The sequence below is a fragment of the Lytechinus variegatus genome, chromosome 4, assembly GCF_018143015.1.
Source record: "Lytechinus variegatus isolate NC3 chromosome 4, Lvar_3.0, whole genome shotgun sequence".
NCBI lineage: Eukaryota > Metazoa > Echinodermata > Echinoidea > Temnopleuroida > Toxopneustidae > Lytechinus > Lytechinus variegatus.
The window spans coordinates 30,110,753-30,250,994 of NC_054743.1; the positions used below are offsets into that span (position 1 = coordinate 30,110,753).

A 140,242-nucleotide genomic window follows, 5' to 3' on the forward strand; every position below is an offset into this window, starting at 1 on the left:
TACAGGAAATTGAAAGATGTTGATATCAATAAGTTCAAGTCTGATTTATCTCAGCAAAACTGGATTGAGGTTGAGTCGGAAAATGATATCGAAAAAGCTACTGATAAATTTGAAAAGCTATTCCTAGAAGTTGTAAATACACATATGCCTCTTAAGACAAAAAGGGTTCGAAAAATTCTATCACCATGGATAAATGAAAGTATATATCTAGCAATGAAGAAAAGAGACATGGCCAAAACAAAGGCTATCAAAACAAAAAATGAGAATTTTTGGAAAGATTATCGTGTATTGAAGAATAAAGTAACATCTCTGATCAAAAAGGCTAAGAAAGATTATTATACAGAACAACTAACCAAAGATAAAAATTCTAATAATTCATGGAAAACACTATCTTCTTTATTACCCCAAAACATTTCTTCGGCTCCACCTCAGTCCAGTCAAAGTCAAACCATGGCCAACCAATTTAATCAATATTATGCAAATATAGGTAATTTGTTGAACCCGGCCTCTGCGACAGAAAATGACTTAGTACATGATGAAAACGTTACTGGTATGGCAGTTGAACATCCATTAAAACTTTGTACTGTTAGTCAAAATGATATACTGAAAGAAGTACTACAACTGAAAAATAAGAAATCCGTGGGTTTAGACGGAATATCCATTCATATCCTAAAAATGTCCATACATGAAATTATACGTCCAGTTAGCTGTCTTATGAATAAATCCATCGTTCAAGGTGTCTTTCCAAAGAAATGGAAAATTGCCAAAGTTATTCCGTTACACAAAAAAGGTGATCGATCAAATCCTAATAACTACAGATCGATTTCTATTCTTTGTTGTTTATCGAAGGTTCTTGAAAGATTAATCCATAAACAGCTCGTACAACATCTAAATTGTAACAACATTATCACTTTGGACCAATCAGGCTTCCGTCCTAAACATTCTACTTCAACTGCCCTAATCAAAGTCACGGATGAGTGGTTAATAGACCTTGATGACGGAAAGTATACTGGTGCGGTCTTCGTTGACCTCCAAAAAGCTTTTGATATGGTTAACATTCAATGTCTACTTGAAAAACTTAAAAGAGCTGGGATTAAAGAAACGAATTTGAACTGGTTTCATAGCTACCTTTCAGACAGGAAAATTGTAACATGTATTCATAACTGCAACTCTGAAGAATTACCAATCAGGCAAGGGGTTCCTCAAGGATCGATACTAGGTCCATTGCTTTTTATAATTTTTATTAATGATTTACCTACTATTTTCAAGTCATGCAACATCCATCTCTATGCAGATGACACTGTGATTTACTTTTCTCATAAAGATCCCCACGTAGTTCAATCAACGTTAAATAGAGAGTTGCTCATTCTTGATAGATGGATGGACTTGAATAGACTTAAAATTAATTATGACAAAACAATGTGCATGCTTTTTGGAAATAGACATATGCTAAAAAAACACAATGAACTAGATTTAAGAATTGATGGTCATACCATCAAACAAGTATCTTCGCTGAAATACTTGGGTGTGTATATTGATTCAGAACTGAAATGGGATGTTCATGTTAACCACTTAAGTGAAAAGGTGGGTCGTATGATTTCGTTCCTCCGTAGATTAAGTAAATTTATCAATAGGAATAACTTGAAAATTATCTATCAGAGCGTTATACTACCCAACTTGGATTATGCTGATGTAATATGGCAATCTTCCTATGACAAATATACAGATCAGCTACAAAAGTTGCAAAATAGAGCTGGTAGAATTATCCTTAATATTAACAATCGGTCACATGTTTCTACTGACTCAATTCATGAAATAATGGAATGGCAAACCCTGAAGTCTAGGCAAAACATTCAAACAATGATGTTTAAGATCCTCCATGATTTGGCTCCTAAATATCTAACAAAATACATATTTTACACCTCAAGACCTTACCATTTTCGAAAAAATAATTTGTGCCTCCCCAAACCCAGAACTAATTATTGCAAACGCACATTTTTCTATAGGGGGACAAAGTTGTTTAACAGTATCCCAGATAATATTCGTAATTGTATGACCTTAAACTCGTTTAGATCAGCGTTGTCACATTTGAGACATTGATTTCTTTTTTGGGGGAGGGGGATGGGGCCCGGGGATGGGGTAGTAGTGTAGGAGTAAGCAAACTGATAGTGATTTTTTCCCTCTTCTCTCCTTTCTTTCTTTTTTCTACCTTTTCTTTTCTCTCTTCCTTCATTTTCCTCTTTTGTCTTTTCTTTTCTGCATGTTCTCTCTTTTTACTTGGTCCCCATGGAAGACCAGCCGCACATATAATTGGTGCAGCTGAATATGGGTTATCCAACCGTCTCTTGTCTTAAGTTTGATCTTTTAACTTTCTTAACATGTTTCAATCAATCATTTTTTTAAATCAATGTTTAGAACCATTATGTATGTATATGTTACTCCTTATATCTCTTGTATATATATTGTTATGTATTTTTTTATGACGGAAATAAAAAAATATAAAAATAAAAAAATAAATAAAAATATAAATAAGTGAACAGGTGAGTAATCAGCTACAGGTAATAGCTTATTTTCCAGTCGTCTGCACTCTAACAGCATATCTCGATGTGTTATTTTATGAAGCTATTAGCTGAAAGTAATCTAAGGACCAATTTCTTAATCGCCTCTACCTGATCATCTGCGAAAATTATAACCTGGCCCGTATTCTTATAAATTTTGAAATGACGAAGAGAGGTATTGACGCATGTTCTTTTATTATGATATGAAGTATTACTTCATATCTCAATACTTTTTAAACCATCTAATTTATTCATCTTAACCCCCAAAACTTATTCAAAAGTATGTCGGTAATTATAGCGTGCTTTATCTCATCATCATGCTTTATCTATACATGGGACCTTATGAAGATCCAGTGTACATTCTAAAGGGTAAAACAAAACTGAAAAAATGGCTTATAAGTTATGGCTTCAAGAGCGCCAACAAGTGTCTGAACTGACTTGATCTAATAGCCATTTCGCAACAACCGATTTCGTTATAACCGATCGCTCAAATAATCTCTGTCCCCACGTATTTGAAAACATAAGCCCGTATTTTGAAATCAGGTTTAACTTAGACCATGGTCTTACACTGTGCTAAAATTTATCATATGAAGCCAAAAGTGTCACAATTTGTATTAAGTTGTATGTTTCTTTATACTTATGTTTACTGTGCACTTTCCTGATTCATCGATGGCGTAGACAATAATCTGTTTATATACTCCCTAGATAATAATTAACGATTTGAGAGCCAAATGAGCTGAAATAATTATATCTCTACTGTTAGGGATTTATGTAACAATTGGCTATCCATACTTAAACCACAACTTTAAACCCGAGTTTAAGTTGAACCTGACTTCAGAATACGGGCCATAGAGTCGTTAGGTGTAGCTTAGATCATCATGCATTCAAAACGTAAATTAATAGCCACAGCATAACCCCCCCCCAAAAAAAAAAAAATCAAAGAAGCATTGGCTGCACGTATTGCTTCAGCACCTGGTTTATTTTTTTAATCGACTTTAAGGTCATTCGGTTTTAGGTAAGTGACATGATAGGCCATTCCGAATAAGCCTTTCAGCTGAATTTAAACCATTGCAACATCCATCATTACTAGTATGATGCATAAAAATAGATTTTGGGGAAACTTTATGAAATTTATTTGTAGAATTTTCGACCGATGAATATTACTTCCCAGTATACATTTTGACCTATATGTTTTTTTCCTTGTGTGGCTTAATACAATGGACACTTGATTTAGAATAAAATCTTTGATTTATTTCTTTGATCTTTGACAAAAAGGATTCAAGCGCTTAGCACAGTGTTCACCAATTCTTAAATGGAGTGAAATTAACGACACAAATACAGCAATATCTCTTTGAAATTAGAACGTAGAAAGATAAGAAAACGTCAAAATATTTATGGTCCCTTTTGATAAAAAACCTCTGCCACATACATGCACCTATGCACACATAAAACAAAGTTTCTCTGCGTTTATCTTCAAAGTGTGTGCTTAAATCGGATAGGCTTGTGCCCTTTAGACTAGAGGTTAACAAGCTTAATATACCCTCCCGTGCTGGGAGGTACTTAAGTGTCGGGTGCAAAATCAAATAACAGATAAGCAATGGATTTGTGGATTGCTCATCTCTGATCTGCTATCATTCATCGGATCCTCCCTCGTGAAGTCCAGTGGCTTAAAAATGAAGTCGCTCCTTTTATCCATATGCTGTATTTTGGGTAAGTCTTTATCACGCTTCTTTCTGCTTTTACCACGTTGTCCTGTTGATATTGCCGATTGTTATTTATTCGGCCGATATGCATCGAGAGAAAATTAAAGTTTTAAAGAATGCAATAAGGTTAATTGTTTTACGAACAAATTAATTTAACTTAGTTCGTCATACGTGACTCGCAAGGAGCATACTGAATTACCTACAATTCCTATCAAGACCTGTTTGCTATACAATATTCCAGGCGACGGAAATGTTGACCTAAGTTAACCTATTGTATTTGGTCGAAATATCTGTTCATGGTAATGTATTTCCAGTGTTTGACCCCCGGGTTTCATCATACGCTCGTGGGTCCCGTAACACAAAGGTTAGCGATTGATCGTACATGTACACTTGATTTTCATGATTAATTGTACATTGTAGTCTATCGTTACGGACACCTGGACTTATTCAAAACGATTGTGCACATATCTAAATTCATAATCGCATGGTCAAACTTTCGTGAAATCGGTCATACTTTTCTTGATTATGTAGAAGTCCCGTGCCCGAGAAATCTAAGGCGCCTGTCAAGACACGCGAAATTCAAGAGTTCGGTGCCCGGCCAATATGTTTTTAAGTCAGGCGTAAATATCAAATCCATTGTGCTCTTTCATCCAGTAAAATAAATAGAGAAATGGTGTAAGCGGTCGTAACAGTGTGTGTGTGTGTATTTTCTTTTTTCTATATTTTCGGAAATTGTGCAAAAATAATCATTGCTCGAGGCACTATTCAGAACGTAATAGTATCATGTTTATTTGTTAATATTCAATATACTCGTGAAAAAATCGCAGAACTTTTCATAGGCTCGAACATTCCATTACATTTGGATACCATTTATGTAAATTCATGTCGCGAACCACTTTAAACTCTTTAGTAACCATGGTACTGACCCTGTCTTGTGTGTCTAAGTTGGCAAGTTTCTAAAGGGATGTGTGTGGGCCTTTAAGTTTTGAGGGACAGTTGATTAACAGGTTTTCGCCTCGGGATTAATCATCGCCTCTTTAGGATTTCCTGAAAAAACATGACAATCTACATTCTAATAATTTCTTATACAGGAAACTCATTCCGGAGTACTTAGAGTTCCTAACGTGCGTAAACGTTCGGTTTAGTGCTATGGACAGCATCTCACTTGAGCTGCTAAGCTGCATAAGATCAAGTAAAGTATGTGACACATGTCAGTATGCTGAATGATTTTGTCATCTTAGTACAAAAATTGTGCTAACATATTGCGGTATTATTATTGTGGTGTGCTATTTGAAATGGTGATCTCGATATCCAAAGGTCAGACCAGTAACTCTTGTATGAAATTGTAGGCCTACTCAACACAACTCCAAGAAAGAAAGAGCAATGATATTTACGACATTCAACACTCTAAAAAATGAAGTGCTAATTCAGCTCTTAAAGAGCGTGTATAGTGACTGCACTTCGGAGTGCTGATTTTTCTCGTTCAAATTTGAACTAGACAAATCAGCACTCCGAAGTGCAGTCACTATAGACGCTCTTTAAGAGCTGAATTAGCACTTCATTTTTTAGAGTGAGGCATGAGGATTTCGGATGTATACATGAGACAAAAAACATTTTCGTTTGAAAGATCCCTCAGCCTAAAATAAGTGTAAAACTGATAGAAATATTGATAAAGTTCGTTTTATTATGTTTATTTTGAAATTCGTGTCTGAATCTTCCTCCTAACTTTGAATTTTTCGACAATACAATCTATGTGAAAGAATGTTCATCTTGACCTGTTGACGTTTAACGTTCTTGTAACTCGAATGTCATGGGTAATCACGATCAACCTTTCCCCTGCGCTTGCCAGGAAATGACCTAACAGAACCCTATATCATCAGCTAACGGCATATTTTGACAAGTGGCATATCATACACGATATATATATATATATAAACAATGAAAACCCAATAAGCAAATTTAGGGTCAGGCCCAATGCCGTAAGGTCCATTCTTTGTGTCTGTACTGTCCTCGGAATCAAAATGGATGGGGGGGGGGGGGGGGGGCTAGATCGAGCGATGCTCATTTCCCTATGCCTTTTAAAATAGATCTTGAATACATTTTTAGGGGAAAGACTGGAAACAAAGGACGGAGGAGAGTATTGAAAATGGAGGACTATGCTCTGCAATCAAGCTACCCGTAGTTTTCTATAACAGAAAAAAAAGAATATTAAATGATTTTAGATTGTCCGCCCTCCCCTCTGAAAATCCTGATGGCATGTGTCCGGTTACGTGTCGAAACGTTTTGATATTTCACCTAAGGTTACTTGTTCTGAATCTAATGTCTGCTCTTTTACTGGAATGGCAGCATTTTCAATATACTCAATTTATTGTATTTTGCGACTGTTTGGCACTGTATTTCGTTATGTCATAAGAGAGAGAGAGAGAGGGGGGGGGGGGGTCCAACTACGACTACAAAAAATATATGAATCAGTAGAGGAAGAGAAAACGAGGAATACAGAAGAGAAGGCTTGTTGAAAAGAGTCGAATAATACCCTTGATCTTCTCTGAGAAACAAAAGAAATTACCTTCAGACCACATTACTCACATCCCCAATCGACAAACCGACGTACCGCATAGCTTGGTAGTATGGTTTTTATATTAATGTTGTAGCATTGTCAATTATTAATGTGGTCGCTAGACGAGAAACCCAGAAGAGGATAAATAGGTAGGTACCTTGGATACTTGGATTGGTGTCTGACGGGGTGTCTGATTAGGTCAAGTGTCAGGTCAAACAAATAATAGTCATGACTAAAAGATTATAAATACCCAGACAGTGCTTCCATGCCATATACCGACTTCGTCACATAAATTTGGCATAGATATATCAAATAGAAACGCTCTTTTGGTCACGTTTGTAATCGAACTAAGGCGAAGTTAGACGTAAGGTTTATATTGATCTAGTGTGTGAGCATGAATATGAAATAACGGTGTCATAAAATCGCTGATTTCATACTATGAATTTCTTTCAAGAGAATAAGATTACACATATGGCGAGATGAAATCAAACACTGTCATTGGATTGTATTGTGAATACTGTAGTATAATGCTTGTTGAATGACATTAAGTTGTGTTACCAAGCATGCCAAGATGCATATGACATGCGAGGATCACCAAATGGATCGTAAGCATGCTTTATCTGGGGGGTGGGGGTCGGTGGGTGGGAAGGGAACAGTCGCTTGCGATTTGACTATTACTGTTGGGAATGGGGAGGGGGTTACAGTGGAGCCGATCACCCCCTTTTTTAGGTAGTGAAAACGCAAAATAAAAGAGAGGCGAAAATATGGAGAGAACATGGAAGAAAAGAATAGTAAAAACATGAGGTCTTGGCCTTCTTACTATGATATCTCTATCTCCATGTTTACCATGTAAAAAATAAAACATTGCCTGCTGGCCCCTCTTGCCCCATCCATTATACTTTCACTTATGAGAGGGTGGCAGAGGGTAAATCACCCTAAAGGGTCGAGGAGTGACAGCGTTTTTGATAAAAGAGAAAAACGCTGCCCTAGGCCCCTTCCACCCCTTTCGTCTTTTAAAGTGCAATACCATGCCGCCACCCTGAGTATGTAGGGGTTCATAATGTTTACCGACGCTAGTGATTATTTCTACCCCCCCCCCCCCCCACTCATTAAACATCTTGAATGCCACGCACGCTGACATACTGGTTTAAAGGTATCGACATTTTTTTCTTTTTTTTGAAAACATTGAAATTGTCTGACCATGCTGACGGAAGTTTGATGGAAGCATGGTAGAATGAGAACCAGGTATACTAACCATATTGGCAGCAATCCGGAAGGGGGGGGCAGGGGATGTGTCCTCCCTCGATTTTCGAATTAGATACACTGGAGCCTATATGTGAGAGGGTCGCCTCGCCCCCCCCCCCCCACCAGATCCAGATGGATATACATTTTAGGTTACATGAATGTATTCGATGATGTTCTGCGGTCATGATAAACACTTTTGATCTGTGTTGCCTGTGAACCCAACTGATAACGTCAGATATTTTACCTTTCGTCACCTACCGTAGAATGTTTAAAGGTATTGTTTAACTTTGTGAGCAGCCGATTTAAAAAAATTAAAAAATTAAAAAAATGAAACATGTGTACAAGTGCATGTATTGGAACTAATAAACCCTGAAAACAACCAATATTGAGAATGAAAAGCTAAAACTACAAGGCAAACCCCGATTTTGTAAATAGGCGTCTTATAGCTAGACACCTAAATAGCACACATAAGTGTATGGGATGAAATTAAAATTGTGTTTCTGGTAACTTTATATTTCAATTTTTGAAGCACTAAATAATTATTTTCGAACGCAATTTTTTCTGGGCTTCATTTTTGTAACATATCACAGACATAGGTGACAAGTGTGACCTTCTAGCTCAGATTTTTTTTTAAAGTCAAACCAATGTTAACCAATCACTTTAAGATCTGCAAAGGATCTGATGAGTGACATTTAGTAATTTATGGCAAAATTGGTGGATAATTGGCAATAAAAAAGTGATTATGCCTGTAGAATCTACTTACAATAGAATGAATAAAAATACGGATCCACTCTAAAGAAATGTTACATAACATTTGGAGAGTGACAACCTTTTTCCAAATATTGTATTCAACGTTGCATAAAGCTACATCCATCATTTTACGTGCTGGGTCGAACCATTTAAAGTGGTAAATACAACATACAGAACAGGTAGCCAATCTCCCAATCTATCTAATTTTTTAGAGAGTTTCGATGACAAAAGTAAATTAATTAATAGTAAACTGCCATACCATTAAAATTTCAAACTTAATGTACTCATTAAATTGTTTAACACACGTAAAGAAATGTATCAAACTGCCATGGTTGTATAATCTATGTACGTAAGTAAATGATTGTTTACTAATGGCTTGAGAAGGAGTACAAAGTAGTGTGCGGACGATAACATATCTAATCAAAGAGATAAGAGGTAATTTGGCATATACACTCATTCTCATTATTTATACCTATAAACCACTTAAATGAGGTAGTTTTATAGATGCTATCCACAAAGGAGCACCTGTCACTAGATAAGGGCTAGTATTAGAATATGATATAACGATATCATCTAGACTATTCCTTTAATGCACAATAAGAAAATGAATGATTTCCAGGGAAACTTTTTTTTACTATAATAGTTCATTTCCTAGCTGACGTCATATTGTTTAGTTTTCTAAACAAAAGGGGATTTATAGGTGAACCATTAGTTGTCCCTGCATCCTTAAGCAACAGACAGCTGTATTTGTTTGCAACGCCAATTCTGTGACGCAGTTCTTTGCCCCCCCCCCCCCTCCTACCCAAAATGAAGGAGTAACGCGATTGCCCATTACATTATTTTGGGCCAGATGAAAATGTTGAAGATTTTGCGTCGCAAATTTGAATCCCATGTGCTTATCGAGGTGAACAAAAGTTTGACATTGACCTGGGATGTCCTGTAATTTGTATTGCCCTTGGCAGGCATTCTGGTCCTCGTATGAGGTCAGGAAATATGTTGATATTGTAGTAAAGGGATGGTCCGGGCTGAAGGTTTTTACGACTTAATAAATAGAGCAGAATTCACTGAGAAAAATGCCGAAAATTTCTTCAAAATCGTATAAAAACAACAAAGTTATTGAACTTTAAATTTAAGCAATATTTTGCGAAAACAGTCGTCATGAATATTCATTAGGTGGGCTGATGATGTCCCAATTGTTCTTTTCTATTTTATTATATGAAATTAGGTTTATTAAATTTTTTCCCTCCAAGAACTAAAAAATTGGATTGACAAATTATTTAGTGCATTTGATATTTATTGCCACAACTTATTTCATTAATAGGAGACGTATTATTCATACAAGTATGAAATTATGAGAAAAATTATGTAACATCATCAGCCCACCTAATGAATATCCATGACGACTGTTTTCTTCACAAAATATTGCTAAAATTTAAACTTCAATCACTTTGTAATTTATTGTCCGATTTTGATAAGATTTTTTGGCATTTTGCTCATTGAAGTCTACTGTATGTAATAAGATATAAATATTTTCAGCCCGGACCATCCCTTTAAAGTAAAAAGTCGAAATATGGCGTTATAGGGAGAATCGTGAGACTGGTTTGTAATATTTTAACGCCAAAATGGGAAACATGGTTACATAATTATGATACTTTCAAACGTTTCAACTGGTATGAATTTATAATGAGAACAAAGTGAATCTGTACCTGAGAGCCAACTATCTTATCGTGCTTTTATGTCGTCATTTTGCAGACTTAATGATTCTTTGTTAGAGCTTTGAAAGTGCACGACTCTTACTAGGTATATATTTGTTCTGAAAATAGTATAGACAATCAGAATATTGATAGAGACAAATATAGTGATTTCAGTTATGATGATGATGAATAGACGTGTAGCATGATGATACCATAAATGGCGAAATCGAATGAGGGCTAATCTAGTCGGAGTTCATATGTAGGTCCATAGGCAACTCATTATTGGTTTGAAACTACCCAGAATTAAATAAAGTTTTAACCAATCGCCGTATAGAGTGGAAAGTATGTTGCCCAACATTTTTAAGATTGTTGGTAAGTTGGTTTATCATTAGTATCTTCCTGCCCGATGGTTAAAACATTTCTGCAGCCATGATATTAACCAGGGTATGAATGTTGCCTGTTATTTTTGTTATCCATGTCACAGTAGGAAGTCGACATATTTCCTGTCAAAACAATATCACCAATACCAGATGGGACTTATCCTTCATTTTGTTTTACTTAAAATTGTCTTTAATCGAAGTCGTTTCCTCTAACGTTGAAATGTACGATTTGTTAGAATTCTCTTCCTAGTCCTTTTTATTTTCACATCAGGGGTGCTGTGCGGGTGTGTGTGCGGGAGGGGAGGGGTTGGGCTGATCACAGCCAATTGAAAAACACACCCATACCACAAAAAAACACGGAGTGGTGACCTGTTGGGCTAGCAGAGGCCTTGTCAACAAAGTCAAGCCAATCTTAAAATCAATAGTGGTGACGAAAATGTACAGTAAGCCTTTCTCGTATCAAAGATCTATAGTGTGATGACACCATGCAGTTGGTATAATCACATAATGCAGATAGACAGCAACCTGTCAGCTCCGTGAATCATGAAATACTTGCCATGATTGCCAAGAAGAACGATGAGCTGGACCGGAAGTGTATATTAAACAGGTATAGCATGGGTTGTCCCGGTAAAAAAAATATTTTAAAAAAGAGAGAGGGGAGAGGATGTATTCTACGGCGTTTCGCGCACATTCGGGGGTCAGAAAGGGGCGTTTGGGTGTGTGCGTGAGGGAGTGTGTGTATGGGGGGGGGTTGATAAGTCTAATTTTCCGCCCTTATTGTTTTTCATCATACAATCCAATTCATGTAGGGAAGATTTACAAAAGTTGACAATGATTGTTTTTTTTTTTGGCTTAAAATATATGCAGTGACAGGGGTTTTCTTGTCACTCTCCTGCTTAGGTTTGCCTCCGCTAAAATATTAATGTATTGAGAAAATTTTGATATATTAGAAGAGATTAAAGACATTAAAAGACATGATGTAGTAAAAATGTTTTCGTATGATAAGGCGCACCACGTTTTTCGGTTTGGAGTCGCCAGCTAAATTTATTTATTTTAAGTCGATTGCGTCCGAAAATAAGGGTAACATTCAGTCCCATTAAATTTAGTCCTGTATACAGCTTTAGTAAAAAGTAATGCAATGAACTGTGTGACTTTTTATTTATAGGCATAAACTTCTATGACAAGATCACAAAACGAAATTAAAGAGATTTTCTGATCGATTCCTCAAATTATTTGAGAGGTGCCGTGGCCGACTGGTCTAAGGCGTCTGGCTATACATGGAAAGTCCGGGGTTCGATCCCCGGCCGTGGCACCTATGCCCGTGAGCAAAGCAGTTAATCTACAAAGCTCTTTTATCTTGTTTTCATATAAATGGAAATGCTATATGCATTATTGTTAACTAGGTGTGCACTTTAAAAAAAAAATGCTAAAAAACAGCAGCACAATGGAACACCTTTTGAGGCTCAACTATTATGGATATCCTGGAGAAAGAAAGACTCTCGATGATTATAATGATTAGGCCGTTGATTGTCGACTCTCTTTCCTTAAAATGTAATTGTGATGAACTTATTGGAGATGAAATTATACTTTTTTTCGTTTGATTAATTTGTTTACCTATTATACTTATTTATTTATTCGTTCTCACAATTTTAGACATCGTATTTGTTAACGTCCTGTGCACCTCACTATAAAATTGTGTCTGACTATGGAGGGTAGGTGAACGAAGTAAATGCCTTGATGAATGGTGTAAACGAAATTGAACCATCAGTGCCACATGACCACATCACCTTATCAATACAAATGACCCTACCACAGTCGGGTATTTTTAAGCTGGTTTAATCTAGTTACCCTTGTAAAATCTGTCTGAGGTAAAGGAACAAGTCTTTGATAAATATTATTCATTAACTATTAGATTTATAAGAGGAATAGAGTGAGGGAATTAACTTGAGGAGACTTAACATGCTCAACAGACCTATATGAAACTATCCAATGCAATCAATGTCTGAAGACAAGGAACAAGTTGTTTATGATAAACATTAATCATTGGATGTTGAAAGAGGAACAAGGTGGGAAAATCAATTTCTTAAGGAGGCTTGCAGGATGAGATAATTCATCAAACTCTTTTCTGTTATCAGCTTTGTTCGATTATCGTCATGAACGAGTTATACTCGACTAATGAGTAACCGACAATAAACTACATGTACATTAACCAAAATTAGTTTGGAAACAAGAGCAATAATGATATGAAACAAAAGATTTTTTTCTCTTTTTTTTCTCTTTAGACAAGAGATAGATACAGAGAATGACATCATGACCAACTTGTTTCGATTGAAACCGTCTTGAATCTATTATCCATTTCAACACAGCATTGTTTATGTTGGTTAAGCAATCGCGTGACAAGTTTTCAATCGCAGTAGTTTTTATCATTTTTAAATCAATTTACGTACATACCTGGAAATAATGTAAAGGAGGTAATAATCATAGGCCGACACGATTTACATGTTCAAAATATTAAAAAAATTTCTGCAGATATTTGAAGATAACCTTTAATATATTTTTAATCCTTTTTATTACCACCTACTGGGGACGAATTGAACATAATGGAATCTACTTACTTGTACACACTTAAAATATTGGGCAACATACTGTGCACTGTGTTGGGTAATGAATGTTGGTATATATTGGGCAGTCATTATCCAATTGACCAAATTAAATACCCAATTATCAGTTTTAGAGAAAAAAATGGGGCAGTTTGGCATTTTTTTGCCGAACTATTTTAAGAGTGTAATTTCTTGGATGTCTCAGAAGTAATTGGTTGCGGTTGGTTATAATAAGACTGATACAATTTTATTGCTTGCCAAAAATAATATAAAATGATAATTCAAGCGAAACTGATTGTTTTACTGTATGTTTAACAGAATGTACACTCCAAAAATATTGGGTAAAAATGCTCCATGAGGGTAATTATGTGTCCAACAATTTTACATTTCTTTTGGACATTCTTATTTATCCAGTGTGATGAAAATTCTGCCCATTTTAAAATAATCATTGTAATTGCTGCATAATGTTTTAGCCTTACTAGACAATATGATTCCCGCATCGGATAAAATACCGCCCCTACTCGGTTGGACACATGATTTGCCCTGTGCTGGTTAAAATTTTACCCATTAGGCCTATAGTTTACAGTGTAGTGCGTGAATCTCTATCGGCATCAATTATGTCATATTTAAAAGTGGCATTCTACATCTTATAAACAGCTTTATTTGATCAGGGTGGCCTGATTAGTTATAAAACTGTTGACCTTGTGTGCTCTAAGATAAAAAGCGTATGTATCTGCAAACAATATCCTAATCGGTTTCTTAGACGCACTCTTCCCTCCATCTTCATATTTGCTAATGTTAATGTGAATTACTTGTTACATATTATTCACTATTGATAGTGCATATTAGTGCACCTTTAGTATGGACACAATTCCTGGTCGGAGATTAACGGTTGGAAAATGGCGAACATCATGTCGTATTTCTTCTCACAATAATATAACAACCAGAAATTAATATTATAGATAAGAAAATATATTAAAGATTGAGAAGGTATATGAAAAAAAAATGGCTATTGACATGATCTGATTGATGGGTCTGTTATTCAAGGGTTGTTCTAAATACTATTTTAGACAGGCCTACATGTTTACCATCTTTTTTTTATTATGTTTTTACTGTTTTCATAAATAATCAATTACAAGAAATTACAATATTTAATAATTAGAAATGATCGTAAACAAACAAACAAAAATAAAACAACAACCATATGAGTGCCTTGATTTCGGGTGATGAGGGTAATTTTACAATGTAGGGTATGGATTTTGCTCGTGACAAGGGCATGAATTACTAGTATGTAAACAAAGTCCTTGCATGCTTTATGACATCAATCCCTATATACATGCATACACCAGCGTTGATATTATGATTTTAGATGTACATGTACTTTGATTGGTCATGCTTTGCTCGATAGCGAGTTTTGTAATTATTTGCTTTTGATTAGACCTTGTCAACAAAATGGCAACAAATGTGCATGGCGAGTATGGGGTAAACATGGCAAAGTCTTCATAAAATAAAAATTGATTAGGTTATCTGAGGAAGAAAACCCCGATCTTTTCACAGTTGATAACATGCAAAATCTACATTACGATCATAAACATCACATGACTGACAAATTATTAAACACAACAATATGCACCTTCACACGCGAGTCCACCCACAAGACCTATTGTATATGATAAATCAGAAAACATGTATGATATGAATGAAACTTTAATTTCCTTTAATCACTTTTTCAGGATAACAAGGATTGGATACATTTGAAAACTGAACATGATAATTTGACTTTCTATATTTTTTCTTCATTGGTTTATTTCATAAATCACCCTTTTTCAACAAATTAAAAATGAGAATATTTTTCCATTATATATCGTCGTATATAAGTAATTTCATTTTGTCCAACATTACACACTAGGGAATATAATACATGATTTTGAATTAAATCAGGGCTTCTGAATAGTTTATTAATCATCAAATAAACATAGAGAAAAACTTGGGAACACTTGGTGCAAGGGTCAAGCAAAAATTAACACACCGTTCGATCCATAGAGATAGGGAGACAGACCTTTCATTAAATGTATTAATATATTTACTGTAGAAACTCCTTTACTTGAAATAATCTTATCTCGAATTGGTAACTCGCTGGAGATATCGCTGACTCGCCGATGGGGGGAGGGTATGGAGTTGAATAATAAAATGACGTTGTAGAATAATACGTTTATGGAACTTCTATCATGTCTATGGATCATAGAACACTGCAGATACTCTTTGACTACATTCTTCTTTTCATGAGGACTAAAATCCCCGGCTAAAATCTAAACATTGAATAAAGGTTTTACCCGGTGTCAAAAGAAAGATATGCGTCCATGTCATTTACTACGTCTAAACAAAGTGTCTTTGCAACAGGCACGGTCCATGTTTAGTTTATTTCTTATGTTGACAGGAGGGGGGTGGATACCAAGAATATAATAGTCTTTTGTCTGTTACGCAGGATTCATGTCTAGCGGTTTTATAGCTTACAAACTTTAAAGGTGTCCTTCAAACAAAAAAACATTTAATCAAACACGCAAAAAAATAAAAGAAAACCAAGAAAATGTTCCCAACTCGGATGAAAAATAATTAAATATTTGAGGTATTCTTGAATCATTATTTATATTATTTTCACAATTCCAAAGCTAATGAAGTCCTGTCTCAATGTTTATCCACCCTATTACTCCTCTTGTTTCACACGTGTTTATAAAGTCACCTTCCTTTCTAACAAGGGAATTGCAGCACTGATAAAAGTACACATTAGTAGTCAGTCGAAAATTTTAAATTTCTTGGAGGAGAAATTTCGAAAAATTGTAATTTGATTAAATAAAAGAACAAAATAGGATGAGATGACGTAGTTAGCTCTCTCATATTCTTGATAGAATGCATGAACATCTGAACGAAAAGAATGCATAACTTAAAAATGCTATATACAACTTTGAAATTTACATCCGATAATAATGGATTTTTATGTGTTTCTGATATTGATTTTGACTATATTCATTCCAAATTTATTATCTAAGCCTGCAGAGCATCCATTTACAGTCGATATAAAGTAATATTGTTCAAGGCGGCTCTTGTTCAAAGGGTTTAGTTCCATGATTGTTTTGTGAGTTGTTTGTACTCTTTTTAATCTCTTGAAAACAAACCAATAACGTATAATACAGTGCAATATGTTAACCAATACTGCTGTTAAATACTTGTCAATTTGACCTCTGGATGTGCTTATATACAGTAGTTAAAAAGTTCCACATGTTTTGGATAAAAGATCCCCTCCCTTTGTTCTGATATGATAAGATTCCCAACATTATTATGCCTCCGGTACACAGTGTTTTTTTTATCTGCACATGGTAAATAGGACTACCACCCCTTCTACATGTTCTACCAACTGAATTTTCCTTGTATATTGAAATTCTGCCAAGGGCGGGACCAAGGGGGGGGGGGGGGGGTAGGGATGTGACCGCCCCACTGATTTTGCACGTAGGAGAGGAGAAGAACAAAGAATAAAGGAGGGAGAACAACGGATGAAAGTAGAGTATGAAAAGAAGAGGTATGAGCAGTGCAATTTGATATTACCCTTGTTAGTAAGAAATAAAAAATGACGTCACAACAGGTCTTCTAGCCCCCTATCAAACAATCATGGTGCCGCCGCAATTGAAATAGACATGTCTGCATTTGACAAGCTCTAAACATTTTATTTTGTTACTAACGATAACAACATATGTGATACGAAGCACTAGAGTCATCTTTATCTTAATATGTTTGCACAGAGAAGTACTTTGCCCGACATTGCAGTACCACAACCTCTAGCATCTCCCTGTTGGCTCCATGTAGTCGAGGTTATGACCAACCCCACCTTTACTCTCATCGAGCCTTGGACATATCGATATTAATTACCCATTGATGACCCTTATTCAATGCCCAATCCTACGTTATTGTGTCAACAGAGAGGCAATACATACATTTTATTTAAGGGGCGGATCCCTTGTGCATCGGTATGAAAAGGAAGTACCTTGATTATCCCCGATTCCAAAGCGTTTCGCCTACACTGAACACTTCGACAAACATGCCGAAACGGGCTTATATTCACCAGCTAACCCCTGAAAGTAACTAAAACTTTTCGATTGTTTACAAATACAGAGGACTTTAGAACCAGGAACTTTAGGTTTGCTTTGAAAGTTCAACTTACTTTAGCCATTCAAAAAGACTTTTTGTTAGAACGTCATGACCAAAGAAAAATCCAATGAATCTTCTTCGCGCTTCAGCAAAAGGGCGTCGCGCGGATTGATGGAGGAGGGCACCAAAAACTTAAATTTACCTAGAAAGCCTATTTTGTACCCCCCACATAATAGTATTTGTGTATATTTAGATGAAATAAGAGCACTGGACAAGTATACTGCATGCTGGCCCAATCCGAACGGTTGAGCTCGGGCCACACGAACAGTGGGACGCAAACAGTTTAATATCCGTCTTGTCCATGAGTACTCGGTTATATTCCTAACTAAATCCTGAGACTGTGTTCTCCGACGTCTCCGTATAATCAGTCGTGAAGTCTCTTTTCATGAGCATGATGATGAAAGATGAAATAAATCCGTATTTTATTGTTCGAAATAGACATGAAATTAAATACTACGAAAATTCGCTTTGCCCGATTGAATGTGGGCCCGGCAGCCGCTGTGCAACGCCAGATCGACGAGGCTCTCTCCCTTTTCATAATCGTTGAACGCCAAACAGGGTACGTGCAAAACTCATCATAGTTTGGTCTGACGCGGCCGGGGTATGAACCCCCCCCCCCCGACCTCCCGGTTATGAGATGGACGCTCTACCAATTGAGCGAACACACCAGTGAAGTAGACATGCTTGAAATGTAGGCTTAACATCATCTTCCTACCACACACTTCCATAGAAGGAATTCGGAATTCTAAGTTTCAAACACTGCTTATCTAATAAAAACTAGGGCATTCCAAAAAATTCTGTTGCCAACTGTATGCAAGAAAATGATCAATCTATTTTGAAGTGAATAAAATGAATGATTCAAAATCTAAAATTTAACTCCCATTTTCATTTGGTTCAATCAGTCGAGCTTCCCGACCTCACCTCCCTCACACACAAACCTGACAAGCTGGCAACGTAATTAATTTTTCTCTAATTTCTTATCTCTTTCAGTTCTGTCATCATGTTTGGCGGAACCAATCGCAATGTACGATGCTGATGAGGTTCCTCTCGTCCACGGAAGAGGAAATTCTCGAGAAAGGCGAGATGCCGGAGATACGGAGCGAGACTGTTCTTCGACACCACCGGTATGCCATCAAATTTAACATAAGTATCGTACCCAAACGCTCTACGCACGTGCGCACGCACACACACACACTCACCTTCACAACCATACACTTTCCCCTCAATCTTAAGCACCAAAAATGACCTACAAACACTTTGGGTAAAGTGCTCCACGAAGGTAATCATACGTCCAACCATTATTTCTTTTCGGCATTTTTATTTATAAAATGTGATGAAAATTTCACCCATTCTAAAGTAATGGCTGCTTATTTAAAATATTGCCCAAAATTGGTTGGACACATAATTACCCTCGTGGTGGTATTCATTCTTAGCTTTAGGTTGCCCATGCGTGAAGTGGAGTATTCTGACTTGAGAAAATCAGCTCAACTCGGCATGGGCATGAGAATTCGTCCGTCTCGCGTCGCCGTTCTTTTCACAACCGTTCTCAGGCAATCCTACGCTCTTAATTAAATCGCGGCGCGTGAGTTTGATGGAGCAATTGTACTTAAAACGCCCTAAGTTGCTATTGCACAACGCAGAATTTGGAAGAAAACGCAGCATAGGGTGGGAAAAGACTTCGTGTCATGGACGGCGTTGAGAAATCTTAAGCTCTCTAATGTTATTGATTAAATAAAAAAAATCATTGATGAATCAGATCAGAAGCTAATCATATGTGTTAAAAAAAAAGTTGACCAGTCGAAATATGATCAGTGAAGAAAATGAAGAAGTGTATAATTATCATTTACTTTTTCTTTAATGGTAGTGATGATAATGACGACGATGATAAAATATTATTGTCGTAGTTGTAATTGTATTAGAAGAAGCAGTAGTAGTGGTAATAGTAGTGGTGGTGGTAGTAGTAGTAGTAGCATTAGCAGCTGCAATACAAACACATATAGTTCTTCTGTGAAGTTTTTAAATGCAGTATTGCCAAAAACGTACTCTTCACCTTTGACGTATATATACTCACTTTTCAATTACCCTTAACTATCGAAATATATATCTACAGTGCGTATCAAAAAAAGTTTACACTTTGAAAAAGTCCTGGGAATCAAAAAACACACCACACGTGGGTAATCTTTTCACATATAATCTTGGGTTTGGGTCTCATCTATCCAATGAAAGTAAAAGTTTTGTCAGAATGTTACACTTGAGTGAGCACTGTCCATTTCTGTAAGGTAGCTTGTCAAAAGTCCATGCACCGTTCTTCATCGTTCTTCCCGCATCCGGGTTTTCGCTTCGGCTTTCCCGCCCAACGTTCCCTTATCTTCAAAGGAACGGCCGCCATCAAAGGCCCTTTAATGCCACCGTTCTTTTGTTCGTCTTTCCTGCAAGTCTTAATTTCTGTCGAAAGGCCGAAGAATCTATTCTAAATAGCTCCCTCTACGACCAAAACAAATGTGTGCCTTCATCATGTTCATATTGACTGTCGGATCGAGAGTTCGGGTCACTGTTCTGAACTGTGGTTCGCATCTATCGGGTGCATTCATAAAGCCACGGTAGCTTAAAAAAAATCACGCATGTGTCAAAAATCGTTACTGATCTTTCGAATTTGCTGCAATAACCATGAAAACCTCTTTTCTTGCAATTGGAAGACAGTCAATTCATGTTTTAGGTGGGAAAATAAGATTCCACATATTTTCGTTTCGTAGGCCCAAGCCATTCGTAGAATTCACGTCGACTTGGAATATTAATTATTACTCGCATCTCAAACAGGTGTCGAGAACGCCCCCCCCCAAAAAAAAAAAGGAAAAGGAATCATAAAATGAATATGACCGGAACAGCTTAGCGCTATCATGGCTATTAGGCATAGAAAGATAAAAGATTTACAAAGATTTATTAGAAACTGTTTTAAATAGTTTTTTCATATTTTTGACGGGCAACCATTTCCCCAGGATAACATATTGTCTCTTAATTTTCTTTATCTCCATGTTTTAAAGGAACGGGACCAAAAGGGATTGTGAAAAGAGGAAAAAGAAACTAAGAGGTCAAAGGGAGAGAAAAGGAAGGGGAAACAGAGAGAAATAAGAAAATAATATTTGGATGGAATAAGAGGAAGGGTGAAAAAATGGAGGAAATACAGTTGAAAGAGTGGAAAAAACTCGAAAATTTGAGAGGGGTTCTCCCGATTTCTGCCTCTGCATCGAAATCAATATTCATGAGAAAGCAGAGTTGTGTCCTCGCAGAAACCGTGATCAGGTGGGGGTGAAATTATTTTATGACTTGCGTCTTCGGAATGAGAGTACGCATGCGCGTGGACTGGATATTTACGAAATTGTGGTCGTCTATTTCGAAAATTGTATGCCATGAATGAATCAGCATCCTCAAACTTCCTGTACCCTTCTATCACTGGGGGATTTAGGGGGGGAGCCGCCCTTGCCCCCTTCCATTATGAGAGGCACAATTAGAATTTGTAATGCAAAATGCAGCCAAAACAGAAGAGTGCCCCCCCCCCTAAAAGCGGAACCTTTTTTCCCCCTGTCATGGATCCTCCCCTGACCTTTAGACATTATGTTGTATAGATCCGATTCTTGGTTGGATTTACATTTACAAAGGGCCCCCCCCCCTATTGGCAGAGCAAAAAAAAGGGAAAGAAAGAAAAAAGAGAGGAGAAAAAAAGAAGAGGAAAACATAAAAGGAGGAAGGCGAGTGAATAAGATGATGCGAAGACTTATTAAATAACTTTAATAATCATTACGCCACTGGGACAACCAATTCAAAGAAATAATTAAATATCAACCTTGGGCGGCCGATCGGGGAAAATATGGGTGAAAAAAATCACCCCCCCCCCTATTGGCGGAGGCTGGATCCGCCCCTGATTTAGATTTACATTTTATTCACCCTATCGATCCCCTCTCGGGGTATGAGAGTACAACATAAAAACAACATATAACAGACTAAAGTATAACTTCATTTAATTGGTTTAACGTATTAAACGTAATGTTCGGAAATGAAGATAAATACCAACTGTGGTAACGATCTGAAAATCAGAATCCAATGAACTTTACCAACGAAGTGTTTGTATAAATGAAAAATATTTGCCAAATAGCCCTGTGAAAGAAAGTCGTAAAAGTGCTGAGAAATGAGCGATATAAGCACAGAATTCCATCAAATGTCAGGTATTTTTCGAGGCAATGTTATAATACACTGTCCACGTATGCTTTTCTGTTTTAGTGATCATCAGAATTATCGATATTGAGCGGCGATTTCATTATTCTACAAAGATAAGTGTATATTAATGTACTAGGTCTAGATTTATGATGAATATTTCGTATCGAAATCGTCATGTAATCATATTTGAAATTGCGCCTGATACGTTGTGCTGTACATGGTCTATATCAGCCATTCTCAATTACTTTTTTTGAAGCGCCACATTTCTTGTTGAGAATCTGTAATGCTCCACTATCCATTACGCAAACCAGCAATGTATCAGCGGAGGGTTCCAGAGGCCCTTGTGGGGGTCGAGGGGGCAGAGCCCCCAGAAGTTTTGGAATATGAGGCCTTTTAAATTGCCCAGAGGGGCTCTACTATAATATCAACAGAAGAAATACAAATGCCAACAAACTACACAATATTAATATTAAAAGAAAAATTACCAGTGACTTTTTCACAACATACCAATGATAGTTCAGATGATTTGCACCAGATCTATTGGCTGAAGCAAGTGGCGTAATGAGTAAAAAAAAAATAAAACGAGGGGGCTAGATATGGCAGCTAAAGCAAACTTATCAATACAAAAATCTATAGCTATGTATCAGCGGAGGATTCCAGAGGCCCTTGATGGGAGTCGAAGGGGCAGAGCCCCCAGAAGTTTTGGAATATGAGGCCTTTTAAATTGCCCAGAGGAGCTCTACTTAATATCAACAGAAGAAATACAAATGCCAACAAACTACACAATATTAATATTAAAAGAAAAATTACCAGTGACTTTTTCACAACATACCAATGATACCACTAGTTCAGATGGTTTTGCACCAGATCTATTGGCTGAAGCAAGTGGCGTAATGAGTAAAAAAAAAAAAAAAAACGAGGGGGCTAGATATGGCAGCTAAAGCAAACTTTTCAATTCAAAAATCTATATTTTGACATTATATTAAGAAAATAGTGTTCCACTCTTTCCCTTTCCTTTTCTCCTTTTTTTCTTGGCCATGAAACACTTGGGGGCCCCCAATCCCCACCCCACCTGTACGCCAGTGACTGAAGCAGGGCTGGACTGAAGTTACGTTCCCCGATTTTGCAAGGGCTGATAATTAGGCATTACACTGTACTAACGCCCGAAACTGCCCCCTCTCTCTCTACAACTCAAGTGCGGTACCATACACTCAGTTCGTGTTAAGCAAGAGTGCATGCAGGCAATACATCTGAGCATACATGTATTTCACTTTTACAACTTCGGATTTTAATCGGCTCCGGAAACAAAGTAACCAAAACGTATATTCTGGAAATGCAAAATTTCTCGCCGTTGAAAGAGAAATCCTACAAACAGAGTTTTCAAATCACTTGTGTGGCACATAAAATTGATAAAGCATATAACAAATAAAAAGGAGAACACCATCGATCATCCATAATAGGGCTTATCAAATGCTAAATTTGACAAAATTTGAGGAAATCAATTAGCAATTAAGTGTCAAGTAAAGAGTTTTTGTTTTCTTTTTGTATTAAAATGATCACCAAATCTTTCCAGGTTACTGGTAGATCAATTTTCTCTCACCAATTTTTCCTCATTTTTACTTTGTTTTAATACCTGCTCCCAAGCGCCACTCCGCAAGGCTCGGTGCGCCACAAGTGGCGCGCGCGCCACCATTTGAGAATCCCTGGTCTATATCCTCCCATAGTTATCGATATCGTCATCACCACTGTTACTATCGCAATCATCTTCATTTCTCTATTATAAGTATTATCTTCGTTAACATTTCTATTATTTCATTATAATTTTATCATCATAAATCGATGGGGTGGGAAAAGGAGGAGGAGAAGAAGAATTACCAAGGAGAAGCAGACGTACATGTAGAATGGAGGAGCAGTAAAAAGGGATGAGATTAATAATGAGAGATGAGGAAGGATACGGAGAGGAAAAGGAAGATAGAGAAAAAAAAGGAGACGCAAGAAGAAAAAGAAGAAGGACGAAGGAAAAGCAGTAGGAGACGTATAAGAAGGGCAGGTGGGCAGTGATATTAGCATTAGGTCAGTGCTCTAAAATAGATGGAATGTGATTATTTATTATTAATATTAGTTAGTACACTTACTGGCCTAAAAGCAAAAGCAAATAGGGCCATGATATAAGCTTCTCCATCAAGAGAATTGAACATTATTGACCTTTCAGGATTGCTTGGCATTGATATTCATCGAACTGTTCTTAGTCATTGCCCTGGCCTATCATGAAAAAGCAAGATCAGTCACCCGTTTAGTAGAGAATCATTGACAATAGCATGCTCAGCGGGTTCGCCACAGAAAACAATGGGAGAGCTAGAAGCTCACAGTCTTGAATTCCCCATATCCGCTGCCGTGATTATTGTCGTAATTTCAATAGATAAACCTACTTCAAAAGACCGTTGGCCCGCCCGATGGGGAATCTTTTGTAATAATGTAGTGTATTAAAGTATGTGTATGCAGTAACTACCGCCCCGGAAATAGATAATGAATGAATGATGATGATAACAGTGATGATGATGGTGGTAATTAGAACTTTGATATTGTGCTCTCTCATTAATATTGATTTCGATAAGGAGATCGGGAAACGCACGCCATTAATAGTAATTTACATTATTTGTATACAACTTACAAGTGAAGCACAAAATATGTATCTAAACGCTACGGAACAAATAGAAAGAGAGAATGAATTTCACCAAAATTTAAAGTATTTGCACAATTCACAGTAGGCTGTAAACGATATGGGGCTTCGTATGCGGAGGGAAAGGCTATTTAATCCCCCCCCAAAAAAAGTTTTAACATTGACTTGAATTTCTCTCTTGAATCTGCTTGTTTAATACTTTCTGTTAGATTGTTCCAGAGTTGGATCTAGGGGGGGCATGGGGCCCGCCCCTCCCTCCTCCCTCTATTTGCGGAGCAAAAACAAAACGGGGAAAGAAAGACAAAAAGAGGAAAAGAGTGGAGAAAAAAACATAGAAGGAAAACGATTGAATAAATAAGATGAGGGGAAAACAATTAAAAAAAATTATGTCATGTCATTATATAAAAATTTCGCTCCTGCTTCACGCTCGCATTGCCTTTTAGGTGATTTACACATATGGAACTCAAAATATCAAATTTTGAAGTCAATATACATAACATATTTCAACTCGGAAATCGAACTTTCATTTTCAAAAAGTGTTCTGTAAAAAATTATTTTTTTTATTGTCTGAATATCAACATTTTCTGCTCCCGCTGCACGCTCACAAAATTTGATTTGTCAGGTACCTATTATTTTCCTGTATTCCATTTTAGTTATCAGAATATCCCTATTCATGTCAGATTGTAAAACATATTAGCTAGCGCTGCACGCCCGCATATTGATTGGTGAGTTATGAAAATTTCAATATTAATTATATTACAAACTAATTTAAAATCTCCATTTTATGACAGTTTATCAACAATTTTCGGCTGGCGATTTGTGCGCACATTGATTGTTAAAAATATATCAACTCAGGCATCTTATTCGTAATTACAAAAGTGCTTTAAATATATAATATTGACAGATTTCGCGCTCTGATTAGGCTTATTAGATTAATGAATTAATTTATTGATAAATTGTCCTCTTTTCAGAATGGAATATCAAAAAGTTTCATCTCGCGATTTGATAAGAAGAGAAATAGGAAGACAGTCATAATTATCACATGATGGAATATTGTTCTTAGAATATCCCGGCCCTATGTCAAAACTCAAAGTAATAATAATGAATCATATATGTTCCTTTTTAACTGTGATCCATATCCACTCACAATTCTACAAATCTCAAATTTTCCTCGCGCTCGCTTCGCTTGCTTAGTTATGTATTTACCTTTTTCATGATTACAAAGATTGCTTAGAACTTCTATTCTTCAGGTAGAAAAGTAAATATTTTCAGCTCACGCTTCGCGCTCGCATTATTTGATTGTTGAAATATGTAACGTTTTCATTTACAGATAATTAAAAGTACCCGTTAACAGATTCTTTTTTATCAGAACGATCAATGCGTACTAAATTCATTCATCTCGTTTAGGATCACAAGCATTGCCAGAATGCTATTTTAGGACAAAATACATGAAATAAAAAATTAAAAATTAGCGCGCGCTTCGTGCTCGCACTATTTAGATTAGGCTTGTGAGATTATTTTACATATATTTTTACATTTGATTTAAAAGAATAAAGCTTAAAAGTGACACTATTTGGTTTACATATTATGAAGCGCCTTCTCATATTCCAATTTTACCTTAAACGTAAGTATTTTATTTTCAAACGAAATCTATGAAAAGGGTGCAGTTAGGCTTTCATTTTGATTCCAAATAGTCTCATAATTGGGATTAGTTGCAAACACGGTTTTCGAATAGAAGGCACATCGGGGAACATCAAAGTATCAAGACAGTCACCCGCGCTGACAAAGTGATAATCTCCCCTTGACATACCCCTACCAATCAAGAGGTCATCTTTCTATTGAAATCCGCAACCCGTCAGACCACCTCTCTGTTCAAGAAGATACGTTAATCTCCCCAATCAAGAATGGGGTAATTTAAATCTACCTTGTCAATGGGGGTAAGCCGTTAAATACAGCTTGCAATGCGCTGGCCCATGTCATTTTCAACGTCCGGCTTTCGGGGAATTAAAATGAGCATCAAATGGGTAGTTTTCTTGTTCTCGTTTTGTCCCCATACTAGAACCCTGATTTTGTTTCTTTTCGTAATGTGCATTTTGATATGGTTTCCATTATATTTCTTAACATTTCGACATTTAATGTAGTTTTATGCTTGCCTTTATAAAGAGCAATATTACATAAAACCTATTTGGCGTTCGACTGATATTTTATCAACACATTTTTGATTAACCATGTAACTTCCCTCTTTATAGGTCTACTCTTAATGTGAACATTTGAGTTATATTTATTGCCTACCAACTCTCTGTTTACCAGGCTAAAGTGAAGGTCCTCATTTGTGTATGAACGACATGTTCTCATTAAAATACATGTTGTGAGTTTCAAATAAAGAGGACACACTTGTGTAAAAAATGGCATATTTACATTAAAAAAATTGATAAAGGCTCTCAAAGGGGGGGGGGGAGGGGCACACGGACCAGATGATCCCCCCGGGATTCACTACATAACTGTACCCTCTGATGTGCAGAATATAGACCCCCGTATAGACCCACTGACTTCTTTTAGTAGAGGTCACAAAATAGACAATACTTTTGAGAGCCCAACTATTGTTCAAAATAAATACGGCGCTGATTGGATTGTATTGTGTTACTCCGGCAGGATCCGCACCAGCATGCACTCCATTCTTGTTGATCTGGTATGCTAAATACCTCGGTCACATTTGTTCTAAGGCGAGTCGAAAACAGTCATTTTAACAGTTTTTGGACCTGCTAAATATAGGTTTTAATAAAATGAATAAAACGGCTGTTTTCGACTCGCTGTATGGCCGCCGTAGAGCAAATGTGACCGAGGTATTACCATTTTCTGTATGTTAATTTATTTTTTGGTGCATATTTAAATATGCAAGCTATACAGAATGCAGCTATACGATTAACAGGTGAAGTACAAAGTTGGAAGGGAAACTAGGCCAAAGAGGCTTTCGTATTACTAACTTTACGTCGGTAAATTATGTTTACCTTAGACACTGGGAATCTAATTTGCAATAATTTAACATACACACATTGCAGATTAATTTAAATATTTGATAGGAAGAAGAAATCAACGGCAATATACACGTATTGTTCAAGTCAAACGTGAAGGTTAAAAAAGAATAGGTATAGAAAAGTTTTAGAAAAATTCAAAGGAAGAAATAAAGTTGGATGAAAAAAGGAACCATCAGAATTAAGTTGACAAAACTGAATATTATAAGTAGAACAGGAAAATTGAAAGAAATTTGAAAATCCCCTCCCCCCAGCGGACTGGTTTGAAGGGGTGGGTCACCATGCATAAAATCATGGTACTTGTTGAGGCCTCAGCCCCAGGCCCAGACCCCCCTTCGGTTATGTGGCTCCAGGATGGTCAAGCAACACTAGGTCACAGAGCACTCTAGATCACAGGGGAAATTTATATAAGAGAATAAAGACGGATCCCAGGTAAAAAGATTTTATAGATTTTCCTGTCCAATATCATGTCGGAGTCACTTAAATGTGTTAACTTGCATTTTCATTCACGCAATATTTTTCATCGGTCATTAAAGTGAAGAATGTGATTAATAGAAGACGCTATAATTCCTTTATAAACACTCGACTATTCATGGTCAAGACTACCTCAACTTTGATAACTTCAATATTCATTTTTAAGTGTTTTTGATTTCGTTCGAAGGTAAAGATGTTTGTAATGGTCTTAAAAAGTAACGAAAGTACTTCTTGTTCTGAATTTCGGGCAATGAAATTCAAGAATTGTGCATTTAAGCTACAATGACCGATATGACAGCTTGAGCATCCAATTTATTTTTTAAAGTTCAAATAAATTATATTTTATTCGTTTGTTTTGCACGGCATCTGTATTATGTGTGAATATATAAGTTTCTAGAATTCAAATGTTTAAACAAATGCAGTGGCGTACCTAGGATTTTCCACAAGGGGGGGGGGGCAAAATCGCCCCAAAAGAGTCCTCAAAAAATGACATTTCACAGCAAAAACAAATTGACAAGAGGGCTAAATTAAACATAGACCTATGTTAAGCTCAAATTTGAATTTCAACGCTGCCCTTAGTTTTCAGCCTTTTTTCCACAAAAAAACGTTTGCATTTTATGTTTTTAGTGTTTTTTTTTTCACAGTAGCGTTTCAGTGTATTGCTTTAAACGCCATCATTTTTGGACCCAGGTATGATTTATATTGCATCTTTTGCGTGGGGTTTTGCATTTCGTTTACAAAGATGTTAAGGTCAATTCCATATCTTTCCTTTTCACCCGACAATGCTGACTGTGCGGGCTCAGTGTGATGAAAAAAAAAATCTTACCCTCGCCTGAACACTTACTTTCAGAAATTCAATTTCTTAACGGTATGTTCTTCAAAATAAAACAACACGCTCGTGCTAAAGGGCTAAAGCTTAATTGTTCTATTAAAGAAATGAAATCTAAATCTTATTGAATTTTGTCATATACTGAAACCCGAAACGAAAAATTATCAAAAAAATGTGAAAGCGTAACTTTTGAAGATATATACCCCACTGAACTACGCACACCGATACAAGGACACAACGATATCCAGATCAGTGACTAGAGATCGCTCGTTTAATAGTTTGCCTAAGACGTCGATATCGTGGACATAGAGGGCGCTCATGCAGAAACATCTTATCGAAGAGCCAACCGGGGGTGTCAAAAGAAAAGATAAAAGCGCACGCTTCCGTTTTCGCTGCAAAAGGGAACGCTGTCGTCTTAAATGGCAAGAGCACTGACCCGTAGGAAAGAAAAATGGACAATGGCACGCTGAGCGGGTTCGCCGCAGAATATAAAGGTAAAAACGCACGCACACCTTTGACAAGCCGCCTAAAGCTCGCTGAAATCTGTTTGCGTAGAAATGCTCGTTTTAATGCTGTGTCAAGTCGAAAGGACGAAATCAAACTGACACTACGAAAGATTTATCATACATTTTCCTTGCACTTTTAGGCAATTGGAATAAAACGGATACATTCAAACATTTTGTGACAATTTTGCCACCCAAATTGAAATTTCAACACTCAATAAGCACAACCTTTACCCTATTTGTGCCAGCTGGATCTGAGGACATAACTGAATCTGAACAAAAGTTTATATCAGACATCTCCAGCATTTTTTCACTACGTTTTTGTCATTGAAAGTTGGTTTACATTTCATTTTTCATTTAATACTTGTTTCTCCACACTTTTCCCAAGCTTAGCAATGATTAACAAAATGAAAATCAAGCTTAAGCCATTCCATGTAAATCACAGCTCAGTGTAAAGCAAATATCGTCACGATGGCCTCGGTGTATGGGGGAGCGGGGTGGGGCAAAATGCACTCTTCGAAGTGTTTTGGGCAAGGAAACAAGTCAAACAATGTAGAAAATATCTTCAAATCAATTTTACTAGCTCAATTCCATGTGTTCTTCATGATTGAGGGCTACTTTTATTCGCATAACTATTTCAAATTTCTGCGCAAATCATTTTTCACTAACTTTTCAAAAGTGAGTGGTGCTCACTCAAGCGGAAATATTTTTCGACGGTTTTATCGTCATTTGCTTTAATGGACCTGTACCAATGTTAAAATGTGGAACAATCTTCAGGGTATTACAAATGTATAATTTCACAGGATTTTTTCAAAGTGTAAACTTTTTTTTGATACGCACTGTATAGCAACTACAAAATTTTACCGCACTGCCACTGTAACAGATCCCGAAGACTAGAGACTGCAGAAAGGTGTTAACCATCCAAATTATTTTTAATTTGTGTATATTGGAATGATTTAATAGCGTTTTATTACTATTTATTACTATCCACCCACTATTTTTTTACTAGTATCATCCAGATACTGCTGTCAACACGACAGAACAATTGGCCAAGATCAGAGAATACATGGTTACCTATAACTATGATGCCTACATAGTACCAAGTGAAGATGCCCATGGCGTGAGTAAATTTAATCAAATATAAAATTTTACCATGTTTACCAGCATTATTGAAATTATATAAAGGTTCTTTAAGTCGTTAATGGAAAATAATTTCGTACATGGAAATGGTGTAAGTGAATGAACTTTAGTTAAAAGAACAAATGTGTAAATCTTACAGTGTTATTTCTTTTTTTTCGTATTCAAATTCTAAGCAAATATTTATACAAGTATTTATCTCTTCTGTTTCAGAAATTTTAATTTCAGAATATACATTATTTTGCTTTCTTTGAAATTATTCTTTGAAAAAGGCGCAGAGATCCCGAAAACCAATTCATTTTCCTGGAAATACAATACCCCTTAGACAATTATCTAATATCTAATATATCATATTCGAGGATAGTATAAATTGGAGCAAATGTTCGATTTTTTTTCGCGGTGAGAAAATTGTATTGTCACAACAACTGTTTTAAAGTATCAATAGGTTTTAATTGAATCCTTTAGTTGGACTCAGGTATAAAACTCAATATAAAGCTGCCTATCCTAACGAATCCTAAGTTAACGTTCATGTGGGCCTATCAATAATACAGGGGACCGTTTCATGAAGCTGTTCGTAAGTTAAGAGCGACTTTACGAACGACTGGTGAATCTTTCTTACGCGCTTAACCATCGCCAATGAATATTTACCACAAGAAACGATCACCAGTCGTTCTGAAAGTCGCTCTATAAATACGGACACCTTTTATTTATAAAACACCAACCAGGCCAACTTTGCTTTATCATTGTTGAAGATGTTTCTGTGTATTCCGTACTTTTAATTTGGAAATAAAAAATATTATATTTCTATACCATGTATACTGTGTACCATAGCATAATAAAATCACATCATTGTCAATAATTCCAGAGCGAGTACATCGCTGCTCCTGATGAAAGGCGTCCATACATAAGCGGCTTCTCGGGATCTGCCGGTAAATATTCTTATGCTTTCCGTTTCTTTCTTTCCCATGAATGTAATTAAAGTATATAATAACCTTATAAAGACAGTGGATTCAATAACTCATTCTCAATACGCAGTAAAACACTCAACCCAATACGCGATCTATGGTTACTTAAAAACAATTCTGTTTCATTAAATACTCCACTTTAATGAAGCATTTAGCTTGTGTAAAAATAATCACACCCTAATCTTGAGGGATACCTGGGCCCCGTCTTACAAAGAGTTACGATTGATCCAATCAATCGTAACTATGAACGGCAAGCAACGTCAACATCTATTATGCATGTTTGTTCAAAATATTTTCTAACTATGATGTATATTAATACATTCATTGTTTTCTTGGAAATGTATGTGATACATCAAATTCAATATCATACAGATACACAATCCATAATTTAAATAAGCTCGATGTGCCTCGATTCATCAAGATATACAATAAACTTATTTTGTTGCATGTGCATAGTTCGTTCTATCTCATGCTGATACTTTAATTTCTTTTTAATTTTTTTTGTACACTGATGGATTTCCATAGAGTTACGATTGATCGGAACAATCATAACTCTTTGTAAGGCGGGTCCCAGGTTTTAGATAGGCACCACCACCTTTTATATATATATCATGAGTGAACGTAGACGTTTCAATTGTAATTGAATTTAATAGTGTATATACACTCTAAAAAATGAAGTGCTAATTCAGCTCTTAAAGAGCGTGTATAGTGACTGCACTTCGGAGTGCTGATTTTTCTCGTTCAAATTTGAACTAGACAAAACAGCACTCCGAAGTGCAGTCACTATACACGCTCTTTAAGAGCTGAATTAGCACTTCATTTTTAGAGTGTAATATATATTATGTAAATAGGCATAGAGTTTTTGTATGGCTGCAGTTCTAACTTGTTATAAAAACATAGAAAATATTAATCACGAATTTAGCTTTATCCGAGATAAAGCCATAATATCAAAAAAATGCTTGATCAACATCATCAAGGGAGGTATTTTCTGTTTTAAGTCACCAATTTTCGTACGCCATTTCTTGTTCTGGTTTGGCTTATATCAGAATGATATTTTCCTCTTCTCATAGGCCTGGCTGTGATTACGACCGACCATGCTGCCGTTTGGACTGATGGGCGTTATTTCATTCAGGGAGAAAGGGAATTGTGGTGCGATTGGATTCTTATGAAGAGCGGTAAGGCAAACCTCGTAATCCTCATCAGCCATAATTTAGATAGGAATATGCATTTCATGGACTCTCCACTCTCCGATAGGATAAACGTTTTCTTTACTTTTAAGCTATGAAAATATAACGAACTCTAACTTGCAAATTTTCTTACTCTTCCTTCCTCTCCATAATTTCTAATTGATATTCCAAAAAAAATATCGGATTCTTCTCAATAAGTATAAAGTTAGTCAACAAAATTGTTGATACTCTTTCGTCCTGCCAGTCTACATGTATGTCATATAGACTCGACGACACCCCATCCAATTACACATTGCGCATAAACACTGAATGCACACCCCTTTGTAGACACGCACAATATTTGCATGATTTTTCACTCTTACCCACACCCATCATTATCTCAATACCCTGTCTATAATTCCCACTTTAATCGTGTCTTTGTCCCTCTGCCTCTTTCTTTCATTCAATCTTTATCTCTCTCTTCCCTTACTCCCCTATCCCCTTCTCATTACCAGGTCAGCCAGGAGTCCCCAGCACAGCCGAATGGCTGGCAAGCACCAGCACAGATCCTACCATGGGAGCTAACTTGCCGGAAGGAGCCATGATTGGCTACGACCCCAGACTTATGTCAATAAGTAAGTTACTGAAATTATGAGATCTTAGAATGAAATATAAAAAAAAACAATAAATGAATAAACCTTTATCAGGTAAATGTTTGTCTTTCACGTAATAACCGAATTGATTGAATGATGAATATGAACGTAAGAATTGATGTCGTGACAGATAAAAAGATAACCAAAGATATAAATAAAGTATTGCTTTTGTGAACTGTGGTTGATCAAGCAATTGACAGTTCTTGGGATAACAATTTTCTCTGGAAATAAAGTAGCCTTTGTGTGACAAATGCCCCTCAAAGACAAGATATCTCCAGTCCAGACATAACACCGACATACGACATAAGACTGAGTGTCGTAGATCGTTGCCACAGAGAAATCATCATGTTTAAGGGTTGCCAGAGATCGCGAAAACAAAAAGCTCCCTCTTAAAATAAGGTCAAGAAAAGACAGTTACGACGACTTTCCCCTTCTCCAACTTTCCTCAAACCAGGCACAGTCCAGAGCTACTTGAGTACACTTGAAAGTTCTGGTCGTAACCTGACAATGGTTGGCAACGTAGAGCAGAACCTTGTGGACCTAACATGGAACGACCTCGATGAACAGCCTGGATATCCTGACAAGCCTTTGATATTCCTCGGCATACAGTATACTGGTAATTATCAGCGCTGATGGCACATCGGCGGGCATGGTGGGTCAGTGGTCGAGCACCCGCCTAATGAACTGGAGGTCATGGGTTCGATCCTCGGCCGAGTCGTACTAAAGACCTATAAAAATGGGACATTCTGCCTTCTTGCTAGACGCTCAGCATTTACATTGAAGAAGCGTAATAATAACATATTATGTTATGCAGGGCCCGCTGGTAAAGCAGTTTCTTAACTGAAGTGGCTACCCTGAGTATCAGTGAATCAGTTACCTATTGGTCTGAATATGGACCCTACTACTATTTCTTCGAAGCGTACGTCGGACGTCCATTCATAGAAGGGTACATTGTCTGACCCAGGAATGTTGTAATATAAATGATCCTGTGGTTCTAATCTATATTTTTTGAAGGAAGACTGTGGGTTCGAATGGCAGATATAGCGTGTTTTCCTTCAGTAAGAAAGTTAACCATATCGTGCTGCCCTTATATTTAATCTATATTGAACTGGGCGTTGAAAACGACATCTCAGCTAGAGAGCTTATTAAAGTCAGCCGTAATAATAATAGAAATGTTTCTCGGAAAAGATTTTTTTTACAATAAGATGGCAATAAAATTCATTTGATTATAGTTGTTGGTATTTATATGATTGATATCATTATTATCATTGTTTTTTTTATCATCATTGGCATTATCATTATATTGTTATTGTTTTTATTGCTATTATTCGTGTTATTAATATCATTATTTCTAGCATCATTAGTAGTGGTATTAGCACCAGCAGCAGTAGTAGTAGTAGTATAGCAGTATAAGTAGTATAACCATTCATAATTCTTAATGTTCAAGTCTTAACTTAACTCTCTGTTTTGCAGGTGAATCGTGGGAGGATAAAATAACTGAGGTTAGAAAACAGATGGAGGCTGCTGAAGCAACCAAACTCATCCTCCCAAAACTTGATGAAGTCGCTTGTAAGTATGATGGGCAGCGGGCGTAGTGGTAGAGCCCCCGCCTCATGAACGGGAGGTCTTTTGCCTTCTCGTCGGACGCTCGACTCTTGAAAATAGAGAGGGGTATAACATAAACGTTGTGAGACACGTTTTTTCACATCGGTATTTGAGTAATTGCATATGTCATTTACTTTAAGGAGAAATATGTAATAGTTCGAGAAGTGTATGTACTACAGTCACAAAATGAGTACACAATAGAACTCATAAAGCAACTGTTAGTAGTACATTCTTGCACAAACAATGCTTTATCTTTTTATTTTTATTTTTAAGAGCAATCTTACAATTTCACTTAACTACATTTAAACAGCATTAAACTTTATTTCAGAATACAATATAGTAAAGATTGGACGGAGAAATATTGGCTTTAGCATAACATTAATTTTCATATTGTCGCTATCAAAAATAAAATGTAGACAAAATGGTCACGTTTGATAATTGAGGGATTCATTTCCCTGACAGTACATGCTTGTCATCAGACCTATTTCATCGATACCTAACCAAAATTTACAGGGATTCCCATAATCAAAAAGATGCTAAAAATTCATGGCCATTTAATGCCATGTCCGTTATGGTCACAACAGTGCATTTCCTTTACAACTTCGGGAAATAGAAGATGGATATTGCCCTTTCACAGAGATTTCAGAGTCGAATGGCACTCTGATAATAAAAGTAGTTTAATAGCCGTAATAAGGATAGTTAGCATGGACTGGTGACGAGTTCAACTGATTTGGTGTCTCGGCGGCAGATTATCCACCTTAAATGAACGACATGTCATAGATTTGATTCCTAGTTATGTCTCGATACCTCAAATACCCAAATATCTTGGTGATCTACATTAGATTGTAAACTAGTAATAACAACCACTCAAGCCAATGCCTGGCGCGGGAGTTGTTTCAAACCAATTGTTACCCTCGGTATACATTATCATGTTCTCAATTTACGTTTCTTCATTAATCGCACCAGGTCTTTTCACCGTTTGAAATTTTGATTACGAATGCTTCTTTCTATTATTTTTCTTAGGGTTATTCAACATGCGTGGAGAAGATATTCCTTACAATCCAATGTTCATCGCATATGCTGTTGTTGGATTGGAAGACGTTACGTAAGTAACATTTGAAGAAAAAAATATCAACAAGCATGACAAGTCACACGTCCCATGAACGTTACTTGTCGATCATTATCATATTTCTTCGCTTTTACCAATCTGTCACCAGTCCAATCGCTTACTTTTAAAAGGTATTTTTTCCTCAATTCTTCGCCAGTATTGTCATCATTTTTTCTGCTATTTTTACAACTGTTTCTTCGGGATGAACTTCCTCTCTAATACTGAGTGTTGTATATGAGAATAGTTCATATATGCGTTTTTTCTGCTTTCACTCTGTTCATTTTTTTCATAATTGTTTTGCTCCAGGCTATACGCTTATGACAAAGTTGGAAGGATTGATGCATCAGCCGACATAAAGACACACTTAAAAATCGACACGTGTGAAAGCGGTTAGTTTTCAGAGCTTCTTTTACTACTTAGGCCTACTTACCTATTTACTTTCTTTATACTTTCCTCATTAAACTCACGGTCACGTACTTATTTCATTGTATACAATCGTTCTGCATGATGCTTCTTATTATTCTTCTTCTTCCAACTCAAGCATGACAATAGAAGGATCACCCGTTCACAAAGATTATTTCCCATTGAAAGATTATGCAAATTATTTCCCATTGAAACAATAATTACACGAATGTTTTGGAAAGGCAAACTGCTCATAGAAAATCCGTTCTTGTCTCCTTTGGGAGGTCTTGATGGTTCCAAGGAAATCCCTCAATCAGTAGCGGATCCAGAAGAAGAGGGCACATCCGACCCGTACCCCCACCCCCTGAGAGTCCTAGTCAATATTATTTATGCAAATATGTCGTTCATACACAAGTGTGCCTGCCCCCTTGAGAGTCGCACCAAATACTTTTCGTTCATTCACAATAATTGAGGGCTTTTTTTGCTTGTCAAATTTTTTCGCGGAACAAAACTACTTTCATTTTGTTGTGAAACTTATTTTTGCTTGTCAAATTTTCCAAGGGAAATGTGCCCCCCCCCCTCTTTCTGGAAAATCCTGGATCCGCCCCTGCCTCAATTATAAAAAAGGTAACATAAAATACTTAAAATTTTGTTTTCGTTACACAGTTTGCATTACAGTGAAGGACTACGATCAATTTGCAACAGAGCTGCCGTCATTAAACGATGATGCCAATGCAAAGATCTGGTTTAGCGATGTTTCAAATTATTTCATTTACACATCAATTTCACAGGTAAGATGGCAAACGATTACGGTTTTTGAAACTTTAAGGAATTCAATGAATCATAATTCTATATACTGTAGGTCTACTTACACATTATTTGTTTTTGTTGTGTAATCATGTTTAGTAATTAGGCCTTTCAGTCTTGATGGTTTGTATTTGTTTGTGCATATTAATAGGCCTACATGAATAGATGATTATATTCAAATTCAAATTTTATTTGAATAATAAATTTGAGAAATAAGGATGATTATGAAGATGAAAATTATGTTTATTTTATTGATAAATCTATTTCTTAGGTCTTCTTTATACAGGGTAGTCCTTTCTATATCGAGTATTGTTCTGTCTAGGGGCCCTGTCTATACAGATAAAAACATTAAAAATATGTACAATTAATTACAAAGAAAAACCTTACATATTTTACATGATAATAATAAAACAAAATAGTATTTTACTTCGGATGTTAATCACATTCACGCATAAACATCCACACACACTGCACGCGCATACAACCTCACGCACACATACGCCCACACAAAAATAAATATATTACATTTAAAAAACAAACAGAAAATTACAATAACAAAGATTAAGCTGGTATGAGAGTAAAAAGCCTACAATGCCTCTTAAATGCATGAGCTAAGGTTATTTATCGAGCTCTGAAATAAAATTTAATAATGAAATCATGCATGGTATAACACTGATTATATCAATATCTCGTTACTTAGCTTGGATTAACTCCTGCTAATCAGCTATTAAATAGTGCTCTCACTTTGTGGAACGCACTCTCTTTAACAATACGCAAGGCCAAGTCTAAAGGGTCATTCAAAGCCTACCTTAAATCTATTCTAATTATATTTCAACCCCATCCCTTCTGTGTAAGAATTCCATCTGCGCCTTTGAGTAGGAAACTGTATAGAAGGCGAACTCAAAATGCTATCCCTCGGTATCATCATTATTATTATTATTATTTCTATTATTATTATTGTTATTATTATCATAAATATTATTGTTATTATCATTATTGTCATTATCATTATTATCAATACTATTAATATCATTATTGTTATTATTATTAATGTTATTGTTGTTATGATACTTGCTGGTTCCTTTTGAGCATTTCCTATGTTGCATAATCTCTTAATTTTTTTTTCATTCAGGACAAGGCTTATATTGAAGCATCGCCAGTCCTTCTCACCAAAGCACAGAAGAACCCTACAGAAGTGGAAGGAATGAAAGAGGCTCATGTAAGCCAAAATAAATACTCATTTTTATATCAAATAATTTGGAAAATTTATTCTTATGGGGCGTTGCAAGAAACTTGTGATCAATTGCAAGTCTATCTTTGTTCCAGAAATTAATCATAGGCCATGCAATTAATAGCAAATTTGCGATTGATTGCTACTCTGCTCCATGAAACAAGGAGTGTAAACTGATTTGCTAAAGTCAAAAGTGGTCGATCAACTGTAAAATTGCAACAGAATATTTGCGATTGATTTCAAATATTTTCTTGCAACACCCCTTAGTCTGTAAGTTATGTAGGTCTATATCTTTTTTTTTCTTCTAATGTTATCCTGGAAGCCCTTTTAAACATGGTGAATACTTTGGTTTTGAGACTTCCCAATATTCAGTGTTACGTCAAAAGAATATCTTTCTTCGTTGTGTGTCAAGATTGCATATGTAAAGGATAACATATTTTTCATTTGTTTTTATGGGATATGGTCGCAGCAACTATCAAACAATCATCTTGCAAATAAACCTAATAGCAAAATTATTTTTCTTATATCACAAAATTTCTTCTTGGTAATAATCCTGATTCTAACATTGCTGAAAAGTAGGCCCTACAAAAAATGTCGCAATGTGTGTTCTCATAGTAGACTTTTATGAAAGTGTGGTACACACAAATGCTCCAATGACAGTGCAACGACATTTACACACCGTGGGTGCCTCTGTAGTTTGAGTGATCAAAATGCGTCCACATAATATGATATGTAAAGAATTGATTCACATTGGATCAAATTCCACAGTGTGAGGACATTTTCTCACCGGGTTGCCTCTTCAGTGTGAGTGTTCACACTGTCTCCACGTAATATGATATGTGAAGAATTGATTCACATTGGATCAAATCCCACAGTGTGACGACATTTTCTCACCGTGGATGCCTCTTCAGTGCGAGTGTTCACACTGTGTCCACGTAATATGATATGTGAAGAATTGATTCACATTGGATCAAATTCTACAGTGTGACGACATTTTCACACTGTGGAGGCCTCTTCAGTGTGAGTGTTCACACTGTGTCCACATCATGGAATCTGTGAGTAAATGAGTCACACTGGATCAAATTCTACAGTGTGACGACATTTTCACACTGTGGAGGCCTCTTCAGTGTGAGTGTTCACACTGTGTCCACATCATGGAATCTGTGAGTAAATGAGTCACACTGGATCAAATTCTACAGTGTGACGACATTTTCACACCGTGGAAGCCTCTTCAGCGTGAGTGTTCACAATGTGTACACATAATGGGATCTGTGAAGAATCGATTCACACTGGCTCAAATTCCACAGTGTCACGAACATTCCACGCTGTATCCCAAACTGTGAACACACAGTGATACGCACAATGATACACACAGTGCAGGACATTGTTTTTCAACAGACATAGTGCAATCAACCAATCATCTTTCGACTAATTCGAGTAATCAGTATTTTATTGATTGTATTTTGTTTCCAGCGTCTGGATTCCATCTCACTATGTGAGCTTGGCGGGTGGTTGCAGGAGACCATGGACAGCTTAGAGGCAAGTAATACGTCATGGATGGGATTCGAACCAGCGACCCTCTGTTTCAATGTCCGAAGATTAATCCACTAATCAAAACGCTCCCCCAAAACTTCATATTTGTTTGTAGGGAGGGGGTGTTTTTAATACCAGGAGGGTCACGAAGACTGAAAGGATAGTTCATCCTGATATTGATTGAATATATAATTGGGAAATAAATATATGAAACATTGTGAATATCATTCAAATAGATAAGAAATTACTAAAGTTCCATAATAATTGTGTAAAATATTGTAGTCAATTCCCCCATCACCGTATCACTTGCTATTTTGTAAATGTTTCTTTCATTTCCCTCCTTGTTCGTGGAAGGAAGGGGATGGGGGAGGGGGAACGGTATATAAGGCATCACCCTATTTGAATGTGAATATCGGTTGATATCATGCATTTCACATAACGTGGCTGGGTGTAGCGATTGTACCCGGATCTTTCACGGGGGGGGGGGGGACTATAATAGTGATATATCTCTTTTCTTCAGTTGAAAGTATCCTTTTATCCCTTTTTATCCATTTTTGTTTTTACTACTTTGAAAATCATAAGGGTAGACTCCCCATGTTACCCCTGTTAGTATGACTGTATAGTTTTATCAGACTTCTTCTTACTCTTGACCGTTTTCCATTCTTTTCGATTTTCAACAGGATCCGGCAGTCGGAGATAAGAGCATTCTTAGTGAGCTCGTTGTCGAGGACATGGCAAAAGAGTTTAGAAGGTAGGTATCCCTTAACGTGCCATTTTGAATAATCGTCTGCTAGTATAAAGTTATTTATATCTACTTTATATTATCCGGAATCGTTGCGGTCATGGGACAAAGGAAGCCGAAAACTAAATCCAAATACAATGAAAACAGCAACATTCCCTGCCATTATGTAACATTAGCAGATTTTGATTTCATTTTCATTTTACAGGAAGATTGTTATTAGCTGATGTCTAAATGCACAGTGATACGAATTTTAATGAGGTGTGTTTGTAACTCGTTTATCAAATGTATACATTTTGTACGTTCTTTCATTCCTCTGATTCTGTTAGATAAAATAATTAAAGTGAAGTGCATTCATATTTTAAATCCATATGCTCTTCATAGTGCTTGCAGAACTTGTAGACTTGTTCTATAGATGCTTTGGTGGAGTATTGTACACAAATTTTGTGTAATAAAATAAAACCTTTTAAACATGTATACTTTACCCACGTACATGACTGAAAAAAAATGCATGGAACATTGCTGTAAATTTCCCTCCTATCCCAATGTTTCACATTTTCTTTACTAGAAAACTTATAAACATAAAACAGTCGTATACCCACTTTATGTATATTCTATATAGGGGGCATAACAGTTTTTTATTCGAACATATTGTTTTTCACCTTTTTATCAGAAAAATATGAACATATGCATACACATATTTTGTTTCTTTATTTCAAAGTGTTCATGAAAGCAACAAAGGTCTGAGTTTTGGGACGATCTCATCCTTTGGACCTAATGGAGCCGTAATTCATTACTCGTAAGATCAACTATATCCAACTTTCCTATAAATGATATCTAAATCATATTATCATTGTCATTACTATTGCTATTATTATCGTCATTAGCGTTATTATTATCATTATTTGTATCGTTATATTATCATCATCATCATCATCATCATCATCATTATTATTATTATTATTATCATTATTACTATTGATTTTTATCAATTATTATTATTATTATAATATATATATATAATATAAATAATATTATATTATTTCCCTCATCTTCATTTCTATCATCACCACCGCCATCATCATTGTCATCATCATCATCGTCATCCTCATTACCATCATCATCATCATCATCACCATTATCATCATCATCTTCATCTTCATCATCATCGTCATCATCATCATCATCATCGTCATCATCATCGTCATCATCATCATCATCATTATCATCATCATCATCATCATTATCATCATCATAATCATCAACAGGATCGTAGCTGACGTTGTTATTGATGTTCTCGTCGGCATTGTTGTCAGTTGAGTGCATTTATAGTAGTAAAAATTCAAGGCAGATTTCAATATTCTAATTAAAATCAAAATTAGATTAATCATGGAATGTTTTCACACATATTACAAGATTACAAAATATTTTCTAATGGGAAAATTTTTGGTATTATGCTGATTTAGACCATTATCACCGTTACAGATCGTCTAATGAGACTGATGTACCAATCACCAACCAAGGAATCTTTCTCCTTGACTCTGGTGGACAATACCTGTGAGTATAAAACTAATATCATTTTAACATCATAATGCTTAGCTTTAATATTTAAGAGGTTTATTGCCTGCCCTTAACAGTATAGCTCCGGGGAATAGGTACGATGGAGGGTAGGGGTTTGGGGTGGGGTGAAGTTATTTTCCATTGGCGAACATATGGAGGGGGGTAGGGGCCATGAACCCTCGAAAAGTGACGACCAGGAAAGAAAAGAGAAAAGGAAAGACTAAAAAAGATTAAAATATTATATCATTTTCCAAATGTTATGTCCTGATCTTTAAAAAAAGTGATTTTTTTTTAATTAATAGTTTTTGAATATATATATTTTTTCTATTCGCCATTCTGGTCCCCTCTAAATCTGTGGCTCGTTATGGTACTGTTAATCACTATATAGTCAAGGTCATCCTTAATTTTGTGCCGTTAGAAATAGTCCTATGGCATTTTGCATTGGCCAAGATTAATATTTCCAATTTGCGACTGGAAATTTGGTTGTATTTCGATTGGATGAAGTGCTTTTGGTTGATTTCGCCTATCCTGTACAGAGATTGATGGTGTCGCTAGGGCGACTGTTTGTCATGTGAGTAAATGTTGGCAAAAGCAAGGGAAATGGATGAATGAATAGTTCTGGATTAAGAAGAATTCGATATGCATCTTCACATTATTGTTACGTAAAAAGTAAATGAATACATCCTCAGAAAAACGTGGCGCCGCCCCTCGATGCATGATACATTGAATTGCCTCGAGATATTCTTGATTTTTTTAAAATTCTGTCTTCTTTTCAGAGAGGGAACCTGTGACATTACTCGTTCTTTCCACTTTGGAGAACCAACAGGCTTTATGAAGGTAGGTTAGTGGTTTGACTATTTAAAGTTAGCAGGCAATTTGAACCACAATCACTTTGAGTTCCTAAGACAATGTACCTCATTGTAAAATCATTCATTTTGGAGGGGTTTTGCTACATTCATATGATTGATGACCAACCCTCCTCCTTGTTTCCAGTCTGCGTCAATTAGGCCGCCATTTTAATGTTACCGTTTTCATTAGGATGAGATGTATTCATAACTGACTTGATTATCTTTGTTTTTATCTGTTTGATTTGATATAAAATTCATACAAATTATATGTGTTAATTCATCTCGTTACCCAGAAGGCAATATCAGTGAACAAAAAAACAAAATCAGAAAAGACGACGCTCATGTTGAATTTATTCGAAATGACATTTAATCGAAGAAGAGGTCCTATATAAGCAATAGTTGCTAGAGTGACGTGATTAAACAAACTATTTACAATGGTTAATTTACCATTTCAAATAATTCTAACTCGGTCTCCCAAAACATCAGTGGAAGTGCCAGAAATGCTGAAAATGATCTGAACAGCTCATTTAAGTTTATGATTTTTTTTTATTATTGGATGGATAATTATATGATTATAGGAAGCTTATACTAGGGTTCTGATGGGGCATATTGATCTCGTCTCGGCTACCTTCAGGACAGGAGTGTATGGTAAGCTTTTTTTTTGTCTCTTTGTTTGTATGTTTCTTTTGTTTTGATTTTTAAATGTTCTTTTTTGTTGTTTTTTGTGGGGGAAGGGGAATTGTACTATTACAACGGTTTCTTCTATGGTTTGATCATAGGCCTACATGTATGTCCATGCAGTGTACCGCTCTGTTGATTATTGTTAAATGAATAAATTCGAGAATCAACCTTAACTGTCTTCTTTAGTAATAAAATAAAGATGCAGTATACAAAATAATATTTATTTGACATCACTGTCGAAAATGATTAACTTGCGTGAGGTGAGGTTTCGTACTTTTCGACTGAATGCACTTAAATTTAATTCCATTCTGTTAAAATTTCAGCAGTAATAAACCAAAATATCACTCGAAGATTCGAATATATTTTTGAATGATTATGTGGATCATATTATTAATATTTCAATTTCATTCGAAGAAACAAACTTCCGAAATTTGAATTGAGGCAATCTCGTGCTTTCAGTGAAAACTTTCATAACCGAAGGATACCAGACCATCAAGCCTTCCCAATTTTTACGCCAGTACCTGGTAAGTGAACATATTCATTTCTCCACTTAGGTCGTGAGATTGATGCCCATGCTCGCCAGCCCCTTTGGGAGGGAGGCTTGGACTACCGACACGGTACAGGACATGGTATCGGTCACTTCCTGAACGTTCACGAGGGTAAGAGGGAAATACTTCGTCCTTTTTTGCGAATCTCCACTGGCTTTGATTTGATCTATTTAAATAAGAGTTTATATATATATATATATATATATATATATATATATATATATATACATATACATATATATGATTAAGAGGATGAATATAAAAAAAACAGGAGGAGGGGAAATGGCGAGAAATTATGAGGGTAGGAAGTGTCCAGGGAGGAGGATATGGAGGAGATAAAGGAAAAAAAATGAGGAGAAGTTGACGAGGAAGAAAAAGGGAAGAGGATGCCTATATACGACGAGGAACATGATGAGGAGAGGGGGTGAGGTTCTAAATGGGCCTAGACTAGACGAGGAGGTGCATAGGTGATTTAGGAAGCAGGAGGTGGAATAGGAGAGGGAGGAAGAGGTGGGATAAGTGAGGAGGAGGATGAAGGATAGGAGGGGAATAGGAGAAAGAAGAGAACTAGGAGGAGGAGGAATAGAAGCTAGAGGCATGGGAGGAGGCGGGGAAGGACGAATAAGAAAGGGGCGAGGAATATGAAGAGTAGGATGAAGAATAAGAGGGGGAGGAGGATCAGAAGGAGGAGGAGGAAGAATAATGTGAGGAGGATGAATAAGAGGACTAGAGGAGGAGGAGGACGAATGTAAGGAGGAGGGGGGGGGGAGGATGTGGGACTTCGTTTAAATTATGAAAGAATCGTATTGCACATCCAAACGAATTATTTTCATTACGTCACCGCAGCTGAATCACATCATCTCATAACAATTTCTCTTCATTTCACTTATCATTGAATTTAATTGCTGTTTCATTGTGTTCTAATGTTACACCGTGTTACCATGGTGACGGGAAGGGGGATTCGCATTACTCCAGTATTGTCATGTTAAAAAAAAATCACGCATGTTTTCGAGGTACTCATAATGACATGCACTACTAAAGTCAGTCAAAAGACATATGCATGCTATGCAATGATGCTAACAATACAACCGATAATTTTGTACTTCATCCCGCTTTTCATACCAGTAATGCTTCCAATTCATCCATCTTCCGCTGTTTGTTTCGTGTGTTTTATTTGTCATCAGGTCCAGGTCGTATCAATCTTGGTTACAGTCCTGCTCACGAACCAATTCATCTAAACATGTTTTTCTCAGACGGTAGGTGTAACTAAGAAATATATGGCGCCTTTTTTGTTTTTTTTTAAGTGAAAGTATATGTATCATTTTTGCATGTAGGCCCTGCCAGTATTTCGCTTGGTTACAGCTCTCGACACAAACCCATTTCTGTTGGCATGTTCTTTTCAGATGGTGAGTAGGATATAGGCCTAATGATGACTGAGGCAGGCACGGGTCGAAGGGAGGGAGGGAGGGGGGGGGGGGGCTGAATTAGTACCAAATTGGCCTTTCAAATGTTTCATAGTTTTATTCGACAGAAAAACTTGCGGAAATAACGGTAATTGAAAATGACAGTAATAACTTTAAAGAGCTCTCATCTCAAAATGAATTCTCTTTAGTATTATCCTATGACAGAGAATATGATGAAAATAACTGTAAATGATGACTTTAATAGTAATAGCTTTATAACGCTTTATGCTTCATACCGATCTTAAAATCTTAAAAACTATGACTAAGTTGGATTAAACGAATAGCAGCTTTATTTTGGACATGTTTAAAATGTGTGGCAAAAATCCGAATGTTATTTTGATAGCGTTTTCAATTTTAAACTCCCATTTTTTTTTAAAGGAGCGTCTTCACTGACGATTTCAACAAATTAACTCTCATCAAATGATATGTTTAATTGTCTATGGAATTATCTCAGACGGAGAAGTCTCTAGACTTTGAACCACAAGGTCCGGGGTTCACATCACACCGCAGCACTCGCGTCCTTTGGCCGGGCGTTTACCTACTCTTGCTATTCTCCACCTATGTTAGTAAATGGCGACCCAGTAAAAGAAAAAAAAGCTCGAGCGCCCAAGAGTTTTGGTCCAGATTGGTTACACAACAGTTCTCACTTAAAGAAGGGATATATATCAGGTGTTTCCTTCAAAAGCATAGTGGGAATTATTAATCCTCGGTTGGATTGGTAATATTAGGCCTACTATTTTTCTTCGGGGCTCCGCTCCTCGCGAAAAATAGTAATTGCCAAGCCAACCTCGGATGAATATTTCCCACAATACTTTTTTTTAAAGCCTGATCTATTTGTATATTATTATTAATTTTATTTTGATTATTTTGATTATTATTATTATCATTATTATTATTATTTTAACATTATTATTATCATCATATAAATATTTTTTCAACCTTAATACTTTTTTTTTACAGAACCCGGCTATTACGAGGATGGAGAATTTGGAATTCGAATTGAAAATGTCATGTTTGCCAAAGAGGCGACGACACAGGTATCAAATGCATTTTGGATTTTCGTTGTGTAAAGGCCTGTTCCTAGTCTACAAATGTAAACCCATATCTGCAGTATGTGTACCACAGCTGATTCAACGAGTCTGCATAGCAGACTAGAGGCTGTTCTCACTACGTTCCTAAAACTAGTTTACTGGAAACTAGTTTAGTGGAAACTAGTTTAACGCGTAGTGAGAACGGTCAAAGCGGTCTTGGAAGCGATCTTCCAAACCAGTTTGGAAAAACACCTCGCGATTTAGTTTTGAAGATCGCTTTGCCTCGTTAAACTGGTTTTAGCGTAAGTGAGGACACAACCGTTCTTCGGGAAGCGATCTTCGCACATTTTGAGCGCGCTACTCTACACAACAGGTGTAGAATGCCTATGCTGCGGTTTCGAATTTCGCGCGAAACGTCTCACCCCACTGAGAGCGTTTCCATAGCAACAAGAGCGTTTTACGTGAAGTGATTTTGAAAACCACTTTCGTGTGATCAAGTGAGAACGCTAGCAAAGCGATCTTCAAAAGTGGTTTCCTGAATCGGTTTCCAGTAAACTATACACAACAAAAAAAGTAAGTCCCCACCTAAAGAAACATCAATAATTTCCGAACCCATGCGAGTTTTTAATGTATTTTTACATGAGCGTGTGGGTAATTTTATAAGCTACCCTCTGAGTAAATGCTGTGGACGTATCTTACGTCATGCTTCAATGAGCACCGTTAGAATTTAAAAAATGTCACTTTTCAAAAGTCACAAGTAAAGTATCATGACTTTGATTCCATTTTATTGGAAATAATTCCACATTCTCATCATGAAAAATAGTCAGAAGGCTTGTAAAAAGTACTTTCTAAAAGACGATACAACTTTCTTAGCTAAATTTTACGGTTGAATAAACTCAAGTCCAAATTTGCTATAATTGGGTTTTTACACATTTCTATCAATAAAAATGCTAGAATATGATGACAGTTATTTTGGGGAAGACTATCTTCAACAATATTCATCTTTCACGGTTCAGTGAACATTTATTGGAAACAAAAAATGCGATTTTCAAATATTGTAGGCAAGTATTGCTTCATTTCGGTAACTGAAAATGATATTTTCTCAACTTTTTCGTTATGTTCATGACCAATTATCATGCTTCAATGATTCAAAGGTGTCAAATTAAACATTTACGCTTGAATGAACATGTGGAATGTGATTAGCTCTTTTTTAAGTTATTGGAAAAAATGCAATTTGTAACTATGGATATCTGTCACAAAACTCATTGCACAGTTCATTATTTTGATTTGATTTTCATGAAAATCCCGATGTTTATTGCATCAGTGAGCACACAATATTAAAAAATTATGCAAATGAGAAGAAAGTTCAAGGCCTTGGCACCACTCTGTACTGTATCGAATGGTTATTTTGGTGTGCGCACCTTTTGGATAGTGTTACTCTGAAGCCATGTGCGAAGTTTCATGAAATAACTGTTGGCAGAAGTAACAAAAACCGTCCATGAAACAAACCCTCATTTCATATTTGTTAAAATTTTGACTTCCTCTCTCATAGACTTGTGTACATTATTGGTGCATATGTTTAAGCATACGTAACCCCAAGGTGGAACTTATTTTCAAGGCTGTCTTTAGCAATGTCGTTTGGCAGTAATGTTTATCAACCTATGGGCAGAATTCTGTGCAAAAATGAAATCGATTTGTTTGTTTATGGATGAGTGAGCACGCATCAAAGTGGGAAAATTGGTATTTTCAATGTCACAGACTCATTTTAAAGGGTAATAAAGTGAATATTGGGGGCAAATTTGGTTTCAAATGTGTCTTTAATTGCTGTAGATTTTATCATCCATCATTTCTATCACCAAACACTTTCCGAACTTTAACCATTTTCATGGTTGAGCGAGCACATTTAAATGAATGGACAGATCAGTGGTGGATCCAGAATTTTAGATTGGGGAGGGGCCTATAATCGGGGGAGCCATCAACATTTTCAAATTTTAACATCATCTAACAAGTTGTAGAAGATACTACCAAAAAAACCCTATGATGATACGTCACAATACAGGGGCCGCAGAGCAGTTTTCAAAGTGGGGGAGGGGGGGGGGGCTGACCATGCCAAAAATCACAATCGTATTACATTTTTGTACTTGCTTATGGAAAAAACTAGGGGGCTGAAGCCCCCAGCTCCCCCCCCCCCCCGCTGCCCCTGCAATACATCATGCTCACTCAACCATGAACATACGATATCAAAATTTGGTCTGAAGTGGGTAAATGATGGATAGTAAAACAGATAACACCGTAAAATTCACCTAAAAACATTTTTTTGCGCAACTTTGTATTTGCACAATCTGAAAAACGACTCTTGTGACTTTCAAAAATGGTCATTTTTAATTCAATCTTTAATTACTCATGCATGACTCAACCGATCAATCCCATTTTCCCCCAGGAGTTGCTTAATGAGTGTAGAAAACCACCCATGAAATATCAGATCTCAAAATAATTCGGTTCAAAAGTTACAGCAATTTGATTTAGGGGGGACTTACTTTTTTGTTGTGTATAGTTTTAGAAAGTGTAATGAGAACGGCCTCTAGGTCAACTATGGCTGCTTCGCAAACCAGCACGCTGAGATCCCACCATACGAGCCATTCAGAGTCTGCATAGCCTGTTCCTTTATTGATGAATATAAAAAAGAAATAAAAGGAAATTCGCGCGAAAAATGAGAATGGGAATAGAATATACAACGAAAAAGAAAGGAAAGAAGAGGAAAATAAATCGGTAGTGACAATAGTGAAAATGAAGAGAATAGAATAAGGACATTGATGTGATTAATCTAATGATAACATTGAAGTTTGTTTTCCTTCAATGAGATTTCGAATAGTAGTGATAAGTTTGGCAATATGATAGATAAAGTGAATGATGAAAAATAATTCAAAGAATAGCAAAAGGAAATAAAAATATTGAACAAGTTATCGTATGAGTTACTCATGGATTAAAAAGTACAGATGCCTACAATAGTACTTCTTTGCTTACATAGCACGTAGGAACTTCCCAATACGGTGTAAATAGCGTACCTAAATTTACGAAGAAAAAACATAAAAAAAATAACCCCACTTTTTCTAATTTTTATTTTTCCATTCAGCATAAATTCAACAACTACACCTACATGACATTTGAAATGATCTCACTGGTACCATTCGAACCTACACTCATCGACTTTAGTCTCATGACCATGAAACAGGTAAGCCACCCCACCCTCCCTCCTGCACCCCTTGACATTTGAAATGGTCTCACGCTGATAGATTTTTGTTTCATTACCTTCAAACAGGTAAGCCACTCCACCCATCCCATACCCCTCCCACATGCACCGCTTGCCATTTGAAATGGTATCACTGATTCTATTTGAATCTACGCTGATAGAATTGTGTTTCATTACCTCCAAACAGGTAAGCCACTCCACCCCTCCCATACCCCTCCACACCCCTTTGCCATTTGAAATGGTCTCACTGTACCACTCGAACCTACACTCATCGATGTTAGGCTTATGACCTCCAAACAGGTAAGCCACTCCACCCCTCCCATACCCCTCCACACCCCTTTGCCATTTGAAATGGTCTCACTGTACCACTCGAACCTACACTTATCGATGTTAGGCTCTAAACAGGTAAGCCACACACCCCCGGGGAGTTGGGGCACTCAGTATATAATGCATAGTGGTATGTGCCGCGGAGGCCGCGCTAGCCGCATCATGCACGCATGACCGTTCCATAGGGGATGCATACGCACTCACGCTGGCGATCCGTTCCAAGGACCCCCGTTTTCACAAACATTTGTCGTTCCGAAGCCCGTTCCGAGGACCCTCCTTTTTAATATAAGCCCGCTCCAAGGCCCCCATTTTTTGTCTCGCCCGCGGAACACCCCACCACTTTTTTGGTCGAGTGCCCCCCCCGGGCACATACTCCTGCCATACCCCTCCCACACCCCTTGCCATTGAAATGGTCTCACTGATACCGTTTAAACCTGCACTCATCGATAGTCTCACGGCAGGTAAAAGTGCGGCCGGCCACACCCCTTGTTACTCGAAATGGTCTCACTGTTATCACTCGAACCTACAGTTGTCGATGTTAGGCTTATGATCGTCAACATTTCTGGGTGCAAACAATAACAAAAACATGGTTAATTTATGTCTTTTTGCACTTAATAGAATAAGGTTGCAATTAGATCTTGAAGATGTGGCACTCAAATCTTGATGGCATTGTTTTACTGCAACTTGACCTTTATGTCTAAAAAGCTCTATTCCGAACGTCCCCGATGTCCGTTGCTGTCATTCTATTTTAAATATTTTCTAACCAACAATATGAGCCCGTGGTGGGCGCCCGAGTTGAAGAACATTTTCTGCCATTTTGCCTCCATTCTTCATTCTTTTAAAAGTGGAGTAAATGGGAAATACATTTTCCTCAAAGTGACGATTCGCTTTCCCCAACATCAAAAAAAAAAATGGGAATAACTCTTATTTGTAAAAAAAACCAACTTTGAAATGCAAGGTGACAAGCTTATGATGCGATAAAAAATGAAAGGGAATACTATTAGTTTTACCTTTCTTCTTGTTTTCCAGATCGAATGGTACAATGCCTACAACGACAGAATCAATAATGAAATCAAGCCCTCTCTCACAGCAAGGGGCAAGGAGTGGGTGGAAATGAAGACAAAGTACGTTGACCCATCTACCGGAGCAGCCGCCCCACTAGTTACGTCATTCATCTGCATCATTATGACGTCATTAATCGCGATGTTTCTACAATAGTTTTTTAATTACAAAATGTGTTTTTCTAAATGGGGGGGGGGGGGATAAAACCACAATTTTCACGATTATTGTATAGAAAGAGTTTAATAGTTTAAATGTCACTTTCTATCTATTTATCATGGGAATTCTTGCGTTCAGTGCCATAAATCCAAAACCTAGTTTGCTCGATCTTAATGACATTGATTAATTTTGACTGCAATTATTATGAAAACACCAACACACGAGTGAAAAATCTGCTACCTAAATGTGTTTTCATCAAAATTGATGAAAAATAATAAATTCAGTGCTCTGTGAAAAACACCTAAAAAGCTCAATTCTAGGGACAACTAATGTAGCTTGTCATACATATTACTAATACAGTGACGTATCTAAGGAGGGACATGGAGTGCATTCCCCGAAACACCACTTCTAGTGGCCCAAAAGCTAGGGCAGAATATGAAGGAAATGGGTATAAAAAACAAGACAAAACAAAATAACCATAGACATAGAACTGGTGCTCATTTTGGCACGTTTATGTTGGATTGTTTTTCATGTTCAAATGATTTTTTCGCTATTGCTTATTTTTTATTTTTATTTTATTATTTTTTTTTTTTTGGGGGGGGTCATTACGAGGATACGCCACTGCATAAACAATCATATTGATTGCTATTTGATTTAAAATGATTTCCAGTACTTCCTATTTGTAACAAGTTTTATCGTGCATTTGATGATAGAAATTACTCATTTTATATATACACTGTTTTTTATAAATAGTTATGTATGTGTACACTTGGTTTCAACTATATAGGCCTATATGTTAAACTCTCATTATGTTACGTTACGTTATGTTACGGTGCATGTAGTACACAATCTATCGCATAGGAGAGAGTTATTGGTGTTGGAGTAGTGGTGTCATAATCATTATCGTGTCACTTTGTATAGAAAACAACTGTTTTATACAATCATGACACCGCAATTAAGAAAACGGGGAGAACGTAAGATAAAAATGATATGCCTCTATACATTGTAGACTATGCACCGTTAAAGTTCATAGCAAGCATAATTATTATCATGTCAAGAATGATACAGCATGATATGATGCAATATGCAAATGATTATTATGCAGAACTGCATGTTTTATAATTTGTGTTGTAATTTTATAAAATATAATATGCAGACATACACAAGATCGTGTAACTTTGATTTGAAAATGAATGTTTGATTTGACAATACAATTAGTCCTATAGATCTGAAATTAAAACATTGACTTGAATAAGATGATAATATTTATCAATGTCTATTGTATTTTGTTCTTGATTGTGTATATTTGAGAAGCGTTAGAGGGTCATCTACCTGACGAAATTGCGAGTTTTACCTTGCCATGTCAACAGAGTCAACTGAGTGAGCGCGCGAAGGGCACTCATGTGACAGTTATAATGACCTAATTGAGAAATGTTAAGGACAATGTCATTAAACAGATATGTATCTCACTGATCAAATAATGCGAGCGCGAAGCGCGAGCTGAATTTTTTTAATATTCACACCTAAAAAGGGACATTATAATCAAATTTGTGTAATCACGAAAGGTACCTGTCTTGTTAAATAAAGCGAGCGCGATGTGCGAGCTGAAATTTCGCATATTTTTACTCCAAACAGCGAGATTTTAAGGAATATATTTTAGGAATCCATTAAGAGTATGCATATCTCACCATAGTCATCTAATGCGAGTGCCAAGCGCTTGCTGATTTTATTAGAATTACATCTGAACACATGAAACACATTTTGTAGTCATTGCAATCATGATTATCATACGCATCTCACTAATCAAATATTGCGAGCGCGAAGCGCGAGCTTAAAATTTAGACAATTTAGACCTGAAGTGGGGCATTCTAAGGTCTCTTTGTAGGAAGTAACTGGGACCATACGTATTTCATTAGTCAAATGATGCGAGCGCGAAGCGCGAGCTGAAAATTTTTGATATTCAGATCAGAAGAAGGGACATTTTAAGGACTGATTTTAGGAATTCATGAAGAGCAGACATATCTCACCAATCCACTAATGCGAACGTAATCACGGAAGGAAATGTTTCATATATACGAAGACCTTAACATGGGGCACTCACTTTTTGAGTCATGTAAAAGGAGCATATGTCACTACATAAAACAATGATAACTCAAGTGCTAGGAAATATATTTGGTTTATATTGACTTGAAAACGGGATGTTTTAGTACTTCAGGATTATATATCTCGTTAAGCAGACAATGCGAGCACCAGACAAAATGAAGACGTAGGCCCTGGGCAAATTATGTTTCATAAAGTTATGATAAAAATGTTTCTTATGTAATGTAACATAACATAATTATAATATAATAAAACATTATAATGAATAATATTTTCTTCTTTTCCACTACGTTTCTTTTCATTTCTCCCTCTTTTCTCCTTTTCCCTCTTTTTTTTTGGTCAGCCGATGGAGAGGGGGGGGGGGGGGTGCCCCCCGTAGTTAAGCCACTGTATGTCTATATGGCAAATACCCCTCCAATATTATTATTTTTCTTACCCCATGATGGTTCAATTGTTTTATTAGAGATTACATAAAAAATTGACTTTCCATCTTAATCCCTTCCCAAAGACCCCAACATTGATGAATTGGAAGAAACGAGGGTTTCTATTCAATGTTATAATAAGGACATAAGTATTTCGTTTGGAAATGGTGAACTGGCTCTTTATTTGCATTTTATGATTCAATAATATTGTTTTATTTGTTAAGCGGTATTTTAGGAAGAATTTTTACCAATAAAGCAACTATCTCTTGTGATTTCTTTTTCATTTCTTTCGAAAAAGTGGGGGGATGTTTCTACAGGCCCCCCCTCCTCGAAAAGTGGGGGGGGGATATATCCCCCATCCCCCGGGATTTACGCAAGTGACTTATATTACTACTACTACTAGTACTACTACTACTAATGATAATAATAACAACAACAACAATAATGATATTATCAATTGTAATAATAATAATGATAATAATATTATTATTAATAATGATAATCATAATAATGATAATAATAGTAATGATATTAATAATAATAATAATAGCAATAATAATAAAAGTGACTTACAAAGCACCAAATCCTCTGTACAGGAAACCAGTAGCGGACCGTGACCCGGAGGAGACAAAGCATTGGGGGGGGGGGGCACTGCAACAATGCCGTGCCCCCCCCCCCAATGCTTTGTCTCCTCGGGGTCACGGTCCGCCACTGCAGGAAACTCAAATGCCAAAAAGAATAAAGAAGTAACTGAAAAGGTTTGAGATCATTGTAAGACTCAACCGAGATGCATTTTTTTAATGTAAAGCTACATGTAATCCACAATGTGGGGGTATGGATGAAGAAATGATCTGGCCTCAAGTTTTTTTTTGGAATATGGAATTTTATGTTGATAATAAGCGGGAAGACCTAATGGTCTTGGTAAAAGATTGCATTGAGGTTCTGATACATCATGATGAAATAAAATAAAAAGCAAACTTGGGAAAAAGATTGGAAAAGTATCAAAGAAATCGAAAATGACACATAGATCGTGACGAATTTGTAGACGAGGAGATGAGAGGGAGGGGTAACGATGCGAATGTGAGGGGGAGGTTCTTGAAAGGAGGAATAAAATAATGATGTAAAGATATCGGGCAAATGGAAATGAGAGGGGAGGGTTTGAGAATGAGAGAACGTGAATGTGAAGTATTAAAATTGGAAGGAGAAATAAATAGGTTAAAGATCCAGACCGGACCCAAAAATGAAACCGACAAATTATATACCAATAGAAAGCTTATAAGCTACTAAATACAGCAAGGTATGCTTTATGCATTTTCACCGCTTCCCAGCTGAGTATTTTGCTTAAGAATATTCCAATTATCGGGCTTCGAACCCCGTTTAGAAAATAGGCTCTATTGTGCTTTTCACCTGCCTCGAGACTGTGACGTCACGTTGTGTAAGAAGCGTCGTGATTCCATATGATTGTACACAGAAAAACTGGGTGATTTTTTTGCTTTCCAGATAACGCATTTCATTCTCTTCACTTCTATCATAGAGGGATATCACATATATTTTTTTTGAACTAGTTTTTGCCATATTTTATTTCCTGCTTATTTGTCGCAGATTTCAATTCTATCTGCATTTAGATTATGTATAACAACTTTTCCTGACATAGCAATTTAGGCCCAATAAGAGCCAAACAAAGAAATCACACAAAAAGGTAGTGAATAGTTGTAGGTTTACAACAATTTGAACAGAGAATAATTTTGAGTGCCATTTTCATCTAAAAACGAAAAAAAAATGGATTCATAACATGGAAATGGAAGAAAATACCCAATGCTTTTGTACACAAACCTATATGGAATCACAACCTTCAGACACACCGTGATGTCATCATTTCCAGACGACGTGGGGGTGCTCAATCAAAGCGTAATTTGAAGGAGCCGTTTCTTTGATTTTCATTTAAAATTTTTAACTATTGGAAGGAGATATATGTAATATTTTTGGTATATTTGTATTGTATGAGTCATTGCCTTTATTTTGATATATGATTGTTTTTACACCAGTCATGGTCTTTAACTGTTCTTAACGAAGAAACAGGATGATGAAAAAGACATAGACAGATTTTAAGAACATCCCGCCCGTGCCCCCCCCCCATTTGAGAGGTCCCCCATTTTTGTAATGGGAATATGCCATGCATACCTAAGTAAGGCCTATTTTATTTTTATTTTCAATGTTTTTTGTCACTTGTCAAATTTTCCCTGGAACAAAATCACCACAAATTGCGGAAAGTTCATTTACATGCAACATTCGTACAGTAGCCTATAAAGGATAGTAATAATAATAATACTAATGATAATAATAACGGTAATAAAATTAATAATAATAACGACAATGATAATAAATAGTAATAATAATAATAATAAATAGTAATAATGATAATACAATAATAGATAATAATAATAATAATAATAATAATGAGAATAAGAAGAAGAAGAAGAAGAAGAAGAAGGAGAAGGAGAAGAAGAAAAAGAAGAAGGAGAAGAAGAAGAAGAAGAAGAAAAAGAAGGAGGAGAAGGAGAAGAAAAAGTTCGCAGGTATTACGTTTTCCATAGTACGTTTAGTCTTGAAAATTCTAATCTGAAAAAAGAGCAAAATATGCAAAACGCAACAAATCAAGACAACTTCAATGAAGTCTTTTATTTTCGGGTAAAACTATTATCGAACATTTATTTCATCATAAAAAACATTTGTTTAATTTTATTATGACAATTTAAAATATATTTTCCCCATTTTCTAGGACATTTTCTCGGGTTTTCTATTAATTATACACTGTTAACGTATACATTGGGTCTTTATTATAAGACTAGCAGCTATATCAATCAATTATGCGTCGCGTGTGGTTGACTTGACAACAAACTGCGGATCCACTCATTAATCACTGTGAGTAGATCTAACCTTATGCCTATGAATATAGCAAATAAAGGTTATCAATATTCAGATTGAGTTTCTTTTCAGGTAAGGGAGTATATGTGCTATATTTGAGAAAGGTGAATTTTCCTGGAAATGGTGTCAATCTAGTATTTTACCGCTGAAGGTAAAGTGCGCTCGAATTCAAGTGACCACAGTCCAGTCCCACATAATGTTGTTCATGTACGGTACCGGTAGCGTACAGGTTAATCTCGATATGCGGCACGGCACCATTTCCTGCGCCTGCCTGCAACAAATGCTCCTTGCTAAGTTTGGGATTAAAGATTTAGCATGAGGGTTGCACTAGGGTTTTTTGCCAGGTTAAGGGGTAGGGTATAGAGAGTATTAATCCATTGTATGTTGAACTTTGTAATTCAATTTGCCTGTGGAATCGGATAAAATAGGCCCTTAAATTAAAATAAGACTGAGCAATTGTCACTGAACTTCACTTTTCTTCAGTCTGAAGGAGTGGAGTAAAATGGAATTGAAACCAATCTGGCCCAGCCACCTTTTTTTGGTAAGCGATGAATTCCAATTACCGGAGTTAGAAATGAATATTCGTTATGAATGACGTATTCTGTTGAATCCCGGGGGTGCCGGGTGTTGAATTTCGGGAATTGAAGAGTCATAGCAGTGTCATAGCGCTCATAATTTGATAGCGTTGTAGAGCTAGAGACGTACAAACTAGTATGTGGTGCCAAAGAGAACTCGTTTGGAGAACGGTGTAGAGAACTTATGTTGGTTGCCCCGCGGGGGGGGGGCACTCAGTATGCATAGTGGGTATGTGCCGTGGAGGGGACCCCCATTTTCACACCCAAATTTCCGTTCCAAGGCATAGCATTTTTGTGTTATTGAGAAAAAAAACAAAGAAAGCCGCTCCAAGGCATAGCATTTTGTTCTTAACGAGAAAAAAGAAGAAAGAAATCCGCTCCAAGGCTTCGCATATTTTTCGTTACGCCGTAACCGGTCGCATTGATCTGCTGCAAGTTTGGTGAAAAGCGGCCGCAGAGCGCTGTCCAACCATCGTCTCTGCGAGAGCGCACCCGGCGGAGGCGAGGCCGCGCTAGTTGCATCATGCATGCTTGCCCGTTCCATAGGGATGCATACGCACGTACTCACACGCTGACGATCCGTTCCAGGGACCCCCGTTTTCACAAAATTGTAGTTCCGAAGCCCGTTCCGAGGACCCTCCTTTTTACAATAAGCCCGCACCAAGGCCCCCGTTTTTTGTCTCTCCCGCGGCACACCCCTACCACTTTTTTGGTCGAGTGCCCCCGCCTGGGTTGGTTGCCAGACTTATTGTCTTCTCGATCTCGGTAGGTAGGTAAAATATTTTAATCTGGGTACCGTATACCCTTGAGCTGAGGGTCAAGTTTGAGAGATAGGCCTAAATAGCAGCTAGACTTAGCTGGCTAGCTGGACCTATTAATAGTAGGCTACTGAGCCAGAACTAGTCTTAGCCTTAGGTATCAGAGCCTGAGCTGAGGTAGCTCACTAGAATACCGTCTAGGAAGCTACCTCAGCTCAGGCTCTGATACCTAAGACTAGTTCTGGCTCAGTAGCCTACTAAGTAGGTCGAGCTAGCCAGCTAAGTCTAGCTGCTATTCAGGCCTATCTCTCAAACTTGACCCTCAGCTCAAGGGTATACCCAGATTAAAATATTTTACCTACCTACCGAGATCGAGAAGACAATAAGTCTGGCAACCAACCCGGGGGGGGGGGGGGGTGGGTGGGGGGCACTCGACCAAAAAAGTGGTAGGGGTGTGCCGCGGGAGAGACAAAAAACGGGGGCCTTGGAGCGGGCTTATTGTAAAAAAGAGGGTCCTCGGAACGGGCTTCGGAACTACAATTTTGTGAAAACGGGGGTCCCTGGAACTGATCGTCAGCGTGTGAGTACGTGCGTATACATGCATCCCTATGGAACGGGCAAGCATGCATGATGCAGCTAGCGAGGTCTGGTAACCAGCATAAGTTCTCTACACCATTCTCCAAACGAGTTCTCTTTGGCACCACATAATAGTTTGTACGTCTCTACAACGCTATCAAATTACGCGCGCTATGACACTGCTATGACTCTTCAATTCCCGAAATTCAACACCCCCGAAATTCAACAGAATACGTCATTCATAATGAATATTCATTTCTAACTCCGGTAATTGGAATTCATCGCTTACCCTTTTTTCTGGGTCTAACGTTAAAGCCAAGAAGGAGTATCACCCTGCATAAGCATAATACATTGTTTTCACTTTTTTAGGAATATCAAGGCAATTTCGCTGGTCCCAGGACTCTGGTATTTGAAGAGTAAAAATTTATCACGTATGCAACCTGCAAGGCTTTTCAGTTTTCTCCAAAATGCCTGACCCTTGTTTGTACTTTGTTTCAATTGCATGTCTAAAATATTTCTGCATGTAAACAAGGTTTTGAGACTAAAAAAAAAAAACATTTTCCATTGGCAGATGGCAGAGGAAAATTTGTAGAAATACGATTAAGATAATTTCACTAGTTGTGCTTGATGATTATGGCAATCTGGGGAGCGTTTCATGAAAGGACGTACTTGTCGGACGTTTTATTCGACAAGTCCTGTTTTATCCGCGGTTACCATAGTAACAATGCTTCTCAGCCAATCAGGATCAAGGATTGAAGGAAAGTTGTCAGGTCTGACAACTTGTCGGACAGAAATGTTGATGAAACACTCCCCTGATCTTTCTCTGCAAATTTCTAGACCAATTTGGTTATTACTTAAATAGGGTGAAAAATTTGCTGATGGTTAAGCCGTCATCTTAGTTTTTGTCATGGAAACAGTGCATCTTAGCTTCTATGAAAACAAAAACTATAATGGCGGCATTATGGCAAAACAAACAATTGCCAGAAAAAAAACAAGAACTGGGCAAGTCCAAGAAAAGGTCACCCTAGAAGGCAAAATTTCATCTTTAATTTAAGAAGTTATCTTTGGTGGGGTAAGAAAGCCCAAATGTTGAATTTTAAAATTTCATTGAGAAAAATTTGATAATATGCATATTTATGTTAATTTTGGGCACCTAATTTGCATAATTGGTAAAATGGGTGTTACGTATGGGACAATTATAAAAACTCACAGAAAATAAAAAGACAACTTGTGAGATTTAGTCATAGGTGGGACATGGACCCCCTAACATCTTATTACTTTTGGGGAAAAAAAGTGGTGTCATCTAATTAATTATGCAAATTAGGTCTTGTCCAAGGATGGAATGTCCCATACGTAACATTTTGAGGATGTTTTTTTAAGTTATTTCTCCTAATACAATACTTGTATTGTTGCTTCTCTGGGAAGTTCTAATTTATCAAGTATGAAAATGTTATACCCAAAAAAGTTTCAAAAATAGAGTTTACTTTTTAATTAAAAGTTAATTAAAAAATTGTTACGTATGGGACAACATGTTACGTATGGGACATTTACACACAATGTCAATGGGGAGATTTGTGTACAAAGTGAATGGAGAAAAACAAATTTCAAGAGTGCTCTAAAAAGTGATTATTTACCTTTTCTTTAGTTTTTAAAGACTGATTTGTTATGAATACTGATTAATGAAAACAATTGAAGTAAAAAATTGTGAAAATGGAAAAATATGAAAAAAATGAAAAACAATAGAAATACATAAGAAATTCATGAAAAACAAGAAAAAAATATTGAAATGGCTAATTTCCTCTTCAGTCATATCAAATATGTCTCAATAGAACATTTTAAAAGACAGAAACTCTTTTGTTATTTAAATATTTTAAATTATTTCAATTTTTTTAATTATGGGGAAAATTGTGTACGTTCTCTATGGGGACAAAATGTCCCATACGTAACTGTCCCATACGTAACATGTCATTAATTTGTTTAATTAGAGTCTGTAATTAGAGGGATTTGGCTTATGACATGAAACTTGCATTAGATATACTAGAGTATTGTGACTTCTATCACACTAAGTTACAAGTTGTCAAATGAAATACTTTCAGAGAATCCTCAACTTGAAAAAAATGTTTCAAAAGTTGTCTTTTTTCTGCGTCCCATACGTAACAGCCCATTTTTTCTCTCTAAAAGGTCAAGGTCGAGGTCAAATGTCACCATTTTTTGCATGATTATTCTTCTCCTAGATGTCTACCATCATGAGGGTATTCAATCTAATCAAAGTCAATTAACACTATTTTTCAGGTCATTAAAGCCTCTGAAATGTCCCATACGTAACACGCGCGAATTCTTGGACTTGCCCAACTACATTAATATGGCGGCCTAACAAACATAATCGCCAGACAGACAATTGAAGCCATGCATTGTATCAATTGTCTAGCTGAGCGATCGGCCCGTTGACTTCGCATAACTACTTTCTCGTGAAAAAAGGCCAAGCTGGCAGTACATGTAGTTTCACCATCATCAAATTTTTCTCTCAATTCAAAGAAAAAAAAGTAGATTACATGCTCATCATTTTGTTTCCCCTTCATAAATCATCAACTCCCATTTTCAGGGTAAATTACCAGATTGAAAGAATATTGACTCTTGAAAGTATAAGCATCATTTTCCTATTTCAGATTAGTATTGGGCTTCCAACTTGAAGAAACTTTGATGAGAGGAGGTTGGATGCAATGGATGTCTTACCCCCTGTGTCTTCCAATCCCCTGGCAAATGATCCAACTCCAAACATGCACATATCACTGCTAGGGGATGCAGAAAATGGAGATGGTGCACAGAATGTGGTAGAGGAGGAGAAAGAGGAGAGGGGAGGCTCCGGATTCCAGCTTGGAGACATCCTGTTGTCTGGGAGGAGCCAGAGTGGATCGGGAGGAGAAGGGGATGGAGTGGCGGTGCTGTCTGACTGGCATGCATTCCGAGGGAGGGGTATTGAGAGCGATAGTACCATGGAGTTTAACAGACAAGTGGATCATTTCAATATCTGGCTGGACAAGTGGAACCACAGCCAGGTAACTTTTTTTCATATCGTTAACCTTTACCTAAATTCCCAAGGTTGTGTAAACTTGAAAAAAAAAACACATTTCATAAAGTTGTTCATATTTAAGTTATGAGTGACTTTAAGAAAGACTGGTGACCCTTTCGTAGGAACTAAATCAAGGCTAATGGAAATCTGGTTTCTATCTCTGCAGGATCACCAGTCGTTCTTATAGTCGCTCTTAATATACGAACGGCTCTATGAAATGCCCACCTGGTATTAGCTGTAGCCTTGCAATGTGTTGATTGAAGTGAGCTCATATTACAAATTTTCAATAAATGGTCAAAATTGAAAGCTCGTGAAGTGATATTTAGAGAAAATATGGGAGCATAGTTTTATTACTTTTGATAAAAAATTGAAATAGTTAAATGTACTTGTGGTCCAATACTAATTTGAACTAGAACCTGCTGTAATCGGTGAATTTCTTTATAGTATGTATCATGTAGCCCATAGTATTTCTGCTTACCTTTCTCAAAATCGTTCACATTTTTATTTTATATTTTCAGCGGTGTCAGATACTAGAAGGCATCTTACAGCGGAGTAATTACACCCAATATAACTTCTTATGGACCACCCTCCAACCAGCCCTTCACAGGGACTTCATGTACACTGCCAGACAACATTACCCTGAGTATGAATTTGAGCCTATTAGCAGTCATACAAGCAGGGAGACCAGGGCTAAGAGAGCAGTCAGGAACTATTACCACGCTCACAGGTATGCTTGATAGGACTACACTGTATCATGTGGCCATTTTAGTCTTACTGAAAAATGTTGCCTGTCTAATCCATCTTGAAGAATTGTTTTATCTTTATCTTGATGGGATTTATGTGGCATTTGAATTCATTAAAAAAAAAATTGATTGTAATCAAGCATGAGCTTCTACATGTATGCTCTGTGTGTTAATAAACCTTGCTAACATTCAGCACCATGATCTCAAGCACAGTGTTAACGCTTGTGTGAGTGTTGTGATGATACCAAAACTAGCTTTCAACACCTTCGACAATTGAAATCATCACAAGATATTCCAAGGTGATCATAACATTTCTCATACATTGAATAAAAAAAATTCAAGTGATTGAAAACAGATCCACCCCTTCCAGCAGGTCTAATGGGGCATTGCAAGAAACACTTGCGATCAATTAAAAGATTATCACAAGTTTTGAAATTAATTGTGATTTTACAATCAATTGGTAATCGGCTTCTTGAAACAAGCAGTGTAAACTGTCTGTTGGAAAATTGTGACAGAATATTTGCAGTTGATTGCAAATGTTTTCTTGCAAAACCCCCTAAAAGAGACATAGAGAGAAGTAAAAATAAAAATGTCCTACTCTGGTATGATTAGCGTTTATTCACACAACAGGAAATTAAATGATGAAATATGAAATAGTGGTGAAGCCTATATGTTTTGCCAATACTTTTCACCTATAGCTCCATCCATTATAAACTAAAGATTTCAGTAGCTTTTAACTGTTACAGCAAATTTTTTTTATTACAGCAAGTTTTGTGAAATGAACCGTATAAATTGTAAATTTCAAATCCAGTTATATTCAAATATTTCTGTTCTGATATATACCTGTAGTGCACATTTACAAAGGAAGACTGATGTGAAGAGATTAAACACCCAGCACATCCTTCCTGTTATCAAGTCTGCGCCTTCGGAAGTTCCTAAGGAAGTGTAAGTTATCACATTGACTCTCCACAAGTTGTTGATTTTTTCCTGACCTATTTATTACCATTCATGGGAGGAATTTACTTACTACCTGTAGTTGAATTTTAATGTGTTTGTCTCCAAAAAGTACCCCATCCATGTCTGAAAAAATATTTAGAAATTGATATTGGAATACAAATTGGGCCCAAATCCTTTCCCTTATGATAGACATCTATACATCACACAATTTCCGAAACAACTATAATACAATTGCATTACATTTAGGATAAAGTTAGTCATATACAAGAACTAGAATTTTTTAACATCAAGCAATGCATCATTTTTCATATCCTCCAAACCTTCTCTCTTTGATGTACATGCATGTTCTGTATATTTGATAAAATCCCTATTTTATCAAATCAACAGAAATCTTAAAAAGAAGTCATCCAAAATTCATTTTGCCCAGCCCGGTTAGTCATGGGCTTGGCAGCCACTGAGCATCAACGTCACTGTATCCCTTGAATCATCATTGAAACGCCAAACAGGGTAGCAGCACTTCCCATCTTTTAATGTCGTATGGTTTGACGTGGCCGTGGCTTGTACTCCCGACTTCCTAGTTGTGAGACAGGCGCTCTACCAACTTAGCCAACACACCGGTTAATAATTCAAGTTTATCACTCTCTTTTCTTCAATTTTTTTTAATCTAGTTCATTTAAGTCTGGCTGGGACAGACTTAGACCAACCAACAGCATGCCTCTAGTCAAGCTGCCCACGGTCACACATTCTAAAACCTTTGACCATCCTCTTAGTAAATCAGCACCAAACTCTCCAATGAGGTAGGCTTTTCACTTTCATAGTTAATTTTATCTAACGTGATTCCTCTTTTGATAAATTTAATGGATTATACACTTTGGCTGTATTCTCGAGAGGTTTATGCAGATCTCGTTTCAATTGGGAACCCTTTCTCCAAAGCATGCATTCCTAATCTGGCATTTCTAAGTGTACACAATGAAATAAGTATGATTATGTACAAAAATCTGCATAGTCCACAGGTTTGTACCATGGTAAAACCCTGAGAATATTTTAGGTGTTATTGTATAAAATATGTTTGGCTTTTAGAAATTTTCTTTATTATGGTTATATCTGACTTGGGAAGTAGGTACTCAACTATGGAACATCAAAAAAAATATTGAATTGAATTAAAGAATCAGTGAAAGCTTCATATTTTCTATAATGATAATATGCAACATTTATATAGCGCTTGATACAAATGTTTCTAAGCACTGCATACTATTACCCTGGCTCGAGCACGACAATCCTGATCGAATGCTCGAGCATTCAAGGAATTCCTCCCTACTTGGTACCCATTTACACTACCTGGATGGAGAGTGGCAAATGAAGATAAACAGCTTGCCAAAGGACGCGATGCTGCAGTGGGATTTGAACCACAGGTCCAGTGGTTCAAAGTCCGGAGACTTACCCACTGAGGCTGAACACCTCTATAAAGTGTAGTTTTACATTTGATATCCCAGTTGATAACCCTTACATGCATGTACTTTCAGGGATGATCAACCAATCAGGAGACATATGCAGGACCATGATGGCCATTCCATTCCAAAGAAAAGGGTAACAAGAAATGAGCGGAAAAGGAGGGGCTATAATCCTGTTGATGACAAGAATGTTCCGTTGTTAACCAAAGCATTGACCGATGTCCAGTTGACTTGGAATAGGCCGACCATGGTGAGACAAAGGGGGCATTTTTACAAAATGAGAAATCAAGTGCAAATCAGTTTTAGATACCGGAATCAATCACAGTCTTACAATTGATCAGCGGTGTAATGGGCCAAAATTTTTGACGGGGCCAGTTATGGTGTATCTCGCAAAATTTATAAAACGTTGCGAGTGACAAAATTTGATTTTGTGATAGACTTTGACATAATATTTAGAAAATATTTCACCCTGTTCTCTTTCCTTTTTTCTTGGTCGTGAAAATTGAGGGGGGGGGGGTGCAAGTGCCCCCCCCAATCGTACACCACTGTTTTAGGTATCCATATCAGTCATAAGTTTTACAATTGATTAATGGTCTTCCAACAGAAAGTATGAATTGATTTGTTGTAGTGAAAAATGTATCTGTCATTTTATATATGTAATTGATTATTTGCAATTGATAGCAAAAATGTTTTTTTTAAACACCCGTTCCATCAATGAATTTTGAATAAATGGGAGAAGGGGATGTAAAGTAAACACAAGAAGACTTGAACTAAATAAAGATATGTTCAAAGGTTGTCATTTCTCTGAGCTGTGTTGCCATGAATGATGCCACCATTTATGAACTGAGAAATGTTACTGAATTTTTGCTGCTAAGCTTATTGTGCCATCTCCGAAAATGCTTTATAACTTTTTTTTGTTTGTTTCAGTCTGGTAAAGGGGTTGATAGATTACCTCCCATTGAACCTGTCCCTGTGGAATCCTGGCAACTCTTTCATTGGTATCAAGAATGCTGGAATGGTGAGTATATCTTCGTTTATTGCATTGACTACAATGTACAATCAATCGTGAATATCAAGCGTACGATTAATCGTGGCTAATCTTTGTGTTACAGGACCCTGATCATATTTTGCATTTTCCTCGTCTTAGGGCCCACATAAGCATTCTGTTCCACAGTCTTACATAGGACTTTTCAGAAGAAATTGTATTTTGTAGTATTGCTATATCCTTCTAACCTGATGTTTGTTGCATCTGTCTCAGAAAAGTATGTTATATGGTTATCGTCATGAGTTTATAGGTGTAAGCTTAAAAGATTTTCAAGTCCCAATCGATTTCTTTATTTATACTGGGAATGTTTAGAAAATTAAAACATACGTAAAAAGATAATATGTCTGTTGCTTTTCTAAAACAAAAGTTACCCTTATTCACAGATCGGTCTTTCACGTTTATAGGCTAAAATTTCCTAGCATTGTACTTTGTCAAATAGTTTTTGCTTAGTGTGGCGTATGAAATCTTATCTTGTTTCTCCTACATGTAGACGTCCAGAGGAATGAGTTCCTTCACAAACTCTTGAAGAAGTTGGATCAGCGTCAGTTGTATTTCTTATCTACTCACTCTGCAGTAAGTTTCAACCATTAAAGAATTCATTATCGTTTTATACGTGTATATAAGTAATGCAAAGTGTTTATTATATATTGCACTTACAATTACTACATGTAGGAATGTTATTATCCAATTGGTGAAATTTAATTATGTGATGGATTGATTGTTTTGCCCATCAAAGATGAGGTGGAGTTTTGTATTTTTGATCTAGTGACTCACAATGATATTCTCAGGAAAATGCATTTAGACCAGTCATATTTTAAGATTCATAGGAGAATTAAAGTTATGTTAATAGGCATGTATTTTGAGGGCTATTCTTTCTAATATATATATTTATGAAAATTGATAAGTTGTAATTAAACTTTGAGTTTATTTGAAACAGTTTGAATGTTGTGTTTGAAATCAATGTATTTAATATGGCATTCAAGAATTGAAGATTTTGTCAAATAAATATCTTTTTTTTTAGGAAAATGTTTTGTTCAGCTGTGGATTAGTTCACTTCAAATTTGTTTGACAATGTAATATTTCTTTTTTTGTTTCAAGCTGAAACAATCACGAGATTTTATCTCGCTGCTCCCTTTACCGCTGGCGCTAAGGATCCTGGGATACCTGACTCCAAGATGGCTGCTAGTGGCTGCCCAGGTCTGTAAGACGTGGAACCGTCGGGCCAGTCATGATCAAATATGGAAGGAGAAGTGTTCTAAGGTTGCCATAGGTAAATTATGAATCACTGACCCATCCAAGTCTTAACAGAGGGTTTATCTGGGCCCCGCCTTACTAAGGGTTTCGATTGATCCAATCAATCGTAACTCTATGGAAATCCATCAGTGTCATAATTTGTTCTACAGGAAATTTTCAAAATGTCCTTTGTAAACTAAGGAGAACACACCCCGAATTGTCAAGAAATCAATGAATCTATGGATATGCATTCATATCTAGATTTTTTTTTTACAAAAGTGCATTTTATATGCTGAATTTGCTGGATTTTCATAGTTGTGTAGACAAAGTTAATCCACAATGATAGCTTTTCTGGTTCAGCATTTTTCTTTTGTTTTCAATATTTATAAAACTTTTGGCAATCAATAAGTATATTTACTGACCACTTTTACCTGAGTCATAGGTTATTGAAAGTAAGGAACATACACATACCAGTATGCATTTTTTCTTTTTTGCTAATACTGCTAATAATATGGACTCTTCAGTGTAGCTTGTACAGATGAGTGATTTCCTTATGAGGTGCTTATCCATTGCTTTCATCTTAAAAATGAAGCATATTTGTTGTAACAATTCGTCTATAGATCTTTGAAGACTCTCGACCACCAGTTGAGTTTACATTGCAATTTTTTTTATTTGTGAATAGAAATCCCGCTGCCAGAGACACCATTCCAGTGGAAGAAGATCTACAGAGATAATGTATTTCTAAGATGGAACTGGGATGAAGGCAAAACCAAATCTGTAGATGTCAGAGGTCATTCTTCAAAGTAAGTATGGGAATGAAGTCTGTGAAGTAGGATCATATCTAGGAGTAAAAAAACTGTGGGGTAATTGTTGGAATCCCACCCCTTTTCAACTTTTGATGCTGTGCCTTGCCTATAACTTATTTGGCTGTTTATTACATTAACGTTTTGGAGAAGAGCTATTATCTGAAAGAATACCCAAGAGCCCCTTTTTCAGGACTACCTTTTTTGTACATGGTGAAATTAAAAACTTTATTATCATCTATTAAACTTTTAAGTCTTTTTAATTGTAACTTTCTTGCCACTCACCTCCTTTGGAAGGGGTACACCTGAAGTCATGCCCTTAACCCTTTAAACACCTCAAATACATGAGTTAACACTTGATGCTAGATACTCTACAGAGGATTGGAGATCCATGCATCTATAAAATTTGCACTTAGTCATACATTCCTCATTGCTTTTCTAATTTAATAAAGTACTCCTGGCAATGAAATATATCAATTCTTAGTGACACACAGAATCTTTGTGCTTTACATTTCTTTACATTATCCATATTTGGTTATAGAGTACATTGTGTGACGTTTGATGGAGAGCATCGTATTGCCAGTGGGAGTGCGGATAAGACTGTCAAGCTTTGGGATATCAGAACCGGTGCTTGCATCCAAACACTCAAAGGACATCAGGTCAGTATTACCAAAATAATCTTTTATTACTGGGGTTTTTTATTGGATGAAATAGGTCTTAAAGATGCAAGATAATCTTCTATGTCCAGTCTACATAGTGAGAAAAGGGATAGAGTACTGTATAATCATTAAATTTCGATTCAGATATTGTCAAGATTTTGAACCAAGGTGAACTCTTGAAGAATTTTTATTTCTCTGAATATTTTTTTTTAAATTTCATTTTAGTTATTTGATTCACCATGGAATACTGACATCAACTGTTTTACCCTACGAGCAGTTGATTGCATCATAACAACAGAGTAGAAGCATATAGGGATTCATTAATCATATATATGAAATTAGCAAAATAAAAAACAACACCATGCTGAATAAATTCTTCTTACGATATTTAATGCGAATGCGAAATCTAGGAAAATGTGAAAGAGAAATATTTAAAACTATAATATGAATGTTCAAAAAGTCAAAATAAAATTTAAGACAAGAATAAAGAGTAACTTTACTGTTTTACTTTATAGTGAGATTGAATTGAATTAAAACACCATTGACTACAACAAGGTTGCGAAAATAAAATTACTGTTACATTTCACATAGAAAGGGGGGGGGGGTAGTCTTATTTCCAAGAGCTATGCAAGTAGACTATTAATGTTCACTAACTTGGATTTTCTTATATCAGTGTTTTTTTTTTACCTTTTTCTGATGATGAATACAGAAAGGAGTATGGTGTCTTAGATTCTTCACTGAGCATCTTCTCATCAGTGCATCCTACGATGCAACCATTAAAGTCTGGAATCTCAGGAAGGGGGCATGTGCTCGCACCCTTCTAGGTCACGAAGGAGCGGTCTGGGCGATGGCTTTGAAGAAGAATTACCTAGCAACCGCATCACAGGATAGAACGGTATGTATCAGACGCTGTCGGTGGGCACTGATTTTCTCCTCTGAAAATTTCTCTCTGTCTTTCTCCCTGAAAGTGCTTCATTAAAACTAATTGTCTGACAAGTTGTTAGTTCTGACCACTTTTTAGTTGGGTGTTTCATAAAACTGTTCATAAAGTTTCAAACGACATTATGAACAACTGGTGACCCTTTATTTGGAAGTATATTAACACCGATGAAAGCTGGTGTGTATTTCTTACCACAATCACCGGTATTCAAAAAAGTTATTTGTAACTTACAAATAGCTTTATGATACAACCACCAAGTTGGGACTGGCTGAGAATTGGGACGGGGAATGGGAACTGTAACCAGGGTATCCATCGGAAAATGACGAATTGTTAGAACTCTCATGAAATGATCCCCTGCTATTCTCTCAATTGAATCTTTAGATTCTTTTTGTTGAATTTTGATTTTGTGTTTGCATTGCTTTTTCGTCGTTTTATGTGTTCCCTTTTACTGTTTAAAAATTCACTCTTTTTGTATTTAATCTTTTCTCTAGCTAGATCCACATTCTTATGTCACTTTTCAAAAATAGTTTTTTATATGATATACTGTACATCTGAATTTTTGCACCTATTATCATAATTTACATAATTTTCTGTCTATTCATTTATAGACTCTTGCTCTTTGAAACACTAACTTTCAAAAGGTGTTATGATTTTCTTTGTTCTTTATGTTATGCTTTCCTTGTATATTCCTTGGTGTCAGTATGTGACAGAGCAAAGAACATTTCTGAATTGTTATAAAATTTGTATTTGGATCAAATATACCTAATATCTAGTTATTGCTGTTCCAATAAAACTAGAGTCTTAAATGACATCCTTGGTAATTGCATGTTTCTATTTTTGATTTCACCTAGGTCAAACTATGGGACCTTAGCACCTGTGTCTTGAAACATACCATGATGGGGCATGGGCAAGCAGTGTTCTGTGTTGATATGGATGAAGAATGTACTATGGTGATATCAGGATCAGCTGATAAGGTATGTTGAATCAAGTGTAGTCTAGTTTCAAGTACAGTTCGCTTTGGAGAATGGGCCTTTAATTACATAATATGTAATTTTGAATTGATATACCACAATGTTTGTTGTTAATATCGTAGTAGATTCAAGATAACAAGCTATTAGCGCTTTATCGGTTTGCATGTTCACTGGTGGACTGCTACTTTGGTGGAGCGAAGCGGCGCAAAGCACAAGGCATGCACCAGCACCTATTGCCCGTACACTCTGCTGTTGGAAGACGTTGAGATGTCAGGCAACAGTCCAGTTGGGCCAAGCTCAGTTCCTTAGGTTGCTTCACTCCACTGACTTTGTATACCATAAACACAGAGTAGACTAGTATCTGTGAAAGCGAACTTGATCTGACATGAGTTCCTATTAAGATGCTTGTATTAGAGTGAATATATATTTCGGGTGGCGTTCCCTGCCTGTCAAATATTGGTCTCTATAGTCTCCAGAAGACACACTCTGAGGAGACTGTTGAACATCCCTAAACTTGAGGCATCATCCATCATCAACTTTATTATTATCAGAATCATCATAAGTGGAACAAAACTCTCAGTTTTCTTTTGTCTCCTTGTATTTCCAACTACCAAAGAGTGTAAGAATCTGGAGCGTTGAGACAGGCCGTCACACGAGGGTGATCCGAATCAGCCAGACGACATCTGTTATGGCCCTCAGCTATCATGACGGATACTTTGCCTGCTCGGTAGGAGAGGTTGTATCTCTATGGCGGCTGGATACTGCCACATGTATTAAGACGTTTGAGGAACACGAGAAAAGGTAGATTTGTTTTCATGCCACTGATGGATATACAGTATCATTAGATATGTATTTGTCAAATTTAGTGTGATAATATGCAAATGATTTGTATTGTAAATGGACTTGTTTGGAGCAGTAGGTGCATGCTTTGAGTACAGATGGGCTTATGAAATATATTATTCAATAGTTTGACTTCAAAAGGTTTAAAAAGAATCTGACAACTTATTTTCAAATTCCAATCTAAATCAATCTTTCAAACAGTTTTGACATGTGTATGTGGACTTTTTAAAGGACCATAAAGATGCTTATGAGTAAAAGCACAATCCTTATGACCCCCCCTCCTTTTTTTAATCATGTTGGACAATTTATTGTAATTATCACAAATCTTAATACTGCATACAGGTGTCTAGTTATGCTTAGATTTTATTGCATAATGACCAGAGTCATAGTCTTGTCATTGTAAACTTGATCTTTTGATGTTTTTTAAAGAGATGTGAATAAAATTGAATTAAATTGAAAAAGTAATATTCCTGTTATGATTTATCTTTTGACAGAGTTGAGACTCTAAATCTCCAAATCAGTAAGACCACCTACCCTGATACACCTCAAGGTTTACTGGTCAGTGCTGGTCAAGATGGGATGGTCAAGTACTGGGATCTAGAAAAGTGAGTATGGAATCCAGATTAATTTGTGATGGGAGTTTGCTCTTTTGATGTTTGAATTGTATTTTTGTCTGACTTGTCTGAAGTGTGTATTTTGAATCAGTAACACAACAATTTGAATTTCATATTCACTGTAAATCCAATCTGCAAGGTCATTCATTATGCGAAACTTGAATTTATTTGAAATTTGCACGGAGGAGATTGAGTATTAATAAAATGTGAAAATTATGAAATTTATGACAGAAACATCTTGTATTTTTTTCTTTCTCAAAAACTGATTCATTTGACCCAAAATTGTTTTTCACAAAGACTTCAACACAGCCATTGCAGTTCAATTCATAGTTGTGAGTGGCACGAACACAGCACTCGTACACAGAGTACATGTATGTGACTGTGTTGTACTGCACAATATGTACAAAATATTATATGCAAATTAATTTGCACCAATTATGCTCAAATTTATGTCGCACCAACCTCATTGAAACACCTCCTTGGTATGTAATGCTTTATTGAAAAATTGCTAACAGTCATGATTTGGGACTGTATCTTTGTGCACTCAGGGATAGTAGCTGGCACTCGATGAAGTCTAGGAAAGGAAGCCACATCAGTAACATCTTCTGTGATAAGACCAAGATCATTGCAGCATGCTCCGACTACAGGATCAGAATATGGAACTTCCACTCCAGATAGGTCTAAAAGGTCGTGAGTGTACAGGCTCAGTCACACCGAACCTGGTGTATTGATCCAGAATGAGTTTGGTGTGCAGGGTAAGGTCTTTAAAGGTAATTTCTATTATAAGCATCCGTCCACAAACTAAATGCTTTATATCATCAGTTAAAAAAGACAGTGCAATATATTGCAAACTATTGTATAATCTTAAATTTATATATTTTCATAGATTATAAGAGCAGTGATTTGATGTTTCTCAAAGAAAATTATTTGTATAGTATCATGTTTACACAAAATTGATACTGATGTAGAATTGACTTCCATAAAGTGTATAGGCTTCTACCAAAATAATGCAGTCTTTACTTCCATATTGTTAGCATATTCTTACTGAATTGTAGATACAACTTCCATCATGATATATTTTCTAATGTTATTTTATGGATGACTTTTATTATCATTACATGTATTGTTGGTATATCCTTCTCTTCCATTCTATAAGAACATGATTGTGTCTAGATTTTTATGCAAGTTTTTCAGTAATCGTCATAAGGTACCTTAACAAAAATCAGAGCCGTGTCTTTGGAGCGTAAATCCCAAAAGCGGCCTGTCATTAATACCCATTCTCAAACGTCATCATGTAGACCAAACAATGGGGAATGCAGGAAAGCTGCTATGAAGATATGCATAGTGCCAGCTAGTATAGTGGAATTCTTGTTTAAAGACGCGACACAGACAAGGTACTAAAGCGGTGAAATATAGTGATGGTTCCATTTCTTGCTATTGTGTGTTGAACATCTGGGAAGTTTTCATTTCTGTGTGCAGGTATCTCTGCCTAGGTCAAACCTATTTGGAATACGTACAGGAACCGATTTGACTTAGAAGGGGTATATCACAAATGTTTTGCATTAGTAGTCAGGTCCTTGTTGCATAAAAGTTATTATTATAGTAACTTTACCGTCCAATTGTAATTACCATGGTAACAATGCTAATCAGCCAATCAGAATCAAGGGTTTCAGGGAATTAAGATACCAATCTGTGGCAAAGTTACTCTAATAGTAACCTTTATGTCACAAGTCCCTGGTCTAAAAATTTGTGTTAACTTAGGCGAGTATTCAACTTGTAGGAGTTTGCCGACTTATGTAAATAAACCTGTATTGCCAGCATTGCATTTGCAAACACAACTGGAATCTAAGATCTAAATATAAGATGAGAACATGTTGAATTTGTCAAGAATCACACAAATATCTGTATGCCAAAATGTTAGCATGTACAGTGTTTCAAACCCCAGAGTATTGCTACAATATTGCTTCGTAACTATTGTTGAAATTGCTATTTATTGTAATTGTGATAATCTATATCATACATTAATATCTATTTTTGTATATTAGTTTTATATGGTGTCAAATACATATATAAAGCTTGTCATAATATTGAATGCAAATGTGATAGACAAAAGTTTTTTCTTCCAGATATATCCATCTTTAAATATTATCAAATGATCATTTTCACTTTTTACATAAATACAGGACCATGTGTTCTGTAGTGTGTGGATAGGTTTGCGTGAAGTTTTCCAGTTTTTATATTACAACGTATGAACCAAATATATTTATAGACCTTGTTTAGTACATATTTATCTAGAGTGATATGAGTAATCCATTCCAAAATGTCTATTGTAAAGAGTAGCTAATGAAATATTGAATGATGCACTGCCGTGTTCAAGATGTCCTTTTCGGTAGTGAAGTGATATAAACTTCACTTTACAGACAGGTACGAGTGATAAAATTTTCACATCAACCTATATTTTTTTTTAGGATTAACTTGAACCATTTCAATGTGGAAAGCCAGTAAGCTTCTTTTAAAACATCTTCATGTAGATGGTTGTAGAAACATATTCTATCAGTTAAAACCTCTTTTTAGTGTAAAGGACACATCTTGCCATGTTCAACATCATTCAATTAAAATGCAGTAAATTTGTCTTTTGTACGTAAAGGAAAAACTGTTGTCTTGCCATACTTGGCACTGTATTCTCTCATTGTCTGAGAATTAATTTGTACAACTTTACAAATGGCCATTAAAACACACAGGCAAAGTAGATTATAGACTTTCAAAAGCAAGTGTCGGGGGGGGGGGGGGGGTGCATGTACATGTAGATAGTAGTACAACTTGATAATCATGATTAAAACATTTGCATGGTCATCAGCAAGAAAGCATGTTATAGGGTTTTTATAATTTTACTCCTCTTTATCAAACTAAAATGTGATTTTTGAAGTGATATACTGTACACTGTATGATATCAAGATTACCTCTGTGAAGGCCATGTCACATATTGTGTCATGATGTCTGAGAATAAATGCATTTTCCTGTATCTTATATTATATATTCAATATTGTTAGACTGACGGTATGATTTGCTGGCAGGTAACTGGCCTTCAAAATCTACAAAGAAATACATTTGTATATTCAGTACATATCATCATTATGTATACCTGTAAATACTGTCAAATTAAAAATATTATTGTATATACATGTATAGCACATGGATGTATAGAGAAAATAAATGTGACCTCCAACATATTCATTGTGTTTTTGGTTCAGTTGGTTTATTTGTGCTATAAAGTGAAGTGAGATATGACATTAATAATTATATAACAAGGTTCATTATAGATATTACGTTAGAAATGTTCATGATGCAACATAATGTATTCATACAGGAAAGGTCTGAAACTTCCATGATGAAATGAAAGAGTAAAACCCATATTAATTTTAGTGTTCAACATGAAATCTAAAATGGATTCTTTTGCCCAATTGATCGTGGGCCTGGCAGCCACCGTGTAGCGCCAGATCGACATAGCTCTATCCCTTAAATCGTTGAACGTCAAACAGGGTAGCAGTAACTCGTATCTTTTAACGTCTTTTTGTATGGCGCGAAGTCCTGACCTCCCCGGCTGGTTGTGGGATGGGCATTCAACCATCTTAGCCAACAGACCCATTATTATGTTATAATTCATATAAACATAGGTGCATATCATCATATGAGTTCCATATAAATAATAGTTGTATTGTCTTTGAAATGCAAAGCCGGAATGTCCATGAAGCCTGCTTGCCAGTCGCTATACATTGTGATCATACTATTTTTTTAATAACATATGGTGTTTTGCATCAATTATGAAAGTTCAAAAGGTAACAAGTGGAATGCCTCTGGCCGTCTCACCTGCATCACGCGGTTCAATATAGCAGCAGTGCTGACTTTGAATACTACACTAACTCGCACAAGATGTTCAGTGATACATGGTTACTCTTATGTCCACTTTTTATGAACGAGACCAATAAACTTACAGAGATATGATGGTTATTCAACAAAAACCCCAACATGGCCAAAGTTCATTGACCTTACATGACCTTTGACCTTGATCATGTGACCTGAAACTTGCACAGGATGTTCAGTGATACTTGATTACTCTTATGTACAAGTTTCATGAATCAGATCCATAAACTTTCAAAATTTTGATGGTAATTCAACAGAACACCCAATTCGGCCAAAGTTCATTGACCTTTGACCTTGGTCATGTGACCTGAAACGCGCACAGGATGTTCAGTGATATTTTATTATTCATATGTCCAAGTTTAATGAACTAGACTAATAAACTTTCAAAGTTATGATGGTAATTCAACAGATACCCCCGATTCGGCCAAAGTTCATTGACCTTTAATGACCTTACTCATGAGACCTGAAACTTGCACAAAATATTCAGTGATGCTTGATTACTATTATGTCCAAGTTTCATGAATCAGATCCATAAACTTTCAAAGTTATGATGGGAATTCAACAGATATCCCCAATTCGGCCAAAGTTCATTGACCCTAAATGACCTTTGACCTTGGTCATGTGACGTGAAACTCATGCAGGATGTTCAGTGATACTTGATTAACCTTATGTCCAAGTTTCATGAACTAGGTCCATATATTTTCTAAGTTATGATGACATTTCAAAAACTTAACCTCAGGTTAAGATTTCGATGTTGATTCCTCCAACATGGTGACCCTAAATGACCTTTGACCTTGGTCATGTGACATGAAACTTTAATAGGATGTTCAGTAATACTTGATTAACCTTATGGCCAAGTTTCATGAACTAGGTCCATATACTTTCTAAGTTATGATGTCATTTCAAAAACTTAACCTCAGGTTAAGATTTGATGTTGACGCCGCCGCCGCCGTCGGAAAAGCGGCGCCTATAGTCTCACTCTGCTTCGCAGGTGAGACAAAAACCATCTTATTTAAAGTTCGCAATCATTCCAGGATTACTAAAATAAAATTTTCCTTTACTGCAAACCTTGTGGTTGGAGTATAAAGTCCAATTCAGCTTCAAAGCACAGCCAATGGCAAGATTGCTGAGTCACTCCAATGTGGGAGTGAAATGCCCTCTATTCCTACAAGGCAGGCTTGCATCTTGTTTAATTTCAATTTTGATATGTATGCCATTCTTGGGAACTTTGTTAAGATCTTAAAATTTGATATGATCATGATGTCTTACAATTGTTTCCCCAAGGATTTTCCGTGCAAAAAACAAATGTGGCATTTGATATAAGATGCACACTGTCAAAATAACAAACACAAAAATCAAAGAAATGAAAACAATAATTTACTATTCTTGCTTTTCTTTTAATCACACCATGATTTGTATAATATTATATGAAATATATTCCAAATAACATCTCTATATTAAAGGATTAGGCCCAATTCTGTGATAAGGCAACCACACTAAAACAGACAGGGAACAGAGAAAGCATATCACAATTCTATACAGACATGAATCTGAAATATGAATATTTTACAACTTGTTTTTAAACAGCTGACAGAGGCTGAAATAAATACTATGATACACCTATATACAGAGTGGCACAAACACAGATATTTTACATCAGTTATATGTAGTGAGAATAAATAGACTAGTGCGAATCCAGTTTCACAAGATCCACAAAATTTCCTTGTTTTCACAGGAATCTTTACATTTGAATATTGAGAAGATAGGTATGCATTTAATGTAGAATTAGCCCCCATTGTATCAGAGGTGGTTCAATAAAATTGATTCACAATATTTGAAATCGATCTCATAAACATAAAAACATAAAGGTTTAGAATCAATCACTAAATGGATACTGAATAATCAAGATCTTTGTTGTACAAGAATGTGCACATGGTGAAACGTGTGCTTTTGATCCATCTGAATAGGTTGAAATTTACTATTGGTTGCAAATTTTCGTGTTAGAGAGGCCAAGGTGATGTTTTACAAAGAGATATCTATTTTCATTTGCAAGTGCCTTTGCTCACGTTATTTAACACATAATCTCACTTAGGCAGGAGCACATGTCCCTTGGCTAGGGTATGATGCGACTAATTCAGTGATGTATTATACAGCATACAATTGTTGGTACAATTTAGAATCAGACTTCAGTTTTTGTGAAAAAAAAACCCTGGGGGGTGTTCCACAAAGATTTAAGTACGACTTACAGTCGCGTCTAAATGCTGACGCGTACATTTTTATGCAACGCGCAATCTTATCCATCGATGCGCTGTAGTGCACGTCCTGTACATGTAGGTATGATCCGATAGATACAGTCACGCCTTTTGTAATGCACATAACTAGGCATTTAAGTGCGACTCTTAAATCATACTTAAATCTTTGTGAAACACCCCCTGGTCTCTCAAGTACTCAAGTTAAGATCAACCCCCAAATTATGATTAATCTCTCTATACCAAGATTTCACAGTACAACACTATATAGGATAGTCTATCGGAAAATATGATATGATGGTCATCACCAAGTGAGCAGTACCATCTCTCAGAATACACAGTACAATTAATACATACTTTGTGAAAACAAGTATCAATTTGATATACACCTGTAAAGTACATCTAAACCTGAAATTAATGATACATCAATTGAAAATAGATACAACATGCAATTTGAATACATGATTTCCTTCTTTCTAAATAAATCATGCTGTAAATATAGACGCCCATATATACGAAGCACTGCATATTGTTCATGAATAAATCTAACATGCAAACAAGGTGAATTAGTACATTTTTTGGCACCATAAAACCCAAATAAATACAAGGCTAATCAATTCATGTCTGCTTCCCTTACTTCTGTAAAGACCCTTTTTAAAAATTATAAAAAGAATTTAGGGTGAATACTGCATTTCAATATTTCCTGCCATAAGTTAAGCTTTATTAGATCATCTCTTTAATATTTTCAAATAAATAATCGCCATTATGATAGAGGCAGCAGAGTTTGGGTTAATATCGTGTCGAACAAATTACAACTACACATAATTAAACATGAACATACACAAAAAGTCTTGAAAATATTACATGAATCCTATATTATTATCATAATCATCATTACAATAATCATTTTTTAATAGAAAAGGTGAAAATCACAGTTTTGCTTTTGACAATTAAATCACCATAATCTTCAGATTTTTCAGTGCAAAAGACATGAAATTGATTGATGTGGTGTGATTTATGTTGACCATTGCACAGAAACTGCAGTATATGTTCATTTGGAATTCAGGTGAGGCAAAGAAAATTACCATTAACATTGTTTTAATAGGTTGTATAGCGCTGTGATGCAAAAATGGGTGTTTAGGCAATCAATCACAACTCTGGGATTCAAGTCACCATCGAATAAAATTAAATAGCATCCCTTTGTGCAATGAAATGTTCATGCTGTTCATAGCAAATGAATGATAACATACAACTCTCTTTTCCACGGAAGGATGGAGGAGGAGTGTTGGTAGAGTTAGATCAGGATTTCCAATCAAAATATATTACTAGTATAACACTCAATATTGAAAACAGGAATGCGTACAAATCAATATGTTCGCCTTACATGATTAAGTACTGATATACAAGAAAGCTGAATACATTTTTTTTAGATTACACATACATCATTCCAATCAGAGAATTGCATGAACAAAACCATTGAGATTCATCTTACTGGAATGTTGTGTTCATGAATACATATTGGTTTCATTTTTTTTTGTCTACAAAAGTCACTTTGCAATAGATTTAACTAAATGGTTCTTACCACTTGAATTTCAATTATGAATGTGCATTTCCATCTCATAGGAGTCTCACATATCTACAAGTCACATGGTCCATTCATTTCCAATGTAGATTTAAGACTGACAATAGAACATCATATCAATCTTCTACCATAAAATGTGTAAATCTACAAACGTTGATGTTACTATGCTCATATAACACAATATACAATGTGATTCCATTATATTTTTGAAGTGTAGTTCCACCATTCTCACATTCAAATTGAGTGATTCTGCTAGGCTATGTTTATTTTTTTTCATATCCTATATTCCCATTTAATCTCCATGAAATATTTCCCATCACTTTTGATGAAAGTTTGCAGCAGATGTTATCACTAATGAGGAGAACTACACATACTGATCCTATGAAGTCATCAAAGGAAAAAGACACATGTACATGTAACACCGTGTCCGGATAAATGTTATTCCTTCACAGGATTTCATAATGAAGTACTTGATCAAACCTACCTGTCCAAATCGATTCAGTCTTATATGTTCAATAAAAAAACAGGTACAAACTTGTGTATGTAACAGTGGAAATCTCTCGTACATTGTATATACATGTAAGTACAGGTATAAATGCAAAATAAAGCATTTACAAATGCATTCGTAACCATGGCAATATAATTTTCTTTTTGTTTCTAAAAAGTTTATACACATGATTTCAGTATTAGAGTCTAGGCACATACAATTTCAGCCTTGTCTGCTCAAAATATATTATAAAATTTCTTCTCTCATTCAAATTTATCACATTTTCTCATTTTAACATTTTTAGACACATGTCACATACATGTACAGTACTGAAAAATAAATCTCTTGAAATTTTAAATAATTATAAGTATTAAAGGAAAGATATTTATCCCAGTCATAGCCAGTATAAACATACTGTATTTATAAAAAAATGTAGGGGTCTCCAATTAGTTGCTTAATATGTATATATTGATAGTGTGACTGCTTAAAGTTAGAAAGAATCGCAAATCAAAGAGAGTACTTGAAGCGGCTAATAATCAATACTGTTCTCTTTCAAAGTTTTCCTTTTTGGATCGCAAAGCTTCATGAATATTAAACAAAAAAATACTTTTTCGATATGATTTGGAGTGGCTGACCAACTTGTGCCTCTACATATAAGCTTTCAAAGTGCAAAGGCAATTAATACCATGGAATGTTAAAAAATGTCAGAATATCAATTCTTATCATTACAGGGAAAGTCCATGCTGCACTGCTGCAAACAAACTAAAATGAGTTGTTTTCACTTGCATACAGACAGATTGATGAAATAATTTCTCTGCATTAGTCTCTTTCATGACCTCATCATAAAATCACTTCCTCGATATCGTCATCAAAGTCATCAAAACTGGACTTTGGCACGTTGACGGTCAAGCCGTTTGGTTTGTTCGATTGATTGAAGAGACTGCCCTGTTGCGTCTTCTTCTCCCATGGCAACGTGGTGCTGTCTGCGACCGGCTTCGCCTTCGTCGACGTCGAGAAGATAGACCCCTCGAAAGAATTTCTGCCTTTGTTTGGTGTGGTTGATTTATTGTCCGAAAAAAGATTAGACATCAAGTCCTTGGATTTATCCGCCTGCTTTGGTTTCGGCGTTGCAAAGAAATCATCGCTGTCGTCGTCATCGTCTTCAAACAACCCGCCTTTCTTGATGGGTGGTTTATCCCCCGCTGCAGCACGGCGCCCGAAGGAAGGGGCGTAACCTCCAAACGAGGTGTCAGAGTCTGCTGCAGGTTTTTTCTTTGGTGTTGATTGAGGGGATCCCAAAAGATCTGGATGGGAAGGCTTACCGTTGTGTAGATTCTCTATTGGCTGTGTGAATCTGGGAAGTATAAAAGAAAAAAGCACATGAAAAACGTACACATAAATCTATTCCCTAAAAATGAGGTCTAGCCTTTCAAAAAAAAATAGAAGGCACTCAGGAAGAATGACTTGTGTTTCATAAAGCTGTTTGACAAGTTACGCACAAATGGAACATGTTCTTAGGTCATACTCTTATATCAGTTATACAGGGATAATATTTAGTACAAGAAAGGTTCACCAGTCGTGCGTAAAGTCATTCGTATCTTACGAACAGCTTTATGAAATGCCAACCAGGCCCCGAGTACAAAGGTTTGGAAAGATCGCAAATATGAATGCACGATTCTATTTTTTTTTATTCTTGATCAGTTTTTTTTATTACAAAAAGAATTTTTACAAACCAAATTTTCAGTTGATAAAGTGCAGAAGAAATATGAAGGCAAAGAGGAAGACCACTTGGGCACTAGATTAAATGACAGTTGAACTAAGTGAGTATTAGACCAAGAGACAATTAGACTGAACAGTAATTGAACCAAACTGATTGTTTAATAACCAATTGGCCCTTATTTTAAAAACCTAATTTAACTTAGGCAACAGTTTAACTCTGTGCTAAAATCATAGGGAGCCAAATATGTCAACACTTTGTCTATATTTGTTTATGATAAATGTGCTCTTTTCTAGAGTTTGATGGAGAAGAAAGTATTTCAATTATTTTTTTCCAGACAGTTATGAATGATTTGGGAGTCAAATGAGTTTATAAATTGAACCTGGCCTGTTGGAGAGCTGTGACACAATTGGTGATCCACAGCTATCAAACCAGAATTCAGAATATAGGCCAGTGGATTTAGTGATGATGGCAACAGAAGATCTGACAAGTGGACTTGAGAAAACAGTCCTTACTCTACAATAACAAAATTTAGGGTAAGTTTTCATTGTGCCGCTCCAGCAACAGCATCAGCTATGATGAAGATCTGACGTAGCTTGAAGCCACGCAAGAGAAAGCTTACCCTTAAAACCAAGTAAATTTTCATGATTGTCTAATAAGCAAATTTTGCCATGTCACCCGCCAATTAGACGAACCTTTTCAGTGTGAACTGGGCCCCGTCTTGTAAAGAGTTATGCTTGATTTGATCAACCTAAGATATAGGGAAATCCATCAGTGTCATAATTTTCTTTCCACAGGAAATTTGCACAATGTCTTTGTAAACAAAGAGAAGCACACTGAATTTTCAAGAAAAAGACGCATGCATGAATATACATAATATCTATAAATTATTTTGAACAAAAGTGCAGTTTAGAAGTTGACGTTGCTGGCTTTCCATAGTTGAAGTCACTTGGATCAATTTTAACTCTTTGTAAGACGGGGCCCAGGACTAAATGGAATACGGTAGTCACCATCACTGGTTTATCACTTACTTGTATTCTTTCTTGCTGCCCCTTGATTCCGGCTTGTTATCAATCTCTTTCATCTTGGCAAGGAGGAGGTCCTTCTTTCTACGTTCCTCGGCAAGCCTCTCAGACTCCTCCTTCTGCTTCTTCCTCTGTGCAGCCAGTTCTTCTTCCTCTCGTTTTCTCTCTATATTCAGATAAAGGAAAAAAAGAATCTCAATAGCAAAGGGTTTATCAGAGAGCAAATATTATTAAGAGGTTGAAAATGAATCAATTTGTTTAAAAACATAACGATCAACAAATTTAACCCCTTGTTTACAGAGTTTGTGTAATCAAAGATTGTTATCGCATGTGTCTTCATTTTCTTGATAACGTACCACGTACATGTACAGGTAGCCAGGTTCATAATAAAATATTGACCATTCATATTGCGTAGCTACTATATTAATATACTCTACTGTGCTTTACATTCGGTATCATAGTATTATTATCCCTGTAGCTGAGCTGCCATGTAGATGCTCAAGTATTCAAGGAATTTCTATCTACCAGGGACCTATTCATCTCTCCTGGGTTGAGTGCAGCACAATGTGGGTAAATTTCTTGTTGAAGGAAAACACTCCATGGTTGGGAATCGAACCCACATCCCTTAGATTGAAAGACGAGAATCGTAACCACTAGACCACGACGCCCCCACAACATGCGGGTAAAAGTTTTACAAACTTTTGAACAAAAAAAGTGCTGCAAATTCCATCTACATTATTCTATTGCGAGTAAAAAAAAACCAATGCATACATGAACTTAATCATAAATACAATCAATATGCCATTTTAACTTAAGAAATTACTTTCACAGAGATATTGGTGAACCATTATAGCACTGTAAACAAACTGACAACAAACAAGGCAACACAGCATTCGCTTTGTGATGAAATACAACTACCGGTATATTTTCAGAAGCCTAAAACTGATATGTAGTTGCATCTAACCAAACATAGATAATTCTGTAATGAGCAGTACTCTACAAAGCCAACTAAGATTCAAAGACCTATTTAAAAATCTGTCAATTTCCAAAGTTTCAAAGCTTTGATGTGATATCACGACAAAAAACAGTGCAAGAATCTTAAAGACAGGAAATAATATGATAATGTCATGAAAATGAATTAAGCAAGTGATAACAAAAGAGGTAAAATTCCTGTTTATAGCAGAGATGCCAAGTTCAAGACCAGCTTTGCGTGAGATTTTCTGTGAATCTGAGTGAAATCACAGACATCGTGTACAATGTATATGGGGATAGGCTGTGGTAGTTGCATGAGACAGAGATTTGAGGGGGTGAACAAGAGTCCAAAATGCTTGAGTCTCACGCATAATGCGTGAGACTTGGTAGCCCCGGTATAGTCACATAATAGAGAGAAGAAAAAATAAATGAAAAACCATAATAAAAGTAGTACAAGAGCAAACTCACAAAGTCTCTATTATCACACTGATAAGAAAGTGAATACCAAAAATTTTCACATTAGTAAAAGAGAAAAGAAGAAGGAAACTAAAAGCAGATTGTTCTGTTCATGAAATAAGAAAAAAGAAGCAAAAATCAGTAAAGGAAATGTGTTAAGTGTTTTACAGAAAGGAAACACATGCACTCATGAATAATTCACCAAGGCAATGAACAGTAAAAAGACGTGCTAAGCTATTTACCATTATTATCGCCACTCTCTCTTGAGTCTGGCTTGCTACTGCCGCTATTCTGCCGAATATTACTGGAGTACTTGTGCAGGTCTCTGACGCTATTGACTGCAGCCACAGAATTACTGGGCTTGGAGGGCGGGGCACCCTTAGGTTTGGAGGGTGGGGCGTTCTTAGGCTTGGAGCCAAAGAAAGGAATGTTATCTTCCTCATCAGAAGACGCGTCATCAAAGATAGGTGTTTTGGGAGGGTTGTCCTCGGTGATGAAAGTGGAAGATTTGACAAGTGCTGGTGTTTTAAGGGGAAGGTGAAGAAATAGAGGGGGAAAAAAAGAAAAAATATTGTTTTTTTGTTTTGGATATGGGATGATTGTCACAGGGTTTTAGAGATTGCACGATAATACTACAAGAAAATTGTATGCTAACTTTAGCTGGAAGTAACATTGCAGAAAGAGACCTATTGAATATCAATGTAAAAAAAGGTGTGTGCTTTATTTCATATTTTAGAATGTGTGAGGAGGGACGTAATAGTGTGAACTTTCTTATTTAACTGCTCTGCAGTGCACATGTACTTCAGATTTTTTTTAATGAAAGAAATATACATTTGAATCATGAAATTGGAATTATTCTATTTTCAAAAGATTTCTAACCTTACAAAAAATCAAACAACATGCATTGAATTAAATTTTAAAGAGAAACAAGCTTGTTTTAGAAAGTACTGTGCCTCTGCAGTGATACACTTAATTTTTTTTCAAAATGTATTTTAATACCAAAATTTCTTCAGGTCAATTAAAAATCAAAAATATGAATCATCAAAATAACATGTGTTTCCCTCTATAAAACCCTTTTCATTATTGCACCTTTTTAGTTGCCTTATATTTCTTTTTATTTCTTGCCTTTCTTTTTAAAACAGCCCCTAAAAATGAAGCACATACACACCCGTAAGCCAGTTTTCACATAACCCATAAAGCTTCACACATTGCACTACAATCATTCTTCATCGTTGCAACAGTTATTAAAAACATAACATTGTCCCAATAGAAGCGGAAATAAATGATGTGCCATGGATTCAAAATGGAAGTTTCTGATACATCTTGAACTAATGTTGAAATGCTTGCATTGTGTAAATGAAGATGAACTATGATGGTTGTTGATACCCTACAGTTTCTGAATAAATATATATACACACTCTGTACATACATGTGGAAGATGGATAAGTGAATGAAAATGAAATGGAAATGTAAAGTCACCTTCGATTGATTGACTAATTGAATTATGAAAATGGAAGAATACTGAATAGAGGCAATGTATTCAGGTTGAGGATGGTGTTCTCGGGTTCAGCGAAAGTGTGCCATGGCATGGGAAAGATTAAAGTTATTTAGAAGCACCGTTATCTTTCAATGGAATCACTAGAAATATTGTTGTGAAGAACTGTGCCATACTTGCAAATGTATGCAATGTAATGTACATGTAAACTGTGTTAATAATGAAAAATGGAGAATACCTTTGATGTGCTGTGAGATCAGGGTCCTGTTTCATAAATCAACAGTTTCTGTACATACATAACAAATATACTATCACCCAATCAGGTTAAAGGATTTCAGTAGCTTTTGACTGTTATTTCAAATTTGTCATCACACGTTTTATGAAACAGGCCCCTGAATGTGTTCCATAAACATTACTACTGTCACTTGATTTTACATAATGGAAAAGATGTTTCTACATTTACAGTATAAAATATTTGTATAATGAGAGCAAAAGACACACGAACCAATGACAATAACACACTGACACCTACCTTCTTCTTTCTGTTTTCTTTCTCTCTCCTAAAAATAGAGGAAAAAAGTATGTAATTAGATACAGGTAACCATAAAATTTCGGAAGAAGGAATGAATTGTAATGAAATAAAACTTCAGCTTATACGTCTTGTACCACACAAAAAGTAGAAACTCCATCACACAAAGACGGTATAAAAAACCCATTGAAACTTTACAAAAAGGAGACACAAATCAATGAATAACAAGTACCATCAGTAAGGTCCCTCAGCCAATATCTTACCAAACGATATTATTTACAATTTAGGAAGACAGGGGTATCAAACACCACAAATGAAAACATTAGTGAAAATTGTGGAAAACAAGAGCATAAATAAACCCTTTTTTTTCCTTTCCATTCACTGCCTATAAGCAATCAATGGCAGGCAAATCATTTTGTATGAACCCCCCCCCTATTTTTTTTTTGCATTGTTACTCTTCTTGCATGATGTTAAATCCAATTCAAGAAGAAAGCCATTGAGAATGAACCTAGAATTTAATAGAGCACATAAATACCAAAACATATACATGTAATGCAATAAAATCATTTAAAAAAAATCAAGGGAAAAATCTTTTAAGGAAAATAATAGCACACCACAGAATTCTGGTTATAGGAAGAAGACTAAGGAGGGAAAATTAAAGAGGAATAAAAACTATATGTATACATTAGTCTACTGTCAGACCACACACATATATAAAGTATTATTTTCTAATTTCTATGCCTCTTTAGACACACGCTTCAGTGGGTGATTCATGAAGGTAGATTGAAAACAAATGTAAATATCTTTGACAGATGCGATATCAGCCTAAATTATTTTGAATTTTTTGTGTGTGTTGCAATTAATGTTATCATAATTGAAATATGATCTTTTAACGATCATTTGATGCCTAGTGAGGAAGTATTATGATAAAAGCTGGTATTTACAGGATGGCATCAAATTCTTTTTGTTGAAACTTACCAATTACAAAGTTAGATATAAAGTGAAAAAAAAGACTTTCAACAGTGTGTTTGCTGCACTTTCTGCACAAACAATATACTGGTATCTCAGTTGAGATACATTGTATTTCAATTCCCTATCTCATCAAGGTACCCATATTAGATCAATCACAACACTTCAAGTACCACATATCGACACTGAAAATAAAGCATGGAACGCAGGAGTTACCAGTGAAATATCCCTTGTTCTTCTTGGACTGTCCTTTCTCTCATCAGTCCTCAACCAAAATGGCTTCTTTTCTTCTTGTCTTCCCAACCTCCCACCCCCACCAACTTCCCTTTTTGCTTCTTCCGCCCTCTTTGGAGGTGTGCTAGTCGATGGCAAGAACGACGGCTTGTAAGAGTCTGTTTCTTTGGGAGGGTCTATGACCCGAGGCTTAGAGGAGTTGGCAAAAGATGGCTTGTACGACCCCGTTTCATTGAAAGAGTTTGATCCCGGGGCCTTAGAGGTGTTGGCATTGCTCTTATTGCTTGATGGGAAATAAGGCTCGTAAGCAGAGGTTTTTGCCTTGGTCTTGGAAGATTGATAAGGATTTTTAGGACCCGAAAAGAAGCTTAGCTGACCCTGTTCCCCGTGACGCATGCCAAGAGAAAGAAGATAGGCAAAATGTACATGTAAGCATATGATGAAGCAAGCAATATAATGTAGTTTATAAAAAGCAAAAGAAAAATTTACTACTACATGTATACAGTATGATCTACAGAGATAAATGAACAATACGAAGGTTGAAACTATATCTACTAGGCAACAAACACGAAGCTCATAGAAAGGAGGCTACTTGTAACTGTTATGTCCCTGAAGGCCTGAACATCCTTATACTGCTACCAAGGCAATTCAGACCAATGTTTGCGGTATTAAAGTCCCATGAACATCCAAAGAAAATGAGGAAGTTTTTTCAAACCGCAAATTTGCAATGGACAAATGGACACCTCCCAAAAAGCATACATTGATTTGGCATAGAAAATAATATACACCTACTGTACAGAAATTTTCAATTGCATTTTGTCCAAAGAAACAATGGATGGATGGGAATTTGGGGATTCATTATAATTAAAAGAAATGGCATACTACATGTTGGTGCATGCAGTAATCTGTCTAAAGCTATCATGATTATCTTTTTTTTCTGCCTGTTCATTAAAAGTCAAAGAATGTACATTGTACTGTTAGAAAGAAGTGTTGGTATGAGAGAGCTGTAAGGCACTACATGTACTTTGATCAATAGCTACAAATGAAATAAACTTCACAAAAATCTGAAACAATTGTAGTCAAATGCGTTTTTGCTCCTACAAGCACATAGTATTTAAGAGATATCTCGCAAGACCATAACATTACCTTCCGCTCCTCTTCTTCTTTCTTCTTCCTTTCCTCCTCTTCTTGCTCTAACCGTCTCCTCCTTTCTTCTTCTTCAGCTTTCCGCTTCTTTTCTTCCTCCTTTTCTCTCTTCCTTCTTTCCTCTGTCCTCCTCTTTTCCTCCTCCTGCCTTTCCCTCTTCTTAATCTCATTGTCCAAATCTTTGAGGATATCATCTTCCTTCCCAGCCTTGGGCGGAGCAGGTTTGAAACCACCATCAAGATCCATCAAGATCTTTTCATGTTCCGAGAGTTCCTTCTCCTTTTTCTTCTCTTTTCTTGGGGACACCTTCTTTTCTTCTTGCTTCACTTCCGGTTCGGGTGCCCTTGGTGTATGGTCCACCTTTCGCTTTTCCTCTGCCGATGATGACCTCTTGATGGTTGGCTTTGGTTTGGAGTTCTTGATGTCATCATTTGAGGTGGCTCGTGTCTGCGCAAGCGGCCTTGGAGAAGAGTCGAGGGTGGCGTTGAGCTTTGTGGGAGGTTTCATCACGCGATTACTGTAAATGTTCCTGATTTCAAGCTCTTTTTCTTTTTCCTTTGGAAGAAAAATAGAATGAAATAGAAATAAACAATTGCTTTGTGACAGAAAATGGTACATACATGTACATGTATTATTCAGGAGAAGAATCAGGAATTTGTGTCAATAAAGGGTCACAGAAGTATTTTTTTCCAGATTAAATTTCCAGACAAGCAAACAAAAGAAATTAAAGGGGCTCAGGGGAAAACAAGTCTCTAACTAAAAAAGTCATTTATGTTTGGAGAAATCTGACAAAAGGCCCTGACCCCGCCCCCCCAAAAAAAAAGAGAAAGGGAAAAAAATAAAAAGTCATCATTATTGACAATAATTGACAATTTCAAACCCACTATATATTGCTAGCTATAATACATTCATACTTTCTTGCACAAGCAAACTTTAGACAACTTCACTATAACTTGCACAATCTTCTCCAGTGATACTAACTTTGAGTTGGAATTTGATGGTTTGATTTTCGTCTTCAAGGTAGGAAACTCTGGCTCTGTACTCCCGTTCACGTTGCTTCCACTGCTCACTGTCATGCTTGACATTCTTCTTGACATTCTCAATGTGTTTCTCAAGCTCCTAAGAAAGAGGACGAGACGAAAAATAAAACTTAATATCGCTTTTAAAAGTACACGTAAAACAGAATGTCACATTTTACCCTTGGTAGCCACTTCAGTTCTGAATACTCTTCTTCCAGCAGGCCCTGCTTAACGTGATGATATTACCAGACATGCCAAACTGGAAGATCTACAGCAAGAAATATCATTCAAATCATGGGGAAAAAAAGGTTCACAATGTAACTAAGTCCGATCCTCTTACAATATCAACAGTACTTAAATTCCCAAATATATCAAATGTGAGTGAAAATAGATGTTTACACTAGTGTGTTTAATTTTCATTCTAAAAAAAAACAAAATACACTGTACTGCATGTTTTGGGTCCTCACCAAATTGTTCAAATTTCATTGCAATACATTATCATTTATTCATTCATCAAGTATCCTGCCAAACAAACATAACAGTGCATAGCAAGAGTTACAAAATTTTGAACTCACAGTTACTCTTCTTTCCTTCTCATCCAAGTTATCATGAAGCTTGTCAACTTTCCTCTGCAGCTTATCCCTGTCAAGGAGATGCTTGTTCTCGGCTAAGTGTCTAAGTTTCTTCACTTCATCATTCAACCTATTCAGCTCTTCATTCTTGTCCTTCAATCTCCTATCCTTATCCTTCTCCTTGTCCTGTGTCCTCCGCAGCCTCTCTCGAAGATTGTCCACTTCCGCTGCATGACTTCGCAGCAATTGAGGCAGTTCCTCATCTTTGTCCTCAAACTTTGCAAGGGCCGCCTCTTGGCGTCTTTGCAGTTGTTTCATCAACTTATTTTCCCTGATGGCATCGTCATATTTTCGCCGTAAATCATCAAAGTCACTCCGTAGTTTGTTGATGGTGTGTCCTTTGGCAGATAGCATTCTTCTTGTCACCTCTGTGCTCCTTGGAGATTGCTGTAAGCCAGTCACACTTTGTGATCTTCCTCCACCTTTCTTCTTTGGAGCACCTTCAAATTAAAAGAAATGTAATGGAAAGCACATACTTCATTGAGGTTTAACCTTTCACTTTTTTTTAAATTTTAGTATAATATTCGGGACATAAAAAGGGGCGAAATGGATCAACACCCAGCATATGTAGGCAATCCATTGGTGATAGATCAGCTCATAACATGCAAGTGGTTTCCGTTCATCCTTACATGTACACTGTACATCTGCCACATTATCTACACAAAGAGAACCATCAAGAAAGTCTGTTAGAATTTATCATTATTTACCAGAATTATTCTTTCTTTCTCCATAAATGAATCATCAACATCTCTGAATGTCTAAAATAAAGACTCCTCATCATCACCTTCTAAAGAAGGAAAAAAAAACAACCTACCTTTCTTTACACTAGGTTTCGTTGTTCTGGTTGTATAGCTGCTTCCATACGACCGATACGTTGATCTACTATCCTTGCTAGTCCCTGAGCTGTACCTGCTCGTAGATGCAGTAGTTCTCCGAGTTGATTTTTTATTCCTCACCGGGGATGCTCTTCTTGAATCCTGCATGGAATCCTCAGAGTCAAACGAGTCTGAATAGTCAGGCGTCCTTGATCTTGACCTTCTGTAACTAGGCGAAGTTGACCTTGACCTCGACCTTGAGCGGTCATAATACGACCCAGATGAATCTCTCTTATTCGACATGGTGTCCGATTCTCCTGTGAAATTGCCAGAAGTAGAGGATCTGGAGTGATGGGGCGAGGCTTTTCCGTTTTTTCTGCTCCCAGAGTCGGGTTTGTCGTCGTGGGGCGAGTTTGAAAATTGCGAGGGCGGGGTGACGCCCCGATGGTATTCTCCTTTCAAGGTAAAAGGTTCTTCTTGATCTCCATCAGAGTCAAAGAATGAGTCAATCGCATTTGAGGTCATATTCTGTTCAAATGAAAGCAATGAAAAACTGTGTCTCTCATCACTTTATTCTGTATTCAAATCTTGCTGGCATTTCTGGAAGAAAAACAAAACAAAATGAAAAACAGAAATTAAAGTTGAATGTGATAATGAAACATAATAATAATACTGAAATAATGATAATTATATGTTAAATATTAGTTATTATCACCCGTATCAGACATCTGAGCTGGTCATTTACCAAACCGTATTGCCCTATATTTTCTGAATATCGGGAAGGGTAGGTATATTGTTTGTATTTTCCTCGGTCTCAATGCGCGTATTTACTTTGCATGCAGAGACGACGCAAAATATACCTTTGTATTTTCCCTGGTCTCACATCCGGGCATTTGTGGATGCGTATAAAGAGATACGCTTCATAAGGATCCGCGCACCAACAATATACGTCATAATAAAGACATCACTGGATCCGAGCGCTTGCAAGTACGTCATAATGGTTGAAGTGCAGAGCCAAGACTCTTATATTAACATGACACAATAGAACTATTTTAAAAAGAAATGTCACCATTATCATGATTTTTGCTCTGGATATCTGATTTGGTTGATAATAAAAATATTGACTGGCTCTTCTTTCGGGGAACATCAAATATATTGCCCTTAAAAGACCCATATTGCCCTCGTCTAAAGACTCGAGCCAATATGATTCTTTTGCTGGCAATATATTTGATGTTCCCTCAAGGCCAGTCAATATTATATAATTATCAAACAATAAAACACATAAAATGATACAGAATATAAAGCAAGAGTGAAGAGACAATGACTGTTTTTTCCCCCATACTGTCATTACAGGACTGTACACCTACAGTAGTTACAGGATTAAGAAAAACAACGGAAATCTACAAAAAAATAGTAATGATGTACCAGACTGAGCCAGAAAATATTTCAATCTCACAATTTAAAAATGTTAACAAATTACATTCCCAAGAATGCAGCTACTCATAGTCATCATCACCAGATCATTTATATCAACATCATTATCATCATCATCATCATCAATTATCCTTATCATAAATTATCATCATCAACTTCATCATGAAGACTACAATGATCACTATTTCTGATGAATTGTTAATTTATTATCAAAACCAGGGCAGTATGAAATTCTACATTTGCATCTACAATGATCTTCACCTTGATCTGTAATGCTACATATAGATCGAGGCCCAGTAGATTGATGGAAATTGCCTGAATCAATAATGTAACAATCTTCAACTTCAAGTCAACCTCAATCCATGCAAGGACAAGCAACAATGCACTAGCAGTAGCAGACGTAGTCAAGTCTCAAGACAATCACACTGATGATGACTGATGATTTATCAAATGCAAATGAAATACATTGCTTAATTAATAACTCAGCTCAATAGATAAAGCCTAGGAGAGGGGATATTTAAAGTAGCATTATGTATGAAGGTCTATTTTTTTCAAATCACATGATCAAGATTAGCCCATCTGCAAATTAAAAAAAAAAATCATCCCGACTTGATCGCTCAACCGGAAACGCACACGGAACAATTCACATTTGCAGCGACCCATCGTAGGCCCTAGACTGGAATTGGAAATTGAGTCAACCAAATTGAGCAAAAAACAACTCACACTAATTTCATCAATCCGCACTAAACGCCGTTCCACATACGAGCAATATGATTATTTGACATCCAAAGCTTCTAAAGACGTTTCCAAAAGTCAATAAGGTAAGTAAACGCTACGAAAATTCACTCAATTTTATTTTTGTCCACTAAAATAGAAACAGCAGCGAAGTTCTGCTCGATCGCTATGCGGCTAGCCACGGGGAGTGGTCAACCTTGAAAACATATCGACAGAGCATCGACTTCTTCTTTAAAAACTGGCATTTCGCAACATTCGAAGATTACCTTTTCAAACGACATAGCAATACTTATTAATGATATGAGCATACTTTACGATATTTTGACTTCATGTATATTTTCCTGCCGAGTAAATCATTTCATTTAGATATTTTCGCAGACTTTCCTGGACGATTTCTTTGAGGCCCTGTGGTATTTCGGCGTTGCGAGCATAGCGATTACATTGTTTTGAAACGCAAATATGGCAACCATGTGACGTTTCGGTTTGTCGCCATCTAGCGTTCACTCTAGCGTCTTTTCTCGGTCTCGAAATCCCGGATCCCTCCCTACTATATTTGCCGGGTCATTTTGTTGTTCTTTATTTTTTTTAATCCTTTTTGATTCTATCTCCACATTTCAATGACAATATTATACTACGTCTACAATAATTTTAACATCACTCAACAATGAATGTGATAAGTGAAAATCGTCCATTATCTATTTTTCTAATTAAAAAGTTAATCAAATATAATTGCTGAAACATGTAACAATTAGGCGTATGTATCCGTGGGGTACTTACGGGCCCACAAAAATTGAGGGGGCCAGATATGGCGTATCGGGCTGAATGTACATTGTCAAAAGTTGCAAGCGAGCGATGGGGAAGAGCAAATATTTCAAATTTTTTATGTTAAAAATCTAATTTTGTGATTGACTTCATATTTACAAATGCAATATTTCACCTTTCTATCTTTCTTTTTTGTTCTCTTTATTTTTTGGTCGTGATTTCATTTTTTTGTATGCCACTGATCATCAGTAAAAATGTGTGAGACCGTCATCTTGAGCTAAATTGAGCTTGAATCTGATGGTGGCCATGCCAAGGACCGGAAGAGGAAAGAGAATAACCTGATCGGAACGTCCCAATGCCCCTCCTCCCTATTCCCTGTTTCGGTGCTGTTGCGCCTGGTTTTTAATCCATGAAAAAAAAAGTACTGATTCAAACTCTGATATCATTAAAATATTTTGCTGAAGACAGTCAGACAGGGTAGGTCAGTATGCAGCGCTTATGTTGGAAATGTCGGTTATGTATATTATTATTTGATTGCCAGTACAAACTGAAAAAAAATGAATTATATTATTTTGCACATTGCAAGAGGGGGGGGGGGGGGGGATTGCACAGTTGCCGCCAATTTTCATTGCTATCATGTTTCTTACTTAATAAAATTTAATCACATTTACAATCCTTGAACTAGGGATGCTGGTACAAAATATATCAAATGTACTTTGATGATGAAAAAAAAGATGTATCATGTTAAGTTTACTATTTCACTGACTCCTTTCTCATAGTTTGTTTCCATATTTCATTTCATCCTTCAGGGGTGTGAAGACAAGTTTTCAGATTGGATCTCTGTGGAGAAGGTCATATTTACACAAGCGAGATGGTAAGCAACACACTTTTCAAATTTTTAGTTTGATAGTCATGCATTTTATACATTTTCTCAGCAATGCTTCATTATACACTTATTTTGATGATTTTATTCCAATTGCAAGGATTTATTTGTAGGTAATATAAAATCCGTAAAAAAATCATACTATTTATACTTTACTAAATATTAGTTTTTGTTGATTGGTTCTTATAGTAGAATGAGACAAAATTCAATGTTTTTCATAATAAGTACACAGCAAAAACTGTGGTGTTAACCAGTGTACAGAGGACCACACCAGTTATTTTACACCGGTGTTAAATTTGTGGTGTTATTCTTACTCCTATAGGTGTTATTACAACACCTATGGTTGTTACATTTACACTCTTTGGTGTTATGTTCAATCTCTAGGTGTTATTTTAACACCTCAGGGTGTGGTCCTCTATTAACACCAATTGGTGTTAGTTTTAAAACCACAGTTTTTACAGTGTATATTTATGTTGAATACAGGGACAGTATATACCAGGGTATTGAATCATGATGCAAATATATACAGTCTCACATAAGGAATTTTAGTCAGTTTTTTAACTTGGGAGTGAAATATCATTTTCATATATATATATATGCTAACTTCCTCATCAGAAATTTCCATGAAGTCTTAATGTGAAGAATATTTGTACTAGTCATAGTGCTGACCAAGGGAGGGGGCGTAGTGGACGAGACACCCCCCCTTCCCCACCCCCCATCCTGTCCAATGGTAGTGAAAAGAGCCAAGGCCATTAGGAAGGAAAGAAATAGAAGAAAATGAGGGAGGGGAGAAGATGGAAAAATTAATGAAACAAGAAAAGTGGATAATAAGGAAAAAAGAAGAAAGATTTCAGCTCATTGGAAAAAAAAATTGCCTGCACCTCTGCTCACATTGTATGATGCATAGATGGAAATGTGAGGGGGGGGGGGCAGAGGGACGCATTTCCCCACTCTTTGGAAAGGGGGAGGGACACAGTATCAAATGTCCCCCCCCCACACACACACACACACTATTCTTGGAAGTAGCACACAAAAAGGGAAAGAAAAGGGGAAGAAAGAAAGGAAAAGAGAGGAGAAAAAAAGATCAGGACTGAGGCGAGTGAATGAAATGAAGGTGAGTGGAAGAATCTTTCATGTCACTACAGGTCTATATGAAAATTTTGCACGCTTCGAATTGCCTGTTCTTTGAGATACTGACATATCTTGCTCAATGGGCTGATATGAACCTTAAAAATATCAGGTTTTTAAGTCATAAGACAAAACCATTCTCGTACATCAAACTTTCATGATTTACAAATTGATTTAAAGAAAAAAGTGTTCTGTAAAATTTCCGTTTTTACGGTCTGAATAACTCAACAGCAATTTCATGTTTATTTGTCAAGTACCTGTTCCCTTCGTGTAGACCACACAGTTATCAAAATATCCCTTTTCAGGACTGATTGTGATAACGTATCATCTAACGCTGTGCGCTCGCATTTCAATCGGTGATTTTTATTTTTACATATGATAATTAATTCTAACGAACTACTTTAAATCCTCCTTTCATGACAGTTTATAAAAAATGTCGGCTTGCGATTTGCACTTGGATTATTTTAGTTAAAAATATATTAGGCATGCATCCTATTCATAATTACAAAAGAGCTTAAAATGTCCAGTTTTCTGATATTGATATCAACAATTTTTCGCGCTCTCATTAGGCTTATTAGATGAAAAGACGTAATAACATTTTTATGAAGTCCTAATAATCAAATTGTGCCTTTTTTCAGAACGGAATATCTACAAATTTCATTTCGCGCTTATACCTCAGTCACATTTTTGTCTACGGCGGCCGTAAGGGGAGGGCGAAAACAGCAGCTTTAAATTTTGTTTGAAGAAAACGGCTGTTTTCGACTCGCCGTACGGCCGTCGTAGAGCAAATGTGACCGAGGTATTAGGAAGAGGAATAGGAAGATATTTATAATTTTCATACGACGTGAATAGGTCCCACTGCTAGGTCAAAGTATTTGTGGAAAAAAATATCAGCTCGCGCTTCGCGCTCACATTGTCTATTAATTGCGATCCGTATCCACTTCAGAATTTTCCTATAGAGTGCTTGAAATGATGCTTAAATTCACCCTTTTTCTGATCGGAATGTCAAATATTTTCATCTCGCGCTCTCATCATTGATTTGCATAAAAAAGGTATTTAGAAAGCCCAAGATTTTAGGTCTAAATCTTAAAATGCGAGAGAATGGTTATTGAGATACGCAGCTTTTTTCTTTATTTAAAATGTGGTTAAATTATCCAGTTTCAGATCAGAATAGCAAAAAATATTCTGCTCGCTCTTCGCACTCACATTATTAATGTGGGAAGATACCGAATTACCCATCCTTATCGCGATTTACAAAACATGAATAGAGTGTTTAGTTTTTAAGTCTTATTCTCAATTTAGTTTCTGCTCGCGTTCGCCATCTCATCAAATCTTTGCAAAAAGTGCCAGAATTTCCAGGTTTTAGGTCTGAATGTCTAAAATTCTCAGCTCGTGCTTCGCGTTCAGATTATTTATTGAAAAACATTAATTATCTTGTATATTGGCCAGTTTTTCAGCTCAGAATATAAACGGTTTTCAGTTCGTGCTTTGTTTTTTGATACCGATTGAGTATGGGGAAAAGTGTTCCTCTCTTCATCAGTATTTTGAAGGACGTATAGGATAATCATTGTGACCGCATAGTGTGAGATGAATATAATTTATGTTACTGAATTATTTCATAATACTAAAAACAATTGTGTCTGTAAAGCCGCAGCAATGGTAATGATTATAAATATTTTTGAAGTTGTTTTCTTCATAAGCCCCAAATTGTAAGGACAGAACGTTCTGGGATAAAATATTAAATTCCTCTAAAGCGATAGCGGTTCAGGCAAATGTTGGATCCAGGGCACACTGTTTATATCTGGTCTATTTTCTTCGCGATTTTTTTTTTCTTCTAAAAATTACGAAGTGTAATCAAAAGTACAAATGTTCTTTTTCGTTAGAAAAATATATGCCATTATTGCCCAAACAAAATGACAAGCGATAAAGAAAATAAATGAATTGATTAACAAACTTCATCACCAAAAAAAAAAACATTACGAGCAATTTAAATGACGTCACATGTTCTTTACTTTTGGCAGATCGCAATTCGTCCAGCCCCCTCCCTTCAAATACAAGCCTAAGCATGTGGTTCTGTTTCCCGTTTATTATTGATTATGGTTAGTCCTTAGTGTTTTCTGTTGTTTGTTTTAGGGGATATTATTGTTTTGTTGGTGCTATCTCATAAATCATGTAAATTCATCCATAATCCCTTTTTCATCATCAGGCAAACACGATGTTTATCAACTGTACGGTTGTCGATGATGCCACAGTCCAATGCAATGGAACTGATTACCTGTTACCCGAGGCACCCCTTGGACCCGATGAACCTCAGTTCTGGATCTACATAGGGGTCTACATTGCACTGATGCTCTTTGCCGGTGAGTGCCAGATGGGGTAGCCCGGGGGGGGGGGGGGGCAAAAAAAAAGATTACTTTTATTTTCCGGCTAAGATTATCATTGCCTTGATTAATAATAATAATAACAATATGATGATAATAATAATAGTAATAATAGTAATAACGCTGTTCTTGTATAGCATGTGACACATTATGCAATATTATGTCTATGCGCTTCCAAAGGACTTGGATATTATTACACTGGCTGATTTTTATTAGTTTGGGGGATTTATATTAATCCCTGTTTTTATGTCAAGCTAATTAAAATATTAGCGATTAGCCAATATGTCTGTTAATGACTCCTGTATTAACGTGATATGTCCTTGGTATTTATCTTGTTAAGTATTTTACTTCCTTTTGCTATGTTGAATATTGATTGTGTATGCTTTTTACAGCTTCTTCCTTATTTAACTTATGAACTTTAGAAATAAGAATATGAATTTACCGGTAGGAAGTAATTCCTTAAGAAGCTGTATGCGCTATGAACGCCTAGCTATAGCCGGGTAATTTAGGAGCGACTTGAGCACCTAACAAGGTGGATATGTGCGCAATATAAATATCCTATATTATTTAATTCAGTTATTTGTTTATACCTATTTGTGTTCTGTTGAAAATTCTTACTTTTTCACCCTCTTTTTATCATTTCTATTGATCAATATGAACAATAATATAATGGATTATTCAAGTAAAAAAGACTACATGTTATTTGTGACTTGCTCTCAAATTCCTTTGATTATTGAAATGAGAATGGTTTGATGTCAGAAAACCGGGATTTTTTTTCACTTGGATTCCCAAGTACGACAAAGACATGTATACGCGGAAGAACCATACTTCCGCCTGGCTATATATTTAGGTGCCATTTTCCAAGACGAAGCTTTCAGCGATTACTTCCTGGTTAGCAGTTTGTTTCATTGGTTCAGATGCATAAAAAGTAGCAATTGCTTTTGCCAGGCTTTTGCTTGAATCCGTACTTATACAAATGAGCGAGCAAATGATTTTGCTACATTTAGTAAGCTCTGCTTTTGCTAGCAAGGGCGAGCAATTGCTAAATGTCTGGTAGCATCAGGCGCGGATCCGGGGGGGGGGGGGGCACAGGGAACACCGTGCGAGAAGCAAAATCAAAAATTTGTAAAGTAAAAATGCCATTAAAGCAGAGGTGTGCCCCCTTTTTTAAATTGAAGACCTTGCCTTTAATGTGAACATTCAGCATTTGCTTGTGGTTTTTCAAGCCCTGTCAAAGCAGCTTCAGCGATCGCTTGATCAGGGCGTTCGCGTTTTATAATAATTTTATGCACCTGAGGGAGAACTCCAAGGTGTACAGTAGCCTACATGAATATATGTTTTATTCCTATTAAGTGCAAAACCGAATACTAACTATTTGAATTTCTTAATTAGAAATAAGTTAAAGGGATAGTAGTTTGACCCATGTCTAAGGAAAAGATGTTACATGGGAGAAGCTGTATTTTGCACTGCCTCTGCATTCAAGTCCAGCATTTGTGTCGTGTTCGCACCAGGTGACGTCACTTTTATTGTTCAAACCGCTAGCAATTGGTCTTTGAAGGGAAGAAAAAGGTTTAAGCCAAAGTACATAAAGTGTTTAGGCCGATGCATATGAAATAAAGGAATTGCTATTTCATGTTCTTGTGCTATATAGGCTAGCAATTGCTACTTTTTATGCATCTGACCCATTATCATGATTGTGTCTTCTTTTCATGGAAGAAAATTGGGAGTACATTACCGTCGTTGTGATATATTCCCCAAATCCCATTTGTTAATGTAACAATGCCAAAAGACATCATTAGCGCGGCGGCCGTCTTGGTGGGGGTGTCCAAGAATTTCGAATTTTGTATGGCAACCAGTGGGAAAGTGTCCTCACACCCCATCCTGCCTTGATGAAAAAAATCGAGAAATTACCGCGCATGAAAGACAAGATGACAAACACCTGAAAATGTATGTTTGCAATCTTCAATATAATGCCTCATACGTTTTCGTGATGGCAAAAGTCCGAATTCGACAAGACAATTTCTTCCCAAATTTCTTCTAGGTTTGATGGCTGGGTTGACCCTTGGTCTTTTGTCTCTGGACATCACTACTTTACAAGTTCTCTCGACGGCCGGCACCCCGAGCGAGCAGGTCTATGCCACTCGTATCCTTCCACTGGTCAAGAACTCCCATCTCCTTCTCGTCACTCTCATCCTTGCCAACGCCGCGGCCGTCGAGTCTATGCCCATCTTTCTCGATCACCTCACCAACCCGATCATCGCCGTCGTCGTATCCGTAACGGCGGTTCTCATTTTCGGAGAGTAAGTTTGTTGTCCATTCTTTAAAAAAAGCAAGAATATTCGGCGCTTTTCTAAGGGGTTGAACTTGAAGCTGAATTACTCAATTTTTTGCGAGTCAATTATTATAGCAAGGTTTAGGAAGAAAAGCCACTTCTTTGAAATAGCCACTTTTGCTGCTTTCGCGCTCTGTTCATTCATTAAGACCTTTGTGAACCCTGTGCACCAGTCTATATCATGAATCATACATTCTTCCCCTACCCCTCAAAATAACTGTCTGACAGTTCTTCTATTTTTTTTCCTGATTGACAAAAAGCAAGAGAAAAAAAATCAACACTCTACTGCTTCTGAACTACCAAATCCCATCATCACCTTAATTGCTACACTTTGTTTTTTCCCCGTTTTTTTTTATTAGCAATGTACTTTTTATCAATATCGAAGAGTTCTTTGAGTGTATGGAGATGACTTAATTTATCCATATACTTTACGATATCACGGGACTACACATCCCAATGAACTTCTGACTGACTGCAATATTAAGTACTCTTTTCCACTGATACCTGCATCTTTCTCATCATTTTCTTTAGAATCAGTATCTTCCATAGCATTTTCTGTATAGTCATTATCTTTCATATTGAATTACTTAGAGTCTTATTAATTTTCATACTCTTTTTCCCTTATATTGTTGTTCATTATATTCCTGTACAGAGTACTGCCGCAGTCTATATGCTCAAAATATGGATTGGCTATTGGAGCAAATATGGCATGGTATGTTCTATATCTACAGCATCACATCGTGTGATGTTGATTATTAATTTTGATTTTTTTTTAGTCTAGACCTACTTTATATAAGGCGATATTTGAGCTTTCACACAGTGTGCATGGCTCTTAACCGAAATGGGCACTATTGTAGTCTAATTATTTTTCTTATTTTCTTATTTATATTTTTAAATCCCCTTCCGAATAGTATTTTCTTTTCCTACTTTTTAATCAGTTTGAAAATCAAAGGAGAGTTAGCGGAGCAACATCATCTTCATGTACTTATACATGACGAATTGAGGGTACTATATTGCTCTTACTCATCTTTTATAGTATTGATAAATCTTGCCAGATGGTCTGACATCAATGAATGTTACAGAATGACAGCATGCTTATCCTTTTAAGATGTTTAAATCTAAGTTGTAAACGATTTGGATTCGGGGTCTTACAAAATCACCTGTAAATCTTTACTCATTCAAGATATTCAACGTTTTCTACAAATCTTTCAAGTCAATGCATCGATAAAAAAAACATTATTTGATATTGAGCTATTTGACCGACATCACTACTTGCCCCGTTTCTCTGTAGGTTTGTGTATATCCTCATTGCCCTAACCTTTGTTATTTCGTGGCCAATCGCCAAATTGCTGACTCTACTTCTAGGAGAAGGAACGGGGACCTTCTACCGGAGATCAGGTCTGTAGTTATGCTCGGTTTTCTCTTTTGTTTTATCATAATATTATGAAACCAAGAACATGATTTTTACCCTTTAACGATGTGATTAAAACATTTTACAATATAATCCGGCGAGACACGCGCACTTCAGATGGATTACGGCATTAAATTGACATCTCGTACCTTGAGATATGGCTTGGATTTCATTTTTAATGTTTGGAATGTCCGTATCACCCATTGCAAAAAAATAACATACAAAAACATCGATAGATAACGAATTTGTAAGAATGTTATTTTGAGGTTTGAACTTAAAGGGGACATCAGGCTGTAGTCATTGAAGAGGAAGTCGGCCCAGATCAGGCGACGAGCTCACCATTGGTCGTTTTCCTTGTTCTTTAGAATGTTGCTTAACCGTCTGGAAACCTTTGTGCTTTATCAGTTTTTACTCTTGAATGTTTGGGACCACCTACTGTTATATTTACCAACAGGTTAATAAAATACCCTTTATCGACTTTTCTTAACAGAATTGAAAGCACTAGTTGATATCCAGGCTACCTCCCCCGACGCCGCGGCAGAGGATAGCGCCCTAACACAGGACGAAGTGCTGATCATCAAGGGTGCTCTAGATGCCGAGGGCAAGGTTGCTAGGGACGCTATGATACCTCTTGATAAGACCTTCATGTTGGACTACTATGGTTTACTTGATAGGAAGATCATGGAGCAGGTTTGGAATAAACACATTTCACATTTATCGGGTTAAGCAGGTCTGTTTTGGGGTAAAGTTTCGGTGGAATTCGTAAGGTATTTACCGTTTGTGAAGGTGGTGCGACAAACTATCAATTCTAGTATAAATATGGATGTAGCTATCTTTCCGTAGAAAAAGTGGGGAAATAGCGTCATATCGCGGATGCGTAAGGGATCGTCTCATTCACTGAAACAAAAGGTGGTATTTGTTTTATATTCCACATCTGTGAGTCATTTAATGATTTAAAAGAAAATAATTATGCCTGTATACACTTAAATTGCAAGAGTGACGTATTTTTTCTTAATTAAATTTTGAATTGTTTATGATTGACAGTGCATGTATCTGTCTATTTTGGAGAACTTAACTTATAAACATTGCTTATTACTTCCCAATTGTGTCTAGCTCATGGCAAACGGATACTCGCACGTTCCCGTCTACAAAGACGACCGTAAGAACATCCAAGGGGAGTTTGTGGTCAAGAACCTTATCATCCTCGATCCAGATGATAATGAACCCATCGCAGCATCTCTAGATAAATACGGACGCCCCCTCCACTCCATAGCGGCTACCAAGCCCCTGTATAACATTCTTGACGAGATGATGGATGGGAAATATCGCATGGCGGCGATCTACGACACCCCGGCCGTCTTGCCGACCATAGACGAGGCTGACGGTAACGCTCCAAGTACGCCAACGCTGCCAACTACAACGTCACATCCTGGAATGGTAGGAGATGTGCTTGGATAATTCGGAGTTGCTTATAAACACCCGTAGCTTTGCTTGCCTGGAGGAGATTTTTGGTTGTGATAGTTACGATGGCGATGATGATCGTGGTGGTGGTTGTGGTGACGATGGTGATGATGATTGTAATGATTAAAGTTGTGATAGCGATTATGATGATCACCATTATCATCGTCATGATCTTGGTCATGGTGATCATGATGATCATGCTGCTGCTAATGAGGATGGTGGTAAGGATGATATAAAGCCCTTGAAGTAATAATAGTAACATCCTTTATTTTGGCCAAAATTTTAAGACATCTTTAATGACGTAGTATCCTAGGTGTTACACCTTTGGGGTCCCCTTGCTTTCGTAGCCATCGTATTCGATAAATTTATCTTAATAAAAGACAACAACAACAGTTTACAAAATATTCATTCCATGTGAAGTTTTCTGGCTAGGTCGATAACAGGTCTTATTGCTGAGGATTTGACGGGGTTTTTTTTGTCTCGAAATTTTAAGATATTGGTTTCTAATCTTCCTTGCTGTCGCCTGTCACATTTAAGATCAGAATTACCAGAATAGCAAGCAATTTCGCAACGTTCGTGCGCGATCAGGGTCCGGTAACTCGACAATAATTTATCATCAAATTCAGCAACCAACTTTTGATATAATGACGTTCATATGAGTATAATCGATGCCGATTACTTCAACGATGAAGTCGTACCTTTCTTATCAATGTGATACTCTTTAATATCCGTAACGCTCCTAAATTCGTAAGCCCAATCCTTTAAGCACGGTAATTGTAGCCATTGGTGATATTCGCTCTTAACCGTTTCATCAACAGGACATTATCGGCTTCATCACGCTGTGGAACGTCCTAGAGGTCGTTCTGGGTGAGCCAATCATATCATCCGATGACGTCTACGCCAGTGTACGCCAGAAAGTCCAGATGGGTAAAGTTAAACTGGTCCGGTCACACAGCATGATGCCGGCTACCACGGCAAGCAACACAGGCTCCATCAACTCACCTCCACCTCCTCTAACGGTAAGTTTTATGTGGCTAACTGTGGCTTCAGTGGTGTTGATTGTAGTTTGATTGAGATGATGCATTGGAGGGATTGTAATTTGAAGATGAGATTCGAAAAGGGTCTATGATCCTTGTAGTATATAGAGGTGACAATCCGAGTTGAGTCAACATAAGAATCTAGTGACTCATTAGAACAGGGAGGAATGATGGTCAAGGAGAAAATGAGTAATACTATTTATAACAAAACTCCCTTGATTGGTTGATGACGATGTTGCAGCCAGTGACGAATTTAGAAGCTGCAAGTATTCGGAGAGGACAATTATTTTCCGGCAGTAATTGCATGTTGAACCATGATAGTCCCTTTCCTACCATCTGCACGTTTGATACTCCTACTCTCTCTCTACATCTCTTATACCTACAGACATATCTTTTTCTATTCGTTTTTTGTAGCCCCAGCCGAATAGTGCAGAAAATACACCACTTCTGTCTTCAGGAAACATGGTCTGATACGGGAGAACGGTCACTTCTCAATAATGGACTACCAGGGGGCCGTTTCATAAAGCTGTTCGTAAGTTAAGAGCGAATTTAAGAACGACTGATGAACCTTTCTTGCGCGCTAAACCATCGCCAAAGGTGTGTAACATCATGGACCTACTCCCCGGCCTACTCCATGGTAACATTTACCAAAAGAAAGGATCACCAGCCGTTCTTAAAGTCGCTCTTATCTTACAAACAGCTTTATGAATCACACACCAGTACTAATCGTGTCGAACATAGTAGAATGACATTACTCGGGTATTAATGGCTAGACCCATTTCTAAATGCTACGACTCGTGATAAGCCGGGGCTATATGTTGCACGGTATGATTGATATCATAGGGACATTACGGTTTTTTGGACGGGAACATTCCCGAGAACGCTGAATACTGCTAGTATCAAATGGAACAGAACTGATCAACAACGTGCAGGCAGATCTGCATGCACTTCATACATTACTTGTATGTGCACGCTGACTGAGGCTGAGTGAAGCATTTAGCGTTCTTGCCTTTGGAACGCTTCCGTCCTTTAGCGTAAAGTCTGTAACTAGATCGTAGAGGAGATATAAAAGAGATTAATGAACGTAATATTTTATGTGTTGAATGTCATTTTATATCATATTTAACGTAGTTGAATGAACCAAGGCTTCCAATGTACCCACAGACATACAAACTAAAAGTCATCGGATATATACATGTACAAGGTATGGATATTTGTTTTGGGTTGTTGCATTAGAACATGTATATACGCCTTGTTAAATGGTTAACTAATGGTAACTAGAAGTAACTGATGAATATGGTTTGATTTGGGTGATTAGGATTTTATATTTTTTCTTTAAATTTGATAATGAACTAGAAAACAAATATTGTGAGAGTATTTTTCTGGTAGTAATTGAGAGTTCTCTCTTTTTTAACCAATCACTTTGTTGCTGATGAATCTCTTGAAGAATAACTTCGGTCATCAATAACAAATCGTGAGTATCATGATTTTAATTTCAAGTGAGAATTCTAAAATTTAAATGAGATTACGCCCATAAGTGAACAGGGAGATGGTACAGGAAACATTATGTGACTTCATTATCTTTTCAAGATTCATCAATTAATCACAACGATATGTCATAAAATGTAAAATCCCGTCAGAATAACGTACTTAATAATTTCGGTGAGTTTATTGTGGGAAAATATGGTTTGGAGTTACATTTTGAGATTTACGGGGATAATTGATATTTTCATAAATTCATAGACACACTCCCGTGCTTGAACATGAAGTTAATCGTATTGTCTTGCTATTTATATGTACAATAAATTGATTCTTTGTTAAAAACAATTGCCAAAATGTGTGCATGCACACACATTTAATTTCCTTGGTTCACCTACCATGCCAAAATAAACGTGAACGCAAAACGTTTCAATAAAGGACTGATTGAGATGTCCTCGCTCTCTAGATCTATGTTTGACTAAAGGTCGAGTGAAAGAATTCCGACTGTTTGCATAACGTGTTTGTACTTTAGAGGTAAAGCTAGTCCTTTCGGCTAGTAAGTCGCTCTTTGGAAAATTTATATTTATATTAATAATGAGAACAGTGTAATGATTTAGCTTTACTGACGTCGTACAGTACTCTGCTACATTTCCAAAATGGCAGTCTCACACGTCCCAATATCTACCGACTTGGCCTTCAATTCTGTTGTTCGGATTTTAATCTCTGTTGTGGGCCTTTCGCGTCTTCATCCTTCAGGGGAGTCTAGGACCATCGGGCTTTTAGAAAGGGCCCGTAGTACAAACATTAGTAGTTAATTTGGAACGTATCCTTATTTTGTGTCAAATATCCAAGTGCCAAGCATGTTTACTCTTGTAATTGAAAAAGTATTTTGTATCTCTAACAAATGGAACAAAAATTATGGCGATGGAAATAAAATGATGATTTATTATCCTGAACGAAAATGAAGATGACTGATGTTTCAAAGTTTTTAGGGTTTTATATGAAGAAACTCTTAATGTAGCCTGTGGAGAGTATTGAAGAGTATTCTTTGTGAAAGAGAAGAGAGAGACGAAATATGAGTCGGGGGGGGGGGGTAGTATAGAAGAGAGGATAAGATAGGAGAGGGGGGAGACGGCGGGATGGGACTGGAAGGTGGGGGAGAGTGAGGTATTAAATTCATTTAGGGTACTGCGATAATGCGGCAGATTGGACCTGGGGGACGTTTCATCAACATTTTTGTCCGACAAGTCGTCAGATCTTTCTTTGGTAACTGTCGGATAAAGTGGGACTTGTGGGTATAATATTCCTTTAGAAATCGAGAGGAACGTGATTCGACAATGCATTTGATGAAAATGTGTGACGTCATCACCTTAGCAGAATGTGCGAATCCTATTCTAACATGTCAAATGTACGTCATCTTGTCCATTTATTTTCTATAAAGCATCTACCGACAGAACTTCGTTAATTGACAAGCAGTTTAAATGTTCACAAACAAGGTTGTAGAGTATATACAATTGTAGCGTACGGTACATCGCCTTTTCATCACAGTTTCTCCATAAAATTAATTATCAACTTTAGAATTATGCTGGTCATTATGCATAAAGCACATCCCTTTCGAAAGACAATCATAACGGATAAATTGAACGCTGTGAATCTTTTGCTTTTGGGGAATAACGTCTTCTTCTGTTAATTTTTTAGAATATGTATAGTCATACTCTAATATGACAAATGATTTTGTATAGATATACTGAAAATGATATTTTGTAAAAGTGGAAGAAAAAAATTGCTTATTTGAATTGAAATTGAACTATCAACTGAATAATGAATGCTTAAGACTGACGGTATTCCCCATGCAGTCTTTTCACAATTACATTAACTCTATTGCACATGTTTGAAGTAAAATAAGAATTCTAGCGTACAACAGACAGATGGTTATTTTTTCTGTCAGCAACTATATGATTATCTTAAAAGGATCCAAAATGAAGTTCACTGAGAATCAAAATATTTCTTAAGATTTCAGAATGAGAATCCCAAAAGCGACCTTGTATGCCTGTCTTTAACAATGCTGGTATGTACTTGCCTTTGTAAAAAAGTATTACGATTTCCGAAGCTTAGTTGACGAAGAATTTTTTTTTATTTTAGACTTGCTACAATAAACGAGGTCACAGTTTTAAAGTGATGATAAAGACTGGTAGTTTATCCATATAACTTTCAGACGTTTTTGGATAATAAAATGATGGCATTGTCAAATTTCATTTAATGAACACCGGCAATGTCATACGCTCTGACCTTATTTCAACTGCTTTGCTGGTTGTCTGTTTCGCATTATTCCGCTACACCCGAACAGTATACTACAATCTCTTTGCAATTTATAAATGACTTGTGATTGGTCATAATCTTATGTCTGAAGTTCATCAACATTACGTCTCCAACGAACAGTCACTGATCGGCCAAACATGGCGCCTGGTTCCATGGCAACAGCTGCCATGTCTTCATCTACTGTAGATCTCGATAACGTGAGTGAGATCACGGAACATTCTGGAGAACCAAAGTGCAATATTTCAGTTGTGCCGATTGCCCCTGTTCTTGAAGATCCCGATCAGGGATGGTTCTGGGTCAATCTGATACTCTTCACCATCTTCACCTTTGGTTCTGGTAAGTGCTTGGTCAAAAATACTCATTTATCATGTATTTTAATCTGTATTCTGTTGGTCACTGCTGATTGGTGTCATATCTGTTCGGTATACAGTATCAATCTCAAAGCAAGAGAGTTCAATTGCTTGCACGACTCACCATCGGTACCTTAAACCTAAACACTACTCAAAATCACGGTTTTATTATGCATGAGACATCTTAAAGAGTGTTAAAGGTGGTGAAAATATCTATAACACTGTCGGTTTACCTTCCCTAATATTCGGTACGTAGTTTCCAAGGCATTATGGTTTTAGTATAAGGGTGATTTGTTTAAATTTCAAAGTTTCGTTACATAAATTAGTATTTGACCCATTTTAGGTGTGTGTTATTGTACCATTGAATCTGTTATGAATAGCCATGCTACAAATCTGAAGGGGGGGGGGATACTACTTTAGAGTTTGTTTTCTGTAATTTCTACTGCAATACAATATTTAGGAAGAAATGGAAATTTGGAGATTATCCACCGCCCATCGTCAACAGTCCTGATATAGCGGCGATGCCTCCAGAATAACCAACAACCGCTCTCTTAAAATACAATCACTTATTTCTGGTCATTATGCAGGTCTGTACTCGGCCCTGACGACAAGTTTCTTTTCCCAGGACCTCACCAGGCTTGAGGTATGTCTTCGTCAGGGTACCCGAAGTGAAAAGGTCAACGCCTCCCGGGTCATGAGGCTTCTGAAGTACCCCAATTTACTGATCGTCACGCTCAACATGGGTAACGTAGCCGCCATTGTATGCCAGCCAATCGTCTTAGCCTACATTATTAGCCCGATACTGTCCGTTCTCGTTTCAGCAATAACTGTTTTCATCTTCAACAAGTAAGACAAAGATCTTATCGTGCCATATTGGCCCGAATTCTGATTAGCAGGTTTAACTTAAACTCGTGTTTAAAGTTGTGGTTTAAGTATGGAAAGCCAAAAGTATCAAAATTTATATTAAGTTGTATGTTTCTTATGTTTACTGTGCTCTTTCCTGATTCATCGATGGTGATGACAACCATCTCTTTGTACTTCCTAGACAATTATGAATGATTTGAGAGCCAAATGAGCTGAAATATGATATCTCTACTGTTAGTGATTTATGTAAGAATTGGCTATCCATACTTATACCACAACTTTAAACCTGAGATTAAGTTAAACCTGCTATCAGAATGCGGGAGAGTTGCCACAAGATCGGCAACACATATGACACAAAAATCGAAGAAAACCGATCTCGAGTGGAATTGTTTTTGTAATTATTTTTGTGGAATTGTTTTTGTAATTAATAGTGGAATAGTAATAGTGGAATTGTTTTTGTAATTAAGTTTAAATGGAGGTCCTGCCAATGTCAGTTGCATTTGTCGGATAAAATAAGTCTGTTTATTTGATGCGAGTATACTACTTGATTTCCACTATACATTGTCTTCTCCAAAGCAAAATTATCAAATCTAAATCTAAGAATTACCACCAATAATTGTCAAACTTGATATAGATAGATGTTGTAAACAGCATGATCCGTTAAGAATATTACCGAGTAATGAAAATTATTTTGATTTTCCAATTTACTTTTTAATTCTTAGGTTATTACCTCAACTAGTTGGTGATCGACATGGATTGGTTCTTGCAGCAAATATGGCATGGTGAGAATACATTTCTAAAGAATTAATTTGCCTATCTCCTAATTTGAATGAAAGACTATAAGGATCAATTTCACTTTAATGAAAAAAGCTTAGTATCGACATGAAAATTTAATCTGATATGTATTACCAAATACCCTCAACTTTTATGGGATGTATCTATTAAAATTTGAACGATCCTGCGGTTAACGGACTCTCGTCGTCAAAACAATAAGGGGGTGATAACTCTGAGTGATTGACAAAGTAATGAATTGGTTTATATAATCTAGAAAAAATACAAAAAAGGTGTTCCGAGGTAAAATGTGGAATGTGGGCAAATGGGTCTTTCATCATCAGCTCTTTAACCAAATAATCTTCGTCAAGATGAGGAGACCATGTCCCTTTATCTACCTGACTATACTGCTCTTGCTGTTTCATGTCCGTTGATATTGCTGGTACCTATAACTTTGATGTGTTTTTTTTCATCCTGTCTATCAACAACAATAGGTTTGGTACAAGTATAGCTTATCTGGCTAATGTGAAAAAATAGTGTACGCCATAATCAGATAATGCAATACATAATGTTAACGTATGGATTCGTTCGTCTGGCAAAGATTAAGGTTTCATCAATTAGATTCAAAGAATGAAATTGGAACCTATCATGGAAACAATAATGAGTAAAATTATACATGTAAGACATTGATTAAATTTGTTTACAAAATGCTTCAAATAATTATTAATTTCTTCAATCATTTCCAGGTTCGTTTATATATCAATTGCAGTGTTTTTCATCATAGCCTGGCCTGTCGCCATGCTGCTATCAGTGTTAATCGTGAAAAGGAAAGATAGATTCTACGAGAGAGCAGGTAAGAAACAAATGGATTATCACAATGGATAGAAATATTAGAACAAATGAAGGTGTCCATCAAACTATTTTGGACCTGAACATGCAAAGAAACATGTTATGAATTTTTAGTACCTCCCTCGAACGGTTGCTATTGGCTTTTGCGTGATAAATGAGAAAAAAATACGTTTTATTAGTGAATTGAGATCAACTGAAATGTAGTTACAAGACAATTTATGATTCTACCAGAACTTTACATCACTCAAGAAAGTGCAGCCAAATTTATTCGTTATACTGACCGTCCAATATTCCTCTTCCTCTTCTCGTTTTTTTTTTTTTTTTTTACCATATACCGCAAGTAGGCATATATCCCTCAGTATACCATCGTTATTTCTGGCATTATGATTGTCATATTATATTTAAAAAAAAATAGGATCCAGTGTATAAAGAGGCATTAAATTATTATAGAATAGCCAATACAATGAGCCACGGTACCTCCGCAAAATAAAAAAAAAAGATTTGATCGTGATAAAATTTTGGGGTCATATCCACATGGACATTAATTGTCTTTAGATTAGAAAGACATTGATCGGCATTAGTCACTCAGTCTATACCAATGAAGTTAATAGTTTATTGGAGGAGTGGCGGATCTAGCTGGATTAGGTCCAATAGTTTGGACGGGCCTAACATCATCAAACAAACGTACATTGATCCCCAAATAGTATGATATCTAACTTGGCTAGATCTGATGAAGAATGGGAGCCTTCTCTTTAATTGAAGTGCCTAATTAGAGGTGATGCTAAGGTTGGGTAAATCATTGTTCAATGCAAGAACATATACGCACGAGCACCATACAATAATCGAACACTCTAACAAAATGTTTCGAATAGACCCTTTCTTTGTCCCTTAATGGAATATTTTAAAGTTCTTCAGAGAAGAAGAAAGAAGTTTTAAAAGTCCTTTGAGCGGTTTTGGCTCTGCATGGAACCCTTAAGGTTCTTATATATCCTATGGAGTTTTGGTGGTGTAAAGAGCTTCATATGATATACATACAGAACCCTATACACAATTGGTAGGGTTCTTCATACCATCAAGAACCCCATACGTTGTATATAGAACCTTAACATGATAAAAGGGTTCTTTGAAGATCCTTAAAAGGTTCCACATACGGGACAATGAAAGGTTCTAAGATTAAAAGTGAATATTTATATTTTCAGAACTCAAGGCCCTGATAGAGCTCCAGATGACATCACCAGACGCTGCAGCTGAACAGCATACACTGACATATGACGAGGTTCACATTATCAAGGGAGCATTGGATGCTGAGAGCAAGGTTGCCATGGACGCCATGATACCACTGGATAACGTTAGCATGTTGGACTATGATGGTGTCTTTGACAGGAAGACTATGCAGTTGGTAGGTAAATGGTGCAAGGTTTGTAGTGGTGAGGAAGTTAGGGAACAACTTTTGTGGATAGTTTCGGTGATGGGAGATGGAAATAGGTGAGTTATAGCCCTTTGTCTGGGGGATGTGCGTTTGCTTCTGTGAGGGAGTGGGTGTGCTTGATTATGGGTGTGTCTATGTCTTTGTGTGTGCTGATCTGGCAAAGTTTAGACGTGTATCAAGGGACATGTTGGGATGTGTCGTGGCCGAGTGGTCAAGGCACCTGACTACGTACAGACGTAATGAGAGAGACCAGAGTCTAATTCCGTGCACGGCCCTTGAGCAAGGAATTTTATCTACATTGCTATTAATTGTATCTTGCAGCAAGTAAATGAAATACTATGTATTACTGGGTGTGCACTAGTTTAAAAAAACATTCAACCCATCGGCACGGCACATCTACCGATGGCTTTGTTAAAAGTGGAGTGCAAATTGGCAATAAGGTGGATCAGTCGTGGAAATTATCATTGCGTATGCTACGCGTACGTGATAGAAAATGGAGATCAGAGAGTTTATGAGAAAATAGTGGCACTGTCCATACTGACGATAATGTTGATTTGTTGGGAATAACAACTATAGGACTGACGTTTTCTTGATTTTACCTGTTATAGAAGAAGTTTGTGGTGTTGGTGGTGGTAGGAGATGTTATTTCAATGTATTGAAAAATATTATTAATAGAAACTTACTAGTAACTGTTGATGTCACTTGCCTCAAATGCCATGCCTGTAACACACTTTCAAAATTCGCGTTCGAGTAGCAGCTCGACAGAGTATTTTCAACAAGCATTAATAATTTCAGCATAATCAAATTAACGAATTTTACCAAAAGTCATTGATTCTTTGTTGTCTATTCTCCCAATTCAGTAGCTTGCGACACAGAAATTCTCGCACGTTCCAGTCTACAAGAACCACCGTAAAAACGTCCAAGGCGAGTTTGTGATCAAGGAACTAATTCTCCTGGACCCAGAAGACCAAGAGCTAATCTCTACGTCGTTCAACAGATTCGGTCGTTCTCTCCATTTCATTCCGTCAAGTAGACCTCTATATGATATATTCGATGATATGAACCTTGGGCGTTACCGAATAGCTGCCGTGCTTGATGATGACACAGAGGTAAGTTTAAAGACATGGGGCTCGTTTCATAAAAATTGGAATAACAGTTAAACGCTACTAAAATCATCCAGTTTGATTGGCTGCATAGTACACATTCGCTCTTTGCTATCAGTACAAGTCTTTATGAAACGGGTGCCCGTTTCACGTAGAGTTAAAATATTTCAACACTAGGAATCCACTGGGTGGCGCCAGTTTTTGCCAGTTCGCTCCAAAGTAAAGCGGGTGTGGCGCGTTCTGTCGCCAATAAGGTGCCTATTGGCGTGCCGAATTGGCTCCAAATGCACTTTTTGGCGCCCTTACGAGTACTCATTCGTCGGTTATGGGCAATTTGAGCCACTGCACGCCAATACGCACCTTATGGTCGACACTAAGCGTTACAGCCGCTTTGCATTGACCATGTTGACGGAACTTTTTATGTTTCGAAAAAAAGGCAAACATGGTCTACTGAGAAGACTGGATACCACTTGAGGGCTCCCATCTCTGCTTGTCTTCAATGCTCCTTCTACCCCTCTCACTCTATCTCTCCTCTCCATTTCTCTTATTCTTTCCAAATTTTCGGTCCTCTATCTTTCTGCTTTTACCCCCCTCGGCTCAGTGAACCGATTGACTGTACGGTGTGATCCCGGAGTGTGATCTTCGTATCCATTTTACCAATCTAGTCCTGCGTCAATTTGCCGAAGGTCTACGACAATAGGGGAGGAAGAAGAATGAAAAGAATAAGACCGTAGGTCCATGATAAGCCTTAGCAGCTTCTCCTTAATAATGACAATCTTGTTCTCCATCGTTTCATGCTTTTCCAGGTGGTCATCGGATTCCTAACGCTACAGAACGTCTTAGATGTGATTCTTGGTCAATCTCGAGCCCTTAGTCGTCGGGACTCAGCTGGTACGATGAAGATGGTCCAGTCTGGATTACAACTTGCCATGGAACGCCGGAGATCCCTTCATGCTAGTAATACCCTTGTTTCTGAAGGAGTAAGATGCTTTCTAGATAATTCGTAGGGTCATTCATGGTCTTATCAGTCATCGGTAATACGATGGCGGCGGTGGGGGTTTGTGCAGAGGAAGTCCATATAATTGCCCTTCCTAGAATCAGTGTTAGACGGCGACATGTCAGACGGCGAATGATATTCCTATATGGGCAAATTCCATGAAATATGAACGTTGACCTCCTATATGTGGGATCGTCATGAAATTTTCTGTCTTTGATTTTTGTTGTTCTTCTGATAGTCTGTAATGCTCTCAAATGACCATGACTTGGCCGACATATGAACTGAAGTTAAACTTGAGAAAAATGTAGGTCGGACTTAGTTGATTGTTTTATGGAATTGCCCATATGCTTTTGTCAATAGGCTTTGTCAATTTACAAATCTTGGGAATGGGCTATGTCGAATGGATGCTTGTTGCGTCTTAAAAAAAGACTTGCCTCATGTTACTGATAGGATATTAACCTTAGATTTATTTCTTTTTGTTCTTCAACAGAATCATCGACCTACCGAAAATACCCCTTTGATCAAAGAAGTTCCATGATCAAAATGATTTCCGAGAGTTAAACTAACGTGGATGAGATGGCACCAATTAGAGATGAAGTGAATGTCGATCTATACAGTCTAAGAATACGGACCTCATGCATGTACACCCAAAACGAAATTCTAGATTAGCCAAATCTATAATAATAATCTTACGATAAAAGAATAAGAGCAACAGAATAAGACATATATAAATTAGTAGAAGTCAAGATAGATATTGTAGGATCCATAGTTGCCACGTTGGTGTTGAAGGTGTAAGTTTTATCATCATTATTATTATTATGATTATCAGTAGTAGTAGTAGTAGTAGTAGTAGTAGTAGTAGTAGTCGTAGTAGTAGTAGTATAGTAGTAGCAGCAGCAGCAACAGTAGTAATAGTATTATTATTATATCATCATTATGATTAATATCATTACTACCAGTACTGCTGCTGCTACTACTACTACTACAGTAATTACAACTGCTAGTACTACTATTTTAGTCGCATTAGTCGTGTTGGTAGTGGTGGTGATGGTAGTAGTAGTAGTAGAGTAATGGTGGTGGTGGTAGTAGTAGTAGTAGAAGTAGCCGTCGTATTAGTGGTAGAAGTAGTAAAAGTAGTAAATAAGTAGTACTGGTAGTAGTAGTAGTAGTAGTAGTAGTGGTGGTGTAGTAGAAGTACTCGTCGTCAAAGTAATAGTAGCAGTGGTAGTTAGTATTTTTTTTCCAAAATGAGCAGTTTCAAAGTTCTTACAATATTTTGTTATTATTAAAAAATAATACAAATACGAAATTGATAAAAGTGTAGTAATTGGTTGTATTGATCGCAATTCTCGATATGGTGGCGCTGTTCACAATCTCCAGCTCCTCTCCAGTCTGATGAAGCGTTTGGTAAACCTGGGTCCCACTTATGTCCCACTGCACACAGACTATATTGTATAGGAGTTTATTATGTCGGTCGTCAATTGTACAAATCCCCTGTACAATTACTTGCAAAAAATATGCATCCTTGCAGGGTCCCTGGAATTCACCACAGCATTAGAAGACATGATAATACAGGGTGGAATGAATGGTTTCATGGAACAAAAATACAGTTTGTCACCGAATAATACACGCAGTACCCTTAATGATTTTTTTAGAGGGGGGGTGCCCCCAGCACTCCCCGCTTCCCAGGGTTATGGATATCTCATCATATGCGACATGAGTTGAGGCCTGTTAGCTGAGTCTGCAGATAATCGTGCTAATAACGCGATGGTCACGAGTTCGAGCCTCACATAAACCAGGAGCTCATTTTAAAAAATATTTTGCCGAGGTGGTGATGTGGAAGTTCGGTCTAATTAGGCGCCTATAACAAGACCCATGAAAGTCATGGATTTTAACCCTGACCTCGGCGTCACATTTGCTTCTTTTTTAATACTAAAATAATGGAATGAATAGAATAAAAAGTTATCATTTTCATTTTATTTATTGATAGATAGCCCCTCCCCCTGAGGAAAGACAAATCGTTAGTAAAGTTGTTATACAAAATGCATCTGATCAAACCTTGGGGGCCTGCCGGGTAAAAGTTAAAAACTCTTATTAATACATTGCTGAGATTGACTTAAAAAACAAACAAAAAAGGCTGCTGAAATAACCAAGTTTTGCCCCATAGAAAAGATTTAGCTTTGGGATCAACACTATAAATAATTGTTTAGATTTACAAGAAATTTCATAAAATATATGAAGAATGGATCAAGATATCCAATTTTTTACTGTAGACCAATAATTAAAACGTAGCCATAATGATATATACCCATATTTCATTTAAAATATAGAGATTGATTTTCATTGAAAATATGACGAAAGGATGGTCTTTAGAGCAAGAATCAGTATAAGTTTAAAATTTCAATAAAATCATGAAGTCATATGAAGGAAAATACTTAACGTACAATACATATTTTGGTCGCTGAGCGAATTCGGAAGAGTCGGGGTTAACTGAATCTCGGGCTGAACATGCATATAACACAAATTGATGGTCACATGGTCATTAATGACGAAAAGTAATAAAAATACTAATCTCAAAAGTACACAATGACGTATTGGAGTTAATTTTCATGACAATAAATTATGACGTAAAATATGGCTTAAAGTTGAACTTTAATCATAGTGTAAATAAACCGCTTTGTGTGTGTACGTGTCAAACCTTTCAGTATATACATAAGAAGTAAAAAAAGATCACAGGACAGTGAGCAACAGGAAATAACTTTTGTGCACTTGTTATATTGAAAATGTAGGTAATATGTAATATACTAGTACTACTGCTAATATAACAACAATTACGACTGTTACTACTACTACTACTACTATTCTACTACTACTACTACTACTATTCTACTACTACTACTACTACTACTTCTACTAATACTACTACTACTAATACTACCACTTCTACTACTACCACTTCTACTACTGCTGCTACTACTATTACTTCTACAACTACATATCTACTCTTACTGCTTCTGCTACTACTCCTACTACTACCACCACTGGTACCAATACCACGATATATTTTACTTCATTTTATAATTGTAATGAAAAATGATGGTTGTGATGATGATGAATGAGAAGAGCAAAAGAATGAAGTGGAGTGGAAGGAAATACGACAATGAAGAAAAAGAAGAAGAGGAGGAGGAAGAAGAAGAAAACATAAGAAGACAAAGGAAGAAGAACTAAGAAGAAGTAGTAGTGATAGAAGTATATGTAGTAGAAGAAGAACAAAAAAGAAAGGGGAGACGAAAATGGGAGAGGAGGCTGAGAAAATTAAAATCGTCGTGAAAAATATGGTTAGAATTGATAACTATCCTACAAAAAATGAACTTGATATATATTCCACACAATATATATGCAAAACGCAAAGTGACTCATATGTAAACTTTGAGTGTATCATAAGATACCAGCCAGTGTTTGCATAGATTGTCACGAGGAATCGTTTTGATATGAGCAAGGAGATATGGATTATGATTATAGATTGAACTTCCTATAGTGAATATTATGCAATTACACGGCTGAACCACCTCTATCCCTATCCCCGTAGGACAGGCAAATTTCGTAAAATAAGTTTTCACCCCCCCCACACACACACACACACGCGCGCCAGAAGTTTACATACACACAGGAAATTCAAAGAAAATTGACACTAACGCTAAACGCTGACGCTAAACATAAAATTTCCTGTATCTTACCAAATATTTGTGCTATTATGACGAATTTGACATCGAACAAATGAGTATGTCATGCCCCTCCATCACATTGCTTTGTCATCAGAAACTGAAAAGTCTTTAGATGTCATTTTCCCCCAAATCTTCATATTTTAGACAAATTAAAAATAAAACTTGACAATAACAATTCATGTTTGTGCTAGTTACTTCTCAACACAACACTTTTTTGGTCAGTGGTGATATATGATAGAAAATGTAATGTAAACTCTTATATTTGACATAAATATATTTCTATGAAACTATGTTTGAGAATATGTTAACAATAGAACACATTCGGTGCGAGTGTTACCTTTGTTTTTCAAAGAAAATTCCACCTGAAATATACTTTAATCCCAACGGCATCCCAATCAATGTGAAGAGATACCAAATTCGTCATGGTAGTATTATGTCTAAAGATACAGTAAATTTACGATGTTTGGAAAGCGAACAAATTTCATTGAATTTTAAGAGTGCGTGTAGTTTTGGTGTCAACCATATAAACATTATATATATATATATGTGTGTGTGTGTGTGTGTAAAGCTTTACATGTACAACAGCTTTTTGGCAACCCTTTTTTATTTAAATATTGTAAAGAAATGGATGAAGAGAACAATGGCAGGCGTAGCATAAATCAAGGTTTCCCAGAGCTATCTTCTCTTCATCCATTTCTTTATTTATATATATATATATATATATATGTAAATGAAATTTTAACTAACACTAAGAAATGGGGGTTCAATTACTAATTAGCCTTAAAGTTCATCACGCAGTATACACACATATATGTATATATATATATATATATAGTACATATTTCGAAGAGGGGAGGTATTCCTAACTAAAGATGAAAGGCCTCAATAAATAATGCGAGCGCGAAGCGCTAGCCCAAGTATGTTGATATTTCAGAATTCAAAAATTGTGACCTGGAAATTGAACATTCTGAACACTTTTTTAGATCATGAACTAGAGTCGAACCTACCTAAACCATTAATGCGAGCGCGAAGCGCGAGCTGAAAGTTTTTTATTTTCCAACCTAAAAACTGGGCATTCTTATAGCACTTAATAATGAACGGAATAGTAATCTAAACATTGAATGCGATCGCGAAGCGCGAGCTGAAAGGTTTTTTTTATTTTCCAACCTAAAAACTGGACATTCATAGCACCTTAATAAGAATATGAACAGGATAGAAATCTAATCAATTAATGGGAACGCGAAGCGCGAGCTGAAAGTTTTTGATTTTCCAACCTAAATAATAAACATTCTTAGTACTTAAAAAAAGAACAGGATATGATTATAAACAATTAATGAGGGCGCGAAGCGCGAGATGAATTTTTTTTTGATTTTCCAATCTAAATACTAGACATTCCTAGGTCTTAAAAAACGGCTCGGTGTAAAAATGATAGAGGTAAAAATGACAGAGTTAAAAATGGCAGAGGTAAAAATGTCTGATGTAAAAATGGTAGAGGTAATAACGGCAGAAGTAAAATGGCAGAGGTTAAAATGGCAGAGGTAAAAATAGCAGGGGATATAATGGCAGAGGTAAAAATGGCAGGGGTTATAATGGCAGAGGTAAAAATGGCAGAGGTAAAAATGGCAGAGGTCACAATGGGAGAGGTAAAATATGGCCAGTCTTAAACCCCCATGCAATGAATTGTAAAAAGCCCCCGCATGTACATCGATCAAATTAGAACTGCATGTCACGGTTAGGCATTTCATCATATCATTATGTCTTCATTGGCCTAACAATGCTATTTACGAATTCGTCGGAGGTGTACCGTGAACGCTTTCTAAAAAGAAATCAAACGACAGATATTTTTTTCATTCAATTTATCAGGAGCAAAATGGATCTGCACTATTCTCATTCATCATTTAATAACATTCCGTTTTGTCTGGCTGTTTTTTTTTTGTATCTAAAGTTTTGCCAGGTTCACCGATACAAAAAGGAGGAAGAATAGACATAAGAAAGGTGGAGAGACAGAGAGGGTTAGGGGGCGGGGAAAACATGGAGAACATAACGGGGAAAGCTTAGACGTTGAAATTGTCACGAAAGCCCTTATTTGTAATGTCGTCTGTACTATTCTTTCCGAATATTTGAATGACAATATTAAGCATGCGTTCCCAGGCTTGGCACTGAATATGTAACTGATTGTGAAAATCAATAATGATTTCTTTTGACTGGTAAACCAATTTGGGGTCGATCGAGGGGGACCGTCTGGTTCAGATTCTTTGCATAAAAGAAGTCCCTGAACCTTTACCACTGCATCCAATATGATATAAACGGCTTGATGGTCATAACCCTTGGAAGCGGAAGTGCTGTTGGGTATTTTGAACACCATAAGCAGCACCCTCTTGGTAATTAGCTTGGTATGCTAAAATGTAGAGATTTGATACAAATCTCAAACAGAAGAAAAAAACATTGTTTATTATCTAATTGTTATTATTTTTGTTGTAATTCTTTTTCTGACCTAAAAGAACTTCATTTAGTTGAAATAATTTTTGTGTCATTGTCCCCCTTAACCAAATCCCCTTCATTTTGGAGTGAAAACTTTTTTCTCGGCTTTTTAACAAACCATCACCCCATATCACCCCCATATCTCTTTTATTTTTGCCTCTGCCATCTTTACCTTTGCCGTTTACAACTCCGCCTTTTTTTACACTGTTAGAAATTTTATACTTAAAAATAAAAAATCCTGCAACAGAGTCTGGAGAACACTTGTAATCTTACTGCACTGTGTAATCTTACATGCATTTGTGTAAATTACAGAAAATTAGTTTTTGTGCGTGTACCCTTACAAATTTATTGTAATAAAACTGTTTTCCCCTTTTTAAAACATCTGTTCTGTAAAATTGTAGAAAAATTGTGGAAAATCCTCCTGTTATTATAATTTACAAAATTATTTGTCTTTTTTTCTTTAAAACCTGTTTTTTAATTTTTCTTCTGTAGAATCTACTGTTTTTTTTCTAATAGTGTACCTCGGCCACTTTTACCCCTTCCACTATCACATCTTCCATTTTTACCTCTTGTCATTTATGCTTCTGCTCTTTTTACCTCTGCCGTTTTTACCTCTGCCATTTTTACCTCTGCCATTATTACCTCTGCCATTATTACCTCTGCCATTTTTACCTCTGCCAATTTTACTTGGCTCCTAAAAAACGAACAGGATAGGAATCTAAACAATTAATGAGGGCGCGAAGAGCGAGCTGAAAGTTTGTTTTTCCAACCTAAAAACTGGAAAATCGTATTTTCAAATCATGAACAGGATAGAAATTTTACTAAACAATATTAGCTTCGAACGCGAAGTATGTGCTGAAGATATGTCATTTCCGGCCTAAAAATTTGTATTATTAGCATATTTTAAAATCAAGGACAGGGTAGCTATCTCACTAAATATTGATTAATGTGCATGAGCGCAGAGCGTATCCTGATTCTTTTTATTTTCCGACCAAAAAAGTTATCTTCTTTTCACCTTAGAGCAATAAACAGGATAGTATCTGACTCAACCATAATTACTGATGCGAGCGTGAAGCGCGAAATTAATATTTTTTTAACATTCAAATCTGAAAACTTTCAAGCTCTTTTGAAATAAAGAACAAAGAGTTTATTTCAATAAGCAATGCGAGCGCAAAGCGCGAGCTATTCTTTTTTTAAAGATTTTAAACCTACAAATTAGGAAAAAGATTTATATCTTACTAAATGAATGATTTGATTTTATATACATGTATTTCGATCTAAAAAGTGAAAAAAATAAGAATGTTATGAAATAAAGAGATGGCTGGGTATTGATACAAAGCGCGAGCGATTTTTTAATTGTTATATTATGACCTGAAAGTTTTCTCTTTTGTTTCCAATTATTACCCTCCCCTTCCATCATTTAATTTTCTTCCTCGTCCTATCTTTCTTCTTATTTTTCTCCTCACCTTCCTATTTTGTGCCGCCAATAGGGGGCGGGCCACCGCTTCGCCCCCTTGATCTACCTATGATCCGGGGCGGATCCACGATTTTCCAAAGGGGGGGGGGGCAAACTTTTCGGAGGAAAATTTTGACAAGCCACAAAATTCACAAATTAAGGATATTTCATACCCGAAAATTTTTTGACAAAGCACAAAATAAGGTCTTCTGTTTTAAAGGCATTTTTACATCACAAATTTTGCTTCTCAAAGGGAGGGGCACGTGCCTCCAGTTCCCTCCCCCCCCCCCCTGCATCCGCGCCTGCCTATGATGACCCATCCCACGGCAGGAATTTCGTCTATAAAACGAATATAAAAGTCTCATTAATATGAGTATTTAAAAACAAATTTGGGGAATTAAATATAGTTCAAACTCACAGTGAAGGATTCATCATAACTCGTGAAAACTATTCTTTTTATACTGAGTACGCGAACAATGAAAATATTCTTATATTCCAAGTAAACGTGGAATAAAAGGAAAATGAATTGGTTGAACAAAGGTATGTTCTTACGGGGTATGGAATATTCTCGTCTTCTATCTATGCACTAAATGTACTTATAAGTATCCAGAGGTGATTTTCTTTTTTCGTCATTTCTATTAGTTATGAAATTGATAATGGCCATCAATGTCATCACTCTTTGGCTGGCATATAGGGCTAGATGCGAGTTCGAGAATAATCGGGCCGGTATGCCTTTTTTCCTATCCAAGTTCTTAACAAAAGCTATCTGTTTATATATATTTCGAAATATGGTTTGCTTAAAGCAAAACTCCCATCAGTTGCTGTTTTAGAGATAATCATACACACAATGAAAAGTGTGTAAAATTGTGCCTTGTAACGTCAGTTACCGTGAAAATACCCATGTGTATAACTTCGATTTTGAATTATGTATTTTTTCCATAATAAAAGACCACAAATAGTAGGGGGGACATTTGATATTATGTCCCCCTTTCCAAAATGGTAGGGGGGACGCGTCCCCCTGGGATTTCCGCCCATGGTAGCAAGGATCAAAGGGCTACATGCTTCTCTCCATTAATACGCACATTTAATGTTGCGGATGGCTACATTAAGCACCCTAATATACAGTTTAGGGAAGGCCAAAATTTGTAATTTTTATAAACTAGATATCATTTTCACTGAAAAAAAGAACATTTCCCAGTCCAAACAAGAAAATAAATGTACATACTTTCACTTCGGATGCATTATTGCAAGTTTCATTCACGGCGTAAGCGCATTTTTTCCCCTGTGTTTATGTATGGAAAATAATACCAATACCAAGTTTTATTTCTAAGGGTGTGTGTGTGTACATTATAAAGTGCTGTATCACAGCACTTTACACATGACATACTCAATTTCTGATAATATTGGTGGATTGAATATTATACATGGTATCTTCCATACCTCTAATTAGATCACCGTCTCAAAGGTTCGTTTATTGTCTCTTCTTTAACGTGCGTTTTTAAATGCATTTTCCTGAACTCTATATTAATTTCTATACCGTGGTTTCGATAACCTGATCATTCGTTTCGTAGTGACAAGCAAACATCAACTTTCCATTTGTTATCATTTACAAACACACAAAAAAGGAATGAGCACTTATGTGGAATTCGTGCATGAAAAAAAAATGCACCAAGTAGAATGATTGACATATTATCTTATTAAACATTCTGAATTCCTGTTAAGGCAATACCTTTCGTGCTATTTAATCATCTTTTTTCAACTCTGTACATATATATTGTGTAACTTAATTTGTTAGTTCTCAAATAATATACTTATGATTACAATGATTAATATTATCCGGACATAACTTGTAATAATATTGGATTTCAAAAACGCGTCAATGTCTATGAAATGCGGATAAAATTCACACTCCCATCTCACTCTGCATTCGAAATCCATGCCACCTTTATCGCACTTTAAACTGAATGATTTATATATGAATATAGCACGGGTTTAACCTATGCAAGGGTTAAATGTTTTTGAGATCTCAAATAATATCATTATGATTATAATGATATTATCCGGACATCAATTGTAATAATATTGGAGTAGAAAAACGCATCAATGGCTATGAAATGCGGATAAAATTCACTCTCACATTTCACTCTGCATTCGAAATCCATGTCACCTTTATCGCACTTTAAATTGAATGATTTATTTGTGAATATACAACGGCTTTAACCTATGCAAGGGTTAAAGAAGAATTCAAGTAACTCCAGGCGAATTCTAGAAACATAAAGTGTGTGTTTTATTAACGTAGGTGGCCGAGAAGACCGATCGTCCATCATCCCTTTTTTTAAACGAAATGCACACATAGTTACCAAAAATGTGTATATCATTATATATATATATATATATATATATATATATATATATATATATATATATATATATATATATATATATAGGATAAAAAAGCACTATTGGAAAAATGCTTTGCTCACGGATGTAAGTTCCGTAGCCAGGGATCAGGTGCATCATATACCGTTTTCAGTGACTCATGACTTTTTGGTCCGCTACACAAGCGTTCAAGAACTACAGGAAATCCCCGCTACTTTTACAATGGCGCTTGTCTGGTGTTGAAAACTCAAAAGTTTACGACTCAGCCGAGGCCTGATCTGGACCAGCGAGTTACTGAAAGCGGTATCAGATCACTGCACTTCCACATGATTACAGGGATATCGCTAAGATTTATAACATAATCCATTAACAACCTTACACAATGGCGTGGCTAATTTCCTTTGTTTCTTTTCTCCTTTTAAAAAGACAATTGTAAAATAGTAGCTATAAAACACCATATAAAGTAAACATCAAAACTGACAAGATATACAAAACCTACAAAGAGACACTTATGGGTGAATGGCTATCAAGAACTCGTAATAACAACCTCTAAAATCTCGGTTAAAATCACCCAAACGCATTTGCTTAATCTCGAGGTGTCAAACGCTTCTAACATGTCTAACGAGTCCTCTAACATCAAATGCATTCAACACCCTAACTATATTACAACCGATACAATATACTGTGACAGAGTATGCATGAAACAGATGATTTATCCTCAACATTATAATCGGTCCAATAAACGTTATCTTTAAAAAAAAGCAAATTACACTCTCTATGCATCTATTTGTATGTATTTTTTGTATTGCTAAGATTATCATGTTACAATTACAATCACTGCAATTAACCATTCAACTACAAAATACACCGTTGCATATCACAGTTAGCATTTAACATATTTCAGTGCACTCTCTATGCATCTATTTGTATGTATTTTTGTATTGCTCACGCTGTAAGATTACCATGTTACAATTACAATCGCTGCAATTATACCACATTATGACGCTGACACATTAAGCTTTTTAGCAGGCTCCTCGATTATCTGCAATATACAATACAACCACACAACTTCACATTATACAATTCTATTGTCCTTATTCATGTATACATATTTCTTTCTTCTGAATAAACACCATAACAAAACTAAACTGTACATGACTAACCATTGAGAAATATAGGCTCTTGGACACACTGTCCGAATTACGACCAAAGTATCAGTGCATATTATGTAGGACAACACGTAACTTTTCAATGTGTTTTCAATGTGCTTGTTTTGTTTGTTTTTTTTTCAATGCGTTCAAGCTGATACATTATCAAAAGTATATACATTATTTGCAATATACAATTCATATACCCATCAAATAACTTCAATGTCTTTTCAATGTGTTTGTTTGGTTTTATTTTATTTTTAATTATGCGTTCAAAATGATACCTTTTTAAAAGTATTTACATTATTTGCAATATACAAAATAATCCATAATGTAAACAATATAATAACAATACATAATTAGAAAAAATAAAAAAAAACACGATGTGAGCATAAACGTCACTTTGTAATAATAAAAAACAGCATTAACTGATAAACGCGGGGGACCAACATTTTCATTTGTTTTAACAATGTAGAGCTAAACTTCACTGTAAAAATTGCAAAACTACACAAATTGGTGTTAACAAAGGACCACATCCTGAGGTGTTAAAATTACACACTAGAGATTAAACGTAGCATCAAACAATGTAAATGTAACAAAAAAAGGTGTTGTAATAAAACCTATAGGTGTAAAACAAAAACACCACCAATTTAACACCGGTGTAAAATAATTGGTGTGGTCCTCTATGTACACTGGTTAACACCACAGTTTTTGCTGTGTTCCTTCATACCAATGGTCTGCTTATCAGGTAAAATTAATACTCATATAGATAATTTACACCATGTAGGCAAAAATATGGAAAACCATATCAGCAAAGAATGAAATGATAATCATAACACCTGCAAACCAAGTAGCATTTCTCTATCTTGCAGAAAAAGAAAAAAAATCTTACCGACCAACGAATCGAACACAGATAACATACCCTCAACAGTAAGAATTGGTCCAATAAACATGTTTCCTAATAAACTTACTAAGTAAAAGCAATTATATTTTAGTACATTCTCTATGCATGTATTTTGGTATTGCTGACGCTGTTAGATTATCATGATACAATTACCAATACTGCAATTAACTTTTAAAGTACTAAATGCATCGTTGTAAATAAATGTTGCATTGATACAGTAAAGCATGTAACAGGCTTATATTCGATATACAATACAACCTAACATTTTTTCACTTATGCAATTCTATTATTATCTTTATACATGTTTCCGTATATTGTTTCTTGCTTTCTTTCTTTCTGAATGAATGAAAACTATAACCAAACTACACTGTACATAAAAAAACTGTATATGAAAAAAAATGTACTAGGCAATTGTACACACTGTCCGAATTACTATTATACCCAAAATATCAGTGCATAAAATATGAAAGAAAACGCATCAAAATAACACAGTCGGGAAATGTGAATTCATTATTGCCGCTAAATCTAACTTGAAGTTAAGGTCTATCTTTGACACCGAATCAAACAATGGAATACAATGAACGATGACAATATGACATATGAGAATACAAATGGGGATGAAATGTTGAAAATATCTATACCTTTTAAACATCATCAACAGAAAAAAAACATAATAATGAATGCATATATCATCCATCAAATAACATTAATATGTCATTTCAATTTCCACTACTTTTTAAACAGTGCAGAGCAACAATTCCTATATCCCGATGGCCTGCTTATCATGCAACGACATGAATACGCATATAGACAATTAACAGCAATGGGCAAAGACATGGAAAATATTACGATTAATAAAGAATGAAATGATAACCATATAACCTGCAAACCAAGTAACGAATTGAATTTCTTACTCTATGCAGCAATCAAAACACATGTTCATACCAACCAAACAAATCGGCAGGTACAATTTCAGGGGCCCGTTGCAGAAAGAGTTGCAATCAAACGCAACTCTAAAAATCATGCGCAACTTGATTTTCAACCAATCAACAGCGCGCATTTAGGACTTGCGATTGATTTTTTGACTTGCGTTTAAACGCAACTCTTTCTGCAACGGACCCCAGAGCCACACACCACATCACATAGAAACAACGTGGTGTAAACTATATAACATAAAAATTTATTTTTATGTTATATTTGTGTAGGTGCCGTGGCCGAGTGGTCTAAGGCGCCTGGCTATACATGGGAAGTCCGGGGTTCGATCCCCGGCTACGACACCTGTGCTCTTTTATCCTGCATTCAAATAAATGGAAATGCTTTACGCATTATTTGTAACTAGGTGTGTACTTGTTTAAAAAAAATAAAATAAAAAAACAAAACAAGACAAAAAAAACATACAAATTTACAACTGAACAGAGTATTGTCAAAGAACAAACTGCCATTAACATTCATAAAATACTATGTATGAGAGATAAAGAAAAAAATGTATAAAATGTATTTTGTAACAAAATCAACATGACCCCCCAAAAGTCAATACATATGATCATACAATGTAGTGTGAACAGTGTCTATGATTGGAATATAGGAAAGGGGGGGGGGTCAAATAAGTGCTTGATGAGGAGGGAAGACATGCAATCTGGGAGGATGGGGCCAAGAGTGGGGGGGGGGGTACAGTTCAGGGGATGCGACACTTGGGGGCGGTTGTCTGCTGTATATTCAACGAATTGGGGAAAGTGGAGTCAGCGCGGGGGGAAATAGGCTGGAAGGGAAGCGCATCAGGATGGTATTGAGTGAAAGTGTCATGTGACACCTAAAACATGAATTGTGAGGGGGGCACTGGATACAGGGGTCCCTACTTCGGGACGAAGAGGGTCATGGGTTTCAGGGGCTCATCATCGGAGGGGTGAGGACATCCATAGTAGATGGCGACTTATTGGATGGGGCGCCGACATTGGCAGGTGGATGGAGGTCTGCTGAGGCATAAATATCGATTAGAATTGTTACATCAAGGTAGTGGGTGTACAGGGCGCCTACATCTTCAGGAGGTCGGTAGTTGAAAAGGGTATCGAGGGAGGTTGGTGGCGAGAGGGGAATGTCACCAACATCTACAGTACAGCCAGTTGGTGATGGGCAGGTGTGTCTATATGTGTTGTGCTGGTGGCATGTAATTGCACTCTTCTAGGATATTCGCACTCTAGCTCTGGGTGCCTATTAGGTTCCGTATGACCAGTAGTAGGCCTACATGTAAGTGGAGGTGACGTTTACGCTTGACTGATGTCTTATTGTGTGTGTGTGTTTGCCACTGTGATGTGTGTCACTGTACGAGAGTGAGACTACTCAGGTAGTAACAATACAGCGTTGGACCAACGTTGCATCATCGATAGAAGTGAACGCGCATACATGGTCAGACCAACAACTCTTCCAAAGTAGTCCCAACGTTGTCTGGCAACGATGATCCAATGTTGGCTGAATTGCCAATTATAACGTTGTTATAACGTTGGTAGGCAACGGTGAAGCATTAATGGAAGTGCACGGGCATACATCATCAGTCCAACAAAGTTTACAATGTTACAATCAACGTTGTCTGGCAACAATGCTTCAACGTGGTCACAGTGTCAACGCTACTCCAATGTTGACTGAATTACAGCGTTGGACAAACGTTTGAACAACGTTAAGAACATATTTTACCGACGTTGCCTCAACGTTGGTAGGCACTGGCGTAAATCCCGGGGGGACATATCTCCCCACTTTTCGAGAAGGGGGGATGGCCTGTACAAACATCCCCCCACTTTAAAAAAAAAAATGTCCTTATTATAACATTGAAGGAAACCCTCGTTTCTACCAATTCATCAATGTTGGCGTCTTTGGGAAGGGATTAAGATGGGAAGTCATTTTTTTAATGTAATTTCTTATAAAACCATTGAACCATCATGGGGTAAGCAAAATAATAATATATTTGAGGGGTATTTGCCATATGGACATGCATAGAGTGGCGTAACTACGGGGGGGGCACATCCCCCCCCCCCCTCTCCATCGGCTGACCCCAAAAAAGGGGGGAAAGGAGATAAGAAGGAGAAAGGAAGAGAAACGTAGTGGGAGAGAAGAAAATATTATTCATTATAATGTTATATTATAATTATGCTACATTAAATAAGAAACATTTTTATCATTACTTTATGAAATATAATTTTCCCAGGGCCTACTTCTTCATTGTTCCTGGTGCTTGCATTGTCTGTTTAACGAGATATATAATCCTGAAGTACTAAAACATCCCGTTTTCAACTCAATATAAACCAAATATATTTCCTAGCACTTGAGTTATCATTGTTTTATGTAGTGACATATGCTTCTTTTACATGACTCAAAAAGTGATTGCCCCATGTTAAGGTCTTCATATATTTGAAACATTTCAATATAAACCAAATATATTTCCTAGCACTTGAGTTATCATTGTTTTATGAGTGACATATTCTTCTTTTACAAGACTCAAAAAGTGATTGCCCCATGTTAGGGTCTTCATATATATGAAACATTTCAATATAAACCAAATATATTTCCTAGCACTTGAGTTATCATTGTTTTATGTAGTGACATATGCTTCTTTTACATGACTCAAAAAGTGATTGCCCCATGTTAAGGTCTTCATATATATGAAACATTTCCTGTCCGTGATTACGTTCGCATTAGTGGATTGGTGAGATATGTCTGCTCTTCATGAATTCCTAAAATCAGTCCTTAAAATGTCCCTTCTTCTGATCTGAATATCAAAAATTTTCAGCTCGCATCATTTGACTAATGAAATACGTATGGTCCCAGTTACTTCCTACAAAGAAACCTTAGAATGCCCCACTTCAGGTCTAAATTGTCTAAATTTTCAGCTCGCGCTTCGCGCTCGCAATATTTGATTAGTGAGATGCGTATGATACTCATGATTGCAATGACTACAAAAAGTGTTTCATGTGTTCAGATGTAATTCTAATAAAATCAGCAAGCGCTTGGCACTCGCATTAGATGACTATGGTGAGATATGCATACTCTTAATGGATTCCTAAAATATATTCCTTAAAATCTCGCTGTTTGGGGTCAAAATATGCGAAAATTTCAGCTCGCGCTTCGCGCTCGCTTTATTTAGCAAGACAGGTACCTATCGTGATTACACAAATTTGATTATAATGTCAATTTTTAGGTGTGAATATAAAAAAATTCAGCTCGCGCTAGCATTATTTGATCAGTGAGATACATATCCGTTTAATGACATTGTCCTTAAAATTTCTCAATTAGGTCAGTATAACTGTCAAATGAGCGCCCTTCGCGCGCTCACTCAGTGATTCAAAAATTTTGCTGGTGCCCCCACAAAGCCGTGACCCACGGTACACCACTGTGGACATATCAATGACAATTCCTTGCATATCTACATGATTGCAAAAAAATGCCAAAATATTTCAGTCATCCCCCACCCATGAACACGGATTTACGCCAGTGTTGGTAGGTAACGTTGCATCATTGTTAGAAGTGCACGCGCATGCATCGTCAGACCAACAATGCTTCCAACTTCGGTCCAACGTTGTCCATTAACGTTGGTCCAATGTTGGACGAGTCATCAATTACAGGGTTGCTGCAACATTGGTGTCCATCATCTTTCATCAATCTAATATTCAATGTCGATTCAACGTTAATCCATCATGTCTTTCCAAAGTTCAAAGTTGAAGAAGCTGAAAGTTTGCTTTCACATTGGCAAGACTGTCGGTCCATGATTTTTCAAACGAAACGGGCAAGCATGTTTCGCTGTCAGGAATTGAAAAATCGATTACTTTAAGCGGAACGGGTGAGTGCATGACATTACGCGAAACGGTCGAGCGTATTTCGTTACAAGGAGCGGGCGCGATTGACTCATATGGCGGTGAATCGATCATGAGCAAATTGTCAAGTGAAAAGGAGACGTTTACTTTGACAAGTAATTCAGGCATTCATTTCTTGTGTACGATGTTGGTCTGTACAACTGAAGGTGAACACTTCTCCTACAGTTACAGAAAATAGGGCTGATATTACTGCCGACTAATTATCACATTTTCATGAACCTGCCGCTGAGTATAGTCCTACGTGATGACATACTCTCAACACTACCCACTGAAGGGAAATAAGCATCACCATGGCAACGCAGAATGACCAAAGTTTTCAAGTTTATGTTAGTAGGTCGGTCGCTTTACTCGCCTAAATGGATACATAGTTTTATCAATGCTATTGTGTTCGCTGCTTCTGTGATATAAACCAGGGTTACAAAAACTGAAATAATTCCACCACTGTATCAAACACTACCAGCCCCTACCTCTAGAAATCAAAATACCCCCATCAAGTTTAAAATTACCATCAAATGTCGCTCTGTCGATTGCTTACTCACAATAAATCTAAGGGGATGGAAATGTATATTCCACTTGAGAGAAGGTGGCGCGTATAGCCCATTTGCATTCTAAGGAAAACGTTATTCCGGTTAGGATTTCATTTTTGAAATGTGATAAACGGACACAGCATAAGTGCAATTGAAATGTGCTTTGTGAACCGAAATAGCACTCGCTCATTACTTCGCTTTACTCGCGTAGAATGCCTGCACCATCATACACATGCGACATTGAAAACCACTGACTGCCGCCACCTCCTGATGCCAGGCACCTAATTCGCCTTTGAATCTTTGGGCATGTTGGGAGTCACAATCATTATTTCACCAGTTTTAGTAACCACTGCAGCTACAGAATCTCCAGTTGGTGGAACTGCTAAAATGAGACTATTACAGCTGTGTGATTCTCCCTGAAAAAGGGTATCCACCTTCAACCCCTGAAAGGTGTACCTTTCCAGTGTCCTCTTCCTGTCTTCGCCTGACCATAATACATATAGTAGGCGATCAGCATCACATCCGATGACCACCTCCTTCCATTTATCGTCGTGGATAGAGCAAAGTGCCTTTCCAGAATGGTCTAGAATGGACACGGTTGCTGGTTCGTGCAAGACCGCAATAAAATCTGGTTCTATATAAGGGACAGCGATGCAGGTCGGTAAAATATCCTTCACATCGATTGTATCCTTCAGTGTACCGCTCGACCGAAGAACATATATCGTATGGTTGTCGCGATCAGTGATGTAAATATTGTCAGTACTGTCCGTTGTCAAACCAGAGATATTTCGTCCATTCGGTAAATTACCATCTATCTGGTCCAGTTTATCCCCAAGGATGTACAACTTCGCATCAGTGGTTGCGATGATGAAACGTTGGTCTGAAAAAGAAGAAAAACATTTGATGCTTTCAAATGGCAGATCCAGAAAACGGGTCCAACTCAAATCGTTACAGTGAGGTAAGCTTGTAGCCGTCTGTCGAATAGCAGTAGACACAGCAGTTTTCCTACATGTTTTGCTTCTATAATGACCCTGTCTATAACGACGATGTCTATAATGACCAGATAATCCACTCCCTGTCGATTCATAAAGCGTCATACATTCATTGGTAATGCCTTCAGCATGAACAATGGCAGAAATTCTTCCGTCTCGAGAGAACTGAACATCTATCGGTCCATCGTTACATTCCATTCTTAAAGTACTGTGTTCCTTGCAGCCACAATTCATTACAATTTTCCCAATTTTCGCCTCGATTGTTTTTGCATGATAGTGCAAGTCATCGTTTGACTTCTTTATCTGTTGGAACTGATCCGTATCAGGATTATCAGCTATAGTTCTATCCATAGCCTGATTAAGGTCTTTGTACATGGAGGACAACCCAACAAGATCCTCCTTGTTTTCAAGAAGCTTCCTCGACATAGACAAGCTCTTATCTGCCAGTGATCTCATGTGTTCTGTTTTCCTCATCAGTCGATCTAACTGGTTTTCTTGGTCATCAAGAATGTCCTGTGCTTCCTTTTCCATTTGTAACTGCGTCATTCTCACCCTTCGATTTAATTCAGTATAATCTTTCTCCATGGCTTTGCTTTTCTTCTTAGCGTTGTCTGTTATATCATTTCGGAGTTTTTGTACCGAATTGAGAAAATCTGTAAATTCATCATATTTCTTGGATACCATTTCTTGGCGTGAGCTCAGCTCCTCGCGGATAGTCTCGACGTAGTCCTTCAGTAATTTAAGCGTGTGATCTCCTTGGGCATGGTCAGACAGTGTACAATCCTGGCAGACGGGTTCAAGGCAGGTCACACAGAAAATCTTGAGTTTTTCGTCGACATGTTTTGGACAGCGCATTTGGTGATCTTTATTCTTGAATGATACCTTTCCGGTGAGCAGATCAGATATCTTCGCAACTTCATGCGTTTTGGTGAGTCGCAAACCAGCGTGTGCTGTCGTGCAGCGTTTACATAGGACCTGGCAACAATCGCTGCAGAAAGTAAAAGTTGAATCCTCAGTCGAAGAAGCTTTTACACTTGCAGTCCATCCACAAACCTCGCAGTGATTGCCTGAATTCACAAGTTTGCTCTTTCTGGTTTCCTTTTCCCGAAGAGCTGCTACTAAACGAGTAGCTCTATAGTCCAGTTTCAATCCAAGGACACCGTTTTCAGGTAGTGTAGTATGTGCACAGCAGATGGCGCACTTCAGGTTGCTTTTTCCAGACCCGGACGAGTCATCTTCCGAGCTTTTTAAGTACTTTTCCAAGCAGTTCTCGCAAAAGCTGTGCAAGCATTCCAGTATTCGCGGTCTTTCCAACATACTGAGGCATATTGCACATTCAACTTCATCGGAAATAACAGAATCAAGAAAAGTGTTTAGAGTTGCCATCGTAATTTATTTCATAGAATAGTGATGGATAAAGCTGAAATGACGTAACGAATTATAACGACGGGGATTTTTAAATTCTATTTGCGGACTTAACAGAGGTTCAACGGTCAAAGTTCAAGATGATCACAGCATCCAGATATTTTAGTACCGTTGAGAATATCTGGGATGTTGGGGGACACGAACGTGGTCACCTGACTATTTGGACTTTGAATAAGATGATATTACCCATTTCGAAGAGGATGACAAACCTTAGGCTGAATCCTGAGAACAGGGTACCTGAAAGAAGAGGGCAATATAATTGTTAAGGGATGAATAACCTAAGATATGTCCTTTTCAAGCTATGCCCCACGCCTGTACAATTCCCTTCCATTTTCCATTCTTTCTATCCCTATACATTTTCAGATCAAATACCTTGCGATAAAAGCATACTCAACGTAGCTCTATCTAAAGTTATTTAATATTTTACCTGTGGTTATATAATTTCTGGTTCGTTTTTGTTTGTACATCATATGCTTTGTAATGCGCTTTGATATGGATCTCATGAAAAGCGCGGTGTAAGTTCAATTGAAGTTATTGTTTAGATAATCCATTTTTTCCACATGGAACCCAACATTACATGTAGTTCGCTTTATTTTCAAAATGTGATATATTTGTTGAATTTAAAATGAAAGTCTAGGTTATAGTTATTACTATCGTGTCCAAATGATAATCACCTTTCTTCACAACATGAAAAATCAAGAGCTGCGTAGTATCCAAAATATCATCAATACATATCATGGTGTTCTGGAGCGAATTAAAGTCTTCGCATTTAGCAAGCGTTTTCTGATGGGTTCGTTTCCGTTCTGAAATGAATAAAAATATTTGTTTATTCAATATCTCAGAATGATCCAGTATTTAAGATTGCTAGTTCACAGGAATTTGATGAGTCAATTGAATGAAAGAGAAAAATGTATTGTCACAGACCTGATTCGAAGCGAAAGTGAAATTTCAAGTTTGCAGGTTTCGTGCATTTGCAAGGCCTACCCGCCGGGGACCATACTTTCATTTAGATCACTCATATTCTTTCGCCTCGACAGCTGGTACTAGCATGTCTCTTGCGCCCCCCCGGGGGGGGGGCGGCACTCAGTATATAATGCTTAGTGGGTATGTGCCGCGGAGGGTACCCCCATTTTTACACCAACATTTCCGTTCCAAGGCATAGCATTTTTGTCTTTTTGAGAAAAAAACCAAAGAAAGCCGCTCCAACATTTCCGTTCCAAGGCATAGCATTTTTGTCTTATTGAGAAAAAAAAACAAAGTAAGCCGCTCCAAGGCATAGCATTTTGTTGTTATCGAGAAAAAGAAGAAAGAAATCCGCTCCAAAGCTTCGCATATTTTTCATTACGCCGTTACGGTCGCATTGATCTGCTACAATTTCGGTGAAAAGCGGCCACCGAGCGTTGTCCGACCATCGTCTCTGCGCTAGCGCACCCGGCGGAGGCCGCGCTAACTGCTTCATGCACGCATGCCCGTTTTCCATAGGGGTGCATATACGCACGTACTCTTACGCTGGCGATCCGTTCCAAGGACCCCCGTTTTCACAAAATTGTGGTTCCGAAGCCCGTTCCGAGAACCCTCCTTTTTACAATAAGCCCTCTCCAAGGCCCCCGTTTTTGTCTCGCCCGCGGCACACCCCTACCACTTTTTTGGTCGAGTGCCCCCCCCCGGGCTTGCGCCACTGCAGCGGCTATGTTATTCTATAACACCATTTTATTTAAGCGGAGTTGTGTTAGAGAAGTTCGCTATTTCCTTTTTTTATTGCGATAACGCATTCTTGAAAAAGACATCACAAGCAATGTTTGGTGCTTCAATGTTCGGGGCATGTGGCTCTAGATTCATATTTTGTGATTTCTCTCCCTACCTCATATTTAGCCGTGTCTGCTATATACGTCACGCAAATCTCTATGTCATTTCGATACATGTACATGTAAATGGTTGAAAAGCTACGCCAGCACAGCAAATACAAAATCGCAAAGTATCCCATAAAGGATTGGGGCCTCGGACCCCCCCCCCCCCCTCAACATTTCGTGCAATATATTTGACGCGCGGATTTTTTTTATTTTTAACTTTCTGCTTTCAAGTCTTGCGACGCCCGGGTACGCGGTTCCGAAATTGCGCAACATATAAGTGCATGCATGTCTGACCAAAAATTGCTAAAAACCGTTATTTCCTCTACAAAGTCAATGCAAATTGTGTTTTCAACCAAAATCTTAGATGTATAAAGCTGTTTATGTTCTCAAAAATGTCCTGACAAAGTGCTATAAACAAGTAAGGCGCCTCTGGCAGTCTCACCTGCATTACGCGATTCAATATAGCAGCAGTACTGATTTTCAAAACTACTATGAGATAATTATTTACAAAAAACACCATTCATAAATATATGAATATGAATCACCTTTGACCTTAGTCATATGACCTGAAACTCAAGCAGGATGTTTGGTAATATTTTATTACCCTTTTGGCTAAGTTTCATGAACTAGGTCCGTATACTTTCTCAAATATGATGACATTTCAAAACTTCCCTTTTACTATGTTATTGCATTAAATCACAATTGTTTCGTTTTTCATAAATGTGTAAATGATGTGTCTCCATTATGATGAAATAAGTTGCACCAATAAATAACTAATGCACTTAATCAGTCGTCAATCCAAATGTTTTAGTTCTTGGAAGAAAAATTTTGAATAAACGTAATTTCATGTAATTAAAAAAGAGATTAAGTAGGGATATAACATCATCAGCCCACCTGCCTAATTAATATTCATGAAGAAATGCCTGGAACTGTTTTACCGGAATAATGCAAAACTGTAAATTTCAATAACCACGATAACTTTGTTATCCGATTTTGATCAAATTTTCAGCATTTTGCTCTATGCATTTTACTATATGAATTTCCCTTTAACATTTTGATCTGGTAGATCAGGACCCCGCCTTACAAAGAGTTTGACTTGAATGATTACCACTGTGGAAAGCCTCCAGCGTCGAACATATGAAAAGCATTATGTTCGTTTTTTTTTACATATTTATATTCATACATTCTTCATTTTCTTGACAATTCAGTCTTCCCCTCTTAAATGACATTATATGGCACTGATGTTCAAGTTTGTTTGGATCAACAGCAGCTCTTTAAAAGCCGGGCTACTGCACGGTGTCAACGCGATGAGAATCAAGTCTCTAGCTAGTCTAGAGACTAAAATTGATATTCTAGAGTGACCCTACGGTAAGTCTTTTTTGTCAGGTCTCTTGATTTTTTTGAAAAATATCATTTTGTTACTTGAAATACGAGATTTGGAAACAAAAAGTAGGTCTCTTATAAAGAACAAGTGGGTATCCCCCCAAAAATGATAAATTAATAGTAATAAATAATAAAAAAAATAATAATTACTGAAATGGGTGGACGATCGCCACTGGTAAAGCACACTAAAAGTAATAAAACAGAATTAAAGAGCTGATAATAGGCCTACCCTTGTTACTCAACTTAGAAAAATGACATCAGCATTACATGATTTGCCATCCTCCCCCCTCCCCGACTAAAAATACAATGATGCCGCCCTATTATCGAACCTATACAGACGGTTTCTAGGTTTGTTATAAACTGTGGGGCGCAGTGGCGTAGCTAGGATTTTTTTCCTAGGGGGGCACAGAGGGGTTCTTGCTTTTTCAGGGGGAGGGGGCACCGGCCATTTTTTCCAATGTGTGTGTATGAGTCACAAGGGCGGATCCGACTTTCGCCGATAGGGAACGGGGCCAGAAAGTATCTTCACCTATATTTTCCCCGATCAGTCACTTCTTAGTTTTATTCTTACACATAAACATGAAATAATCTTATAAGCCTTATAAAAAGTGCGAGCGCGAAGCGCGAGCGATTTTTTTTTTTATTTCATGCATTTTGTCCTGAAAATGTATTATTCTTGGCAATGTTATGTGTGATCCTGAAAAAGATTCGTATGTAACTAGATGGTTACTGCGAACGCCAAGCACGAGCAGAAATTTGTATTAACTGTTCTAGCATCATAGAAAAGGTATCTGTTAAGGACTGCTTACAGTTAACCACGAAGACGGTATGTATTTCAATAATGCGAGCGCGAAGCGCTAGCAAAATATTTTGACATTCCGACCTAAAAATGGTTGTTCTAAGCACTTTTTGCATTAGTAAATGGGATAGGTATGTAACTAAACAATTGAGATTTTAGACCTAAAAGCGGGACACTCTATTCATATTTTGTAAATTATAAATAGGATATAGTTAATTGGGTATCATTAATAATGAGATCTTGAAGCGTGAGCAGACAATTATTGATATTCTGATGTGAAACTGGATAATTCAAGTACATTTTGAATAACTGAGAACATGCAGGCTATCGCGCATGTTTTAGATTTAGACATAAAATCTGGGCATTCTGAATACATTTGTTTAATGGAACATTATGGAATACACGTAGACAATATGAACTTGGCAAATCAAACAATGTGACCACGCAGCGTGAGCTTAAAATGTTGATTATGTAGACCATAAAACGGACATTTTGAATAGCACTTGAATTTGTAAATGAAAAAAAATATATATGTTTTGTATATTGACTTCATAAATTTGCTCCATATCAGCCTATTGAGCAAGATATCTCATCGAACAGGCAATTCTGGCGCGAAGCGCAAGCAAGTTTTTTTTTTAAAGTAACATGAAAGATTTTTTTTTTTTGCAAGTCTTCCCCTCACATTATTTCATTCACTCCTCTTATTTACCTCTTCTTCTTTCCTTCTTTCTTTCTTCTTCTTTTCCTTTTTTCTTTCTTCTTTCTCCCCTTTTTTTTTGCTCTGCCAATTTTTTCTGGGGGGGGGGGCCCTGGGGGGGGGGCACGTGCCTTCCGTAGCTACGCTACTATAGTGGGGCAGCCAGCCGGGGGGGGGGTAAGTATTAACAAAAATACTAAATAGCATCGACTTTTCGAGAGAATTGAGAGCTAAATTTGATATCACATAATGTATTGATACTTTGACGAGATA

The 140,242-nt window shown here is 36.7% G+C and overlaps 6 protein-coding genes and 1 long non-coding RNA gene across 11 annotated transcripts; 5 read left to right on the plus strand and 2 right to left on the minus strand.

The window, feature by feature from the left end:
• The first annotated feature begins 4,164 nt into the window (after positions 1-4,164).
• On the plus strand, positions 4,165-52,949 carry LOC121413808 (xaa-Pro aminopeptidase 1-like). 2 transcript variants are annotated; one of them, XM_041606771.1, is made up of 23 exons: positions 4,165-4,268; positions 18,678-18,811; positions 30,427-30,537; positions 31,420-31,483; positions 32,590-32,694; positions 33,201-33,320; positions 33,793-33,954; positions 34,812-34,907; positions 35,967-36,048; positions 36,358-36,440; positions 37,120-37,244; positions 38,393-38,479; positions 39,965-40,030; positions 40,705-40,775; positions 41,485-41,562; positions 42,249-42,320; positions 43,100-43,160; positions 43,750-43,819; positions 44,407-44,511; positions 45,585-45,656; positions 46,824-46,900; positions 50,028-50,126; positions 51,501-52,949. In XM_041606771.1, exons 1-23 carry the CDS (start codon positions 4,232-4,234, stop codon positions 51,687-51,689), a joined length of 2,166 nt encoding a protein of 721 aa, XP_041462705.1. In that variant the 5' UTR covers positions 4,165-4,231; the 3' UTR covers positions 51,690-52,949. The 2 variants fall into 2 exon arrangements, with proteins under 2 accessions (XP_041462705.1, XP_041462704.1); XM_041606770.1 differs by lacking the exon at positions 45,585-45,656 and adding an exon at positions 45,735-45,806.
• Positions 52,950-57,082: 4,133 nt separating this feature from the next.
• On the plus strand, positions 57,083-74,483 carry LOC121413809 (F-box/WD repeat-containing protein 7-like). 3 transcript variants are annotated; one of them, XM_041606774.1, is made up of 17 exons: positions 57,086-57,137; positions 57,792-57,795; positions 61,712-62,101; positions 62,634-62,842; positions 63,708-63,803; positions 64,484-64,612; positions 65,339-65,516; positions 66,194-66,284; positions 66,802-66,884; positions 67,410-67,581; positions 68,227-68,347; positions 68,889-69,006; positions 69,716-69,901; positions 70,798-70,920; positions 71,534-71,718; positions 72,252-72,362; positions 72,920-74,483. In XM_041606774.1, the coding sequence occupies exons 3-17, from the start codon at positions 61,766-61,768 to the stop codon at positions 73,047-73,049; spliced, it is 2,268 nt and encodes a 755-aa protein (XP_041462708.1). In that variant the 5' UTR covers positions 57,086-57,137; positions 57,792-57,795; positions 61,712-61,765; the 3' UTR covers positions 73,050-74,483. The 3 variants fall into 3 exon arrangements, with proteins under 3 accessions (XP_041462706.1, XP_041462708.1, XP_041462707.1); XM_041606772.1 differs by lacking the exon at positions 57,792-57,795 and having other exon boundaries at positions 57,083-57,133; XM_041606773.1 differs by lacking the exons at positions 57,086-57,137; positions 57,792-57,795 and adding an exon at positions 57,162-57,208.
• Positions 74,484-77,327: 2,844 nt separating this feature from the next.
• LOC121413813 lies at positions 77,328-78,822 on the plus strand. Its single transcript, XR_005969772.1, has 2 exons — positions 77,328-78,626; positions 78,751-78,822. It is a non-coding gene; the product is annotated as an uncharacterized LOC121413813 (long non-coding RNA).
• Positions 78,823-81,186: 2,364 nt separating this feature from the next.
• LOC121413811 (lebercilin-like protein) lies at positions 81,187-94,280 on the minus strand. Of its 2 annotated transcripts, none has more exons than XM_041606775.1 (10): positions 94,099-94,280; positions 91,619-92,219; positions 90,748-91,244; positions 90,135-90,272; positions 89,154-89,708; positions 87,990-88,385; positions 86,808-86,835; positions 85,023-85,298; positions 83,359-83,518; positions 81,187-81,964 (listed from the first exon to the last, which is right to left on the minus strand). In XM_041606775.1, the coding sequence occupies exons 2-10, from the start codon at positions 92,142-92,144 to the stop codon at positions 81,451-81,453; spliced, it is 3,090 nt and encodes a 1,029-aa protein (XP_041462709.1). In that variant the 5' UTR covers positions 92,145-92,219; positions 94,099-94,280; the 3' UTR covers positions 81,187-81,450. The 2 variants fall into 2 exon arrangements, with proteins under 2 accessions (XP_041462709.1, XP_041462710.1); XM_041606776.1 differs by lacking the exon at positions 94,099-94,280 and adding an exon at positions 93,777-93,865.
• LOC121413812 (DUF21 domain-containing protein At4g33700-like) lies at positions 93,786-107,223 on the plus strand. Its single transcript, XM_041606777.1, has 10 exons — positions 93,786-93,874; positions 95,360-95,424; positions 98,768-98,921; positions 100,984-101,242; positions 101,927-101,986; positions 102,566-102,672; positions 103,176-103,375; positions 103,799-104,122; positions 104,965-105,165; positions 105,598-107,223. Exons 2-10 carry the CDS (start codon positions 95,422-95,424, stop codon positions 105,652-105,654), a joined length of 1,365 nt encoding a protein of 454 aa, XP_041462711.1. The 5' UTR covers positions 93,786-93,874; positions 95,360-95,421; the 3' UTR covers positions 105,655-107,223.
• Positions 107,224-109,118: 1,895 nt separating this feature from the next.
• On the plus strand, positions 109,119-116,200 carry LOC121412640 (DUF21 domain-containing protein At2g14520-like). The gene is made up of 8 exons (XM_041605417.1): positions 109,119-109,317; positions 109,919-110,177; positions 110,918-110,977; positions 111,713-111,819; positions 113,015-113,214; positions 114,108-114,353; positions 115,154-115,327; positions 115,835-116,200. Exons 1-8 carry the CDS (start codon positions 109,119-109,121, stop codon positions 115,880-115,882), a joined length of 1,293 nt encoding a protein of 430 aa, XP_041461351.1. The 3' UTR covers positions 115,883-116,200.
• A 15,734-nt stretch (positions 116,201-131,934) lies between these two features.
• On the minus strand, positions 131,935-135,997 carry LOC121412937. The gene is made up of 2 exons (XM_041605700.1): positions 135,915-135,997; positions 131,935-135,477 (listed from the first exon to the last, which is right to left on the minus strand). Exon 2 carries the CDS (start codon positions 135,199-135,201, stop codon positions 133,105-133,107), a length of 2,097 nt encoding a protein of 698 aa, XP_041461634.1. The 5' UTR covers positions 135,202-135,477; positions 135,915-135,997; the 3' UTR covers positions 131,935-133,104.
• Between the last annotated feature and the right edge of the window lie 4,245 nt (positions 135,998-140,242).

Coding starts and splice junctions, on each gene's coding strand:
- LOC121413812 (XM_041606777.1), top strand. Junction 98,922..100,983: donor TGCACTGATGCTCTTTGCCG/GTGAGTGCCAGA, acceptor AATTTCTTCTAG/GTTTGATGGCTGGGTTGACC. Junction 105,166..105,597: donor CACCTCCACCTCCTCTAACG/GTAAGTTTTATG, acceptor CGTTTTTTGTAG/CCCCAGCCGAATAGTGCAGA.
- LOC121413809 (XM_041606772.1), top strand. CDS start 61,766: ATGGATGTCTTACCCCCTGTGTCTTCCAATCCCCTGGCAAATGATCCA. Junction 65,517..66,193: donor CTTGGAATAGGCCGACCATG/GTGAGACAAAGG, acceptor TGTTTGTTTCAG/TCTGGTAAAGGGGTTGATAG. Junction 72,363..72,919: donor AAGTACTGGGATCTAGAAAA/GTGAGTATGGAA, acceptor TTGTGCACTCAG/GGATAGTAGCTGGCACTCGA.
- LOC121412640 (XM_041605417.1), top strand. CDS start 109,119: ATGGCGCCTGGTTCCATGGCAACAGCTGCCATGTCTTCATCTACTGTA. Junction 111,820..113,014: donor TAGATTCTACGAGAGAGCAG/GTAAGAAACAAA, acceptor TTATATTTTCAG/AACTCAAGGCCCTGATAGAG. Junction 115,328..115,834: donor ATACCCTTGTTTCTGAAGGA/GTAAGATGCTTT, acceptor GTTCTTCAACAG/AATCATCGACCTACCGAAAA.
- LOC121413811 (XM_041606775.1), bottom strand. CDS start 92,144: ATGACCTCAAATGCGATTGACTCATTCTTTGACTCTGATGGAGATCAA. Junction 90,273..90,747: donor AGAAGGAAAGAAGAGTAACT/GTGAGTTCAAAA, acceptor CCTCTTTCTTAG/GAGCTTGAGAAACACATTGA. Junction 86,836..87,989: donor GAACAAGGGATATTTCACTG/GTAACTCCTGCG, acceptor CTCTATTTTTAG/GAGAGAGAAAGAAAACAGAA.
- LOC121412937 (XM_041605700.1), bottom strand. CDS start 135,201: ATGGCAACTCTAAACACTTTTCTTGATTCTGTTATTTCCGATGAAGTT.
- LOC121413808 (XM_041606771.1), top strand. CDS start 4,232: ATGAAGTCGCTCCTTTTATCCATATGCTGTATTTTGG. Junction 42,321..43,099: donor GACTCTGGTGGACAATACCT/GTGAGTATAAAA, acceptor TCTTCTTTTCAG/AGAGGGAACCTGTGACATTA. Junction 46,901..50,027: donor CCAAAGAGGCGACGACACAG/GTATCAAATGCA, acceptor TTTTCCATTCAG/CATAAATTCAACAACTACAC.